Consider the following 144,179-nt stretch of genomic DNA (forward strand, 5'->3'; position numbering starts at 1 on the left):
GGCAAAAGATGCTTTTAGAAGATGGGTTTTAGCAGGCAAACCGAGGCATGGCCCAGTCTGTGAGCACAAGGTACGGACTAATGCTAGATTTAAATATGCTGTTCATTTTATAAAAAGAAATGAGCAGACTATGAGGGCGAACTCTATGGCGAAAAAGTTACAAATTAATAATGTATATGAGTTCTGGAAGGAGGTGAAGGTGGTAAACAACAGCAAGATGCCACTGCCTTCTAGCATTGATGGCATTACTGAACCTGAAAACATTGCAGAGCTATGGAGGAGACACTATGAGAACATTTTTAACTGGGTGAAGAGTGATGTTTTTAACATAGGTGAAATACCTCACAGTGATGGTGTAGTCATCCGGCCAGATGAAGTATCTTATGCTATTGAGAAACTTAAAATAAACAAAGCCTGTGGGCAGGATAAAATAACAGCAGAACATCTGAAATACTCTAGCCAAAATATTTCAGTGTTACTTGCTCTATGCTTTTCTGGGTTAATGAAGCATGGCATACTCCCAGGATCCATGCTATCTGTCTTGTTGATACCTGTAGTTAAAAATAAGACTGGTCAATTAACTAGTATTGATAACTATAGGCCTATTGCACTTGCAAGTATACTGTCCAAGGTACTAGAAGGGATCCTTATGGATAGGCTTGCAGATTATATAGCATCAACAGATAACCAGTTTGGCTTTAAGAGTAAGCATGGAACTGATCTGTGTATTTATGCACTTAAAGAAATTGTCCATAGGTACAGATCACGAAATAGCACAGTCTTCATGTGTTTCCTGGATGCGTCAAAAGCCTTTGACCGTATCAATCATGGGAAACTGTTTGCTAAATTACTTGAGCGAGGGGTCCCCTCTTATATAATTAGGATACTGCAGTTCTGGTACTCTCACCAAACTATGCAAGTTAGGTGGGGGATGAGTATATCCACACCCTTCTATGTCTCCAATGGAGTGCGGCAGGGCGGAATTCTGTCCCCGCTATTATTCAATCTGTACATGGATCATCTATCTGAAGAGCTAAAGGAGTGTAGAACTGGCTGTTTGGTGGGGGATAACCTCATTAATCATATGCTATACGCTGATGATTTGGTGGTACTGTCTCCCTCCAGTGCTGGCCTGCAGCAGCTTCTTAGAATATGCTCTCAATATGGCTTAATGTATGACATCAAATTTAACTCAACGAAGAGTGTGGTACTGATTGCTAGAACCAAGGAGGATAGGAAGCTTGTCTTTCCTTCTTTCTCACTGGCAGGTGAACCGCTAGTGGTTGTAAAGAAGGTTAAATATCTGGGACACGTGATAAGAGATGACCTCTGTGATGATGATGATGTGCAGCGTCAGTGTGGTATACTGTATGGGCAGGCAAACATGCTGGCGTGCAAATTCTACATGTGTACTACTGATGTTAATATATCGCTCTTCAAAGCGTATTGCACTCCAATGTATACTGCTCACCTGTGGTGTAATTACAGTAAAGCGAAAATGAAAAAACTTCATGTGGCATATAATGATGCTCTGAGAATTTTGCTTAAAACTCCCAGGGGGGGTAGTGCCAGTGAAATGTTCGTGACAAACAATGTGCCCACTTTCAATGCTGTTCTGAGAAATGTTATGTATAGATTCATGGGCAGATTGACTGGGTCTTTGAATACGATTATTGTGTCTCTAATTGATATCTCTCTGAGTGACACAAGGTTCTCATCTTGCTTCTGGAAACATTGGACCCGAAGCTTGTATGTGTTTTAATTATGTTTGTATTATAATTGATAATGCCTCATTTGCATTCCTTCTTAAATGTTTTATATTGTTTTATATATATATGTGTGTGTGTGTGTGTGTGTGTGTGTGTGTGTTTATATGTGTATATATATGTGTATATATGTAGTGTGCTGTCTATGTGGACCTTCCTGTGTCTTGAATAAAGTTATAATAATAATAATAATAATAATAATAATAATAATAATATATTGAAGTTCAATAAATGTTCCTTTAAAAAATAAAAAAAAAATAAAAAAAAAAATCGGCTCAAGAAAATCGGTATCGGCGTATCGGCGTATCGGCTAAGGCTGATGAAAAAATATCAGTATCGTATCGGCCCTAAAAAATCGGTATCGGTCGATCACTACCAGCAAGCCTTCTTCCAGGACCACGATAATCAAGTTGTTCCTTCTGCTGTACGACTCCAGGTAAGAAACTTTGGCTTTCAAGTTTCTTATCTCTTTTGCGTTATCTTGTATGGCTTGCTGCTGAGTTGCTTGTTTATCCTCCAAGAAGCCGATGCGTTTTTCGGCATTCCCCAATCTTGCCACCATGGCCCGTGTGTCTTTTTTAATTTCCTTCATTGAATTGCTCAGCTCATCCAGCGTTTGTTGGAATGAGACTCTGATTGATGTAAACTGTGTCAGTAGCTCTTCAGCCCAGGCAGGTGGATCTTCATGGTCTCCCATGCTCTCTTTGATTGAACGCCAGGCAGCCTGACGCTGTTTTTCCGTCTGTCTCGTCTCCCGCGGATGCCCTTGACTTGACATAAAAAGTTCTTCTTTGTTTGGGAGATAGATTCCTAGTTTTGTTCTTAAAACCTTAAGTTTTTAAAGGTGTTCAATAGTTAGTTCTCTGACATGCGGACGCCAGGTGACTCAGTCCGCCATGCTGCCTTGTCACGTGATCACGTGAAAGCTGGGCTATGCTTAATGTGAGGAGCAGGGCCCGATTGGAAGGAAGCCCATCCAGGATGAAGTTGACCCGGAGAAGGCAGCTTCCAGGCAGATGAAGATAGAGGTCTCTACTTCTTATTACCACAACAGGAACAGAACACAGCCAAGACAATGAATTCAGCCAAGTCACTGAGAAGTCTGTCTGTCTTTAATATACATTAATACCCTCTATGCCATTGCATGCTTTAATTTGAAAACGTCAAGGAAAATGTAAATGTCAAATGTTTATTTTCCAATATTTAATAAAAAAAATAGATACTCCTTATGTATGGACATTTCTTCCTTTTTTATTAATTCAGTTAGAGCTTTATCCTATGTTGCTTCTATTAAATATTTATTAATCTTTATTAACTGTAATTCATATAATCATGAAGTGCTACTATCTTGCCTTTATATACATTGACAGTAAAAAAAAAAAAGTCAAAGGTGTAGGGAATTAAGTAGCCTGATTTATTTCAATGCATTTGTGGTTCAAGACTAATAAGGGTTGCCCTTCCACATTTTCTGCAACATGAACTTAGGCGTTTAAGGCGTAGACGGATATGAAGTCGTTCACATGCAGAAACATGGATAAGATTAAAACGTAACATTATCGCCATCGCTCTTAATGCCTGTATACGCTTCAAACTCCTGCATGTTGCATAAAATTTGCAACATCGCCCCCTGGGGTCACACTTTACGGTGACCTAATTTCAGCCTCAGCAACAACGCCCCCTGGGGTCACACTTTACGGTGGAGTAATTTCAATCAGATGCTTTCTCAGCAGCTCATGTGATATTCACGTGAGCGAAGCTCGTGACTTCCCCAACTCTTCCAATCACAACAATTCCTTGGTTTTCAACGTAAGACGCTTTAAACGTTAATTACATGCAATTGTAAAATATTAAGTATTTACATACAACAGATGTGTTACAATGCATCTTCGTGACCCTTAATGATGATTTTTTTTTTTTAGATGTCAGCCGTCCTGTTGCAACAGTATCGAGAGGAAATACGCACAGAACTCGACCGTGTAGTGAGCTTCTGGCTGACTTATTCTCACGACACGAAATATGGGTAAGCCATAGTATTGTGTTTTGATTTCAGGTTCAATAAAAAATGCTAAATTGTAAGCCTACGAGCGTGCGACGAACGCAAACTAATTCAACATGTTCAACGCTCGCCAGCTTCAAAACTGAAGCTGGCGAGCGTTGAACATGTTGAATTATGTTCAACGCTCACATATAGTTAAGAGAACCTGGATATTAAAATGAACTAATCTTATGGAGTCTCTGACACGATCGTATCGTAACAACACATACTTTCAGCATACATGAGCTGGCTGCTCAATTCACAACACATATTCCATCCAATCTAGCCTACATCAGGCATTCTGACCAAAACTCATGTACTCACCCCCACAATTATTCCAGAATTCAAGCCAAGCAAGAATGACCAAAGTCACTTTGTGTCAACAAGAGACTGACTCCACCGACTATCAATTGCAAGTTAAAACAGCCGACCACTTGAGTGCAAAAAACACAAAACACCTCGCCACAGCACCAGCAAATCTTGAGCAATAATTATCGCGTCTTACCATTATTAATGTGGCAGTAGTCTGCAGATGCATCCCTTGGTGTAGCCTACACATCCATTTGGTTCAACAGGTTATCGTTCTGATACTGTCCATGGTAGTAGCAACCTTTTACCTATGTATTCAGGCTAAAGTGACTTGATTGTTTGATGCCTCATCCCAGCCAAAGAGTATTGGTATTATTAGCAATGGCTACTTGCCAAAACGAAAAAATAACTTCCCACAGTGTGTCTTTTTCCAATGCATTTGTTATCATTCGTAGCCAGGGCTGGACTGGGGAAATTTTTCAGGCCGGGCATTTTTAACCAAGAGCAGGCCACCACCAGGTATTGACGGGGAAAAATGTAAGCGCGCTGTGTGACAGCGTGGGTTTTTTCCCCAACTGCTTTTGACATGCGTACCCCTTAAGCCTTTTTGTCACACCATGAGTACCCCTTCACTCATGCAATGACTATGCTGCACACATTCGTTAATTTATCCACATACCCCCTGCAGTTTGCTTGCGCACCTCAGGTGGTATATGTACCATATACCCCTTGTTGGGAATCACTGCCTTAAACGATCAATGTGCACTAGGAGACACAAACATTTTAACACTATGAGAAGCATTATGAAAAGTTCTCCCAAAATACTGTTAGGCTTATCAAAAGTATGATCTATTGACCGTAGGTCACATTACTTTTTAGATGTCATTTCTTTCAACCTTGTTACTTAAATTTAAGTAAAGGAATTATATTAAAAAATATTAATTAATTCATTTTAGTTAATATAATTATAATAAATGTAATACTGTAGGCTAAACTATGAATAATATATCATTACTTGTGTGATACAATGCATTATTAAAGCAAGAAATGACTGGATGACTCAGGGAAGCCGTCATACCACACACCAGCAGACGCCACCGCATCACAGACGGTGCAAAACAGCAAGCTTTTACTTCGTAAGGCAGACGCACGACAGTCACACAAACAGAATGAAGAATAAAGAAACAACCTGGCGGCAGCCACCGCGACAGTCACACAAATGCAATGAAGAATAAAGAATAAATAAACAACCTGGCGGAAGCAGCGTTGTAACTAGCCATGCACACAATTACAAAACGTAATTGGCCTGCCCCTCACCTCATTGGCCCAGGCTTCAATCAATCATGATAAAGGGCAGATCTGCCAGTTTAACTTGCATTAACTTGAATTGACGTTAATGTGGCCTGCATTGAAGTTAACGTGGGCTGCTACGTTAGACGCGAGTTTGGCATGAATAAAAAAATAAATAAAAGGCTTCAGGCCACCGGGCATATGCCCGCCATGCCCTATGCCCAGTCCAGCGGTGTTCGTAGCTGTGTTTTATTATCCATCCGTCTCGGAGGTCCGAGGACGTTGCCTAGCGACACGCACAAACACGCCCCTTTTCCTCGGACGGCAAACTCGCCATCTCGGTTGAACTCAGTGGTGACCAAGCAAAATTCCGAGACAGAATTCAAGATGGCTGCGCCCAGTGTGACTTGAAGATGAACTGTTTTCATTGTGCTTGGACCACTTTGGTGGTTTAAATGGCAATTTCAATCACTCGTATTACTGCAATACCTTACTGCGTCCGTAACTCTCTATGGCCTATAGCCTACTTATTTTGGAGCGCTTGGTCCTCTGCCAATGCTACCGGGACAACAGCTTTCCGGGTGGCGTCCATGTTTTCCTCCAACGACCGAGCGAAATAATAAAACGCTTGAAGCGTGGGCGTGGCGTCAGATCCGAGATCCGAGTCGGTTAGCAGAGAGTTTGCCAAAGTCGTTGACGTTGCTTAGCAACCGAATACGCTGGGGTTGATAAGTTACCGGACTGTGGAGTGATACAGATGACGTGAATCAGAGGCAAAAAATCCACTTTCCTTCAAAGCGGTCCAATATGCTAGGCATGAGCATTCCACTGCATTGAGAAGAGGCGTGTAATAAACAAAAATAATTGACAGCTGAACGTTGGGAAGGCCCATGCAAGTGAATGGAGCATTTGAGAAGAGCCGTTTAATAAGTAAGGGGTAATGTATAGAACGCCGGTCATTATCCGGAAAAAAAAAAACCCTGACAGGGCGAACAGGACACCGACGTGCACCGAAGGTATCTTGCTTCGCCCTGAAGGGGCTTATTTTCGATAATGACTGGCGACGTTCTATACATTATCCCGCTTATTACACGGCTACTTGCCAAAACGAAAAAATAACTTCACATGGTGTGTCTTTTTACAATTTATTTGTTACCACTGCCAGCATTTGTAATGTTGATCAGTAGAAAAATAGTCTGCCAAAGACGTTGACGTAGCTTAGCAACCGAAGACGCGGGGGTTGACAAGTTACCGGACTACTTGAGGAGTGCTACCAAAGACGTCATTAGAGGCAAAAAGTCCTTTGTTTTCCTTGACAGCGGTCAATTATACTTTTGGAAGTTGTGAAGTGCCCATGCAAGTGAACGAGCGTTCCACGCCATTGAGAAGACCTGTGTAATAATCCATAATAATTCAACTCCAGTACAAACTGATAAGAGGCCGGCCAGTTTATAGTCCTCCGTAAAGTGCTGTACTTAGACACGGAGAATCTGTCGGAGAACCTCTCCATAGTTTACGTGCGCATCCAATATTTTTTAACTATCAGTCGACGCAACAGAGACGGTAAGGGCTGTGATTGGTCCAAAATCATTTCCGGAAACGCTACTCTGTTTGACTTTGGACCTTATTTACTTTGTACGTTGGTTACTTTGCACAGGACCAATAAAATACCAAATAGGATTTTTAAAGCTTTGGAAGTTTATTTACAAAACTATTTACAAATATTTTGTTGTCAACATATAAGATTGATCGGGCGGAGAATTGCAATGCGTATCCGACATCCCGACGGAGGCGCGTCGTTAGACCTGGGCATTCGAGGCTATAGCCCCGGATTTTTGGGAATAGCCCCGGATCGCTGTGCCGTAAAAAAAACATCATAATGCTGAAAATAGCCCCGTAGAGTTTACTTCTTTGTGATTGAATTACCAGCAGCCACAGATGCAACATTGTAGCGAGTGAAAACCGCAAAATTCTGCCTTGTCCATGTATGCATAGCGCATCTCGTCGATATTGCTGTTTCGTGCTGCTAGCATTTTAGTGAGATCAGAGAGTGTTGAGAAGGACAGTACCAAAATATCTTTGGTAAGATGGATATAAGAGAGACCCGCAGTGAATTCAACCCGTCCACTTGACATCGGGTAGGGTTAGGGTTATGACAGTGGTACCGTAAAACGTCAATAGCTCGGGCTATTATTTGTTTTCTATCACTGAACTTTCGAACAAAACTCTTGCTCAGCAACGATGGGAAATAGCCTACTATCAAATGCATTATTTAAACCAGTATGAATATTACCGTAGGCCTACCTGTTTACCAGGCAGTTGATAATGCCTGCACACACACACAGGCACGCACGCACGCACAAGCAGAGTGGTAATCGGGAGAGTTGGGAGAATTCCCTGTGGCCCGTTAACGTTTCGTGGGGGGCGCCGGGTCAACGTCGCAACCAATTCGATTTTGTCTAGAGTGGAGTAACTGAGCGCCCCCTCCCGAAGTGGTACAGCCCAGGTCGGCCTTGAACTGCGATTGGTCAGAAAGACGTAACAGCTAATGACAACATTGAACTCTCATGCAGGCTCGAACAGAGTGACACACACACACACACACACACACACACACACACACACAGTTTTTCACCCACTCGGTATCCAGCTTGTTCCACGCTTAAAGCACCCAGGCTACTATGCGGCGAGCTGGGGCTCTCATGTTCTCCCCTGCTGTGTATTCCTATTCCGCATCCCCTGCCATCCAGTTGTCATACGATTCATGCAGACTGGTTTTGAACGGCTGATTCCATGGATGTACTTTGCTTGTGCCATGTTTTCCCGCCGATGTGGCGAAGCTGTATGGTTATGCTGTTGAGAGCTTAAATAAATGCACTATATACGTTGACTATGAACAATTATTGAAGTTTAACATTTTGTTCAGCACATTTGACAACTGACAGATGCAATATTGTAGCCAGTGAAAATCGCAAAATTCTGACTTGTACATTAATGGGCAAATTTAGAATCATTAGCTGCAAAATGTTGCAAATTTGATTCTCTATGCAAAGTCCATGTCGATATTGCTGTTTAGTGCTGCTCTAGTTTGCACAGATTCAGGAGACCCGCAGTGAATTCAACCCAGTCCACTTGACATCTAGGTGCATGGGTTTTTATTTGGCTACAGTTTTTTCTAATGGCTCATTTTGGCTGCTGTATGTGGTGCACTTTCCTATCCATAACGTAAACATTAACCTCTTCAGTAGGCCTGCCCCGACGTGAGTCAGACATGACGATTTGTCTTTCCTTTACTTCTTAAACTACGTGACAATTGCATGTTCATCAGCCCGATTTTCAAATTTCCTCGGGGGAGAAACCCCCAAACCCCCGTCTTAAAAGGACTCTTCTGGGCTACAGCCCCGGATGTTTTCAATTGCTGGCGACGCTCTTCTCCGTAGTCTGTCTTCCACTCGTCACCCAACGGTGCGTACCGTTCAGACAACACGAATCTCAGATATTCCACCACGATTTAACATGTCACACTGTCGGAAGACTGGCCACACTATAAGATTCACGTTTTGCAAGATATTTAAACCCTATTGGACCCCCCTAGAGGGATAATATCCTTCTCACCTTTTTCACCCCTGACCCGTTTTCATGCCTGTTTATAGTGAGAGATACATCTGCACAACCTGCCAGACCAACCTTTAACTGTGTTGGGGCCTTTGTTTTTATCTGATTTGTATCTATCTTACAATGCGACAAATATTAAAGGCATCATCGTTGATGCACTATTACCGTAGCCATGGAGATAACGTTTACCCCAGCCTTCCCAGGGCCCAGTTTCCCGAAAGCATCGTTAGCCTAATGCCGCTTTTCCACCGCACATGTAGCTCGACTCGACACGACTCGACACGACACGACTCGACACGGTAGCAACACGGGTGCTTTTCCACCGCAAATAGTACCTCCTGGACGTGGGCGGGGTCGGCTGCGCGAAAGGGCCGTGACGTATTTGTGTACGCGACGCAAACAACACATACGCAACCCACACATGGACAGAACCCACATAACAACAATGGAGGACATCGATCACATTACTATTATTAGCCGGCATGTTGAAGAAGTTGGAGAAGTGGAACATGTTGGCTGCGGCGCTGCTATGGATGTTACCAGCATGGTTGCCATGTCGCTCTCGTGACTTCGTCACACTCTCTGGCCAATCAGTCGCCGGCCGTCTGCCGACGTCACCTTTTAGCATCGGCTCAGCTCGCTTGGTACCTAGAGCGAGTAGGTACTAGAAAAAGCAGCCACTTCAGGTACCAGATACCATGGTACCGCGGTGGAAACGCAAAAAATGCGAGCTGAGTCGAGTCGTGTCGAGTCGTGTCGAGCTGGTACCATGCAGTGGAAAAGCGGCATAAGTGGATCGTGAAGTGCGTCGTACGAGCGTCGTACAGTTTTCACACCGTTTCCCGAAAGCATCGTTGGTACAGTAACTAACGTCGTGAAAATGCTCGTAGCTAACGAGTGCTCCAGGGTAGGGATGGGCATTCGATTAAGTTGTCTTAGTCGATCGTCGGGAGGATTAACGATCAATTAGTCGATTAATCGTTAATATTTTACATAAAAAATAAAAATAAAATTATATTCAAAATGAAATGAAAATACAAATACAGCGTGTTTTCCTCATTGGGATCTTTATTATTAGATGAACAACTCAGTTAAACCAGATCTGTTCAATAGCTATGCGCTACTCTGCTCTAAGCAACGGAGCATGCAGCTCGAAGCCGGTGCTCATAAACATAACAAAAAATAAAAACGACCCTAGTTTCTTCCCAAAATAATAACAACTAGAACTGCAAGCAGTTATGCAGGGGTCCAAGAAGTGTGCATTTCGCCGGCACAACGCGAAGCATGTGTTCAAAACAAATGGGCTTGGCCTATGCCAAAAGATGCAACTGACTCTAGTGAATCTGTGGATATAAAGGTTTTGACTGTGGGAGGTTCGTTGTGGGAGTTATAGCCCAAAACGCGTTTTCAGAACATTCCATTGGCCAGTTAGGAGATATATTATTTCGTCGTTATTTTGCGCCCCCTTGTGGCGAAATTTTCCAAAGACAATTTTCCTTTGCCAAATAACTCCCGCCCACATTAATAATTCTTGGCCATATTTTTTATATAGACTCGGGTTTGCCCCTTGATGGTTCCCTTATAGTTTGAAGAACATTCCTCTGGCCAATTAGAAGATATACAATTTCCTCGTTTATTGCGCCCCCTAATGGCGAAATATTCGGATTTTAAGGGTAGTACCCACATGTGTCTAAAACTTGGGCTTGATCCGATGTCTAATTTTGGTATTTTTTGAATTTTTGCGTTTCGACGTAAAACGTAGCTAATAAACAAATATTCAAAACGCTACTGTTTCGTCATCGATGGTCGGATCAAAAAAGTGTTCATTGATTTATTTTCGTGTGCGTCCGAAGATGTCGTGTGCAAAGTTTTGTGTCAATTGGTCAAAAGATGTGGGAGGAGTTGGGAAAAGGCAGTTTAGCGGTTTTCGCGATTTTGCGAAAAAAAATGGACGCAAATGGGCGTGGCCTATGCCAAAAGATGCAGCAGACTCCAGTGAATATGTGGGTACAAGTTTTGACTGTGGGAGGTTCGGTGTGGGAGTTATAGCCCCAAACGCATCTTTCCTAGGTATAGCGCCACCTTGTGGCCGGCGTGTCTGGATTTTGTCGTCTGCGTAGTCCTCACGGACCTGGATCTAGTCATGCAATTGGCGTGTGTGCAACATTTACGGTTTGGGCTGTATTCCCACTTTTACGGGGGAATAATAACTAGAACTGCAAGCAGTTATGCAGGGGTCCAAGAAGTGTGCATTTCGCCGACACAACGCGACAAGAAATGTGCATTTCGCCGGCACAACGCGAAGCATGTGTTCAAAACGCTACCCTGAACCTGTGGATACAAAGGATTTGACTGTGGTAGGAGTAGCGAGAAGTCAGTGTAGCGTTTGAACATGCTTCGCGTTGTGCCGGCGAAATGCACATTTCTTGTCGTGTTGTGCCGGCGAAATGCACACTTCTTGGACCCCTGCATAACTGCTTGCAGTTCTAGTTAGGGGTCCAAGCCAACAGGTTGGATCCCTATTGTTTTTGTAGTGTTTTTTTTTATACTTACCCCCCTAAAAGTGGTACCACAGCCCAAACCGTAAATGGTGCACACACGCCAATTGCATGACTAGATCCAGGTGCGTGTAGACTACGCAGACGACAAAATCCAGACATTTCGGTCACTAGGTGGCGCTATACCTAGGACCTTCGACGACGAAACGGTAGAGTTTTGAATATTTGTTTATTAGCTAAATTAGACGTGGAAAATTAAAAATCCAAAAAAATCCAAAATTAGACATCGGATCGAGTCCAAATTCTACACACATGTTGGTGCTAACCTTAATGACGTTCGATAAAAAAATCTGAAAATTTCGTGAAGCGTCTGCTTCATGATTACATCGCCGTGTTCCAATATCCATTCTATCCTTACTTACTAGTCTAAATTTGAGTACGTAGGGCGTTCCGATTCAGATCGGGCGAAAATAAGTGTACTGAAAACGGTCAAATCGCGAAGTGTGTGGCGATGTACACTTTTCGTACTCAACGGCAGCCATCTTAGCTACGTAGCGGAAGAGGGCGGAGCCAGGCTGAGCCAAAGTCGGCGCATTTTCCACATAGCCTGCATTAATAGTAATTTTGTAGTTTTTATAGCTTTTTATAGCTGCTAGGCGTAAAGAGTTCACCGTTCAAAGCGGGATGTTTATTGCCGGGGAGGAGCCGCAAATTTAAATATTGCCCCTGTGTGGTAAAATGTTTAATTGCAAACTGCATTGGTTTAATCGATGAAAAATGTACGTAATCGACGAAATTCTTAACGATCAATTAGTCGATTAATTAGTAGATTAATCATGCCCATCCCTACTCCAGGGTACTCGTAGGACGCTAAGAGCATCGTTAGCCTACTATAGAGTGAACTCATTATTGCATGCGGGTATCTTGCAGTATGCAATAATACAAATTATTCTAAAGAGGTCAGAGACTCCGCGCACAGCCCCGCCTTCCCCAGAGTGAACCAAGAAACCCCGCGCCGTGACAAACTGGTGTATTTGACCCCCTCGGTTTTACACAGGAAACTTGAGATAAGAAGGTGAAATAGCCGGGCGTGCCAAGCTGCGACTGAACCGGCTCGGCAGTGTAGAAAGACCTAGCCAGGGTTCGAGTTAGGTGGGAGCCAGTGGGAGCTGAGCTCCCATTGAGAGAGGTCTGGCTCCCATGAAAGCAGCAAAGTCAAATATCTGTGGGGGTCTCTGAAAATACAGCAGCATAATATTGTAATTACAAAGCTATTTTCCCTTCCACATGCAGAGTTATATTGAATTATATAAGTGGGATAATAGAACGCTGGTCATTATCGGGAAAATAAGCCCAAACAGGGCGAACCGGACACCGACGCGAAACAGAGGTGCTTCGACCTGAATAGGCTTATTTTTGATAATGAGCGGCTACTTGCCAAACGAAAAAATAACTACACAAGGTGTTTTTTTTACAATTTATTTGTAACCAACTTACCATGCGTAGTGTTGATCAGCAGAGAAATAGTTAGCCAAAGACGTTGACGTCGCTTAGCAACCGAAGAAGCTGGCGTTGTTGTGAAGGGCCCATGCAAGTGAACGGAGCGCTCCACGTCATTGAGAAGAGCCGTGTCATAATAGCCCATATTTACGTCCTATATCCCCCCCCCGCCGGTACGGTCTCCCCCCACCGTCAACTTTAAGAGACCCCCACAGAGATGGAATCATAACTTGAACCCTGCCTATAGCTTACTTCATCCTGCCCAACAATATGGGCAGGATCTAGACCAAGCTCTCCTAATCGGGTCAGCAATAGCCGACCCGATTAAATGATAATGTGTGAATGGAACGTTGCATTTTTAATGTCTACAAATATTCTATACTAGACGGCCAATGCAACCTTATGCGGAATCAGATAAAGTCGGCTCTCTTGCTGCGCAAAATATATGTTTAAAAAATCAGCACATTAAGATAAATGTAGCTGTCACACAAGCTATTTTGGATTTTTGTACTATGGAATTATTTCAAGGGGGGAAATGCCGTGAATAAATGTATGCACAGTGCGTTCAGGATTAGGACTGATATATATGTCGGCCTAGGCCTAATCAGTTGTGTTTGAATATCTTTAGCATTCATTTTATTGCAATCTATTCTTTTCGTAGGCTACTCTGCGGTTGGCCTTGATGGGGAGATATTTTAACCCTTTTTAACCCCATTTTCCTGCGACATTCCTGCGTCTCCCCCTGCATCATAGCCCGTTTCAGCACCATGTCAGTGGACAGGTACAATCCTACGAACGTTGTGAGTGCAGCGAATGCGCGTTCATGTTAAGAGGAGTTTCGGGAAACGCTCCAAAGAAATTAACGATGGTTTCGAAAGATCCATCGTTATCGGGAAACTGGGCCCAGAACTCTTAAACAAAAACAATCAAATTGCAAGTTTTTTTCAGATCCATCCATGGTTCAGAGATGTTTTTCTTTCAAAGATCCCCATTGCAGCACTATGGTTCATCAAGATTCTCTGCCAATAATACGTCTCTATTTATGATGTGTAACTAAATACCTGCATCTTAACTTAAGCCTATATCTATAAATCTATCATGAATTCTAACCTGGGGCTATAATGCAGCGTTAGGTTAGGGTTATGCCATCCCAGTGCTATGCTCCTGCTCACTGCCTGCTCAGCAGGCAGTGAGCAGGTAAATAGTTAAAAAAATGTCTTGTTTGGTTTTAGGATATACAATACAGCATTTTGTTTACAATGATGGAGAAAATTACATATTTTTGGCATTGTTTATGCACCATAAAAACAATTGCTCCACAATTCATATTATCTAGAAAAACATTGTGTTTAGATAGTATGTGTAGAGCAGTTATTCTGACCCTTAATCTCTTTCTTCTTCGTGCAGAGGGTTTTTCACTTGCATCGATAAAAAGGGACAGGTCTACGATGATTTGAAGTATGTCTGGTTGCAGGGCAGACAGGTAGGTCACTTCAAAGGTAGACACATACATATTACATGCACATCACATTGTATTATGATGATTATGCACTTACTATATTTTAGGTATGGATGTACTGCCGTTTGTATCGAACAATGGAGCGCTTTCACAAACAAGAAATTCTTCAAGCTGCAAAAGCTGGTGGGTCAATTTAATTTCATTCTTTAGGGTTAGTTAACGTTTTGAACACATTCACTTTTTTTTATCTTGTATCCTGGAGGATTACACATTTTTTACATTTCCATTCGGTGCAATGATGTTTTTTCTCAAAGCTTTAATTAACCGCCTTGGCCCCCATGTTGATACTATAGAAAGTTCTACAGATCTGTCAAAACACCTTCAAATCTGTATATCAGGAAAATTATCATTCAATAAAGAAACAGTACAAATATAATGCGTAATCCTTACCAATGCTGAACATTTATTATTGTAACATGAATGAAACATTGTAGAAACTTTGGAAACCATGACAACTCAATGCATTATATTTGGTACTGCCAAATACTACCAGCCCCAGCTAAAATGTTCTCTCCATAGTAATGTTGCCTATTAGCATTACTTAGACGAAACAGGGGAAAAAAGGTTGTCACAGTGGTGTAGTAACACATTATAAATTTGTATCGGAGAGTGTGACACATCAAGTTTCTTTTAAGTATGAAGACAAATAATGAATATAATTATGTGTTTTAGGTGCCTTTCATGTAGTCCTCTGTAACACATATCCATTTCCAACAATAACAAGATACGACACATACAAACTAAAGGGAGGTTTGTTGAACTTTGACGAAAGTGGACGAGCGATGGGCTGAGAAGTTTGCACATTTCAGAAGCAGGGAGATTCCATACAAAGATAGATGTTCCTTGTCAGTTTGCCATGGGACTGCCTGAGCTCTGGGAGTACAATCCCTTTCTCCTCCATGTCGTGGTTCAATCTGGATTTCAGAGTAAAAAATAAAAAAACATGGCCGAGATAACCCCCACTATGAATCTTTACTTGTTGTGGAAGTACCAGAGATGTCAGACGCAATCTTTATGATTCATAATATCATCCGGAGACGCACATAGCTTTTGGCAGTGAAATTAGATATTATATTATAGATACCTACATATCATTATTATTAATATTACTTCATAGACATAAAGCTCCGGGAGTCCGCAAAAGGCAACAACAACTTCTCCTACATGCTGCAGTTCACTCTGATAACTCATTTGTTTGCAATGGGCAGCAGCTCATTTGCATTTAAAGGGATACTTCACCGGTGGAGATATGAAGGTTATATGAAGTAAATAATTCTATGCATTATAAATGTGAAAAAAACATTGAAATCGGTTCATCCTAGCATGAGAAAAAGCAGAAAGTGTCTCTCTGGCTCAAAAGTAAGAAAACCAACTGCTACAGTGCATTGCGCTCGCTGCACCGCCCGTCTGTTTCCGTTTGGAGGGGGAAGGACCAATTATACTAGCACGAGTGATCGTGCGAGCAAACTTTGTAAACATATCCCCATGATGCGTTGGCTAGTTTAGACTTCTGCTCTCGTTTGTATATTACTGTACAGCATAGAAACATTAGCTAATTACAGTAGCTCAGCATATCAAGTATTTGTACTCAACCTTTTCTCCCCAGTTGAAATAAGTGTTTATCTTATACAGTAGGCCTACTTTAGTATGACATCATTTGGGATAGTAAAGAAATCACAACAACCAACATGAATTTGAAGTTTTATTCATGAAAAAATATGAAATATTTACAAAAGTAAACCAAGTAGGGTGCGTCAAAATAGTCACAGCTCATCTTGACTGTCTAATAATAATAATAATAAATGAAATTTATATAGCGCTTAATATGGTACTCTAAGACGCTTACATCTACTGTCTCCTGTAGCCACGGTACTGCCCATCATGCGCTGGGTAATTAGCTCTGATGGTCTGGACAACACAGGAAGCCGATATTGTCAACAACATTAACAATGCAAGATAAATTATGCCTTGAGTAGCCTATACAGCATTACACAGACTTCAAGCTAACGTAACATAGCCTATGCTCTGCCAATAAGATCAACTATTTTCAGATAACTACATTGTCACGTTCCCCGGGACTCAAAACGATTGTCATCTCATCTCATCTTCGTCCGCTTATCCGGGGTCGGGTCGCGGGGGGAGCAGCTGAAGCAGGGGGCCCCAGACTTCCCTTTCCCGGGCCACATTGACCAGCTCTGACGGGGGGGATCCCGAGGCGTTCCCAGGCCAGTGTTGAGATATAATCTCTCCACCTAGTCCTGGGTCTTCCCCGAGGTCGCCTCCCCACTGGACGTGCCTGAAACACCTCCCAAGGGAGGCGCCCAGTGGGCATCCTTGTCAGATGCCCGAACCACCTCAGCTCACTCCTTTCTAAGTAAAGGAGCAGCGGCTCTAATCCGAGTTCCTCACGGATGGCTGAGCTTCTCACCCTATCCCTAAGGGAGACGCCAGCCACCCTTCTGAGAAAACTCATCTCGGCCGCTTGTACCCGCGATTTCGTCCTTTCGGTCATCACCCAACCCTCAGGACCATAGGTGAGGATAGGAACGAAGATCGACCGGTAGATCGACAGCTTTGCCTTGCGGCTCAGCTCTCTTTTCGTAACAACGGTGCGGTAAAGCGAACGCAATACCGCCTCCGCTGCTCCGATTCTACGGCCAATCTCACGCTCAATAGTACCCTCACTCGCGAACAAGACCCCGAGGTACTTGAACTCCTTCACTTGGGCTAAGGACTCATTTCCTACCCGGAGCAGTGTTGGTCAAGTTACTTGGAAAAAGTAATTAGTTACTGATTACTGATTACTTATCCAAGAAAGTAATCCAGTTACTTTACTGATTACTTATCTTCAAAAGTAATTAGTTACTTTACTAATTACTTTACTTAGTTACTTTTCAAAAACACACTATCTACTATACACAACCTGTATGCGCTTTTTTTAAAACTTGTTTGTATTAGTCTCAATCTTTTTAACGATGCACATTGCAAAAAAAAATAAATATTAAATGCAACAGTCTCTCATTTAAAGAAAATCGTTTTGGTGTGTATACACACCTTCATTCGAATAGATGTAAATAAAATACAGAAATAAAATAATTAAAACCAAAGTCTCTATTAACATTTAGGCTGTTCTAATGTCAAAGAGTAGGCCTATGTGTTTGAACTGTGTGTGGAAGGATGTGTTTCATAGATAAATACATAGATATTATCTATAGTTATATGCTACACGTGAATCTCCTAAAATGGCGCAATTTGATTGGTTGGCTATCTCGGGATATTGGGCAATATCCCATGATTGTCATCTCAAACTCTATTGTTTTCATCCCATAATGTCAGCTGATAACAACAAATAAACCTTCGGTCTCGGGGGCTATTCCCCACTATTCACTTAGCCTTTGGCGAATAATTGTTAACTAATAGCCTCAATAGATAAATAGCTTAGTCAAGTCTTTACCAAACTACACGTCGGGAATTCATTTAGGTGATTCGGCTCACACAGTATAGCCTCTAAGACCACATAGAACAAGGGAGACAACAAGTCTGACTGGACATACACATAATACATCACATTAAAACTAGACCCATGCGTTGATAGATAAATAAATAGACGGATAGAAAGATAGTTAAATATGTTATATTATTTGCCTTGCGGAGCCAGCCAATCCTGTGCACGTATGCAAATTAGCCATGTGCGCCTAACACAAGAAAGACGTAATGTTGAGAAGTCATACTAAAAACGGATAGCAAGCGAAAGCCGAACAATACTGTCTCAATCACATACTTTTGGTCCATTCTAACTTATGGTAAGAGGCTAGCCTTTAAATCTTTGCAGTGACTGAATGTTGATGATAAAACGGATTGTTTTGCATAAGATGAGTGTGTGCGACTGCGTGTGTCCTTTTCGGCTTCGGCATACTGCATGCTTATGATCAAGGCCTTGTGGTTAGTTGTGGTCTTAGTGAAGCAGCCTAGCCTTGGAGTTTGATAAGTTGGAGTGATTGTGTAGTACGGGCGTGCGAGAGAGAGAGAGAGAGAGCACACCCGCCGTGGTGATGTTTGGCTTGTTGTGGGCTGTCTGTCGGCATTCGCCGAGTTGGACGGTGTGCTTTGTGTATCATGTGTTCAATGTACATCTATCTGGTCATATTTGCGGTAGATTGATGGTTAAATAATGTCACACCACGATCGGTTATAGGCTACTTGCAGGCACTCATTTGCAAGTGCACTGATTGCTGTCCGATAGGCTAAGTTGGCCCATAGCTAGCATTATGCCTTCTATTTCTAGATCTTCTGACTAATTAATGTTTTTAATGTTTTTTACATCTTTTACCGAGTCAAACTCAAAGTAATGTCTGAACTTCCATGAATTAAATGCTCCATGTTCGCTCTCTCTCCCGCACTCCATGTCTTGCACACACGTTGGTGTTGTTTACTTCTAGACGTCGCGCCGCTATAGGCTACGTCATTGTCACGAGACAGTCTCACAAAGCAAATACGGCAAAATCCCAAATTCTTTTACTGTCAATGGAAAAAATAAATCACGGTTTAGTAACGCAGTAACGCAGGATGCTTGCGGGAAAGTAAAAGTAATCGAATTACTATTTTTGTAATTGTAATCCCTTACTTTACTCGTTATTTGAAAGTAATTGGATTACAGTAACGCGTCACTTCTAACGCGTTACTGCCCATCACTGACCCGGAGTAAGCAATCCACCGGTTTCCTGCTAAGAGTCATGGCCTCAGATTTAGCGGTGCTGATCCTCATCCCAGCCGCTTCACACTCGACCGCCAGCCGATCAAGTGAGTGCTGAAGGTCACAGGCCGATGATCCAATGAGGACCACATCATCTGCAAAAAGCAGTGACGAGATCCTCAGACCACCGAACTGCAACCCCTCCCCACCACGACTACGCCTCAATATCCTGTCCATGTATATCACAAACAGGATTGGTGACAAGGCGCAGCCCTGGCGGAGACCATCTCCCACTGAGAACGAAACTGACTGGCTGCCGAGGACGCAAACACAGCTCTCGCTTTGGGAGTACAGAGATTGGATGGCCCTGAGGAGAGACCCCCTTACCTCATACTCCCGCAGCACCCACAGTTTCTCCCGGGGGACCCGGTCATACGCCTTCTCCAGATCCACAAAACACATGTAGACCGGATGGGCATACTCCCAGGCCCCCTCCAGGATCCTTGCGAGAGTGAAGAGCTGGTCCGTAGTTCCACGTCCGGGGCGAAAACCGCATTGTTCGTCTTCAATCTGAGGTTCGACGATCGGCCGAACCCTCCTTTCCAGCACCTTGGAGTAGACTTTACCGGGGAGGCTGAGAAGTGTGATACCCCGGTAATTGGCACACACTCTCTGGTCCCCCTTTTTGAACAGGGGAACCACCACCCCGGTTTGCCATTCCTTTGGCACTGTACCCGACTCCCACGCGATGTTGAATAGGCGTGTCAACCATGACAGCCCCTTAACACCCAGAGCCTTTAGCATTTCTGGCTGGATCTCATCAATCCCTGGGGCTTTGCCACTGCGGAGATGTTTGACTACCTCAGTGACCGCCACCAGGGAAATTGACGACGAAACACCATCAACCTCGAGCTCTGCCTCCAACATAGAGGGCGTGTTATTCGGATTCAGATGTTCCTCAAAGTGTTCCTTCCAACGTCCGACAACCTCCTCAGTTGAGGTCAACAGAGTCCCATCCTTACTGTACACAGCTTGGATGGTTCCCCGTTTCCCCCTCCTGAGGTGCCGGATAGTCTTCCAGAAACACTTTGGTGCCGACCGAAAGTCCTTCTCCATGGCCTCTCCGAACTTCTCCCACACCCGCTGCTTAGCCTCCGACACGGCAGCAGCTGCAGCCCTTCGAGCCTGTCGGTACCCTGCAACCGAGTCAGGAGTCCCCCAGGATATCATATCCCGGAAGGCCTCCTTCTTCAATCGGACGGCTTCCCTGACCACCGGTGTCCACCACGGTGTCCGAGGGTTACCGCCCCTTGAGGAGCCTAAGACCCTGAGGCCACAGCTAGCCACCGCAGCTTCAGCAATGGAGGCTTTGAACACCGCCCACTCCGGCTCAATGCCCCCAAACTCCACAGGAATGTCAGAAAAACTCCGCCGGAGGTGTGAGTTGAAGATACCTAGGACGGGGGCCTCCTCCAGACGTTCCCAATTCACCCGCACTACTCGTTTGGGCTTACCAGGTCTATCCGGAAATTTCCCCCATTCCCTGATCCAACTCACCACCAGATGGTGGTCGGTTGACAGTTCCGCCCCTCTCTTAACCCGAGTGTCCAAAACATGCGGCCTCAAATCAGATGACACAATCACGAAATCGATCATCGATCTTCGGCCTAGGGTACTCTGGTACCAGGTACACTTATGAGCACCCTTATGTTCGAACATGGTGTTCGTTATGGATAATCCATGACTAGCACAGAAGTCCAATAACAAACGACCGCTCGGGTTTAGATCAGGGAGGCCGTTCCTCCCCACCACGCCTCTCCAGGTGTCTCCATCGTTGCCCACGTGGGCGTTGAAGTCTCCCAGCAGAACTACGGAGTCCCCTACTGGAGCCCCATACAGGACTCCATTCAGGGTCTCCAAGAAGGCCGAGTACTCTGAACTGTCAGAGTAGTTGTCACTGTCAACAGTCAGAGTTTTCCCCCCTACAGCCCTTAGGCGTAGGGAGGCGACCCTCTCGTCTACCGGGGTAAACTCCAACACCGCGGCGCTCAGCCGGGGATTTATGAGTATCTCCGGCTCTCACGCCCTCGGCAACTCCGGAGAAGAATAGAGTCCAACCCCTATCCAGGAGTACGGTACCAGTGCTGAGACTGTGCGTGGAGGTAAGCCCCACCAGATCTAACTGATAGTGCTCCACCTCCCTCACAAGCTCTGGTTCCTTTCCCCACAGCGAGGTGACGTTCCACGTCCCCAGAGCCAGCTTCTGCCGCCCGGGTCTTGTTCGTCGAGACCCCTGACCTTCGCTGCCACCCATGTGGCTGCGCACCCGACCCCAACTGGTCTTCCCACTGGTGGTGGGCCCATGAGATGAAGAGAGGGGGGGTGCCACGTAGTTTGTTCTGGCTGGGCCCGACCGGGCTCCGTGGCAAACCCGGCCACCAGGCGCTCGCCATCGAGCCCTCCGTCTGGGCCTGGCTCCAGACGGGGGCCCCGGGCTTCCTCCGGGCCGGGTCACATCTCCTCTTCTTACGTTATTCATTGAGGTTTTTGAACCATTCTTAGTCTGGCCCCTCACCTGAGACCACTCTGCCATGAGAGACCCTACCAGGAGCACAAGGCTCCAGACAACACAGCCCTCAGGTTCACAGGGACACGCAAACCTCTCCACCATGATAAGGTGACGGTTCCAGGAAACAAATGTAGTTAGTAAAAAACAACCACACTTATTCTATGCTCAGACGTCTGTTTTTCCCGGCGGGCTTTTGCTGGCGTTTCCAGTTCACTTTATGGGTCCGGAAATATGTATAACCAACTGTTAGGTTGGTTACACACATGGAGGTTACACACATGGCCCCGTCCTCGCCAGATTCAGCCTGGCCAGATTCTAGTAGAAACCAGGCACGGCACGAGGATTCCAGTTGTGAATGGACCAGACCAATTGTGGGTGGTCCTTAAATTAAAAACGTTATCAAATCCTTGTATAACCGAATACAAATGACTGACTAATATACTGTTATATTATCTGTGCATAATAGAGATTTGAATAGCTTGATGCTCTTTCAATATTTTGTTGCATTATAAAAAGTTTCGGTGCATAGGATGGACCTATCCGCGATCGCTCCTACTGCCAAGCCAGTTCGGTCCCTGCTTGTCACAAAGGAACAATCCTCTGTGTCTTTCTCGTAGATCGCACCATCTTTCAACGTCTTTGTTAAATTCGACTGCATCACCTTCTCTCCCATGATGGTCAGCAGCTCGCGGATTACACAGTTCCTTCAGTTAGAATTGCTCATGTTGATATCGCTGCGTTATTGTCTCTGTTGTCGAAACAACGCAGCAACACCTCTACCCGAGCCCCCCGCACCCCCTCTGGAACCGCGGAGCGTCTTATCGCATTTACATCAAATATAATCCGCCAGTGTGTGTAGGGTCCGAGAGTGCAAAAAACGTCTCTTGGTTCTGACCGAAGCAAAGCGCTTTGGAATCTCCGTTACGCACCACACCTGGCTTTGCTTTAGTGCGTCACTCTGTAGACCTAAGGCCTATAAAATGTAAAAGTGGTCAGGAATCGAATATGTCCCACATAGTTTAGTTATGCTCGCATAACATGAGGCTGGCTATTCATAACATGAGTTTGGCTTATTATACAAAGAAGATGCATTCAATTGTAGCCTAGGCTACTACGAGATAATAACTAATACAATAGCCTACCGCCAATTCAAGGTCATCCAAGAAGATAACAGCCCTTTAACGCAAATCGGACCAAGCATCAATATCAACAAAGTATGCTCATCCTCGGCAACAGGCAAGGCTTGTTCAGCTGCAACCGCAGCAGCCTCCTCTATTTACGTGCTCATGTTGTGCTCATGTTAATATGCACAACATGTTAATGTTCCGTGCGCTGCTGCTTCATAAACCAAACGGACCATGGGCATAACCAAAGTTACACACTTAATTTACGGAGCCAGCATGCCATCTACACCGGTCTTCCAAGCAAAGCACAAGCTACACCGCCAGTCTATTGCGGAAAGGAGAGAGAAAATCGACCTTACAAAATGATCTTATACTTCATAAGATAAGATAAGATAGTCCTTTATTAATCCCCCTTGGGAGAAATTCACAGGTGACCAGCAGTACAGTGGGAAAAGAGAAGTGCGAAAAAAACAGTATATATACAATACATTTACTAATTTAAAAATAAAATTATAGTACAAAACTATTTTAATAAGATAAAGATAAGATAAAACAAACATACTATATACATGTAACTCTCTGTTTGTAGGTGACCTGTGTGTTAAGTAAATAAATAAGTATGATGAAATATGAGGTATAATATAAATATAAGTATAAATATAAATGTGCCAAATGTGCCGGGACCCTGAAGTAATCGAAAAATGTATCAAATAAATAACAAATAACAAGGTTAACAATAGGTGCAGTCCTTGGGTGTGGGGTTTAGACCTTAATCAGGTGGGGAAAAAGGAGCTGTTGGGGCTTTGGGGACGTTGGGAGCTTTGTGGACGTTGGGAGCGGGGGGTTGAGGTGTTATAAAGTCTGATAGCTGATGGGATGAAAGAGCCCCCCAAGCGCTTTGAGGCACGTGGCTGAGAGAGTCTGTGGCTGAATGTGCTCCTGAGTTGCCTCAGCTCAGCGTAGAGAGGGTGAGAGGGATTGTCCATGATCACCTGCAGCTTCCCCCTCATCCTCCTCTCAGTCACAGCCTCCACACAGTCCAGCTTCATCCCCACCACAGAGCTCGCCTTCCTCACCAGCTTATTCAGCTTGCTGGCACCTCCGCTCCCGATGCCTCCTCCCCAGCACACTACAGCAAAGAAGGTGGCACTGGCTACCACAGACTGGTAGAACATCTGTAGTAGCCTAGTGCACACATTGAAAGACCTGAGCCTCCTCAGGAAGAACAGCCTACTCTGTCCCTTCCTGTAGAGGGCCTCAGTGTTGTCTGACCAGTCTAATTTATTGTTCAGGTGCATCCCAAGGAACTTGTAGGTGTCCACCATCTCCACCTCCTCCCCGTTTATGGAAACAGGTATTGGGGTGCTCTTTCTGCGCCGGAAGTCCACCACCAGCTCCTTGGTTTTCCCGGTGTTGAGCTGAAGGTGGTTCCCGTCACACCATCCCCCAAAGTTCTCAACTAGTTCCCTATACTCTTCCTCCCTATTGTCTGTGATGCATCCAACAATGGAGGAGTCGTCAGAGAACTTCTGCAGATGGCATGCTCGGGAGTTGTAGCAGAAATCCGAGGTGTAGAGGGAGAACAAAAACGGTGAAAGTACAGTTCCCTGGGGTGTGCCGGTGTTGCTGGTCACCACATCTGACAAGCAGTGTCGCAGCCTGACATACTGCGGCCTGTCCGTGAGGTAGTTTGAAATCCATGCCACCATGTCAGGATCCACCTTCATCACTTGGAGCTTCTCCGCCAGCCGGACTGGCTGGACAGTGTCGAAAGCGCTGGAGAAGTCGAAGAACATGATCCTAACCATGCTCTGCGGCCTCTCCAAGTGTGTGTAAGCTCTGTGAAGCAGGCAGATGATGGCGTCCTCCACGCCGATGTCGGTCTGGTACGCAAACTGCAGTGGGTCCAGGCAGTCACGCACCAAGGGCCTGAGGTGCTCCAGGACCATCCTCTCGAAGATTTTCATGACGTGTGACGTTAGAGCCACAGGTCTGAAGTCTTTTGGAGCGCTGGGTCGTCCCTTCTTCGGGACAGGGACTACGCAGGATGTCTTCCAGAGTGTTGGCACCTTTTTCAACCTCAGGGAGAGGCCGAAAAGATGCGTGAACACTCCTGCCAGCTGCTCTGCACAAATCTTGAGCACCCTCGGGCTGATGTCGTCCGGTCCTCTGGCCTTGTATGTCCTGATCCTGGTGAGCTGCCATCTCACGTAGCTGGTGTTGATGATGGGGTTTGTTGTTGCTGGGGTCACTGGGATAGTTGGGGGTGTGATGAGGGGATGACTGATCCCTGGGCTTGACATTGGTCCAGCCACCTTAGAAGTGTGGAAAGGGAGAGAGAGAGAGGGTGGTGCTGGGAGGGGAGGTGCAAAAGCTGCCATCCCCGGGTCTTGTGGTATAGCAGAGAGATGAGTAGTGCAGGAGGGGGAGGGGGGTGTTGGTCTGGCCCCAGTTGGTGAGTCAAATCTCTTAAAAAACAGGTTTAGCTCGTCGGCCCGTTCCTTTGTCCCTTCCTGTGATCCTCCAGCATTTTTCATGCCAGTGATGGTTCTCAACCCCGCCCACACCTCTCAGGGGTTGTTCTGCTGCAGCTTCCCCTCTATTCTGTTCTTGTAGCAGTCTTTAGCCCTCCTCAGTTCCCTCCTCAGCTCTCTCTGTATTTCCCTCTGTGTGTCCTTATTGTCTCCTGCCATGAAGGCTTTCCCCTTCCGGTTCAACAGGACTTTGATGTCCCTGTTGATCCAGGGTTTGCTGTTGGGGAAGCAGCGAACCTTCTTGGTGGGGACAACACTCTCCTCACAGAACTTTATATAGTCAGTGACGCATTGAGTGAGACCCTCAATATCGTCGCCGTAGTCTTCCTGAAACATCTCCCAGTCTGTTGTCCTGTAGCACTCCATCAGGGCCTCCTCAGCCTCCACAGACCACTGCTGTACAGTCCTGGTGGTGATTGGCTGTCTCCTCACAAGAGGTTTGTGTATAGGAGACGGTGTTGTATCAAGCAGTGGTCTGATTTGCCCAGGGGGGGGAGAGCTGTTGCACTGTATGCCTCCTTAACATTGGCATACAGTAAGTCCAATGCCTTATCCCCTCTGGTGCTGCAGGTCACATACTGAGTGAAGTCAGTCAGTGTCTTTGAGATGTTAACATGGTTGAAGTCTCCATTCACTATAATGAGAGCGTTGGGATGCCGAGTTTGCAGGTCTGCGACGGTGGAGTGAATGACGTCACAAGCCCGCGCCGCCACAGCTGATGGTGGAGTGTAAACAACAACAATAATGACAGCCGAGAACTCACGGGGCAGATAGTAAGGTCTCAGTCCCACAGCTAACAGCTCAACATCAGGCGAGCACGTGATTTCCTTCGTAGTAACATGTCCAGGGTTGCACCATGGTAACCAATATCAACCCTTCTGATGGCCGGGGATATTCAACAAAACCCTGGGCCTCACCCCAGTGCTTTCGCTGACGGGCAACTTTCCCCGGCTGCGTCTCGAACTTCGGTTGTGCCTGCATCGGCTGGCATGGGTGTTGGATGTATGACCTTCGGGGGAAGACGCCAACAAACGCGAGGAAACAAAGGTGTTTCGTGGACTGCTATGGCGGAATCATCATTCCTCCCAAGGAGCGACCACGGTCACAATAAGCTTCCCTCTCAACGTGCACCGATGCCTCATCCATTTGGGCCCATGATCGCAACAGGAACTTCAACAAGGGTGGCAAGCGGAGGTCTCGTTCGTTGTCGGGGCATTGGCGGAGGACAGGGTCAGATCGGGTCTACTGCCGGACATGGTGGCACACGCCATCATGACCTGCTAACTCCCGCTGACAACGGCACTGGGATTATAGGTTTCCACCTGTCGGCCTATCGAGTCTATCCAGAGTCAATGCGCCGGTGAACGGCGGTAGTGAATCTACCCCAAACGCAGACAAAGTGCTGTTGGACAATAGCAAAAATGGACCAAGATCATCGCTCGCTGTCAATGAATCCTCCTTGACAGATAGACAATTCATGGAGACGGTCTTTGCAAAAACAGGACTACATCTTCTTCACCTCAATGTAAGAAGTCCTTTCAACAAACTTGATGAAATCAGGCTACTTTTCTGCAAAAGTAAGATCGCAGTGTTGAGTTTTTCTGAAACATGGCTAGATGGCTCCAAAAGTGATTCTGAGATATAAATTGAAAACTACACTGTTGTCAGAAAGGACAGAAACAGGAAAGGAGGGGGTGTCTGTGTTTACATTCGAGCAGACATAGGGTTTAATGTTAGACCAGAATTAGACCTTGCTGACGTAGAAGCCGTATGGCTTGACATCTTATTACCCAAATTCAAACCCATTTTGGTAGGAGCCTGTTACCGGCCACCGGATCAACCTAACTTTTATGAACTACTGGAAGAAACTTTTGCAAAATCTGTTGACATTGTTAAATCTTGAAGAAAGACATCTTGAAGAAAGATTCCTCAATATGTAAAGCCCTGAGGTCAGCAACCTATTTGATTTACACCAGTTGATTACACAATTCACAAGGGTTTGTGCTGACACTCAAACCATCATTGTTTTAATACTTGTATCAGATCAATCCAAAATATTGAAAAGTGGAGTAATTGACTATGGCCTCAGTGATCATTCTATGATTTTCTGTACACACAAAATCAAAAAAGTGCAGTTAAATTGCCATAATACAATTAAAGCCAGATCTCTGAAAAACTACAGCAAGGATGCTTTGTTTACACTCTTAAGGGATACAGATTGTTCTCCAGTATTCAATTGTGCAGAGGTGGATAAAGCTTGGGTATACTTTAAGTCTTTGTTTCTGGTAGCGGTTGACACTCTTGCTCCAGTAAAAAACATCAGAATTAAAGTCGGAACAGAGCCCTGGATGAATGCTGACATTTTAAAAGCCATTAAGAAAATAAATGGTCTTTTTAATTCATCTTGGAAGTGTAAAGATGAGAATTTGTTCATGGAGTATAAAAAACAAAGGAATGAGGTACACCGATTGATTAGGAAAGCCAAGGTAGGATTATTTAATGATAAAATAGCAGAAAATGGGAATGACCCAAGGAAGTTATGGAAGACCTTAAAGCTTTTAGGGTACAGCAAAACCGTCCAGAATAAATCTTTTAACCTCAATCTAGATATTGAAGGATCATTTATATCTGATAAATTAAAGGTGGCAAACAGTTTAAATAATTATTTTACAACCATCGCCAACACACTGCCGAAAAAGTTGCCCAACCAAGCAGGGCTCTATGGTGACAATCATGTACAACAAGTTTTATCAGCAGAAGGGAGTGCAGGCAGACACATTTTCCCTGATGAAAGTATCCAATGATTCAATTTTTCAAAAGCTTAACAGTCTAAATCCAAACAAAGCAACAGGTTTGGATTATATTCCCACATGGTTCATTCAAGATGCTGGAGAAGTTATTGCTCCATGCATAACCCATATAACCAATTGGTCCATTGAACAAAGCACATTTCCAACCGAATTTAAAAGGGCGAGGGTAGCTCCCTTATATAAAAAAGGAAGTAAATTAGAGCAGGGAAACTATCGCCCTGTATCCATAATATGTTGCCTCTCAAAAATAATAGAAAGGGTTGTTTATGGGCAGATAGAAAACTACTTATCCTCACACAATCTCCTTTATGAATTTCAATCTGGTTTTAGAAAGTCTCACTCTACCGATACTTGTCTGCTTTATTTGACGGATCACATCAAGAAAGAAGTGGATGAAGGACAATATTGTGATATGGTTATGTTAGATCTTCAAAAAGCTTTTGACACAGTTAACCACACTATTCTGTTAGCTAAACTCAGGGCCTTGGGTTTCAACAATACATCACTTCAGTGGGTTCAGTCCTATTTGGAAGGCAGAGAACAAGTAGTGGATGTAAATGGGATTATATCAAACCCACTGTCATGTGGTGTCCCCCAAGGAAGCATCCTAGGGCCTCTATTTTTTTCTGCTTAATATCAATGACTATCGACGATAGATGGATTCCATCGTCGATCGTCTCAAGTTGCAGATAAAAAGGCGATATTTTTTTTTAATAATTAATTATTATTATTTTATTTTATTTTTGAAAAACAGCGCTGTGGTAGCTATTTTTACAACTTAAAAAGCCCCGCAAATTGTAATTTAAATTAACTGGCACAGGTGGAAAACATACTATGTAGCGCTGACCTGCCGTATTCACTCACTGCTGTGAGAGGAGAGGGGAGGGGCTCGAAACCTACCGGTCTGCTCGCACGGCAAAATGACATCACACCCCGCTGCACCATTTCCGGGTCACAGCTGTGCTACATGAGCTGTGTTCAAAATCGTTCCCTATTCACTCACTGATATAGTGCACTTCATAGAGAACGAACAAACGAGAATTCGGACACAACGCTGAACATTTCTAAAAGTCATTTGCATCAGTAAATGCGCCGGTTATTTGTGTGACGCAGACAGATGCGCCCACATCATGTGAACAAACCGGGCACTCTCAAGGAAAGCTGGAGGTTGTATTGATGTTGAATGTTACATTTCCTTGAACAAGGTTTTTCTTATTCATTTTGAATGTTACATTTTCGATGTTATATCCCAAATAAATTGTTGACATTTCTAAACGAAAGCCGGAGAATCCATCATTAAATGTATTCGTTTTCGCGATTATTCAGCTTCTTCTTCTCCTCCGGAAAAAAAACATGACCGCATTGCATTGTGGTATACGGGAGTAACACATAGGGAACATCATATGTACACTCAAATTTTTGGTATTTTAAGTGCACTATATAGTGCATGAAATTAACCAGTGAGAATTCGAACAACACTACAAAATGGCGAGCACCCTATATAGTGCATTATATCCGTGATGGGGAACGATTTCGAACACAACTATGAGCTGTGTGTCATCAGCGTGTGTCATCATGACAGCGCCGCCGGCATCGACGTATCGAAACTTTAATCAGCGGAGGCTCACGCTGGTCAAAGGGGAAGACTATCGTTTTTAAGGAAAAATTAGAAAAATAAAACCGATTTTTTTCAAAGTGATCAATTATTATTATAAATTATAAAGTTGCCCCCCCCGATAGTATCGACTATCGGCGATCGCTAGTGGGCGCTATCAGATGATGGAAGCTTGTAGACGATTGCCCAACCCTATCCTCTATCTTTATGCAGATGATTCAGCCCTCTTTGGCCCCGTCCACACAAAGCCGAAACGGGCGAAACCGTTACGGTTTCGATCTATCCGGTTTCGGAGTATCTCCGTAAAGACGGAGTCAAGCGAAACCGGGTAGATCTGTAGAGACGCTGTAGTACACATTCCAGGCCCATAAGGGGCGCTGCTTCTGCTACGGAAATGCAGAAGGAAAATAAATAAGAAGAGGCGAGCATGCGCATAAAGGGCGAGACTCCGTGGGCTTAACAGTCATTGGCTAGAGGGTCGAGGGGTGGGCTGATGACTTCATAGTTTACGGTTTCAGTCGCTTTCAGGCGTCCAGACAAATCCAAAACGAAATTGTGTAGATTTGAAACCACCTCCGAGGTTGGTTTCAGAAGTTTCGGTCAGCGGATTTGCCGGCTTTGTGTGGACGGAAGGCCGAACCGTACAAGACCTTTGCGGTTTCACCATGAAATCGGCTTCGTGTGGACGGGGCCTTAGGTTCATCATTATAAAGCTGTGGTGGAGAGTTTACCAAGTTCAGAACTTCAGAAAGTCAGTACATGGCTGTCTGAAAAAAAGCTGTCCCTCCATTTAGGTAAAACTGAATCAATACTCTTTGGATCAAATTCAAAATTGAGGAAGTCACCTGCATTCAAGGTGCTAGTGGGTGATTCTGAGATCACAGCCAAACAAACTGTGACATACTTAGGTTGCATTCTGGACAATAAATTAACTGGGGAGGGTATGGCTGTGAAGGTTATTTCCAAAATAAATCAGAATAACATTTCTGGCTAGAATGTCCCACCTAATTGATAGGAAAGCTCTGGAGATACTGGCTGGGGCCCTAGTACAAGGCCACTTTGATTATGCATGCACTTCATGGTTTACAAACCTCCCAAAGATCCTTAAAAATAAGTTACAAACATCTAAAAATAAACTAGTAAGGCTGATTGTGAGGGACTGCCGTGGTCGCCCCACGTATCTGGGATACGGCCACCCAGTTTCAGAGAGTGGGCAAAAACGAGGGCAATTGTCTCAGCACAAGAAAAGTAAAGCTTATTTTCTCTCTCGTACTGGCCTCCCACCAAGCCAGCACCACCTTCAGCCCCCAAACACCAAATGAGGCAGCCCTTAAATAGGGAAATGAATTGGACCAATCAAGGCCGTATGGGCCAGACCACTAGTTGGGGGAACATTCTGTAGCTAAGGGTGCACTCACACTAGGCCATCTGGCCGTGGCCGTTTTCACACCTAACCGTGCTCAAATCTGCCAGTGTGAGTGTGGCCAGTCTGGCCAGGCCAGGCCAATTTGGCCACTTGGGAGAGGTGTGCTGCTACGGTACAGGCCGCTACGGTACAGATGCTAATGAGCCGACACGCGCACACGCAGGGCTACGCAACCTGAGCTGGATGACGTATAGTCCATGCGACGACCACGGACATAATAAAGGCGACAAGCCTTCTTTCCCATTAAACGGTAAACATACATCCAAATAAGCAACAGACTCAGCAAAGTGCGAACTGTGTTCTTTGTGTTGTTGTCCATTGTTGTTAGAACTCTGACTGGCGGCAGACTTTATTATGGTCCATGCAGCGGACGCTTGGTGATGACGTGTTACTTACGATGTGATGACGTATGTAGAAGAGCCTACCGTGGCCAGGCCATAGTTGCGACGGCCAACAGCCACAGCCAGATGGCCTAGTGTGAGTGCAGGCCACAGAACAATGGGGCCATTTGAGCACGGTTAGGTGTGAAAACGGCCAACGGCCACGGCCAGATGGCCTAGTGTGAGTGCACCCTAAAGCTACCAATCCTACATAACTGAACAGAAAGTACATTGTGTGAATACAAAATAAACATGACACTAAATAAACAATCACCAAATATATATATATACCCACACCTTGTGCACAACCTATAGCTATTTACAAAACAGCTGTTTATATCAACACCACCTGGGCTATTCCCTGATGCCATGATCCTGAGCTCCCATTACCACACTGCCCCCTACCGTGGCGGAAGTCCAATTTCACACCATCCCAATTATAATATATATACACAATATAATTGTATAATAATAATAATAATAAAAATAATAATAATAATAATAATTTCTCTTATGCAAGACTGTGAGAAGGGGGAGGGTTTCACCTTCTCACACTGATCCTTAAGCTACAACCTCTCACTCATCTCACTCCTGGTCATTTTAGTAGCTTGAAGCGGTTGAAAGTAGAGGATGGAGCAAACTATATACAACTGTGTATGGTGCATAGAATTATTTAAAACGAGGTGCCTAAATATTTATGCAATTATTTTTTCTAGGATACTAAACACACATAGCTACTCTACTACTAGAGTAGGGTATGTGTGTAGTAGTAGCATAGCTACTACTACACAAGGAGAAGTGCAACTGATCTGGTGTTGTTCAGATAGAAGTTGCATGGGAAAGGGCTTTTTTTTATATTCAGCTGCAGTTTTATGGAATGGGTTACCTGCTAGTATGAAGACATTTTTTTCTCTTGTCAGTTTTAAAACAGCCTTAAAGAAATGGTTGGTCATAGGGATATTTTTTATGGTGTCTCTTTTATAGATTGTTATGAAATGTATATTTATATGAATTTTGAATTTGTTGGAATGTCATTTTTTAATTTGTTCCCACATTGTCATGTACATTACATTTAAAACACACATTACACCTATCAACATGCTGACACTACAAAGGGACCATAATGGAAATAAGCCCATGGACTTTTTTGTGTCATGCTTTTGACCTGATGTACATTTGTACACTTACCTTTGTACTTCTTCCTGCCTGTATTCTGGCTCGTACAAATAGCCTTGAATGTCCGAATCCAACAATAGATTTTCAAAATCCACTTTTTTGGCTGTTTCAAATTGCAAATTTGTTCTCTAGCTAAGCGGTGAGGAAACATGGCAGACATTGTGTTTACATCTCGTACGCAAGCTCCCGCCCCACCTCATTTCTTATTGATGGGCTCACAAATTTGCGGAACCAGTGGTTTATAGTACTCGGCCCTTCTAGCAGGCAAGCAAAGTTTTACTTGGATGACGTCAAACATGTCATTTGACTTCATCTCAGGAGAAAATTAGATCAGGAAAGCTGGGCCAAGGGAAGACTGGGTTAGAAAAAACTTTTTGTATGTATTATAATAGCGATTTTATAATGATAGAACGCCGGTTCTGAATAGGTGAAGTATCCCTTTAAAGGGACACTGTGTAAAAATTACTCCCATCTAGTGGTACAATTGTATATTGCATTCAAACTAATAGTGCTCGCTTGTCCAAAAACTACGGTGGGCAGTATGTGCCAAGAAGCTGTGACATGACACCTACTAGGCTACCTCATCGAGTCATTCGAGTGATGCTGAGGTTCGTATCCTAATCAACGCATTGTAATCCGTTGATTTCAACAATGTAACAGTATTCTAAATACCAACAATTTACATTGTAACGTACGGAATCAAATCAAAATCAAATCAAATCAAATTTATTGTCATTTTGTTGATTGAAAAACAAAACGAGAAGGTGTTTCTCACGGATCAAGATCAACATACATTTCAAACAAACAAACAAACAAACAAACGAATGAATAAATAAATAAATAAATAAATAATAAATAAATAATAAATAAAGTCCAGTGAGAAGATCTGGGACGCTGGTGCATTGAGCATCCTGACAGCTTGAGGTAGGAAGCTGTTCCGCAGCCTGGTGGTGGAGCATCTTAAGCTGCGATAGCGTTTCTTGGAGAGCTGAAAGAAGCTGTTCAGTTTGTTTACGTCCACCCCGTCTCTGCTGCTTCCTCCTCCGGGCAGTTGCGGGCACGGTGTCACAGTGTCCGTTAGTATCCTGTGTTTGCGTAGTATGTCCAGATGCCAGCGAATGCCAGTGATGTTACTCGCTCTCAATGTCCTAATGTTTAATATTGTTTCCCTGTCATAAACTACGTTCGTAGGACGTCTCACACTCAAACATTCAATCTCAATCTCACAGATCTCAAGAGGGGCCGCTGCGACTGTACGCGCCGCCAGTTAGTCGCCCTGGCAAAGAGTTTACTTCCTCGTCTCCTATCCTGTTCCTAATTCCTCCTCTCGATCTTCTTTTCCTCCGTATTGTCTTCTTTATCAGAGTTGTTGGTATGAAATCCAGTTGTTCGGGTGATAAATCAACTGTCTGGCAAGCGAGTTGAAGCTCCAGAAGGTCCGCTCTAGCGTAAGTGCGTCTTGGTGGATTTGGATACGTGTGACCCCAGCAGAGAATAAACCTCCATAACTTGATGAAGAATGGCTTTTGAATTCCTCCAACGCATTTGACAGTATCCATAAGTCATAAGAATATTGTCATGATTTAAACTCGACAAAAATATGAAAAAGTAAATTAAATATGTAATAAAGTAGCCTTTCAATGACGAGTCGCTCAAACATAGGAGCGCCCATCTCGTTGCCATGGAAAACCATGTTATACATAATAATAATAATAATAATACATTTCATTTAGAGGCGCCTTTCAAGACACCCAAGGTCACCTAATATGCTTACACATCGTCGTTTTTTTTTGGCGTCGATGATTCCTTCTCCTGTGGCGTGGCATAACTATGGTCTTTCAAACAAATGCGGTGCATGTTCAAATTTGCCGGTAAAACTCGTCTCGCTATACTAAGCTCTGTTCCACCGTTACGCTGGCTCAGAGTGAAAACGCGTTTGCAATTCCTGTACGACGTAGTGCTTTTTGACCCTCTCGGCAGCTCATAGACCGGAAGAAAATGGAAGCCTCCATGAAGCTTACCCGTCCTATGTAACCATATTGATATTAATATTAATTATTCTTCGCTCAGGAGGATAAGTGAGATTTTTGGCAGAGATCATTTTACACCAATGAGGACTTATTTATGAATGAATATGTTGATTTGAGGTAATAAATTACTCAACATATTACATAGTGTCCCTTTAAAGCTACAGATCCCAGAAAAGGCACATTCTAAAGGGACTGGAGCTGAGGGAATAGCAGTAGGCAAGATTTTTATTCCTAAAAACTATTTTCAGCAAACAGCTTCAAAAACATGTTTTCTGGGACTCATATACTATGTATCCTTGTTTGAAAAACATCATAATATGACAGCTTTAAAATATAAATGAATGAAAATCTATTTTTATTCAAGACATTCTTATAGTTAATATCATGATGTGTGACTATAAGTCGACTGTCGATCTGCTTTAAATGTCGACTTAGAGTAGCCTAATAAATTCTTTGGTCTTCAATGTTTGACATGTTGTGTGTTCAGAGATGTTCTTCTGCACAGCATTGTTCTGGTTATTTGAGTGACTCTTGCCTTTCAGTCAGTGTGAACCAGGCGGATATTCTCTTCTGACTTCCCTCAATGAAAAACAGTTTTTATTTTGAAATGCCGCTCACTGGATGTTTTTGTTTCTCTCACTATTCTCTGTAAGCTCTAGAGTCTGTTGTGGGTATTTTCTTCGGCTGGGATTCAAACTCAACTACAGTATTCAACTATGGTTTATATCTCCTAGTGACTCATAATGAAACAGTATTGGGACAAATCGGTTATTTATGAAAGGAACACTAAAGTAATTTGTGTTGACATCTGTTTTAATTCTATAGGTGGAGAATTCCTCAGACAGTTTGCTCGTGTTCCCAGCGACTCTCCTACATGGAAATGTGCCTTTTGTTTAACGAAGGACGGTAAACCAGTAAAGATACAGCGCTCCATCTTTAGTGAGTGTTTCTACATCATGGCAATGGATGAATTAAGCCGGGTCACTGGAGACAAAGATATGCAGGTAAAAGCATTTTTAGAACCATTTCCTGTCCGTCTGTATTTGAAGTCGACTTTAGGGAGTATATGATGTAGACATGGAGAAGACTCTTGAGACGCGGTAACGCTGTTCCTTGGTCATCTCTCACCGACCCGCCCTGGGATGGGGATCCCAGCAAGCCCCAACTTGCCTGTCAACAGAGGAGAGGATAATAATAATAATAATAATAATAAATGAAATTTATATAGCGCTTAATATGGTACTCTAAGACGCTTAATACGCTTCATAAGACGCGGATACCAACGTTTAGCTTTATATGTAGGCCATATCCAAATGTTTACAGTATAAACTATGATTTTACTTTTAGTATATATATATTAAATATCTTATTTCTGAGAGATGAGACATTTTATGTAACAATCAACAATTTTCGATTATTATTGCCAAATTTGACTAAATTGGTTAGAGTGCCACCAAATGAAACAGTTACTGCCACCAGTGCAAGCAGGAGAAAATGTTAGTCTTAAGCCATGCTTGGTGAACGAACACACACACACACACACACACACATACACACACACACACACACACACACACACACACACACACACACACACACACACACACACACACACACACACACACACACACACACACACACACACACACACACACTGAAATGGCTTAATAGAATCCCATCTACTCACACACTCAATAATGTGGTGGATATGATAATTTAAATAGATTCCACATTTCATCTTTAGAAATTCAATAAATTCTATAACTTATTCCTCTAAATATTCAACTTGCCATGATCATTGCACTCAACAACATAAATATGACATACACTGAGCAAGAATAATAACCTCTCACACATGAGTGGGTCATTGCGTTGGGGTATGACGATGAATTAGTGAATGATTGGAAAAAATTGCTGCCAGATGCATCAATCTATACAGGAAGTATTTCCATTTCCTAGCCAGCGGAACCTAGCCTGGTTCTACCAGACTCTCGTTCTTCATTTCATTTGCATTGAGAGTTTGGACCTACTCAATTGACTAATGTTAACTCACTTGAAGGCGGGTGTCTGTTGAAGTTTAAAACTATTGGATCTGCCCAGTGCCACTCTGGATCTGCCTTAACCAATAGCTAATGTTTGGCCGGGAATCACATTGCGCGCAGGATGTAAACGAACCGAACACTGTGCGTGAAGATGTCCGTCAACGAGAGCTGACTTTAACGTCATTGTTCTCAGCCACTCCCTCTGTTGGCTGATTGGACGCACAAAATTTGGACAGAGAAATCCCACTAACATACAGCAGAACCAGACATAGTACTGAAGGGAAGTGAAAATTGAGAGGAAGTACTTAGGCGGGCGGAGCCAGGCTTAGTGGAACCTAGTTAAGGCCAAAAACGAACCAATTTGCGGAAGCACATCTGGCACATTTCACTTTGTTATTGCAATAAGTGCGCTATGGTCTGGTGTAAAAGCTGGCTAAATCCTTTATCTTTAAATTAAGAAATGTTAAGGTGATAAATGATCATTCCATATAACTCATGTACTCGTAAGCAACGTGAACTGTGCTTACAATCTTTACATCAATGTCCCTCATCACTAGTCGGATATGTCAAAGTGGGCTTGGTTTATGGCGTGTTATTTCCGCAGATTTAAAGCCATGTTGTTCTTTTCTGCCGGCCCTAGGGATGGGAATTGATAATAATTTCACGATTCCGATTCCGATTCTGCTTATCGATCCGATTCTCTTATCGATTCTCATTGGGTGAGAAAATAAGTACAAATGTGTTTGTTTGTATTAAATCTCTTTAATATCTGATCAGAAGTGCGTCTAGAATTAGGAAATTGTACATTTTCAAATCAATTGGTCTAGACAAAAAAATATATTTTTGGCTTTTTAAGCCCAAATGCCATCATTATGTTCAGTTTAACTTTATTGTCCCAAAAAGGGAAACTTGTCTTGCAGTCAGGTACACATAAAAACATAAAAACACAATATACACAAGGACACACAACAAGGAGATGGACACGGGCTAATATAAGTTAAAGAAGTTAAAGAACTGTCATACTTATCTAGTCATCTGAATTTAGTTATATGTGCCATATAACTAAAAACACAGACTGAAAACAGTCAAGTAAGAGCTTGTGCCTTTCGGAATGCGAACAGTGCTCATTTGCATTCAACTTGTAACAAAATTCAACTGACATAAACAAAATGAAGTATTGATTAGACAGAGATTTATTAGATGGGCCTACCTAATAAACCGTTGGAACACACACGACCGGAAACCATAGCAATGCCGGAAAACAAACCCTGAGAAGCCCAATCCCTATGAGAGCTCCCAACGCTACGGTCATCCGGAGGCGCACAGAGCTGTTGGCCGTGATATTATATATAAAATTATATTATATTACATATAGAGCTCCGGGAGTCGCAAACTGCAACTATCACTTTCTCCTCCGTGCTGCAGTTCACCCCGGACTGCACTGCACTGAGTTTGACGGTTGAACGCTGATTGGCTGTTAAGTTGTCACGCTGTTGAACGCTGATTGGCTTTCATCACGACAAAAAATTGTCGCCGGTTTTCTCTCGCGAAAAATTCGCCCGATACGCGTCTCTACGTTCACTTTGTATGGGATCTTGTCGCCCCATCGCGTTTGGTGTGAACACACAATGCGCCTCTTCCTCGGCGGCACCATGTTTGCTGCGTTCTGAACCAAAACAAAGCACTGGAACCGATAAGTGGAATCGTTAAGCAGGCTTGCTAATGATGCCAAGGAATCGGTTGACTCGGCACCGGTTCTGAAAAACAACCGGTTCTCGATTCCCATCCCTAGCCGGCCCACAGCTATAGATCGCCCAAATACATACTACATGCTATAGGCTATATTTTAATTAGAATTTAAAATACTTATATTGTTGTAACATTAAAATTAGTTATGTTTAACATCTTTTCTTTTTCTTATACGGAGATCCTTTCTCGTTATATCCAGACGCGGACTAACGCCCTGGCTAGCCTAGGGCCCACAAGTGCAAGGGGAACTGGATTGGCCCCTATTGGCCCATAACAAGACCCATTAAAAAATGAAGCATCTTATTGGGTAAATTTGTAGATCAATATCATGTTGCCAGTTCTTAAATTCAATTTTATTACTATACTATGTCACAGCTACTGGACAGCATAGCGGCAAATTATGATTTGGGCTGTAACCAAAGCCACGGGGGGCGCTCCAGACTCACTCGTTCAGAGTTCACCTGGACTCTGCATAGCCTTCCCACTTCTGACACCAATGTGGCGAATATCAAAAGCAGAGGCGTGCTATATTCTTTCAGTGACTTTATTGAAAGATCCAGAGTTCACCGTAACCACAACAAAGCTCAACAAGCTACCCATAACCACAACAAAGCTCAACGTCTTTTTAACTCCTCCCCTATCTTCCGCACCGCAAAGCATGATGGGAACACATCAACCAATAGCAGTCGTATAACAAAACAACAAACATAACCCCGGCGCTACATTATATATATTAGGGATGCACCGAAATGAAAAATCTTGGCCGAAACTGAAATCCGAAAATGAGGAAACTAATGCCGAAAACCGAAACACTGAAAGAAATTATTATTAATTATTATTATTAGTACCATTTAGGGTTGCCGCGGTATATGGTATTACCGGTGTTGAAGCCAACACCGAGTTATTTTTTTCCAGTAATAAAAATATATTTGCCTTCATCTTTAGGCCTATTTGATTAAAAAAAAAAAAGTTTGGCAGTTTTTCTTTGCACCGTTTTATTTTTTTTTATGTGTTTTTGCGTAAAAAAAAAATATACAAACCTAATAGATAGGCTACCTAATAAAGCGTTGGAACACACAAGACCGGTAACCATAGCAACGCCGGTAAACAAACCCTGCGAAGCCAAATCCCTACGAGATCTCCCCGCGCTACAGCCATGCGGAGGCGAACAGAGCTTTTGGCCGTGATATTATATATAAAATTATATTATACTATTATATATAGAACGATATAAGACACTGTCACCGAGAATCGGCACACTGCCAGACGCTGTCACAGAGTGTGAGAGGACAGTTGACGGAGAAGATGGCGTTGACCTAGTTTCAAAGTTTATACCGTTTATACTCGGTAATACCGGTGTTGACACGAGTGTATTACTTGGTGTGAAAATGTCCACACCGCGGCAACCCTAGTACCATTGCATTTATGGCTGTGACTGTGTACTAACTTCATTAAAATCAAGACATTGCAATTTTTGCAAATCGCTATACGTGGGTCTTTCTCAGAAACATTGAAAAACGTCCACACCGCAGACATATTGGCGTTTCCAGACAAGCATGTGCTGGCCGCTCTTTTTGTTTGCGTCATCACAAATTTCTGTTTTGGCCGTGTTGTTTTGGTGATAAAAGTATTTTGGCAGAAAAACGAAAATGCGCTTTTGGGCCATTTTCGGCCGAAAATATGCCGTTACTTCACTTTGTTTCAGATCTTCATTTCTTAAATATTCTTTAATATTCCAGGGAAAGGCAGAAACGTAATGACAATTTTATCTGGTCTGATTGAATGCACGTTATATCAGAAGACTGTCCATATATGGATTACAATAAAATTCCATTTGGTAATTTTCCTTATTGTTTTTTTAGGCAGAAGCAGAACAGATGATGGATCATATCATTCACTGGGTCAGAGTGGACCCGTCAGAACTTGGTAGGACCAAGCTTCCTGGAGACGAGCCTATGAACAGCATGGCTGTGCCCATGATGCTGCTGAGCCTGGTACAACAGCTGACAGAGGAACGGGACCAGGATCTGGTCGAGAAGTATAGAGAAACCGGCCACTGGTGTGTTAAAAAAATCCTGCAACACATTCAGGTAAGACTGCTGAGGTTGACCACTCTGTCTTGTCTCAGACAGTGCGTTTACATGACACTCAAGCAAATCGAATTATTGGCTTAGTCCGACTATGATTGGATTATTAAGATGCATGTATACGCCTTAGTCTTAATAAAATTTGAATCGAATCAGGTTACTCATAGTCTGAAGAACCCTAGATTATTCGATTGATAGTCGCATTAGGCGTGCATATATACGGTCAATTCGATTGGAATCGGATTTTGCGTTCTGTGCATGATCAAGATCTTTTCCTGGGGCCATGAGCCGGAAGTATAAGAAGACGATAGTCGTGTTGTTGTTGCCGTCGGAAAACAAGAAACTGCAATTTATTCAAAAAGGTGGAGAAGAAGATGGAGGAAGCCGGTGTTGTGCCAATGTAGTTACCCCCTAGAAGTGTATTACCATCAACATGCATTCAGTAAACACTATGTTTCTGTTACAAAAGTAGCAGGGCTCCAGACTAACGTTTTGCATTGGTTGCACTGGTGCACCCACATTTTTAATTGCGTCGCCTTTAACGCCAAAACGTCACCTTTTTATAGCTTTCCATAACTTTAATATAATGTGAATGATTTTTTAACAACAATAAGGTGTAGAGAAATACTTTATTTTAAGCCCAATTATATATATAAAAAAACTTACCTATGCATATTTTCGCCACTGACTGACTGATAGGACCATACTAAGGGCCCTATCTTGCATCCGGCGCTAGTGACTTAGTCACTGGCGCATGTGTCGTTGCTAGTTTACAACTGGCGCAGAGCGTTCTTTTCCCACCACCGCCACTCGCCGGTAAATTAGGGATTGATCAACCGCCCCAAGGGGCGGTTCGGCGGAAGGAGGAGGCGTGTTCTGGCGCAAACGGTATTTTGCCGTTTCTGAATACCATTGCGCTACTGACCAGGAAATACCTGGTTTAAAGTCAGTGGCGCGTTGTTCAGATGCTATTTTAAGGGCGCACGCATACATGCGCATGCGATGCATACGGATTGCTTGTGCACCTCGCGCATACACTTTGCTTCTCCCATCTACCTAGCCGCACATTCTTGGTAAATTATTTGGGAAAGAACAGCTGATGCAGCGGTAATACGTTGTACTTTTAAATCAATGCATCTGCAAACACTGTACAGCAAACACATATTTTCTTGACAGAGACATCGTGTAGGCCTACATGCCCATAACTTTTAGGATTGATGAGTATTTGATCGTGAAAAACATTGTTTTACCGAGAGTGAGTGTTAAAAAGAATGAATGAATGCGGGCGCTCGTGTGTGCTCTGTTTAAACACACGCAAACTAAACACGTAACGCATAATACAATCAATGGCAATGTCTATTACCGCGGGGACACATGCATATTAGGATAGCACACAATACTGATAAGAAACAATGTTTATAATGTATTGCATATATCATTAAATAGAACCACAGTTACCGCATATCATATGTTATATCATATACGTTTTCTTTGCCGAAATTTATTTGAGGACTCAGTATTTCTGAAGTTGTGGAAGAAAATCCCTTATTCCATGTGTGAATTAGGCCATATTATTTGGCAATAAACTGAGCCATTTGCAGTTTGAAATTCATGTGCATCTGTCTCATCGGAGACTGCAGACGCGCTGTCAAAATATCAACTCGTCCGATTCAAATGCGCTCATGGCTCTTAAAGGGGATGGGAGCTGGCACTCTCATTGGTTTGTTGGACGTTACGCCCAAACCACACCTACGGGTAACTAGGCTGCTTCAGACCAACCCTTTTGACACTTGCGCCGCGACGCAAGTGTCATTTATCCGCCTGTAAAATAGCGATAGAACCGTAGAACCGAATAGGTACAATATTATAACCACGTTAATAACGTTTGTAAGAAACCAAACCGCTGCTAAACCGGTTGAAAATGTAGCAAGTTATGGTTATTTAAAAAGTACATGTACCACTACCAGCACAATGTTATGGGTGAGCAGCTGACTGGCAAGATGGTCGCAAGTGCGGACGTTCTAGACGCCGCCGTAAGACGTCTAGTGTTCTATATACTTACACACGTAGGTGAAGGGTTTTATTTTGAAAACGTTGCGAGATACCACCCAAAGGTTGTTTAGAGTAAAGGCGCACAAAGATTTTGTGTTACGGCTGGCTTAACCGCGGATGAACGAATAGCGGCTCACTTGACCGCAGTTTACCAACGTCCGCAGCTGTCTTCTTCTTTAATGTATCTCCTATTACACCAATAAATTGGGCACATGCCGTATCATTGCTGTAAATCGGGTTTACGTTTAATCCATTTTTCTTCATCAAAATAATCTTAAACTTAAATTTGGTGAAAGGCATTTCCTCTTTTGCAATGTTGTATGCAACATTACATTTTATGATAATTTTCGGATTCCTCCGAGGACCTGATTACTACTGCCTGCAGCTGGGGTAGGGGCCACTTTATCTACACATTTGTCACGGCATATTGTATGCTTTTTGGACATGTTGTGTTTTTTTAACGTTTCGATACGAAACGCCGTTGCCTCACCTACGAATGCACTATTACCGGCCATATTCTGACCGCACTCCCGACAGTAAATGCAATGCATTGCATTCCGTCCTTTCTCGTATCTCAGCCAGGGGAATTGTGTCAACCAGTCATGTCTGAAAGAGTACATTTTTGGGCTTTTTAATTTGAGTCTCGGGGCCGTGCTCAATCTCAGACTCGGTTGTCTCCTCTGGTTCCGAATCTTATGTTATCGCCGAAGGACCGGGGCCAGTTGGCATCTTCCCAGGGACCGTCGCCGAGGTCTCCGTGTCTTGGCTGGATTTCTTCATGAAAAAGCTTTCAATTTTTCTAACCTTCTCCATTTTCACTCGTTTTGTCATGTTTATTTTCTTTTCTGTTTCATTTAGGCAACTCTGGCGCTCATCCGGCTCAGGTCGATCGCATTTTTTTAACTCACACTTAGAGCAGTGAAAAAGACGACAGCCAATCAGAGGCAAAGAAACGCCCTGAGCTCTGTCTCTTATTGGTGACAGCAAATCAGTCGACCATAGAGAGATGCTGCGCTTGTGCAAAAAAAAAATGTTTTCACCCGAGCAGCGTCAGGTGCACCAGTGCGACCTAGAATTTTTTTTTAGTCGCACTATTAAATATTTTGGTCGCACTCTGGAGCCCTGAGTAGTGTATGTGCGTGTGCGAGAATGGCAATGTGTGTGTGAGTGACTTCAGCGAGTGAGTGGATGAGCGAGGAGAGCGAGTGGTTGCATGTGTCAGTTTAGTGAATGAATGAGTCCTGTTGTGTCTGTGCAAACTTGTACGTTTAACTGAGTCGAACTTCGCAGTTTGCATAAAGTACCCAGCCAGTCAATCGGTGGCCGCTTCATTCCGACCTACATCTCTGCCATGGTGGAGAAGGAATTGGGGGAAAGGAACTTTGGCGTTGATTCTCTGAAATCCAGATTGAAACGCAACATGGAGGAGAAAGGGATTATTGCCGTATGCAGACTCCACAACAATGGAGTGTCGGAGAAATGACATGGACCCGAAGTGAACTGACAGCTGTCTACTGAAAACATCTTTCTCGAATGCCGCCTGAGTTTGGTTGTTAGTGATGTAAAGAGGTCAACCGGTGGCTCTATTACTACTAGTTGAAATGGGTACAGCGCCACTTATCATACCGGGTTATGAAATGCTTCGGCCAATGAATTGATTTTCTCACCGCCGTGTATACTCGAATGCAGTTGTCCGATTGAGGAGCATAGACGAACTATGGCTTTAATCAGATTAAGCTGTGCATATAAACTTACTGAGAGATTGGTGGATATTGCAATGTCTTTAAAAGCTTTCAACTGGTTTGGCAACTACTTGAGGGGCCGGTCACAAAGTGTTCAGCTTGATGATGTATCCTCAAACTCCTTACTTATACAAAATGGTGTCCACCAGGGGCCCATTTTATTTACTATATATATAAATGACATATATATAAATATAAATGACTATATAAATTTGACAAAAGCAAAGTGTCATTTTTGTGTGGATGACGCCATTTCGTATTGCTCTACCTCATCCTTAGCAAGTGCCAGAGAAGACCTGCAATCTGCTTTCAACACTATTCAGGAGAATCTCCACAAATTGAGACTTGTACTATACTCAGAAAAAATTTAAATGATGTGCTCGTCAAAATGAAGGAAGGAACACTAAGGATGTTTTCAGATTGTTACACTAGATAAGAATTATTGAACGAGTTCCAGTCAAAAAATATCTTGGTTCTAACAGTGTCTATAACAAAAAACATAGAAACAAATGCTGTTCCCCTTTTAGTGTGAGAAAAATACTTATCCAAGCAGCATTTCTGTCTTAACTGGATTATTGTGATATTTATACATGCAGGCCAATCATCTTCTCTGAAAATGCTGGATTCAGTAAACCATGCAGCACTAAAGCAGGTTTCACACCGCCGCGTGCCAACTCGACGCCTCTATTCATTTCAATGGGGGAAGGGCGGCAGAGGAGAGGCGGTTACAAAAGCGGCTGTTGACCAGGAAGCGGTTGCCGCCCACGTGAACGCGCACAGATTTTGCACTACCGCTCAGCTTTCCCCGTGCTGAAACTTTCGGCGGCAGCGGCAGCAGCAGCCGCTTTTGAAAATGCCTGGCCCTTCACACTGCCACGCTGAACCCTCCGGCAGCGAGGCAGTTATAAGGGCGGTTATAAGGGTGGTTGCCGCGCGGCGGTGTGCAAGCACTTTTAGATTTGTAACTAATTCTGTTTTTCGTACTGATCACTGTAGCTTGTATGAATGTGTTGGTTGTCCTTCTTTGCATAATCGTAGGTTGGAGCATTATATATTTTTCTTTATAACGCAACATTGGGCGAATTGCTGCCTTAAATATGTTCTCTTTTGATCATATGGGTAAATCATGTATGACATTCCCCGATCGCGAACATTCTTCGGTGGGAGTACCTTTAAAGGTCCCATGGCATGAAAATCACTTTATGAGGTTTTCTAACATTAATGAGTTCCCCTAGCCTGTCTATGGTCCCCCAGTAGCTAGAGATGGTATTAGGTGTAAATCGAGCACCAGGTATCCTGCTCCGCCTTTGAAAAAACAAAGCTCAGACTTGCCGATTTGCAATTTTTTGCCGATTTAAACATGTTGCCTCCCCTTTTCCGGCCAAGAGAATTTGGCCCGCAAATGAGACAATGACCTACGACTCTGCGAGCGTCACATGTGTGTGTGTGTATGTGTATGTGTGTGAATACACATACTGTACTGAAAGTGTTGTACACTTCTTTGTTATTTGGATAACCGTTCTGCTGTTACGTGTTATGGCGCATAACACGTCAGGTTCTCTGACGGACTCGTGGTGGGGGTTATCACAGCCATGGTTGAGAAGGAATTGGGGGAAAGGAACTTTGGCTTCGACTGCCTGAAGTACATGTAACGCGACATGGAGGAGAAAGGGATTGTTGCCCACGATTGGCTCCCACCGGAGCCCTGCTGCCCGCTGCCATGGCACCACCAGCATGAGGCACCACCGGCACGAGGCACCCCCGCAGCGGGACGTGATAATATATATTGAATCATATTATTATATTATATAATATGATTTAGATATCTATGTATAATATGATATTTTTTAGATATAGAGACTCAGGACTCCCGCTGGAGCACCCGGAGTGTTCTAGAATATTTACGGAACACGGCCAAAACCTGTGTGCGCCTCGCCATTGCGATACATCCACTGTAAACACAAGCGAATGGTACTGTGTCCACAAGCTGCTCAGGGCCACACCCCCAACCTCTACGTTGACCCGCCCCTTATAACCGAACGTTTGTGGAGCGCTCATTGTGGGACTGGCTCATAGTGGCTGTAATTCTTCACCATTGAATTTCTTGAACAACTTCAAGTACTGTATTAGGGGCCCACTAACACCTTTATAAAAGCTTCCATAAAGTAGCATGCCATGGGACCTTTAAAGTTTTTGCACCCACATCCTGATATAAACTACAGAGTCACCTTAAAATAGACTGCATTCCAAAAATGAGCAGCTTAAAACTAGGATAAAGGACTATTTGAGTACTAAATGCACATGTGCTTATATTGAACGTTGCTGGGGAACATGTTGAGATGATGTTAAATTGCTAATTGTCTTTTTCTGTTTTATGTTGTCTGTTTTTTAATGTATATTTTATATGGAACTATATGCTGTGGTCTTGGCCAGGACTCCCTTGTAAAAGAGATTCTGAATCTCAATGGGATTATTAACCCTGATGAACATTCATCTTCATGCCAAGGGACATAAATGAGAGCTTTCTTATTTACGGACTCAGAGTTTCTGGGTCTCTGATTTGTACATATTGCAACTAACAAGTTCCGGCTAAACAAGAGTCACAGAGGACCATTCTTCACCTCGATGATCATTCAGGCCAAGATCTAACAATCTGTTATCTTCTCTCAAAAGCCATTGTGGTGCTCTCTCAGATGCTCAATGGAAAACCATAGTCGGTTTAGTATCATACAATTGTCCATCCTCTACACCAGCAGTCCCCAACCTTTGATACACCACGGACCGGTACTATGTCAGACAATATTTTGGCGGACCGGTGTTGCACCGTATCGTGTCATCATAAAATGTGACGCCAGGGGTCGCTGTTGTATATTTTCTGCAACATGCATGAGGGTAAAGCGTAGACTGAGTTCAATACTAAGGCCCCGTTTACACGAGGACGCTTGCGGGTTAAAACAACAAAATATTTTATCGGAAGTGCCTTTCGTTTAGACGGGGACGGCGTTTTTGGGGCTTAAAAACGCAAAAATCTGAAACCAGAGTGGAAAACTTGAATACGCTCCGCCGTAGCGTTTCCGTCTACACTGCCAAGACGCAAAACTCTGCTCAGATCTGCTCACGTCGCGTATGCGCTTACGTCACATACATGCCCCAGTACAGGGAAATAAACAAACATGTTTGATTATTTCCATGCGTCGGACCGTCAAGCTGCTCTGGCTGCTCTAATAAACTTACAGGAGTCTTTCCACGAAATGTACAGGATATGTACAGATAGTATTATTGAAGAGAGAAGGATGTGTAATTATGTTTGGTTTTCGTGGCGCAGATAAGAGAAGGACGGTTCAACGCATGCGCTCAGACATGGCGGTGTTGTGTGATATTGTATCACAGCACCACCTAGCCTCCTGTCATGCATACCCAATCGAATTCCACACACTTTTGCGTCACCGTATGCACGCAGATTTCCTCCCGATGATGCAACGCCACTTTTGCGTCTTCTGTTCAGACCGTCATCATGTAAACGTAGCCTAATAAACATTGTAATAAAATCCAATTATTATTATTATTATTAATAAACATTGTATTTAAGCTTAGACTGAGTTCACTACTAATAAACATTGTACTAAAGCGTTGACTTAGTTCACTACTCATAAACATTGTGTTAAAGCGTAGACTGAGTTCACTTCTAAATAAACATTTTATTAAAGCGTAGACTGAGTATCACCCTCTGCTCTACACAACACATGTGGGACTGATGCCAGTGTTTGTCAGTTGTTGAGAGATCGCCTGATCTCCAGGATGATGTTCAAACTGGACGTAGATGTAGTTTGAAAGTCTAGCATTGAGTGGCTAGCTCACTTATCCCAACATATTATTTTCAAGTCAGTAAATGACTTAATAATAATAATGCTGGTTAAAGACAAAAATGTGCACATCAGATTTCATTTAATTTAAAAAAGAAAACAAGGTCAAATAATATTGGCGCCCCCCTATCAACTCTGAGGACCCCCAGGGCCCTCGGACCCTTGTTGAAGACCCATGCTTGACAGTGTTATATGCTGTTATCATACATTCAAGGGTAGTGGCGGCTCCTGAAAGAAATCTCAGGTGGGGCTATTTATCTGATGATGATCAAGGTGACCCATTCAATAGGTGCATTAAGCTCATACAGAGATCCTTCTTGTGTCCACTAGATAACAACTACATTAAAAAAAATGGTGTAAGCCACAATTAATTATTTACATGGATCTAATGCTAAAAATAGGAGAAAATGTGTCCGGCAGCATTGTAAGTCAAGTATTTATTGACTGACCTTGAAAATATTGGCTTACAAAAGTAAAATAATTTATCACAGTGGAACATATAAATACCTGCGTGCGCAGTGCTGTCAATCGTGCGGCCGTCAGGGTGGAAGAGGAGGCAGGGGGAGCAGAATCATGGACCTATTAAAGAAAGGACAGCGGATAAAAAAATGGCGCCCATTTATTCCTATGAAAACTGCTCAATGGCGCAGGGCAACATCAAGGAGAGATATGCTTCCGCATCATGGGAGCCATCCATTGGCGTCGATTCCGCTGGGGACACGTCCCCACCAGTTTTCGTCAAGATTAATTTTTATACCCACCACTTGTAAAAAAATAAATAATAATCAAATTGAATTATTATGGATTATTTCATGGGTCTCAATGCCGTGGAGCGCTCCTTTCACTTGCATTGGCTCTTCACAACAAAAGTTGAGCATGGGCTCAACACACGACTTTTTGCCTCTAATGACGTCTTTGGTAGCACTCCGCAAGTAGTCCGGTAACTTGTCAACCCCAGCGTCTTAGGTTGCTAAGCGACGTCAACGTCTTTGGCAGACTATTTCTCTGCTGATCAACACTACGAATGCTGGTAACTAGGGATGGGCACGAGTAGTAAATTCCAAACTCGAGTGATCAAAGGAATTCCTCGAGGATCAATCGAGTACTTGTTTAATCAAATCTATTTTTAGAATGCAACGCATCTGCAGCAGGAATAGGCCTGATGATGAACGGCAATATTACCAACCAAACATGTAATGCTTATTCTCCATCAAAACAGTCAGAGTTAGAGTATTCGTTATTTATTTTTGTTCAAAACACGTTCAAAACACATTTTCATTACAAAAATAAATATACGTCTCACAATTTAAATCACGTCGAACCAAGGCCTGTAACAGTTTAAAAAAACAAAAAACGAAACAAGTAGCCTAACCATTGCAAATAATTTAAAGCTGCAAATAAAACGGCAGCAAATGGACTATGGAAATATTCAGCGTTGTGATCTTCTCTACACGGCCGGTATTACAGCTGCATCTTGCGGCGGTGAAAATAGCTGACAAACTTGGTTGCTGCGGGTCTGCTTTCCCGAACTCACCGTTGTGTTTCAGGAGCATATGTTGCCGCATAGTACTTGTAGTACTCTGGTAGCTCGATTTCGCTTGGCATATTTTACATTTCACCTTATGATCTCCTATTTCTTTGAAGTATTTCAATTCTTCGCTGCGCTTTGCTTTAACCGCCATCTCTTAACTTTTTGAATGCTGGCGTGCTTGCACACGGCACGGAATGCGCCACACAGAAAATGTATACATTTGCTTCAGAAAACTTTGTGTGTATATGCAAACTCGAGTTTGCCTGTCCACCAACCGAGTTCATTTGTAACGAGGAGTACTCGAGTAATCGATTCCTCACGCCCATCCCTACTGGTAACAAATAAATTGTAAAAAGACACACCATGTGAAGTTATTTTTTCGTTTTGGCAAGTAGCCGTTAGGGATGGGCATGATTAATCGTCGATCGACTAATTGATCGTTAAGAATTTCGTCTGACGTAATTTTTTCATAGATTAAACGAATGCAGTGCGTAATTAAACATTTTACCACAAAGGGGGCAATATTTAAATTTGCGGCTCCTCCCCCGCAATAAACATCCCGCTTTGAACGGTGAACTCTTTACGCCTAGCAGCTATAAAAACTACAAAATGACTATTAATGCAGGCTATGTGGAAAATGCGCCGGCTTTGGCTCAGCCTGGCACCGCCCTCTTCCGCTACGTAGCTAAGATGGCTGCCGTTGAGTACGAAAAGTGTACATCGCCACACACTTTATTTTCGCCCGATCTGAATCGGAACGCCCTACGTACTCAAACTTAGGCTAGTAAGTACAGATAGTATGGATATTGGAACACGGTCATGTAATTGTGGCATTACGGGAAAAACAAGCTATCCGACAACGCCACCCTAGGAATTGCACCCAGGGATATACTAATCGATTAAATCAAAACAATTATCTAGCACACACGTTCGTTGACTGACAGCACCAGAGACGAGGTTCCAAAAATAAGTTGTTTTTATTAACTAAAACATGTGGGTTCCACATGTAACAAACAGGATAAATGAAATCAATTGGTATGTAGGGGATAGACAGGATGGTTAGGGCTGAGGCTTACCAGCAGGGGGCAAGATACCAGGAGACGGAGAGGAAGACACATAAACACCAACCAGTCACTCGTGCTCGCACATACACACAGCAACACAGGATCAAAATGATAAAATAAGAGAAATTCCAAGAGGACACACGTGAAACCACACTCGGGAAGGGGGGGCACCACCACCTAAAGCATTGGTTCTCAAAGTGCGGTCCGCGGGCCAATGGCGGCCCGCGGAATCATTCCTGGCGGCCCGCAATGACATACATAATTATGTAAGTTATAAAAAAAAAATTGATTAATTAATATTAACCAATATTAATTTAAACAAATATAAATAAATATAAAGAGAAAATTTGACTCTCTCTAGCTTTCAATTAAATCCTTTTACATTTTTTGGTTTTAATCCGGCTGTACATTACTTTGAAAGGGTGAACCTCAGTTTCATGATTTAGACCTCACTTGACCTCACTCCCAGAGGTCCACGGTGCGGGTGCAATGTTTTTTTTCACCACTGGGATGCTGACGGCGTTACCCGCCAAATTTTTTTTTCCTTTGGCGGCCCTCAGTCAAATTTCGGCCCTCAGTTGTCAAAACTTTGAGAACCCCTGACCTAAAGGATCTAGTTGCCTCCCTGCAGTGGGCACTCAGCGCCTGGAAACGAAGGAACAAAAGAGAGATGAGGGCAGATACAAACGACCAAACAAAACAATAAACACACAACTACACAAAATGTAATTCACAAAAGGAAATCAGTAAGAAACAAACAAAATATAACAAATACACAAACCAGGATCTTAAACATGCGTGATAGCCCACTGGTTATCCGCAGCTATAAAAAGGCCTCCTGCCAGTGGCTTAACAGAAGCAGGGCTCAAAACAAACCATAAACAGAATCCCCCAAATTAAACCAAACACTTCCCCAGGACAAACACGCACGCACTCGCAAACACTCTACACACACACACCGACACACACTAGTTGCGACACGGACAGGTGGAAACACACAAGGACAAGTCAACAGACGGATCTCGTTCAAAAGGAGTGGTCGTTAGCGTCTTCGCCGCTATCCTCCAGGCTAGCCCAGGACAGTTGGGCAGCTTTGGTGGTAAACAACGGGTGGCAAAAACAGCAGTCGGCAACGACACAATCGGCAGTACCTAGAAGGCATACAGGTCACCCCGTTAGTGCTAAACATAATTCTAAAAACAATAGCGATATAAAGTAAGGGATACCTACCAGGAAGTTGGCAACTTCCTACTTAAGCCAGCGGCTCACAGCGCACCGCTGAATGTTACCATTCGGTTGGAATCCACACCGAGACTGTTACGCGATCAACAATCCTGCACCCATCACCAACCAAGGCAGGGCACCAGCAGGCACCAGCAAGCAACAGGCACAAGCGCTGCAAAGCGACCAGTGTGAAAAAGTAAATCACCATGCTACAAACAAATCAGAGCCAGTGCGTCCATAGGAAAAGCATGCGTACGTACATACCGGTAGCAAGTTGCCTGGAGGGGCGTAGCAGGAAGTAACGAGGAGACAAATTGTGGCACCTCCCGACACAAAAAGCTACCTCAGAATAAATAAGGTGGAGACGCAAGCCATTGGCTGTGACGGCCCTGATCATTACAAAGGGCTCTGCCCCTGCGTCTCACCACATAATCATGAAGCGGACGAGGCCGCGGCGAATTCTGGTGTGGGACCATTATTATTTAAAAAATGACTTCTTGGGGAGCACTATAGGCCTACCACTCTAGGCGAGGTTAGCATCGAAGCAGAAATAAAGAACTTTCTGAGCCCCTGGATTGTGGAAAGTTGTTCCCCCGCCTTGCCAAGTTAGCACGGAGGTATTTGTGCATCACGGCAACGGTCCCCTCAGAGTGGGTGTTTTCGGCGGCTGGACTGACGGTCACCAGGCTGCGGTCGCGTCTGACCCCAGAGCATGTGAACATTCTCATCTTTCTGAACAAAAATCCGTAGACTGGTTGGTTAAGTTGTAACATGATTGTTTTTTTTTTATATGATTATTGTTAGGTAACTAGGGTTGTGTTTATTTTTAGTTATGTTTATGAGCACCGGCTTCGAGCTGCATGCTCCGTTGCTTAGAGCAGAGTAGTGCATAACTATTGAACGGATCTGGTTTAACTGAGTTGTTCATCTAATAATAAAGATCCCAATTAGGAAAACACGCTGCTTTTGTATTTTCATTTCATTTTGAATATAGCATATAATAGTAATATCACACGAGAGATAGTGCGTTGTATCAGCACGGCTGTGATTGTGCCGAAGATAATGACAGCTGTGCTGATATTCACTACAACAGCACGACCTCGAGTGTGATATTGCTTTTATACAACAGTTCTACAAGCACCATTAATTAGTTAACATTTGTTTGTTTATTTAATTATTTATTTGGCACCGCGAACATAAATGGATCCGCGACTGGGACTAAACTGTTGCATAGCAACACACACACTGGCTAGCAGAACATAAACAGCAGAGTGATACATGTATAGTTAAAAGTCCCGGTGCTGTTATACTTGGTCGGAACAAATTTTAAGGTAAAATATTAACGATTAATCGACTAATTGATCGTTAATTTTCCCGACAATCGACTAAGACAACTTAATCGAATGCCCATCCCTAGTAGCCGTGTAATAAGCGGGATAATGTATAGAACGTCGCCGGTCATTATTGAAAATAAGCCCCTTCAGGGCTTATTTTCCAGATCATGACCAGCGTTCTATACAATATTTCTTACTTATTACACGGCTATTCTCAATGCTGTAGACTGCTCCATTCACTTGCATGGGCATTCCCAACGTTCAGCTATAAAAAAATTTTTTATTACACGGCTCTTCTTCATGCAGTTGAATGCTCACGCCCAGCATATTTGACCGCTGTGAAGGAAAGTGAATTTTTTGCCTCTGATTGACATCTTCTGTATCACTCAGTAACTTATCAACCCCAGCGTATTCGGTTGCTAAGCGACGTCAACGACTTTGGCGAACTATTTCTCTTTTGATCAACACTATGAATAATAACAAATCCATTGGAAAAAGACACATTGTCAGAAGTTATTTTTTCATTTTGGCAAGTAGCCATTAGGGCTGTCACTTTTTATTGGAAGTTCGAATATTCGTTCGAAGGTTGGGTGAAAAGTTCGAATTCGAAGTGTAATTCTCCATTCGAACTGTGTGTGCTGCCGTCTCATAAGAACTTCAGACCATTTTAAGTAGTCTGCTTTCGATCCAGCAGAGGGCGCGCTAACATTTTATATCAGTTTGACCTGTTGCCGACCCTCTTGGCCTGGCTGAGGGCTTTGAAACAAAACGTAACTGAAGAGAACGCGAACCGAGATACGGCTATTAAAAAACTGCTATTAAAATTGGAGAATTGCGAGGAGTACAATGCTGAGCGGACCATAACGACACCATCACATTTAAAAAGCAGCGTATGGAAGCATCTTGGCTTTTACACCGTGGGTGGAAAAGTCACAAACAAAGACAAGGCCGTTTGTCGTCTTTGTAAAAGAGAGCTGTCGTACTTATCGACAACATCAAATTTGCGCACTCATCTGCTAGCTTACCACCGAAATGTAGCAGCAGAGGAACAACTGCCGAGCGGAGCAGCACAGAGTGTACAGCCGCGCGTGACAGTATTCTATTCGGCTCACTCAGCAGGCCCCTTACCTGACGCCCGTAACAAGGCCATCATCGGTAAAATCGTTTATATAGGCTGTGTGTGCCATGGACGACATGCGCTCCGCATATCGCGCTCCGAGCAGTTATTGTTAATGTGTAAAAGACAGCCGCACTTGTGTGTCGGAGCTTCCTCTTGTTGTGTTTACAAATGGGTTTTCAAAGATGTGTTTTTATCCTGTGCTGTTATGAATTCAGTAGGTATACGTGATTTCCACAAGAAATAAAAAGACGAACATAAAAAATCAAGACTGTTGTCGTGTTCTATGGGGAGGGGGGGGGGTCGAATGTATTCGAATGTATTCAAATTAATTATGGACATTCGAAATTCGTTCGATTTTCATTTTTGGAAAAAATGACAGCCCTAGTAGCCATTGCTAATAATAAGCAAGGCAAGGCAACTTTATTTATATAGCACTATTCGTACACAAGGCAGATTCAAAGTGCTTCACATATAAACATTGTCATACAATACAATAAAATAATAGATAAGTAAAATAAAACATATTGTTACGGCTCAAGACGGGGTGGACCCAAACGCACGGCACAAATGACCACAGACGAGAGCAGAAACAGTAGAACAGTTTATTAGTCCACGGTTGATCAAGGTTAGTGCAGAAGGTTGCGTCCGTTAGGGGTAATCCTGAAACCATGGGCCGGGGTGTCCGAACCGGGGTTGGATGGGTCGGCTGGCAGGCGAACCGACAGTCGCGCACGACGATTCGACGAAGATGGTAATCCGGCAGTAGAGCAGGGTTGTGGTACAGTAGTGATGGTGATGACTGGTAGAGAGAAAAAAGTATTAGGAATGCGCAGACTTGAACAAGAGTAAACTATAACTAGGAATACAGGTAGGAATAGAATCAGGAAGCTACTCAACAGGGTAAGTACAACTGACGATCTGGCAACGAATGGCTGGAAGACTGTGGTAGATATCCTGGTTATCCTGATTGCAGATGACTGTCAGGTGCGGGTAATCAATGAGGCTGGGTCGGGGAACTGTGCTGGAATGCGGAGGCCACGCCCCCGCACATGAAACACTGAGACAACAACAAACAGGGACAGACAAGACTGACAGAGAACGAAACTAGTGGCAGCTAGGATCTGGTGGGAGAGACCGTGACAAAGATGCAAAGAAATTAGTAAAATAGAAAGTTAAAAAGTACGGTGGCGCTGAGCATTCACCAAATAAAAAAAAGTTTCACAGCTAATGTAGCCGTTAGCACACTCAGGATCTCGTAATTACGAGATAAGGATCTCATAATTACGAGATAAGGATCTCGTAATTATGAGATAAGGATCTCGTAATTACGAGATAAGATATCATATATTTACGACATAAGGATCTCGTTTACGAGAAAAGGATCACGCCTCTCATTCATCAATAACGTTGCTGGCTAGCTGCAGGCCGGCAAAGATGACGCTATCCGACGCTATCGTATTTTATTTCCTGCTCGGGTTGAGGCATTGGGAAATATTGATTCTCCTTAAAAGTGAGGAGGGCATTAATATAAGTATGTCAACATTGCGCAGACATCTGAAGTCATTGGCCGGCAAAGATGACGCTATCCGACGCTATCGTATTTTATTTCATGCTCGGGTTGAGGCATTGGGAAATATGGATGTTCCTTAAAAGTGAGGAGGGCATTAATATAAGTATGTCAACATTGCGCAGACATCTGAAGTCATTGGGACTGTTCAGGAGAAAAGCCCAGTCGGACCTGCTACAAGTGGCTCTCTTCCTGCAGGAGCAGTTGAACCAGTACGGGATGCTTCACGGATACAAATTGTATCCATATGTATTAATGGTGCTGTCGATGGATTTTCCCGTATGGTCATATGGCTACATGCTTACACCACAAGTAGCAATCCCCGTGTTATTTCTGGCTACTTCCTTGATGTAGTGGAACCGGTTTTCTGAGAGATGCTACATTACCGGGGGTCATCCCTATGTTCCCCAGGTCCTATGTTCCCCGGGTTCTATTTTCCCCTGTAGCCATACATACCGGGGAGCATAGGACCCTTTTCGGGAAAAGCGGGGAACATAGGACCCTTTTCCCAGAAAAGGGTCCTATGTTCCCCGCAATCTATCAATCTTTAAAGATATTTGGACTTTGACGCGAAATTCGCGTGATGACAGCCAATCGGCGTTCAACAGCCTGGCCACTGAATGACATGTGTAACGTAACAGCCAATCAGCGTTCAACCGGCCAACTCAGTGCAGTGCAGTCCGGGGTGAACTGCAGCATGGAGGAGAAAGTGATTGTTGCCGTTTGCGACTCCCGGAGCTCTTTATGTGATATTATACAACGGGGGGCCTAAATCCAGCGATCTGATTGGTTCATAACTGTTGTATAATGAGCGTATACATAACTGCCATGACGCCCAATCATTTTGTGAAAGTTTGAACATCACTCCGCGCCTGGAAGTAGAAACAGTTACAAAGTAAAACATATGTAGAATGAGAGGATGTAAATGTTGTTACTCCGGGAGTGAGCAAGGCGATGGAGAGACTAACGAAAGCTTAGGCACACGGCGAGAGGATAAATTGCCGGCGAACCGCTCTAGCCGAGCCTTCTCTTGGAGGGACGCTAGAGTGTGTTGCATAGAGACCGTCGTGCATTTTGAAGGCAGCCAGGAGGGACTACTTTTTTGTATTCTATATATATTATTCTATATACTTTGACTTTCTTGTTTATTTTTTTAAATGTAGTGTGTCAATGACTTTCGTTTTGCCATAATAGTAACCGTTGTATAAAAGCCATAGATCACTTCAGTCAGTGGTATGTGCTCATTATACCACTGAAGTTTTTTTTTAAATAATTTAACAACTGACAGGGTTTGCCTTTACTATGAACATAGTATTTTAAATTTGAATACATTAATTATGTGACATACTGTCACAGCCAATATTAAAACAAAATCTAATGTGGGCAGTGGGACAAAAATTCTATTTCCCCACAAAAACAATATTTTATTGATTTGTATAAAAACAATTTAGCTCATTAATTGGAAAAGAGCTTGAGGTATGACGTTTTCTGAACAATAATGCATGGTATAAAGTTAAACACATAATGCACTGCTGTATTCAACTTTTAAGAGCTGCAATGGGAGGGGCCAGCCACATGCCCTTTAAACCACCACGACAACAACATTTCCACTTCTGGGTTCCACTGAACAATTAACGGGTCAATATTCGAGGGGCTTTGGCACATCAAATGATGGAACAAGCATCCCGTACTGGTTCAACTGCTCCTGCAGGAAGAGAGCCACTTGTAGCAGGTCCGACTGGGCTTTTCTCCTGAACAGTCCCAATGACTTCAGATGTCTGCGCAATGTTGACATACTTATATTAATGCCCTCCTCACTTTTAAGGAACATCCATATTTCCCAATGCCTCAACCCAAGCAGGAAATAAAATACGTTAGCGTCGGATAGCATCATCTTTGTCGGCCAATGACTTCAGATGTCTGCGCAATGTTGACATACTTATATTAATGCCCTCCTCACTTTTAAGGAACATCAATATTTCCCAATAAAATAGAAAATAAAGGCAAAGTAAAAAAAAGCTTTTTAGAAAGTGCAATGCATTTAAGATTTAGCAGAAAGCTACTGCTAACAAAAAAGTCTTCTGTCTTGTTCTAAAGGTGCTCAGAGTTGGGGCAAGTCTTAAATCCTCAGGGAGTTTATTCCAGCTATTTGTTGCATAGTAACTAAATCCTGCTTTCCCATGTTTCGTGTTTACTCTGGGGATAATTAACAGATTGGTCTCAAAAGATCTTAGTAGTCTAGAAGGCTTATGTAGTGGAAGCATATCAGTTAAATATTTTGGGCCTAAACCATGTAGGGATTTATAGGTTAGCAACATGATTTTAAAATCAATTCTCTGACCTACAGGAAGCAAATGTAACGACTTAAGAATTTGTGTAATCTGTTCAAATTTTTTGGTCTTTGTTAGAACTAAAGCAGCATTCTGAACAAGCTGAAGGTTCCTCAGAGTTTGTTTTGGGAGACCTGTAAGAAGACCATTGCAGTAATCAAGCTTACTAGTGATAAAGGCATGTACAAGTTTTTGTAAGTCTTCGGTGGACATGAGCCCTCTAAGTCTTGCTACATTTTAAGGTGATAATATGCAGATTTTGTAACTGATTTGATGTGACTGTCGAAATTGTAATCTGAATCCATGATAACCCCTAGATTTCTGGCTTTGATTGAGGTTTTCAGGGACAGAGAGTGAAGGTGTTAGGTTACTTTCCGTTTTAGAACCAAATACAATTATCTCTGTTTTGTCCTCATTCAGTTGAAGGAAATTTCGGCACATCCAGTCTTTCACTTGCTCAATGCACTGGCACAGAAGATCTATGGGTCGATAGTCATTTGGTGATAGCGATACATAGATTTGAGTGTCATCAGCATAGCAATGATGGTCATTGTTATTGTGCATGATTTGCCCTAGTGGGAGCATGTAGATGTTGAATAAAGAGGATCCTAAGATCGAACCTTGTGGGACTCCACATGTCACGTTGGTTGATTCTGATACAAAGTCGCCAACGGAAACAAAGTAGTTCCTATTTTGTAGGTAAGACCTGAACCAATGTAAGACTGAGCCTTAAAGCCTCACCAAGTTTCTAACCTGTCCAAAAGTATTGTATGACTACTCTACAGTGTCGAATGCAGCACTGAGGTCTAGTAGCATTAGTATTGAGGTTTTGCCAGAGTCTGTGTTAAGACGGATGTCGTTTACAACTTTAATAAGGGCGGTCTCAGTGCTGTGCAGTGGTCGAAATCCTTATTGGAAGGTGTCATAGCAACCAGTTGATGCCAGGAAGTGATTAAGTCGCTGGAGGACAACATTCTCAATGATTTTACTTATGAAGGGTAGATTTTATATTGGTCTGTAGTTGTTAATAATAGAGGCATCTAGGTTCTGCTTTTTTAAAAGGGGTTTTATAACTGCAGTTTTCAAAGCTTTTGGGAAATTGCCTGACTGGAGAGAGTTGGGAGAGACTATCTGCAATATGTCTATTGCTATGCACTCGAAAACATTCTTAAAGAGGTTGGTAGGTAAAGAATCAAAGCAACAGGTGATTTTAGTTGTGGATGGCTTTAGTTGTGTCACAGTTTCCACAAGAATTTTAGAGTCTATAACATTAAAGTATGCCATCCTTGCCACGTTACTTTTGCCTGAACAGGGTGGTAGTCCAACATTTTTGTTTGAAGTGGAGATATTGATGGCGCGTCTGATGACTTCAATTTTATCAGTATAAAAAGCTGCAAACTTATTGCATTTCTGCGTGGAATGGAGAACAGGTGGAATTTGTGTTGGGGCGTAGGTCATTCTGTCAACAGTTGCAAATAGGGTTTTTGCATTATTAGTATTGGTTTTAATGATATTGGAGAGAAATGTTTCTCTTGCACTTTTTAAGTCTAAATTGTTGGCATGGAGGGTCTCTTTATAGATATCATGGTAAATATGAAGTTTTGCGCCAGATGCGTTCAACCCTCGTGCAGTCTTTTTTCTGTGCTGTTACAGAAGCAGCTTTTCTCCTGGGTGCCTTTTGCTTTCCAGAAATCGTCCATAATGGTAAAAAGTTTTTTTGCACACTTGTCATTCAAATCATCAGTATGAAAATTGAAGTCACCAGTTATAACTAGACTGTCAAATTCTGTGGAGATGCTAGACAATAATTCTGTGAAATCACGAGTATGTAGGTGGCCTGTAAATAATTAATAGGAGAACTCTTGGGGAGCATTTCAATACAGCACTAAGGTATTCGAATGATGGAAAATCACTAAATAACATCTGTTTCCCCTGAAATACATTTTTAAATACAGCAGCAACCCCTCCACCTCTTTTTCCAGAACTACATGCATCAAAGTGATAGTTTGGAGGAGCTGTCTCTATCAGAACGGTTGTACTGTTATTTTGTTCCAGCCATGTTTCAGTTAAAAACATAAAATCCAGTTTAGAAGTGGTAATAAAATAATTAACTAAAATTGATTTGTTATTAAGAGACCTAACATTAAGTAGACCCATCCTAATGGTGTTGTTGATAGGCTTTAAGGTTGTTTTTGGTTTGGAGGTAATAGGTATGAGATTTGTGAGGTTAGCAGTGTGTCTGGTTACAGCAGGAATGCAAAAGTTGCAATGTTTTGACGTAGGCAACCTTGGGTTCAGCAGATTATGTGAAACTTCCTTTATAATGAGTCTACGGCTGAACACTTTTTTGCCTCAGTAATACTCTGGACTACTATCAGTACAGGGGGGGAGCTGTCTCTCTTCAAGGTCTGTGGGCTGTCTATCTGTGTGTCAGATACTGGCAGAGTAGATGTGTGGGGGAGGCTGTAGTCTCGCTTCTTCTCAACCTATTTTGACTCTAGCAGAAGCACCCTACACGTTTTATTTTTGTAAATAGTTCATATTTTTTCATGAATAAAACTTCAAATTCATGTTGGTTGTTGTGATTTGTTTACTAACCCAAGTGCTGTTATACTAAAGTAGGCCTACTGTATAAGATAAACACTTATTAGAACCGGGGAGAAAAGGTTGAGTACAAATACTTGATAAGCTTAGCTACTGTATATAGCAAATGTTTTTATGCTGTACAGTAATATACAAATGATGCGTTTGAAAAAACGCGAGCAGAAGTCTAAACTAGTCAACATATCACGGGGATATGTTTACACAAAGTTTGCTCGTGCTACCACTCACGCTAGTATAATGGGTCCTTCCCCCTCCAAACGGAAACAGGCGGGCGGTGCAGAGAGCACAATGCACTGTGGGAGTTGGAGGATTTCTTACTTTTGAGCCAGAGAGACACTTTCTGCCTTTTCTCAGGCTACGATGAACCGATTTCAATATTTTTTGCACATTTATAATACATAGCATTATTTACTTAATATAACCTTCATATCTCCACCAGTGAAGTATCCCTTTAAGTAAAAGGAAAAACCTCGGACACGAGAAGTTAACGGAGCCGTGCACTGAGCCCTCTCGGATGCCGGGCCGAATTCACTACGACTCCTTTTAGCTGCCCTCCCCTCCTTCTCCTGAAAAAAATAATCAATAAAACGGCTAATAAAACGCTTGAGGTGGCGTTTCGAAAAGAGAACATTAAATTAACATTATTTAGTACATGGCATAAAGATAATTATGGGGCTTTGATTGATATCCAGACTTTTTTGCGGAGACACATTCCTGTTCTCCACTTGTATTGGAGTGAACGGAGATGTCTACTTCTGGGCCCCTTGAATCGAGGGACCCGTCCAAAGCCCGCTTAAACAGCTGCAATACCAGACTTGGCCGCTGAGCACTGGTTGATTGCGGAAGTATGCACTGTTCCTGGGGGCTTGCCCAGAACCCATAGGAAAAAAAATAAAACTAAACATAACAGCACGGGGGGGGGGGGGGTATATTAACATGTGACTGCATACAAATGTGTCCACAGACATGGTGACTAATGTATGTTATTACACGGGTATTTTCAACGTTCCGTTCACTTGCATGGGCACTTCACAACTTCCGGCGGTCAATTATTTTTGGATAATTCATTGGCAACAGATGAATAATGACCGCTGTCAAGGTAAACAAAAGGACTTTTTGCCTTTGGTAACACTTTGGTAACACAGTCCGGTTACTTGTAATAAGCGGGATATGTATCAACCCAAGCACTGTCGGTTGCTAAGCGACGACGTCAACGTCTTGGGCAGACTATTTCTCTGCTGATCAACACTATGAATGCTGGTAACAAATACATTGTAAATAAATTGTTTCGTTTTGGCAAGTAGCCGTGTAATAAGCGGGATAATGTATAGAACTTTGCCGGTCATTATCGTAAAATAAGCCCCTTCATGGCGAAGCAAGACACCTCTGCTGCGCGTCGGTGTCCTGTTCGCCCTGTCGGGGCTTATTTTCTCGATAATGACCGGCGTTCTATACATTATCCCTTACATAGTAAGCATTATTGGCCCTTAACACTAATATTCAGAAACAACACTGCCTCAAAAGGCTATTGGCTTAAGCAACACCAGTAAATGTATATACTTTTCCCAAACGTGCAAAAACATAATTATATATTTATGTGGCATTCAGTCCAATGGATAAAATATATCAGTGGCATTCAGTAGGCCTAGGCCAATGCTGTGGTAAAGTGTGTAAAAATATGACCAAGTATTTCTTTCTGTTCAATAGATAGAACTTGATCAATCATTTGTAGGAGAAATTAGTTAACTTTTGTCCCAATGAAACAATAATGGTAAAAAAAATAAATACAAACATGACGGTAACTTATGCCGCTTTTCCACCGCACATGTAGCTCGACTCGACACGACTCGACACGGTAGCAGCACGGGTCCTTTTCCACCGCAAATAGTACCTCCTGGACGTGGGCGCGGTCGGCTGCGCGAAAGGGCCGTGACGTATTTTTGTACGCGACGCAAACAACACCTACGCAACCCACACATGGACAGAACCCACATAACAACAATGGAGGACATCGATGCGATGGTATTCATGTTCGTATTATTAGCTGGCATGTTGAAGAAGTTGAAGAAGTGGAATATGTTGGCTGAGGCGCTGCTATGGCTGTTACCAGCATGGTTGCCATGTCGCTCTCGTGACTTCGTCACACTCTCTGGCCAATCAGTGGCCGGCCGTCTGCCGACGTCACCTTTTAGCATCGGCTCAGCTCGCTTGGAACCTAGAGCAAGGCGGTACTAGAAAAAGCAGCCACTTCAGGTACCAGATACCATGTTTTCACGGTGGAAACGCAAAAAATGCGAGCTGAGTCGAGTCGTGTCGAGCTGGTACCATGCAGTGGAAAAGCGGCATAAGTAAGTCAAACCGTCCAATCTGAAGGCTCTACTTAACCACTCCCCCTACTCACTTCCACCAATGCAAAGGGAACAGAACCTAGTAGGGGAGGGCTTGGCCTAACTAGTTTGTGAACGACCCAGAGAAACGCAACGCAAATTCAATGTGAACATGTATGAGGCTTTAATAAATCCCGGACGATGTTGAAATTCCGCCACACATTTTTTTAAAAGTGTCTCAAAAAGAGGGCATGTCCGGGCAAAAGAGGACGTCTGGTTACCCTACGTTCTTGGCAGAAGACGTTTTCCACTCAAGTTATTTCAAGTAAATATAGAGGCAAATACCCTTTGGGCTTGCATTTTGGAATGGTCTCCATTAGAAACATATTCATGTTTCATTTAAATTTGGCTACGAGTTCATCACAGTCCCGTTCTGTTTGAAGACATCGGTTTCCTAATGTCTTTGATTGTGTCTTCACAAGGAGGTAATTAACTTCAGTGATGAAGTTGCCAGGTTATTGGGGACATGCCTCAAATTCATTACCTATCCCATTGTGTGCCTCTTGTAGAAAGGCCTATTTCTTTATTGTTCCACCTTCCTCCAGCCAGTTAGGACGATATCTGTATTCCACCATATAAAGACCTATGAGCAACTAATTGATTGTCCTGGGCCATCACAACAATGTGTTCTGGAGGAGATATTCAAGCTACTGGGCCATGGCTTCATCCCATCTCCACTGCTCTGTGTCTTGAAGCAACTCCAACACAGCCTCATGTAAGACATCTGACCTGGACACAAGGAGCACCGTGACCAGGTGGTGAGGTGTCAGTCAGTTAGCTGCTAATGCTGTAACTAGTTCGCTCAAATAATGAGTGGAGAGAAGAGAGAACAATGATTTTGATGTCATGGAGGGTAAAACAGTTTTTTAAATGATGCACAAAGCAAGTGAGTATAAACGTCCCTTTCTACTTATTTTACAGAGAGGTGGCATGGCTATCTTGGAGAATGTTTCTTTGGAGGGCGCTGAACTAAATGGTTGCCAGGGACGACTGCAGAACCCAGGTAACCTTTTCATCTCAAGTACCATGAACACTTAAAAACTTCTATGCCAGGATCTATGAATATGCTAATATGGCATCCCCCTAGAGGTTACTATTTAGGTTAAAGAAAAGACAACAAAACAGAACCACCCAATGCATCTGAGTTGAGATGCTTAAGTCCTGTCTTTGCATTACTACACAGATTGTATTGGGTTAAAAAGTTGTCAAAATGTTTGCCGATGGTCAAGACCCTAAGCTTTTCGAACGAACGGCAAATGGTCAATTATGTTCACATCCCTAACTGGGATGATGATTTAACTCTGAGTGATTAAGATAATCAGTCAGGAATGGTGGAAATGGGGTTATTTTGAATTGGTATCATTGTCCTCAGCAAGGAAGTCTTGTGAGTTTCCTTCCTTTCCTTATGAAACTCATAAGGAAAGGAAGGATCTTCTAAATGAAGAGCAGTTTGTGAGCCGAAAGAGCCGGCTCTTCGTTGTGACGTAAATGAAGTCAATACAATTACTTATAAATAATAATTTAACTAGAGGGGTTTACTCATCTGAAAAGCCACGTAAAAAAAAAAGAATCAAATAGTTTTGTCTGTCTAATTTCTATCCACTATACGACATTTTGATTGTAGTGTTCACGATCTTTATTAGTTACTAGTACTGTTCAGGTTTACAGTGTAGTTAGGCTGAATTATTATAATTGTCCCCACTTTTTCCATCGTTTATCACATTTCTGCATAACCGTGATTTAAACATGAAATTCTTGGCACATAAAATGACCCAGTATGCAAGCTGGATCCATATTTGTGCAGAGTTAATAGTGCAACAAATTGTATTTGATGAAAAGCCTTACTGGTCCAAGGTTTGCATGGCTTAACGTTTAACGATTCTTACTTCATTCATTCAACAATTCCAAAAACGGGGAAATATGCAATACAAATCCTCAGTTTGTTTTTTAAACAATGGTAAAGACTCTCCACCTGCTCGGATAGGTTTTATTTACTCCACAGCATTGGTTCTCAAACCGTGTTGTGCGCTATTTAGTGGTAGGCAGAAAAATCTCCATGCATTTAAAAACATCAAAATACTAGTACAAATTGAAATACATTAACCATGAGATAACTCAAATGGGGTTTAAAATAAGTTTTGCCGTTCCTTTTATATTTTTGTTTCAATATCGTCCTATTTCGTAGACTGGTTGTAGCATGCGCAAACGTCCATGATTACAAGATATAAGAGCTGTGGTGGCTCCAAACGGGAACTATCTGTAAAAGAAGTGCGGACAGGCGAAGAATATTTCGAGCATGTTCTCAGCATTGAATCGATGGTTACGTGTGTAACCACGGTTCTATGAATTTCGGATGACCATGCTTTGAGAACCTCGATATCCATCACATGCACGTGCAGGTCGAGTGATTAAACAGTGTTCCAAATTATTATGCAAATTATATTTTTCTCAGATTTTCCTAAATAGTCAATGCAAGTTCAGCATAATTTTCCACTCATCAACTGTTAGATTACGATTCAAATTTTATTGAACAAACCTCCCAATGAGAACAGTATTTTTTGTAAAAATAAAAAATGCACTGTAATTATTGTGCACAACAGATTTTCAAAACATTTTATAAATTGGAAAGAACTAAAAATGGTCTGTTGAATTTGTAGCATTAGGAGTTCATATTTACTGAGATCAAAAGATCTTGGGTCAAAAAAGGTTGGGCACCCCTGCTGTAGAGAGTGTAGAGTAGGGGGCTCAAAACGCAGCCCTGTGGGGAGCCGGTGCTGATGCTAAGTGCAGAGGGAAGATGGGCTTCTACTCTAACTCTCTGGGAGCGCTCTGTCAGAAACTCTTTAATCCAATAACAGATGGGTTGTGAAAGACCCAAGTCCATTAGTTTGGTGAGCAGTCTGTTTGGTATGATGGTATTGAAAGCAGTCTATGAAGAGCAGCCTGGCATAGCTCCCCTGGTGTTCCACGTATTGCAGCGGGGTGTGGAGCGCGGTGGCTATGGCGTCCTCTGTAGACCTGTTTGCTCTGTTTGCGAACTGGTTGGGGTCAGAAGTAATTGGCAGGCTGTTTGTGATGTGGCTCTGGACAAGTTTCTCGAAACATTTCATGATGACTGGTATAAGGGCCACCGGCCGGTAGTCGTTGAGGCTGCTGACCGTAGTCTTTTTTGGTAGAGGAATGATTGTGAAGGACTTCAGGCAGGGTGGGATCATGCACTGGGACAGGGACTGGTTGAATATATCAGTGAAGACATCAGCCAGTTGGTCAGCGCAGTCTCTCAGCACTCTCCCCGTCATACCATCCGGTCCAGCAGCTTTCCTACGATTCACTGCCCGTAGTGTGCGCCTCACCTCATGTGCCTGCACTGTGAAGATGTCGTTGCTGGGGGCTGGTGGATGTGATGGGGCCACCATCAGTGTCTCAGCCTCGAAGCGGGCAAAGAAGCAGTTTAGTTCCTCAGACAGAGAGGCATCACCGTTTGTTACTGTGAGGTTGCTAGGGTTGAGCACCGAAACTCGGTTCCAGTAGGGAACCGGTTCCGACGTAAACGGTTGTAACGAGATCGAATAAGAACGCACATTTCGGTGCCTCATAACGGTGCCTGACGTTTTTTAACGCCCCCTGCCCCGCCCCCATGGTGTTGCAGCGTCAACTTGCGTTAGTGCTGGGCGCTATACTGGTTCACACTGAATAACGGTGTGTATTTTCGTTAAGATATGATTTTTTTATATACCGCCATTCCGGTGTATTTGATTACACAACGTTCGGAACGCAGCGCTGCGCGACACTGTTTCAGACGGGACCCTTTTCAATGTTGCGCTTAACATGCATGGTACGACTACGACATTCTTTATAGGGCCATGACTGCGAGGCGTGGTATTTCAGGCCAACTGTTAAAAGAGTGTGTCACGGCTTTCAAACATATAAACCATAAAGCCTATGGGTGCCTCGAGACTCAGGACGGACTTGTCAACGCGCTGTGGCATCGCTTACTTGATGTTGTTTTGATTGAAGATCCACAGGTTGTAGTGGGTGAACGTGAATGAACGTGTGTGTGTGTGTGTGTTGCGTGCAAATGTAATTTTAAAGTAACAAACAAACAAACTCAAAGCCGATGCATGCTTCCAAAACTTTCTGTTCAAAACCAAATAAACAAATCAAAAACAGTCGTTATTCGCTTCAAATACTTTTTCTTTTCAAAACTTGGGAATTAATACAGCGCGGTACCGAGCGGTTGAAAACAATGTTGGCATCTCCTGTGGCTGCCTTGCGCACCTGAGTTATATTACTTAATATGACTTTGGCAGTAATGTTGCGCCATGATGCGTGCCTGCCTGCTTTCAGCGAGTAATTAATATTATTTGTAATTATTTTTTAAAAAGATATTTATCAGTCACAGCACTCACAGCAGCCTCTTCGGGTAAGTCGAATAATTGAATGCCAACCGTATATCAAGTAGGCTAGCAAACACCGTTGCCATTCAACTCAGTGTCCGCTGACTTTCTGCTTAATGCTAAACTCATAACAAGTCGTGTGTGCCGTTTCGTTAACCGTTCGAGAACCGTTTTAGCACCGGAACCGTTTGAAAAGTACAGAGTAGACACCAGTGTCGGATAAAACCCAAACGATACCCAACCCTAGAGGTTGCTGGACTTGTAGTTTGTGATGTGTTGGACCCCCTGCCACACCTGCCGGAGTTGTTGCTGCTGAAGTGGTCCTCAATCTTCCTCTTATATGCTGTTTTGGCCTCCCTGATGCCTCTCTTCAGGCAGGTTCTGGCAGCGCTGCAATGTGCCTCATCTCCAGACTGGGCTTAGAGGCTGTGCTCCCGGCCTTTGTAAGTAAAGCAGCATTGCCTTAATTTGAGCAAACTCTGAAGCTAGAGTGTCTACCTTCTGGTTCAAAGGATCTGGCCTTGGGAGTTTAAGCCTCTTCTTAGTGGGGACCTCCCGTGTGTCTGCTCTGCGTTTCCGCGCTTTCGGGGCTCTTTTTGGGCTCTTTTTGGGATCAACATACCCTCTAGTTGGGCTTGCCTAGCAGCCCGTGCAGCAATGCTCAGGCAACTGCAGTTCATGCAAGCATGTTCAGTTAAACCCTGCCTTTAGTGTTCCATGCCCAGACAGCTTGGACACCTACCGTGGCCATCCTCCGGCTCCAGTGCGGCCCGGCAGTCCACACAAATCATAAACGTGCCTCAAACAATAGATGGCTTAAGGCACAGCTTAATGGCTGGCTTATACTACCAAAAAAATTTAATCACTGAGGCCATCAAACCAATTAGGCAAAATAAATATACGCAAATAAGGAGCGAACAATTGCTCACCGGGCCGCCAAATTTATAGGTATAAGATTAACTGAAAACCAGCTCACTATCTGGGCTCATTTAAAAACGCGAACAGAAACAGAAAGGTCAACTATAACTTGGATACAACAGCGGAATTCGCTTTCACCTGTAGGATGATTCTGCGGGAAACACAATATCAATACTCAAACTGAATGTGCCAGCGAGACCAGGATCGCTGAAAGGCGAAACCACCCAAACGATTCCACATATTATGACAGCTGGAGATAGCCTAGTTGCCGCAATAGAGGCGTTCCTATATTAACGGCGTTAATATAGGAAAATGTACTTACTTTCAAGTTAGAAAGTCATATAGACAAATCGCAGTCTTTTAAGAGGCTCGCTGCAGTTAAGGTAGCATTAATAATTGTTTACTACTTTAAAGGCACCGACAATCCAAAAACCTGGTCACAACTAGATGGAAGTGTGGAGATCAAAACGTGATGCAGCTTTTAATTCTTTGCCACCTACAGAGTTTTTAATGTACGATCATTCAAAAACGCCATGTTATTTTCCATAGACATTTGGCCGAGGGAAGCGGAGCCTCGGAGACGTGACTTATTTTCAGAGGTCTATGAGCTTTCCACAAACATGCCGTTTCTGTGTCTGTAGTTTTAAATGCTAATGAGGAGGAGGGAGGCGGGTCAAGGTGTAGGGGGGGCCCTGAGCAGCCTGCGTCCACGGTACCATGCGATATGTATTGCAATGGCCCGGATTCATAATATCATCTGGTTGCCGCACAGCTTTTGGCCGTGTCCTGTAAATATTCTAGAACAATCCGTAACTGCTGCGGGAGTCCTCGAGATCTATATCTAAATAATGTCATATTTATTATCACGGCCAAAAGCTGTGTGCGATGATATTATGGTCCCTATCTTGCTTCCGGCGCAATTTACTTTCTCACTGGCGCATGTGTCGCTGCTAGTTTGCAACTAGCGCAGAGCGTTCTTTTCCCTCGTGTGCCACACGTCGGTAAATTAGGGAATGATATTGCGCCCCAAGGGGCGGTTCGGCGAAAGGAGGAGGCGTGTTCTGGCGCAAACGTTCCCTGGTGCTATTTTGCAGTTTCAGAAATCACTTGCGCAACAAACCAGGAAATACCTGGTTTAATGTCAGTGGCGCCTTGTTCAGATGCTATTTTAAGGGCGCATGCATAATGTTGCTTGTGCACCTCGTGCATGCACTTTGCTTCTCTCATCTACCTAGTAGGGTTGGGCAATCGTCTACAAGCTTCCATCGTCCGATAGCGCCCCCTAGCGATCGCCGATAGTCGATACTATCGGGGGGGGGGGGGGCAACTTTATAATAATTTTATAATATTAATTATTTATAATAATTTATCACTTTGAAAAAAACGAATACGATGGTCTTCCCCTTGGACCAGTGTGAGCCGTGAGCCTCCGCTGATTTAAGTTTCGATGCGTCGGCGCTGGCGGTGCTGTCATGATGACACACGCTGATGACACACAGCTTGTAGCTGTGTTCGAAATAGTTCCCTATCACGGATATAGTGCACTATATAGGGTGCTCGCTATTTTGTAGTGTTGTTCGAATTCTCACAGGTTAATTTCATGCCGTATATAGTGCACTTAAAATACCCAAAATGTGAGTGTACATATGATGTTCCCTACGTGTTACTCCCATATACCACAATGCAATGCGGTCATGTTTTTCCGGAGGAGAAGAAGAAGCTCAATAACCGCAAGTGGCGAAAACTAATACATTTAATGATGGAGTCTCCGGCTTTAGTTTAGAAATATCAACAATTTATTTGGGATTTAACAAGAAAATTAAACATTCAAAATTAATAAGAAAAACCTTGTTCAAGGAAATGTAACATTCAACATCAATACAACCTCCAGCTTTCCTCGAGAGTGCCCGGTTTGTTTACATGATCTGGGCGCATCTGTCTGCGTCACACAAATACCCGGCGCATTTACTGACGCAAATGACGTTTAGAAATGTTCAGCGTAGTGTCCGAATTCTCGTTTGTTCGTTCCCTATGTAGTGCACTATATCATGAACACTATAGGGAATAGTGAGTGAGTGAATAGGGAACGATTTCGAACACAGCTCATGTACCACAGCTGTGACCCGGAAATGGTGCAGCGGGGTGTGATGTCATTTCGCCGTGCGAGCAGACCGGTAGGTTTCGAGCCCCTCCCCTCCCCTCCCCTCTCCTCTCGCAGCAGTGAGTGAATACGGCAGGTCAGCGCTACATAGTATGTTTTCCACCGGTGCCAGTTAATTTCAATTACAATTTGCCGGGCTTTTTAAGTTGAAAAAATAGCTACCACAGCGCTTTAAAAAAAATATATATAATAAAAAAAAATATATATATATTATTAAAATATAATTATCGCCTTTTTATCGGCTACTTGAGACGATCGACGATGGAATCCATCTATCGTCGATAGTCGATAGAATCGACTATCGGTCCATCCCTACTACCTAGCCACACATTCTTGGCAAATTATTTGCGAAAGAACAGCTGATACAGTGGTAATAAGTTGTACTTTTAAATCCATGCATCTGCTAACAACGTACAGCAAACACATATTCTCTTGACACAGGCCGTTTCTCAATTCCTGCACGCGTACTACGGACTCGATGATTTGCAATTACGTGCTTGGCAAGTCCGTACTTCAAGCACAGACTTGCGAGCACGCAAGTACGTACCTGCAATTGGAACAGCAGCGGACTCGATGACGTCACCACCTCTGCTCGTCCGTTAACTGTGCTACGGCCTCATTTAGGCATATACTACTGAACAATATAAACAAATGATATAAAACAAAATCCCAGCCTCTTTCATTTTCAAATAGTATGCAAATATTCTGAATGAATACAAATTGAAAAGATATGCCTGTCCTGTCATGTGTATAAGCTATACACACACGACTTTATCTATATATATTTATATATTATCTTATATTATTATTCTTATTATTATATTATATATTATATAAATATATAAGTTAAGAGTAACTTAAGCTACAGTTGTGCGTCTTCTCCATATTGTCCGCCATCGTACTGCTGCGAGTGCGAAATGCATCCTGGGATTTATAGCGGTTGCAAGTACACACGAGCCACCTCCGATGCATGCTCGGTGAAACGGCGAGATCGAGCACGCATCAAGAACACTTCTGGGTTTTACGACAGTACTCGCTTGATGCGTGCTTCTTATTGGAACAGTGCTCGGGCAACGACTGATGACGTTTCACGAGTCCACGAGCACACGAGCACGCACAAGTACGCGAATTGAGAAACGGCCACAGACATCGTGCACATGCCCACAGAGGTGTCAAAAGTATTCACATTCATTACTCAAGTAGAAGTATAGATACTAGCATTTAAAGATACTTCTGTAGAAGTTGAAGTATCAACTCAAGCTTTTTACTTAAAGGGACACTGTGTAACATTTTAAGTCATTTATTAACTCAAATAAACGTATTCATTCATAAATAAGTCCTCTATTGGTGTAAAATTATTTCTGCCAAAAATCGCACTTATCCTCCTGAGCGAAGAATAATTAATCTGTAGTTACATAGGATGGGTAAGCTTCATGGAGGCTTCCATGTTCTTCCGGTCTATGAACTGCCGAGAGGGACAAAGAGCACTACGTTGTACAGGAAATGCAAACGCGTTTTCACTCTGAGCCAGCGTGAATGATGACTGAAATAATTCACTATCTTGCTCGAGGAGTAATTACTCATGCATCATTAGCTTACACTAATGATTCACTGCAGTTTGAATTTTTTTTGAAATAACGAACCTCATCACTCGAATGACTCGATGAGGTAGTATTGGATGTCATGACACAGCTTCTTGGCACATACTGCCCACGTTTTTGAACAAGCGAGCACTATTAGTTTGAATGCAATATACAATTGTACCACTAGTTGGGAGTAATTTTTACACAGTGTCCCTTTAAGTAAAAGTATAAAAGTACTGGTTTCAAAACTACTTAAAGTATTAAAGGAAAAGTAATGCAAGGGGGAAAAATGCCATTAAGGACAAAAGCTTAGGCCGTGCCACAGGGGCCTATAGATTACAATCAGCTTTTTTGCCAAGTATGCCCACACATACAAGGAATTTGGTCTCTGCATTTATCCCATCCGTGAATTAGTGACACACACACACACACAACACACCTCTATAGCACACTGCCCCACTTCCCCCAAAAAAACATTTTTCTAAAGGCCATCTAATGACTATACAACCATTTCCAAAAATTCTTCCAGGTACGGCCAGTGATGTAGAAGGGTCGGCTGGTCTTCTTGGCTACCAACCTCCTCACTGGTGCTTGGTTGGGACATTTCACTCATCTACGTCTGCTATTTCGTAGCTGGAATGTGCCGCGATTTATGTCATGTCAGAGAATGTACGGGCTCTGGTCATGCGCAGGTGCCATGGATCGCGTGTAAACCAATAGGGTGTCAGAATGGTATATGTTTCTATTCTCATCCAACCAATCAAATTCACTCTATCCGATGGCACGAATAATCTGGATAGGTTTTTTTGTTTGTATTTTTTTGAACGCCGGCAGAATAAAAACAAGCCGAAATTAAATTGGAGTAACGAGGCCATTTTTAAAAAGTAAGGAGTAGAAAGTACAGATAAGTGCGTGAAAATGTAAGAAGTAGAAGTAAAAAGTAGGCTGAAAAATAATTACTCCAGTAAAGTATAGATACCCAAAATTTCTACTTAAGTAAGGTAACAAAATATTTGTACTTTGTTACTTGACACCTCTGCATGCCCATAACTTTTAGGATTGATGAGTATTTGATACTGAGAAAACATTGTTTTAGCGCGAGTGAGTGTTAAAAAGAATGAATGAATGCGGGCGCGCGGGTGTGTATGCGTAAAATAATTAATGAATGCTGGCGCGCTTATGTGCGTCCACCTGTTTAAACACACGCAAACTAAACACCTAACGCATAATACAGTCTATGGCAATGTATATTAACGGGGGGTGCATGCATATTAGGAACACAAGTCGATAACGATAAAGCATACAATACTGATAAGAAACGATGTTTATAATGTATTGCGTATATCATTAAATAGAACCACAGTTACGCATATCATATGTGTGATTTTTTTTTTTTGAAGTTGTGCAAGAAAACCTTATTCCATGTCTGAATTAGGCCATATTATTTGGCCATAAACTGAACCATTTGAAGTTTTAAATTCACGTGCATCTATCTCATCGGTGTCAAAATATCAACTTGTCAGATTCAAATGCGCTCATGGCTCTTAAAGGGGATGGGAGCTGGCACTCTCATTGGTTTTTGTACGTTACGCCCAATCCACTCCTACGGGTTATTAAGGCCGATCCATACCTCCGGATCCGGACGAAATTCATCCGTCACCCCAAACTTTGCCTCCGGAACTACCCTTCATACCTCCGTCTGGTTTCAGCGTTGTTATGGATGTTATGCAATAAATCCTCTAGAGGGCAGTGACTGTCGTTTCACAAATTAACGGCATCGACAATCGCAAACATGACATCTGTAGAGATGATTTTGCTTTGCGTCATCCGAAATCGACAAAAAAAAGTGCAAAAAGTGTGCTGTGGCATGTGACACCCCTAACAACCAGCAGATTATCTCCTCAAAATGTTGTTAAATGACCAGTAACAACTCATTGCTAAAGCAGGGGAAAAATGAAATAAAAAGGTCAGGTTTATAGTATAATATAAGTATAAAACGTTAAATACAATATATACATATCAGATATTATACTACTCTTATCTGTTTTCGCGAATGGTCTGTGTCTATGTTTTCCGGGTCCTATGTTCCCCAGGTCCTATTTTTTAATAAAAGGGTCCTATGTTCCCCGCTTTTCCTAAAAAGGGTCCTATGTTCCCCGATATTGTTAGATTTCAGCATATTTCTAAACTGTTCGGACAGACTCTGCGTTGTGTATTTTCAGTCGTAGTAGTAATTCTTGAAGTCGAAATCAAAGCAGCTTGACAGGTTGGATCAGAGGGTTGAATAGATGGTTTATTCCAGGATGTAATACAGCGAGATACAGACTTAGGTTGAATAATCTATCGTGGACCCGGTGGTCGATGACTTGTTCCTTGGCTGTCGAACCCTCTTCTCTTCGAACCAAAGGGTTGGGGCGAGTATTATACAAAAAGGGGATACATGAATAACACGTGAACAGATGCACTCTCAGCATTGATAAGGTATCTGGCCCTGGCTATGTCCCGGAGGACCAGGTCGGTTCAACCTTGTTGAGACATAACAATGGCAGAACACCTCGTCAGTATGAGAGGCCCTGGCTTGTCCCTAGACTAGAAATGTGAACAACAGAGAGACACTAAAATACACCAACATTCTACATTCCTCCCTCTTGATCATACTAAACATAGTTTAAAGATCACCCACAAAATGAGAATTCAGTGTATTTACTGGTGACCCATTAATAATTAACTAAATCAATGAAAGAAAGCATAAAAGGCAATAGACAAGTAAATTCAAATCATACACAAGTAAACCAGGTGTAGGCCACTATAATAAAGAAAATAACAAACTCATTAGGTTACTCATGATTAAACCAAAACATAAAAAATTTAAAGAATCAAGAAAGTCAACTGTCCAGACACCTCCCTCTGCTTGGCACAACAACATCACAGACAATACTGCAAGACTCAGTTGGTTTTGAGTAGCAGTTGCAACAGAGTTCTTTTCCAGTTGATGGCCACCGCAGGTGTGATGGGGGATGAGGATGAAAGTTCGTAGTAGGGCGTCAGGACAAACACAGACACAGTTCAGTTCAAGGACTCATCCCAAGGGCTCAACAAGTGTCCGTGTCTCCTGGATCTCCCAGGTACGATGAAACATGAAACAAAGTAAAAGTGCAGTATCAGTCATGGGGGAGGCATTGTCACAGCCTCAAACATTGCAAAAATAAATCGCTTGATTCGAAAATGGTTATATCAGTAATCAGTAATCAGTCATCATAGTTCTCAATAAACCTTGTGTGAATGAATGAATGATTGAAAAAACCAATAAAACAAAACAAAACAAATAAAATGTTCTAAAGCTGAGCAGTTGTGTCAAGAAGGAACCAACATGAATTCTCACTTAGTTAGGCGACAAAGGTGACAAAAGTCCTAGCATCTTTCGAAGACTAACCTCTCGTGAAAATAAAGGAATGAAAATAACAAACACTCCCTACTCTTCACCCCGTATCAGTCAGTTTGCGTGCCAAATCTAACGAGTGTCATTCCAAGTCGGTGTTATTGTTGGTTTCCGACACTGAAACGCATATGCGGCTGAGTTCTTCAACACTCTGCGCTTGTAATTTCTTCCATAGTTCCTTCATTTTGTCTGAGCGGTTTTCTTCCCCTACTCTCTCGTTGGAGCGGTCACGGTACATCTTTCGAGGGGCTTTACATTCTCTTTGCCAGTGTCCAATTTGTCCGCAGTTGTGGCATGGTCGAGGTTCTCTCTGTCTGACTGGCTGGGGGAATCGTTCTCTATCCCTGTTGGACTGGGGGAATCTTTCTCGTTCCCTGGCCATTTCCTTCTTCTCGTCAGCCAGGAATCGAATCCTGACTTCTTCATCTCGATCCACCTTTTCTCCGAACTCCTTGATCTCTGCCATTGTGCAGCTACGGTTGTCCCAGCTGGGAAGCCTTGTCTTTACTCCCCTTCGGATCTCATATGTTAGGCGAAGTTTTTCTTCTGTTCCTTGCAAATCATGTCTGTCGTTGAAGAATCTAGACAGAGTCTCGCTAATTGAATAAATGTCAATATCTCTAACCTCCAATTCAAAATAATCTTGTTCAATTTGTTCAGATGCATTGGGACTTTGATTGCTATCTTTTTCCTCCTTCTCTGCCTTCTTCCTGCCTTTACCTATCGGCATTGTTTCTATCTTTTTTTTCCTATGCAAAGCTAAAACTAGCGACCAATCGCTGCTTTAGAAAAAAACAAATAAACGTCTCCCACGGAGCTCGGTATGCCAACAACAGATGATGGCACACTTTTTCCCTCTTCGATTAAAAAAACAATATATGTGATTCCTCGGCGGGGATCAAAACAACATAGCACAAACAAAAAAACTCTAGCGATTCATGTAACCTCACCAGTGAATTCAATACAAATACGGTTTCACTCCTTGTCTGACAAGTCGTAAAACAAAAGCCCTGAGCAAACCAGACGTCTTAAGTTATATTCAGGACACGTATCAACATTGACAAACTAGCAAAGATGAACAAATCACTTGAATGACTATTGCTATTACAATATTCTAGGACTCTATCCCAGCTTCTAGGACTCTAGCCCAGACCAAAGGCCTTATTCAACAAACAAATTCAATATTCTAGGACTCTAGCCCAGACCAAAGGCCTTATTCAACAAACAAATTAAATAGTTTAATATGGCGTATATTCAGTGATTATTGAGCTCTTAATCACTAATACAGGTCCTCACTTCGTCAAGCTCTTAATGACACAACTTCATTACTCAGCAACTGTAGTGCAGCCTAATAGTAAAACAAATAATAAAAAAAAAATCCTTACAAAAACAATAGGGATCCAACCTGTTGGCTTGGACCCCTAATAATCACAGTTATGTGTGTGTAGATTATTTTAAGATTACTTTCTTGTTCTTTTCTCTTGGTCGAGAGTGTGGAATGAGATTCAGTCACCGTTGATTCCCACGTGGTGCATGGAGATGCGCTGGTTCAGCCGCGTTGTGGGTGCGGGTCCCTCAGCAGGGCAGGCGTTGATCCGACGTCTTCCCAGGCAGAGCGCGCGGTCTTCTCGATCACAGGGGCAGAGGCAATCGTCTTCTCACTCCTCTCTCTTCAAGACGGTGTCACGGCACCAAATGTTAGATTTCAGCTTATTTCTAAACTGTTCGGACAGACTCTGCGTTGTGTATTTTCAGTCGTAGTAGTAATTCTTGAAGTCGAAATCAAAGCAGCTTGACAGGTTGGATCAGAGGGTTGAATAGATGGTTTATTCCAGGATGTAATACAGCGAGATACAGACTTAGGTTGAATAATCTGTAGTGGACCCGGTGGTCGATGACTTGTTCCTTGGCTGTCGAACCCTCTTCTCGTCGAACCAAAGGGTTGGGGCGAGTATTATACAAAAAGGGGATACATGAATAACACGTGAACAGACGCACTCTCAGCATTGATAAGGTATCTGGCCCTGGCTATGTCCCGGAGGACCAGGTCGGTTCAACCTTGTTGAGACATAACAATGGCAGAACACCTCATCAGTATGAGAGGCCCTGGCTTGTCCCTAGACTAGAAATGTGAACAACAGAGAGACACTAAAATACACCAACATTCTACAATTCGACAATCGCAAACATGACATCTGTAGAGATGATTTTGCTTTGCGTCATCCGAAATTCTTACCTTTAATAATCTGCTGGTTGTTAGGGGTGTCACATGCTGTGGCATGTGACACCCCTAACAACCAGCAGATTATCTCCTCAAAATGTTGTTAAATGACCAGTAACAACTCATTGCTAAAGCAGGGGAAAAATTAAATAAAAAGGGCAGGTTTATAGTATAATATAAGTATAAAACGTTAAATACAATATATACATATCATCCTATTTTTTAATAAAAGGGTCCTATGTTCCCCGCTTTTCCTAAAAAGGGTCCTATGTTCCCCGATATATATGTGACCGGGAACATAGGACCCTTTTTCAAAAAAAGGGTTCTATGTTCCCCGGTCTGTTACTTTTTCCACCATTACTGCCAAATTCCGGCCGAGATAACTACCATTGCATGTCTTCACCTTTTGTGGAAAAGGCAGAGACGTCGGAGAACCTGACGCAGTCTATTCATACGCCAGTAAACAAACCCCGAGAAGCCCAATCCCTACGAGAGCTCCCCGCGCTACGGCCTTCCGGAGGCGCACAGAGCTTTTGGCTGTGATATTATTATACAATTATATTATATTATATACTATTATATAGGGCTGTAACGATACGCGTATCGAAACCGAAATCGCGACACTCAAAGCCACGAACCTGTCTCGCGGTGTGAGAAGGCAGAAGCGCGATATGCCCTTTCTAACTCTCCGGTCAAATTTTCAAATTGAAATCTGCTAATAATTTGTCTAAATAATAGTCTGCTGACAGCGCCCCCTCCTATCGATGCCGTAAGTATGCGACGAGATGCCCTCTCTGTGATGACAGCTCTCCATGGCTACGGAGGATTGCATTTCCCCACAGCCGTCGAAGTCCTCATATGCGATATGACGACATTTATCCAGAGTGGGCCAAGCGCGAAAAAAACTGCCTGTGTGATCCTGTCTCTATTGTTTTGTGTGATTTGACTGGCAGTTTGTCTGCTTATAGGTCGGAATGAAGCGGCCACCGATTATTGACAGGATGGGTACTTTATTCTACCGGACTCGTTCGCTTCTTCACTAGACACACGCGCTACCGCTCGCTCTCCTCGCTCGTCCACTCACTCGCTGACGTCACTCACACACGCTGACGTCACTCACACACGCTGACGTCACTCACACACGCATACGCACACTGCCATTCTCGCGCACACACATATGCTACTCGTAACACTATGCCTCGTTATTGCGACATTCATGTTAGACGTTCATGTTTTTCCCCATCCATTGAAAGTTAGGGTATTAAACATGTTGCATTCTATACGGCCTGATTATGTCATTATTTAAGCTACATAGCCTAATAAGAAGCGCTAATAAGGATATTTGACTAAACCAACCAAACAGTTGAGGGTTTTTTGCCTACCAGCAAAAAGAAAAAAAAGGATATTATTTTAGCTATACTTTAATAGTATTCTTTCTGTTCAAATCTGTTCAGTGTTCCAAATTATTTGTTATTAAATGTTACATTTAATTTAATTGGTATATAAGTGTTGTTTAAATAAAATGCATTTTAAATTTAAAAAAATCGTTGGATGTATCGAACCGTGGGTCAAAAATCGTGATACAAACCGAATCGTGAGTTTGTGTATCGTTACAGCCCTACTATTATATAAAGAGCTCCGGGAGTCGCAAAAGGCAACAATCACTTTCTCCTCCATGCTGCAGTTCACCCTGGACTGCACTGCACTGAGTTGGCCGGTTGAACGCTGATTGGCTATTACTTTACACATGTCACTCAGTGGCCACGCTATTGAACGCCGATTGGCTGTCATCACGCGAATGTCGCGTAAAAAGTTTAAATATTTTTAAAGATTGATAGATTGCGGGGAACATAGGACCCTTTTCCCAGAAAAGGGTCCTATGTTCCCCGCTTTTCCCAAAAAGGGTCCTATGCTCCCCGGTATGTATGGCTACAGGGGAACATAGGACCCTTTTTGGGAAAAACGGGGAACATAGGACCTTTTTTTTTAAAAAGGGTCCTATGTTCCCCGAGCTGGGAACATAGGACCCGGGGAACATAGGGATGACCCCTTGCGTTACGGTGTGTGTATTCACACACATATGTGTTGCTCTCACGGTCGTAGCTCATTCTCATTGGCCGGCCAAATTCTCTGGGCGGGCGGTAGGACCACTTCAGTTGTGTATTTTCAAAATCTGCTGGCGTTTCGCGAATCCCCATAACATAGGCAGGCTAGGGGAACTCACATTAATGTTAGAAAACCTCATAAAGTGAAATTTTCATGCCATGGGACCTTTCAATTATGTACTCTTGAATGCGACAGAGGCCAGAGAGATCGGCAGAGAGACACAGAATATCACAGGATCTCGCAAGAATACAACTGTGAGGCATTTGTGTGTTGAAAGGGACATTGAACCATTGTAGATGCTAACAATGTGTATCCTTCATGTATTTCTACCTGGCACCCAGGACATGCCTTAGAAGCTGGATGGTTCCTGCTGCAGTTCTGTGGAACACATGGTGATGAGTCACTTCAGTTGGCAGCTATCAGCAAATTCATTGAACCCCAGTTTCAAAGAGGCTGGGATAAAGAGCATGGTGGATTCTTCTACTTCTTGGATGTCGATGGTCATTGTCCTACACAGGTATTTTCTTGTCTGTTTCTTAAGCTCATGTTGGTCACAAACAATTAGAATCAAATCATCTTTTTACATTAACATTTAACTTACTTACTTAAACCTTTTTCAATAATTGCCTAACATTCAACCGTTCATGCACACATTCACCCACCGACGGCACTGTCGGCCATGAGAAGCAGTTAGGGTGAGGTGTGTTGCTCAGGGACACACAACACTCAGTTAGGAAGAGTCGGGATTAAACTAGCAGCCTTCCGGCCTCATTATACATTGACTAATAAGACCTTATGTGCACTTACTCGCAATTGGTTTCCTTGCTTTTTAATCTTATTTGTCTAAGTGATTTTGAAATTTGCAAAAAATTGTAGATGGGCTACCAATTGGTTACTTTCAAAGGGGAAAAAATAATGAAATGTAAGCAATACTAAAATAGAATGCAAGCGGTATAGTTAGTATACAACGTTATTCAATGAAACATACTTTATATCATTTGGCAAACATTCTAATCATTTCCAAATTTCCCTCTTTTTGCCTGAAATGTATACATGAAGCTAGAGCGAGGTCTACCTCCATGTCAGACACTAAGGGAAACATTTGTATATTCTTTAATATTGACACAAATATTGATCTTTTTCTATGTTTTCAGCTGGAATGGAGTATGAAGCTGTGGTGGCCTCACTGCGAGGCTCTTATTGCCTTGTTGATGGCTTACAACAACACCAAGAAACCAACTCTCCTTGACAGATTCACTGAAGTTTACGAGTACACCTTTAGCCATGTGAGTTCATTTCTGTCCAAAATATTTCAGGAATTATAGGTTGATACTAATACACAAGGCAGTGTCTTTCATTTTTTTCTTACTATCTTTATCATCGTGTTCAGTAATAAGTTGTCTGATTATTTTCAGTTCTCCGATCCTGAAAATGGTGAATGGTTTGGCTATTTAACACAAGAAGGGAAGGTGGCATTGGATTTCAAAGGAGGTCCATTTAAAGGTAATAGCATATGAGATACTCAATCAGGAATGGGCTACTATTAGAATAAAGATGCGGTTGATGGTGGAACTAAATCTGTAATGTCTTAATTTATATTTCCATAAAGTCGTTTACCTGATGAATTCATATCAGAGATATTCACAAGCCATAAAATATAATTACAATCTGAAGACTTCGAGTTAGAGCCCAAGACAAATTTTAAGCCTCTGAGCACGAGTCAGATTCAAGTATCAAGTGAAACAAAAAAGAAAAATTCAGGCTAAATGTCAAAAACTATAGAAATATCTATAGAAATGTAATAGCCTGTGAGGAGCTGCAGCCAAAGTAATGCAATACTATTACATTTTTGCTTTACCTGTCCCAGTCTGGCTGACAAGCGAGCACACTCTGCAGTAGGTGCGGGAGGGGGGCTTATGGAAATAAAATAGCCTACGTTGATTTTCCAAAAGACAATTTTATCAATGACAGTAATTACTCTTGTTGTTTGCGAGGCGTTAGTGGCAACTTCAAGTTGACTCTATTCTTTTTAGTTTATTTATTTGGGACATAGTCCTACACCCTATTCTTTTAGTCTGTTTGTGTGGGACATACACTCTATTCTATTTAGTCTGTTTACATGGGACATACACTCTATTCTATTCAGCCTGTTTATGTGGGACATAAACTCTATTCTATTTAGTGTATTTATGTGGGACTTACGTCCAACTTGAGTCCCCGTCTCAAATTCATAAACCATGGCAGGTTTGTATTCCTGCCTGCTCTTACGTCTCTCAGCTTTTTAACAATAAGAGGAGCAGCAGTAAACAGCCGCAGATAAGACATCGCTGAGACCGTCAGCGTAGTCAAATAGACTGGAGGATCAAGTTAACGGGGGATCTTATCTAGCAGGGCTACAATATTTGCGAGGTTGTACGATTCAGTGTTCATTTTGTTAACGAAAAATATGACGAAAATGTTTCTCAAAGACCTTTTTTCCGTGACTAAGACGAAACGTTGACGAGCTAAAAATAGATCTTGGATAATAAAAACTATGGGGAACGAAGTCTAGTTTTCGTTGGTGAGACAAGACAGGACTAAAATGTTAGTGGTGTGGTGGACATCCAAAATGCATGATATTTTCCCCCAATTGTGCGTCTCATCTGTCTGTCAAAATGAATTGGTTGAGGAATGTGCGCAGCTTGAACCCCAGCCAGGTGCTTCTGATGACCCAATTTCAGAATGACGGCAATCATTCGCTCAGCTATGAGCCAGAGAGCTAACGTTATGCATTGTACATATTTATTATTCAAAATTTGTCCCAGCCTTTGCACCACATATAATCTAGGGCAGAGGTTCCCAACCTTTATGTTGCGGACACACCAAAAGCGTATCCCGCGTACCATGTACGCGCGTAATGCAGCTAAAATGTTGCTTGACCATTTTGTGTCAAAAATGGTCCTACATACGCAGCTACGCGCCTGTGGCTGCGCTGGATTTAGGAGTCCGAGGAAGGAAACCCAAACGCCGCCGTGTCTGGGTGCATTATAGAGCTTGAATCGGGTTAGATTACTTACTATTTAGTTACTATTTCCACCCAGAATAAAGATAGTTGTCGGCCGTGGCTGCGCTGGAGTCCGAGGTAGGAACCCCAAACGCCGCCGTGTTTGGGTGATAGAGTTTAGATCGGGTTAGATTAAATAATCTCTGATATAAATAACAATAATCGGGTTAAATAACTTCACATGGTGTGTCTGGTGTGTTTCCAGCATTCGTAGTGTTGATCAGCAGAGAAATAGTCCGCCAAGACGTTGAGGTTGCTTAGCATCCAGACACTCAGTCCATGCAAGTGAACGGAGCGTTCCCTCTTCGTCATAACTATCAAACCAAACATCCTTCACATTCATCGAGCGAACATTATGAAAGTAAAATGCACATTTCTCGCTAAAAATGTTTCCATAAACGCATTTAATAGCGTAACTATGTTACTATTTCCACCCAGAATAAAGAAAGATGTCGGCCGTATGCTTCTGTCCAAGCTCACTACTCTCTGCCAGTGACGTCGGGTCAAGCTCCACGCTGATTGGCTATCGCGGCTAAGCGCCACGCGTTGTAGCGTTGAAAGTTAAGATTTCTGAACTCCGGGCGTTGGTGCGTTGGGCGCGTTACTGCGTTTACGTGCGTAATTACATGCGTCTGTCGCGCGTAACGCCCCTAACGCGACGCTTCATCGCATGTAACGCGTCTACGCGCCTATACCAATGGTTCCCTATGCAAAAATGACGAGTTTGGACGCCCCTAACGCGAGTAACGCGTTTGGTGTGGCCGTACCGTTAGACTGCTGAGGCCCAAATTAAATTCTGAAAATCTTCCGCGGCCCACCCACATTTTTACTATGAGACGACAATGAGATTAAGCATTTCTTCATTTATTGAATGTAATTTTGAACAATGTTCTGTTTAAAATAAAAAAAACTGTTCAACATATTGGCATAACCTATAAATAAATTTAACTGTTCATTGAATTCATAAACTTTTAATTCATAAATATTCGTTCATACCTGACCTACGCTAATGAGAAGGTTGATGCTGCATAGCCAATGTCAAAGACTTGATGTTTGGCTGAATGGATGTCAGCTTTAAAAGGAGATCTGGCTCAACATCCAGTTTATTCCTATACTTTGTCTTCAATACCACGAGCACGGAAAAACCAGTTTCACACAAATATGTGGTGCTAAAAGGCATCAGAAACATCAATGCCTTGTTTGCCAAATCAGTGTATTCTGTGTGTGTGTGCATCCAGAAATGTGTTAACTCCTTCTGTGTGAAGACATGTTTCAAAGCAGAGTCACAAGATAACTCCACAAGGCTGTCTTGCTCTTTGGAGCTCAGACCTGCGAGGACATCCTCATTATGGGAGGCAAACGGATTCTGAATCCAGCGGTGCTGTTCGCTGAGCACCGGGAAGTACACCCGGAGCTGCGTCCGCAGGGTCTGCAGGTGTTCTGTGACGGCATCTGCCACAGAATCCGGGATCTGCCTTTCCTCTTGAATGAGAAGTTCTGATAGATTGTCGAAGGACTCATAGTTGTTCTGTCGGGCCCGTCTCTCCCATAGCTCGAGCTTCCGAATTGTGGCCTCTATCTTACTGTGGACATGGAATGTGGTCACAGCTTTTCCCTGCAAGGATAGATTGAGTCCATTTAGGTAGCCGAATATGTCAGCCAAATAGGTAAACTTACAGATCCACTCGAAGTCACCAAATCGGTCTGACAAGTCAAACCGAGAGTCGAGGAAAAATGTTCTGAGTTCGTTCCGAAGTTCAACGAGTCGAGTGAGCACCTTGCCACGCGAAAGCCACCGGACTTCGGTGTGCAGGAGAAGCTGTTGGTGCTCGCTCCCCATCTCTGAACATAATATGGAGAACAAGCGTGACTGTAGTGGACGACTTTTAACAAAATTCACCGCTCTGACCGCTTCTTCTAAAACGGTCTTTAACTCTGCAGACATAGTCTTTGTAGCCAGTGCCTCTCTGTGTAGGCAGCAGTGGACAGCTGTCATCAGCGGAGCTACGGCTTTGACCCTTTTTGCGACTCCATTGAGTCTCCCCACCATAGCTTGTGCTCCGTCAGTGCTGAGCCCAACACACTTGGTCCAGTCGATATCATTGGAAACCACGAATGCATTCAGAGATTCAAAAATGGTTTCCGCGGTAGTACGTGACGGTAAAGGTTTGCAAAACAAAACATCTTCATGTATCTCCCCTTCAAATTCATATCTGACGAAACAAAGTAAATGCGCGAAGTTAACAATGTCTGTCGACTCATCAATTTGGAGAGCATAAAAGCGGCTTGCTCTTACTCTGCTTATTAGCTGTTTTAACACATCTGTAGCCATGTCGTCAATGCGTCTCTTTACTGTGTTGTCTGACAAAGAAATCAAGTTCAGTTTTTTGGCAGCTTTCTCCCCGATCATCACTTCCACCATCTCTTTGGCAGCGGGAAGAAAAAAATCCTCACCGATTGTGTGTGGCTTTCCTGTTCTTGCTATTCGCTGCGCCACCCGATAGGACATGTGGATTCAATTGTTCTCTTACGCATCCGATATTCTGCCAGCTTATTTTCCAAAAATTCCCGTGGCTAGGAAGAGTACTGTCCATGTTTCGTGTCCAAATGACACCGCAGCTTGCATGGTTTTAGAGCCTCGTTTGATAAAACCTCAGAGCACAACACACAAACAGGCAGGGGATCCTGTTCAGGCCCCACACTTCCCAGTGACAGATATTCTTCTGAATACTTCCTACGAGGTCTTTTCTTCGCTGGCTCACTATGGTCTTCTGATTCGATGTTGTTAACTACTTTACTTCTTATTTTTCCACCTAACAACCACTGCTCCATGATTAGCACGTTACCGCTCTGGAGGTGTGCAGCACGTAACGAGAATAGAACATTACCCATAATCAAACGATCCGACCAACCCCGCCAAATCCAGCAGAACAACCGATTTCGTTAATCTAATCATCTACTTAAACCATTCAATCCTTTTTAGTAATCCGTCATTATATTTTTGTTTGTTTGTTATAAATTCAGATTTTTCTTTTTTAATCGAAAGGTCTCCCACGGCCCACCTGCAATACCTCGGCGGCCCACTAGTGGGCCGCGGCCCACAGGTTGGGAACCACTGATCTAGGGTCTATGGCATATAACCGGGTTGTCTGATTACAGTTTAATTCATTTTTCACAATTTACCAGCTCTCGTTTTGAAGACGAATCACTGCGCCATTTGTTTCAATGGGAATCGCGACGGTCTATACTTTCAACATAAATTGTACATATTTATAATTTAACATTCGTCCCAGCCTTTATACCACGGATACTATAGGGTCTATCGCATATAACCGCGTTTTCTGATTACAGTTAAATTTTTTCAAAATTTACCAGCTCTCGTTTTGAAGGCAGAACAGACAATTTGACTGGAACTACTTAGCAGGTGTCCATATATCAGGGGTTATCCTAATTGAATTAGTTAAAAAACAGAAAACATTTTGACTAAAAGTAATGACTAAAAGTTGACTAAAATGTAAGGACTTTTGGTCGAATAAAACTACGAAGGAAAACAATTACTAAAATGTGACTAAAACTAATAAGCATTTTCGTCTAAAGACTAAGACTAAATCAAAAATAGCTGACAAAATGAACACTACGATTGCAGCACAGTATCCGTGCGGTCATCCAGGGGCAAGAAACAACATCCTGGAAATCCTAGGTAGTATAGGTATCGGGTGAGATAACTAGGTCTAAAACCTCATCGCCACGTGTTAGTGGTGAGCGATTGTAATCCAACCATTTTGGATAGGATGCTTCACAAACCGTTCGAAGCCTGATGTGTCTTTGATAGACAGAAAAAAATCACATTAGGCTCTGTCCCTGACTGGGCAGATATATGTTAATAGACACAAGGGTTCCAACACCACTAAAATCAAACGTTTATATGTTTAACAAGGAATACAAAAATAATAATTTGGTGGCAATACAATTTCATTTTAATGCATCTGGTGACAAAATTAACTAATTCACACAATTGTGCTTTGCTATAATATGCGAGCTAGTGGTCCGGTCCACTAGCTGTCATATTATAGCAGAGAGACGGCATGTAGCATCGCTAGTGCAATGGTTAGACCATGTTTTATACATTGATGGTTTGTGCATGCACTCTGTTGTTCCAAACATAGATCAAACTGTGGTCACCTTAAACTGTAATGCTGTCAATAACCAATATCCTCTCTTCTTTAGGTTTCTTCCATGTCCCACGGTGCCTGTACATGTGTGAGCGAATCCTCGATGGGCTTCTAGGAGATAAAAACTGAATCAGTTCTAAATCAGTCACAACATCGATCAGTTGGTTGCAGTTTAATTTATCTTGATTGGTTGATATGTAAAGCCATTTTGAAGAGCAGTGTGATCAAAGTGCTATAATCGTCCAAGAAATTATTGTGAATTGCACTCCAGATTATGCCAATTGTGTATGATTTGTGCGATGCTTTTCTTAAAAAAACAGGCAACTTCGAAATTAACTTGTATGTATAGTCAACCTATTTTTAAAACGTCAATGTACTGTATCTGTTCACAAAAATCGAACATTTTAATTGTGTAGTTTTAATCTGAGCCTTCGTCGCATCCTTTTTCTTTTGAAAAAACAGATAAACAGAAGCAACCTGATCACTGGTTCTTGTTTGTATGATGTTTATTTTTTACATTGATTGCGGGTTGAAGTATGGGTTGAATCCTGTTTCTTTGCTCCATGCAAAATCTCAGCCCTACCCCTTGCTGTTGCGCGTTCAAGCTCAGGCCCCGTTTACACAAAGGGGAAAACGCAAATATTTCCACGCGGTTTGGCCTCTCATTTACACGAAAACCCTGTTTTTATCACAGAAAACAAATATTTCTAAAAACTCTGGCAAAAGTGGAGATTTCTGATAACGCTGGTTATGTGTTGTCGTGTCAACTGGGAGAAACAGGGTTTTAGGTTCTCATGCGTCACATTATGTGCCAGAAAATGCTTAACGTCCTATGTTTACAGTTTGTTTGGCAATCATGCTCCATATTGGTTGTTTAGAAAGGAACAGGAAGTCGATTCTAAGGATTCTGATTGGCTTGCATGGCTTTATCCTTCTCCCTACACTGCCGCCCTTAGGGTTGGCATAGTCATAATGGTGCTTGAAGTAGGGCTGGGCGATATATCGAATATATGCGATGTATCGCGAGATGTTCTCCAGGGGATGTATAAAATGCCCCTGTCGCGAACATCGAATACAAATTGGCACGTAATGTTTATTTTTGCCGCCGCCGGCATACTCATTGTGCGTTCACACCAAACGCGACGGGCGACAAAATCCCATATAAAGTGAACGTAGACGCGTATTGGGCGAATTCTTCGCGAGAGAAAACCGGCACCAAGTTTTGATTTGTCGCGCCACACTTTCGCTGTGCAGAGGCGAGCGCGTTCACGAGGATTTGTGGCGCGACAAAGTTGAAATGTATTTTAATTTCTCGTGATGACAGCCAATCAGCGTTCAACAGCGTGGTCACTGAGTGACATATGTAACGTAAACAGCCAATCAGCGTTCAACCGTCAAACTCAGTGCAGTCCGGGGTAAACTGCAGCATGGAGGAGAAAGTGATAGTTGCCGTTTGCGACTCCCGGAGCTCTATATATAATAGTATATAATATAATATAATTGTATAATATCAAAAGCTCGCGTCCGACGTCTCTCCCTCTTCCACAAAAGGTAAAGACATGCAATGGCACAAACACACTCACTCCCCCCGCCCGTTGCGAGTCTGCGAGATTCTCATGGACGCGCGTGTGTGACGTAGTCTGGACGGCGCGCTGCTGTAGGTGTGTGTACCTCCGACCGGTGAGTGAGAACAGCGAGAGAGAAAAAAGGATGGAAACTGAGGATTTGGTTTTGAAAAAGAATAGCATTGGATCCGTCGTCTGGCAGTGTATATATAATAATTATTATTAACAGTTAATAAATAATTAACGGTTTGAATAAATGCTGTGTTGGTAAATCTAACTTGCTGTGATTTTCCTTTTCTAAAGTTCTAAATTGTTCTAAATTGTTCCAATACAAAGCACTAATGAGTTTAAACAATATGTTGTTTCATGTAATCTACATGCAGACTTATATTTCAGGAATACTAGAATTATTCCTGACGTAACATTATGCCAGACATGGTTGAATCGAGCATTTATGATGTGCTCTAGAGGAGATTCAAAATATATCGAGATATATATCGTGTATCGAGATATAGTAAAAATATATCGAGATATTCATTTTGGCCCATATCGCCCAGCCCTATTTTAGCGGGTTGATGTAAATGCCAACTTTTTTGAAAACGGAGGGGGGGAAACATTTGTTTCTCTAAATACCCTGCTATGTATAAACGTGGCCTCAGTGGAGCCATGTCCCGCAAGCCTTTTTAAGGTAGGGTAAAGGGCTATTTATGGTTCCAAGTTCCCGCAACCCAAGGGGGTTATAGACCCCTAGTCTCGCAAAGCCAGACCAAACTACAACAAGTAGAATGGTCTGGAACCACGCTATTTAGAGCCGGCTATCCGGGGGGAAACTGGGTTGGCCTGTTTTTATTTCTTTAAACCAATCACAATCTTCTAGGGCAGGGCTAACCCCGGGAAGCAGCAGCGGTGTCCATGCAAAATAGTGCCGCCGGGGGGGAAATTATTTTGATGGAACGTCTTCACGTTCAGAGGCTGTCAGAGAGATGGTTCAATCCCAACCGCAAACGCCACAAAAACCATAAACGTTCACAACTGCGTCGAACCGCCTGCGTGCTCATGGCGTTGCGGGAACGTGGGACCATAAAGAGCCCTTAAGGGGTAAGGGGGAGGTCTAACATCCCCTCAACATTGAGATTTTCGATGGGGCACGCTCAAAGAAACTTAGAACGCTATAGTTGTGACTTGCTCCCACAATGCCTTGCGAGAAAATGGAACAATAAGGAAAAATCCTAGGCAAGATGGCGGGAAAAAAGATGCGACAGGATCGAAAACCACAAATGTAAGTGTTTTCTATGTTAATAATAATTAAATAATTGATGATGACCATCGCATTATCATTATGCCGTTTGAATGTTTTACAGGCATTTTCTTTGGAATAAGCACACCAAAACACCACACCAAAACTCCCAGAGCAGAGCTCCCGGACTCACGCCGTCAGCTCCGCGGGCAGCCCGGCCGCATGCTCCGCAGCCCGTCTGCAGGCAGCCCGGCCCCGGTCCACGGCAGGGGAGCTGCAAAATGGGCCCGTGTCCCATTTTGTTCAACAAAATGGGACAATGATATCCATATGTTCCATTTTCTATGGACTCCAGGTTGAATATAAGCATTAATTCCCTGCCAAGTAATCCAATTGTTAGTTTTAAAAAGGCTTATTAGCCTGGAGAATTGTGGATCAATCAGTAGCTACGTTTACATGCACAGCTTAATCGAATTAAAGCCATAGTTCGATTATGCTCCTAAATTGGACAACTGCAATATTACATGCATACAGCTTATCAGATTTCGCTTGTCCGTTCATTTGCCGATTTTTGTGTAATGTAGATCGGTTAAAGGTTTTTACATGCATGCATGGGCGTAGCGGACGCGGGGTAAACGGGTCCCCCGCACTTCCCGTATCAGTGCCCTCTGTCCCCCGCACTTTTTACAGCCATTACAACCATTCAATTCATTTATAACACGTGGAAAAACGTTTTTCCGAGCCGCCTTTGAACGCACCATGAGCAGGCGGAGCCAGGTGGCACACACCGCTATCGTGTTGTAATTTCAATAGATTCAGATCTATTTCAAGCATGTTCAGCAAACTAGCAGCCAAGAGGCAAAAAACTTTACCTTGTTTTCTCCAAACAAACCATGTAAGTTGAGTAATGTTGTTGCATGTTGTTTAGCTAAAAGATGACTGACTAATAGATGTCAATATATCAAGTTAAGCTGGTTAACAATTGTTAACTGTTACCAATGTTAAATCGCTTGCTAGGTGCAGAGTAATAGTAACTAGTGACAATTACTCTGTTACATTTCCTTGAGTAACTTTTTGGATAAATTATACTCTTAAGAGTTGTTTTACTGCAAAATACTTTTTTACTTATATAATTCTAAAGTAAGCACAACAACCTTGAGAACTTGTGCTCACGGTTGTTTTGCACATATTTGTGATTAGGCCATGACTGACATGGGATTACACCATGTCTGGGAGCACCCAGTATTGCTTTCATGGAAAATGGAATGCACCTTGCAGTCCATGCTAAATTCGAAAAATACATATAATCTAATAAATGAATAACAAATGTGGCCAGACGTCCCCCAAGGTCCAAAGAAGGGCCACAAATATTAACATCACAGTTATTTAACTGTAGAGGATAACATCAGGATCAACATCGAAACTTAAATTACTTTTTAGTTAATATAACCATTATTTCATTTTTATTATATTATTGTTTCTACTTGGGTCTAAAAGAAATCTAGAACTGAAAATATTATTTTGTAATATAGTTAATCAGGAGAGCCTGTAGCCTTTGATTCCCTTAGTTCAAAATGTAAATACTGACATGGATGTTTAAATATGTAGTATATATATTTAATTTCAAAGAGATTTTTTGTTTATTATTTATTTTGCAGATATTATTTGACTACTGCATTATTTTTGTTTTAAAGATAGCATGATATAGGTCATACCAATCGTCTTAGTCAGTGGAGCAAGTAAGTTACATATTCATTAGTCTTTCGGCCTGTAGCATATAAACAAAATGAAGCAACTGTCCCATATTTCTAACTGCATATGAAGTAGACATTGAGACTCACCAAAAATGGACACTAGGACAGTGATCATGATTTGTCTCAATATCAGAATAACAACAATGGGTAAAATATAGGGATGGGCACGAGTAGTAAATTCCAAACTCGAGTGATCGAAGGAATTCCTCGAGGATCAATCGAGTAGGCTACTCGTTTAATCAAATCTATTTTTAGAATGCAACGCATCTGCAGCAGGAATAGGCCTAATGATGAACGGCAATAATACCAACCAAACATGTAATGCTTATTCTCCATCAAAACAGTCAGAGTTATCATTATTTTGTCGAGTGTTTGGGCACCGCACTCGCGGTGATTTATTGGGAACGGTCGCGTACGACACACACACACTGCTCCGCAGGGGTGTGTTTTGTGTGTGTGAGTCTGGGTGTCGCACGTACGCTCCCCGGGACCAACCCAGGTCGAGCCCGCTTGTTTCCGTGAATCGTCGGTTTCACGGAGGCGCTCGGTCCGGCTCGGCTCAGTCGTAATCCGGTCCGACCCAGGTCACTCTGTTAAGTCCCTTCACAACAGTTTACTTTAACCCGAAATAATAATAGTTAATACGAAATGATGATGTATCTTTTTTGCCTTGTCACCCCCTATACACGTCAGTCACAATCAACCATTGCCTGTACAATGCGCCACTCACCGTGAGGGGATCAGCTGGGAGAGCGCGTCGTTCGGCTTTGCCTGTGTCGAGGGATCGACAGGGAAAAGGACTCGAACGATTGAGTTTACCTACTACAAATGTAGTCAGGTAGATTTATTCTTAGGTCCAATAAACACAATAACTTTTACAACTGAGTATAGATTTGAAAAGAAAAGACAGTAAAAGAAGAAGAATATAGATGAAAAGTTGCCTATTAAAAGTAGGTACCAACGTTTATTTCGGGTGGATCCCAAGGTTGGGTCTCTAAGTCTAAGTACCAACGTTAATCTCGGGTGGATCCCAAGGTTGGGTCTCTAAGTCTAAGTACCAACGTTAATCTCGGGTGGATCCCAAGGCTGGGTTTCTAGAACTAATGTTTTTTAACAACGTTTCCCAAGTGGAGCCCAGGTTTTAACGTTGACACAACTCTCGTGCCACAGTACACCGCACGACCCCGAGAGTTGCCTTTGTTGAGTTAATCACGCTTGAGACTAAGCTAGTGCTAAAGAAGATTCCTATTAAAAGTACCTACGTCCTCTCGGGTGGAGCCCAAGGCTGGATTTCTAAAACTGGGTTACCAACGTACTCTCAGATGAAGTCCGTGGTTGGATTTCTAAATCTAAACTAAAAAGAAAATAGAGTCTGAACCGAGCGTTACGGTGTCAGAGTCCCTAAGATGAAAATCTATTGCTATGAAGGCCACAGTTTTTTGGAAGCAGAAGAGCAGGGCAGAGCAGAGCACACGACACCACACACCAGCAGCAGAAGAACCAAAAAGACTGAGTGCTGAACACCGACTGAGCTTTCTCTGCAGATTTCCCTGTTTTACTCTCCTGATAACAAAAGATCCTTTGATAAACGTTCCAGAGTTTCCCTTATTTTGCCCGAGGGGCAACACAAGAAGCTTGAAGTTGTGCACATGCTATCACGCGCCGAGTGTTCATACATCATGGGATCTAAAGGGACACATGTTCTTTGTATTCTTCCAATGTTTCTTCACAAGGAGATATGTTTAAGCATTCAATTTACTACATAAAAAGGGTATATAATGTAGCCAGTTGGCTCTATGGTAAGACATTTTAAGGCACACAATTTTAACACATAAGAATATCTAAAGTAAACAATTTACTTTCTCAAAGATATGGGATACACAAGAAGTTATAAGGTAACCAATTTACCTTATCTTAGGATATATTTAAACACACAAGAAGTTATAAGGTAACCAATTTACCTTATCTTAATATATATGTAAGCGCACAAAAAGTTATAAGGTAATCAATTTACCTTATCTTAAGATATATGTAAGTGCACAAGAAATTATAATGTAATCAATTTACCTTATCTTAAGATATATGTAAGCACACAAAAAGTTATAAGGTAATCAATTTACCTTATTTTAAGATATATGTAAGCACACAAGAAATTATAAAGCAAGCAATTCACTTTATCATAAGATATATATGGTGACCTTGTTGACAGCATGATTCTGGAGTAATTCTGGAACGGCTAGGTGCATCAATATAGTGAGTCCTATCGGGACACACGTCAATTTGTTTTTGCAAACGTTCAAAACACATTTTCCTTACAAAAATTTCAGCCTGTCCTAGAAAATACGACCGCATAGGTCGTTTGTACCGCCCCAAATTACGACCCACTGGAGCGTATCAAAATGTAGCGCCTCTAGCGGTCATACAAATAACGACATTCTGAAGTCTCGGGGCCGCTCGTGGACGCTCGTGGTTGCTCGGGACGCGCGTCGCCATATTAATCGTTATTATCTGAATGGGAAATGCAATATTTTAGGACAGATACACCATTAAACGTGTTTCTAATGACATTTCTAGCGAGAAATGTACATTTTCCTTGCATAATCTTTAGTCAGTGAATGTGTATGATCTTTATTATCTGAATGGGAAATGCAATATTTTAGGATCGATATTTTTTTTTCCGCGCGAGCTGACTGTAGAGAGAGTCTGTCATTGGGCGACCAATCTCAGGGTTGCCAGAGCCACGATAATTATCCTCCAAATACGACCATTTTGGGCCTTTGGTACGTTACTTTGCCATTTCCAATCTGGCAACATTGAGCACCTTGCCGCTTCCACTCTGTTTACAACAGCACATTACATCTGCAGCCATGCCTAAACGTAAATGTAAGTTCACGGACGAACTAAAGAAAAAAAAAAAAGTAATTTATTATTTAGAATATTGTATTTGTTATCATTATTGCTTTAATATATGAGGAGGACTGAAAAGTTTCTAATTTTCTTATTTTAATGTGGCCATATAAAGATTTTATTATTTAGAATGTTTTATTTGTTATCATTATTGACACATTTAAATGCCACAAAAAAAGATTTGTTTTACATTTGCACTTTGCAATTTTGTTCAAGTTCAATAAATAGATGTTCATATTTTCATTTGTGACATTTGTATGCATTCACATGGTCATGGTGCGGCATGCTATACACTACCCCCCCCCCCCCCCCCCCATTTCTAGCGAGAAATATACTTTTTACTTGCATAATCTTCAGTCAGTGATTGTGTCTGATCTTTAGTTTTATAGTTATTAGGAAGATTTAATCGTCTCGCTCGCATGTTTCAACGACATCAGGTTGCTAGGGATGCTGCTTTCGCTAAACTAGCAGCTCACGTGTTTCCTGCGTTTGTGTTATTAAACCGTTACTTTATGTAACTTTTAATGATATTGTAATAACCACAGGCGAGGTATTGAGCGAAGTAAGCTTGATAGCAGGTTTATTGGATTCCACAATCGGACAGGCAGGCACAGCTCCACCGGAAAACTACAACAACCAAAACTCCCGCCCGGAAGGAAACCCCCGGAACCCCCTCTCAGAAGGCCCGCACCTTCCTCCCAAACCCTGTGACGCTAAAATATCATCTTGTTAGAAACCCGTTTATCTGAGAGCCAACCCAGTAGCCAAAAGCATACGTTGACAGTGTACGTTTTCGTGAACACTGGATTACGTCGCATTTCAACATAAAATAGCGTGCTAAGCACACATACACACGCACGCACGCACGCACACACACAAACAATGCATTTCGCTGCTAAAACAACAACTTGGGCTGCTTCTCGGACATTTTGGGTGGATTTTGAACGGTATGTGGGCAGGACGTTTTTTGCAGGCAGGACCTGGCAACCCTGCGCTGTTGCCCGAGGTGCAGAAATGCTCCGGAGCAGATCTGGATCCACCATGGCCAAAATAATTGTCATGAATAGCATGAATAGATTCATGCATTATCATTCAACTTGAACATGTGTTTTTACAGTATATAGTGGTGGAGGGATGACGTATGTTGGCAAACCCGGAAGTGAGCGTCGACCTGGGTTTCCCTTGACAAAAAGCCAACGGGTTTTTCCATTGGATTTTGGATTATTGCAGAAAAATTTGCATTTTTGAAGCACCTCCACAAAAACTGAAAATAAATAAATAAATAAAAAATAACTGTGCTCCAAAGAACGAAATGTAAACCAATGCATTCTGAATGGGAGTGTTTCTCCGATTTTTCCATGCTACACAGAACGAAATGTAAACCCATACAAATAAAGACTTCATGGTCATAATAATTTAAATATCATTAAGCTACTACTGAGTGTGTAGGGAGGTATTCTATTTTTTTCAACGGGGCTGAATCCAGTCACTTGACCGTCATGGTTGCTATGGTGGTTGCTATCGACCGCCCCCTCTAAAGGCCGATATATGCTCTGTTTTAGACGTAACACGTAAGCACGTAAGATACATAACCCCCCCTTGCGCGGTAAAATATCCCCCCTTACGTGCTTAAGTGCGTCGCCCAAAATTCCTGACCATGCGACTAAAACACTACGGCCCTACGCAGCTCGCAAAGACTGTGATTGGCCAGCTAACCACATCCTTTCAGGAGTCTCACATTTCACAGCGATTTCCACTTCCACGCCCACAGATTCGTTCGTTGCTCCCCCTACTGTTCTGGCGGAGAATCCCCTTGCAACACGCGCAATCCTTAAGGAACCGTAAATCAAAACTTGTCTAAAACATGTCCCTTGTGTAAATTACGTGCTTACGTCTCTGCGTCTAAAACGACCCTAAATCGGCCTTAATACTCGTGGCTCTAAAAACCACGCGGCAAAGGAGCTGCCGTCAATTGGGTTGTTTTTGTCGTAAACTAGGGTCCGATGGTTGAAAAATAGACAGATATTCCAAGGTATCCTTAAAAGGCAGCTTGGATGTGTTTATTTTCTGCAGTTTAGACTTCTATAACTTATTTTTGTAAGCAAAACACCAAGCTCATTGATTTAATGAGGGAAGGTTATTTGAAACAATTTATTCAATAAATATTTGTGAGAGGTCATTCCTTCTCCTGATTTTACTTCCTATTTATGTCTAGGGTAAACCCCTACTGTCCACAAGCATCCCCCCCTGCCCATATGGATTTGGAGAATTGTTGCCACGTCCCAGTGGTGGAGGTATCATATATCAACCCAGTCGCCAAGAAAAAACGTCGACGGTGTACGTTTCCATGAACACTGGAGACGTACTATTACAACGTAAAAACAGCGTGTTATACCTACAGTATCCACGCGTGCCGCTGTGGAGGCGGGTTTCGGGGTTTGGGTTTCACGGCTTTCGCGGCAAATTGTGGACACGATTGTTTAGGGGGGGGGGGAGGTAGACTGTTGTTGACCGGGGAGGGGGGGGGAGACACGTTTGTTGAGGGGGGGGGGGGGGGGGGGGGGACACGATTGTAGGGGGGGGGGGGGGAACACGTTAGTTGAAGGGGGACGACGACGACGACACGTTTGTTGAGGGGGGGGAGACACGTTTGTAGGGGGGGGGGGGGCACGCTCGACAACGAAAGTTGTTTTTTATTTAAAGCTCGACAACGAGAGTTGGTTTTTATTGAACGAGACTTCAACACGGAACAGCTGCACGAAACGATGGTCACGTCACTCTCGGTGACGGTGTCGACAACAATGAACACACGAACAATGTTAATAGAACAACACGCAACCACATAACATCCCGAACCCATTAACCCCACTTAATCCTAACAACAAAACAAGTTAACAAAAGCCCCATTTGTCAACTGAGAACCCCAATTCCCAGAATCCCCCGCGGCTCCGGAACACGGCGTAGCTCATATTAATCTTTATTATCTGAATGGGAAATGCAATATTTTAGGACAGATACACCATTAAACGCGTTTCTAATGACATTTCTAGCGAGAAATGTACATTTTCCTTACATAATCTTCAGTCAGTGAATGTGTATGATCTTTATTAATCTTTATTATCTGAATGGGAAATGCAATATTTTAGGACCGATTCACCGTTAAACGTGTTTCTAATAACATTTCTAGCGAGAAATATACTTTTTACTTGCATAATCTTCAGTCAGTGATTGTGTCTGATCTTTAGTTTTATAGTTATTAGGATTTGATCGGCTCGCTCGCATGTTTCAACGACGTCAGGTTGCTTTCGCTAAACTAGCAGCTCACGTGCTTCCTGCGTTTGTGTTATTAAACTGTTACTTTATGTAACTTTTAATGATATCATCTTGTTAGAAACACGTATATCTGCCCAGTCGCCAAAAGCATACCTACGTTGACAGTGTACGTTTCGTGAACACTGGATTACGTCGCATTTCAACATAAAATAGCGTGTTATACACACACACACACGCACGCACACACACAGACACACACACGCACACACAAGCACACACACGCACGCACAGACACACAGACACACACACACACACACACACGCACACACGCACACGGTGCATTTCGCTGCTAAAACAACAACAAAAAAATATTCCCTCAAATAGTATTACTTTCAAAACGTTGGCCAAAATGGCCAATAATATCATTTTTTATTTGGGATGCTTCTAGGACATTTTGGGTGGATTTTGAACGGTATGTGGGGGGCACGTTTTTTGCAGGACCTGGCAACCCTGCGCTGTTGCCCGAGATCTGGATCCACCCCGGCGTGGTGCCGTCTCCTTTTGACCTTTTGACCCCAGACTTCTGGGGGAATAGCTGAATCAATTCATTAGTCAATCAGAAGCATGTAAATATCTTCACGGTGGTGTAAGAGGACGAACAAGGTGTCCTTCAACATCTACGCTTCCAGGCGATTGCAACGGTGCCACACATGAGCATATTCGAACATGTTTAATGGTAGTAATTAGCTGTCGAAATTGGAGGCCTTAATCAATACTGAGCAGCTATTGATTTGCTTCCCGATAAAGATTAGTCACAAATGACATGTTATTTAGCATCTACACGTTGAGCTGAGTCCAATGACACCAAGAACGACACTCTAGCTAATGGTAACATGTATTTTACATGGTACACCTAGGTCTAGGACATGATCTCGGTGTAGCAAGAGGCCGAGCTTGATCTCATTGGACTCAGCTTAACGTGTAGATGCTAATTAACATGTAATTTGTCAAAAATCTCCATCGGGAAGCAAATCTATAGCTGGTCATTATTGATAAAGGCCTCCAAAATCGACAGCTAATTACTACCCCGAAACATATTCAAATATGATCATGTGTGGCACTGTTGCAATCGTCTCGAAACGTAGATGTCAAAGGACACCTTGTTTGCTCTGTTGCACCACCGGGAAGATATTTTCATACTTCTAATGGATTGATTCATATTTGAAGGTTCTCGGAGTGAGACTTTAAGTGGCTGCAGCAGAAGTGTTGAGACGAAAGATGATATCAAGAGATTTATAGAATATTCCCATTCACATTATGATTCTTCGTCGTAACATCCGACCAAACATCCTTTACATTCACAGAGCGAAGATTATGAAAGTCCAGGCTCAGCAAGTGCTCCATCTCGTTGCACCTGCACCCAGCGGCTCGCTAGCCTGCAAAGACCTAATGGTTCAGAATGTGGTGGAAAAACAGTTTTTGAGATAGGAAGGTCCTACCGCCCTGAAATTTTAATACCTTATTCTAGGGCCTAACTGGGACCTCCGCACCGAAACTTGGCCCGGTCGGACCCCGAGGGCAGGAAGGGGGGGCCTGCCCTCTGGGTCTGACCGGGCCAAGTTTCGGGCAGGAAGGGCCCCCCCTTCCTGCCCTCGGGGTCCGACCGGGCCAAGTTTCGGTGCGGAGGTCCCAGTTAGGCCCTAGAATAAGGTATTAAAATTTCAGGGCGGTAGGACCTTCCTATCTCAAAAACTGTTTTTCCACCACATTCTGAACCATTAGGTCTTGCAGGCTACACTTCTGAGGGGCTTTGTCCAAATGACACTCCATTTGGGAAAACTTTTTTTCTCTAAGGGCTAGAACTCCAAATCTCGGATATGTCGTACACGGGGCCCCGGTGCATCCCTAGCTATCTCGAAAAGGTCGGCAAAGGGGCGTGACCTCCAACAGTACAGTAAATGTACGTAAGACAGAGGTTAGTTTCTAGTCCCCATTTTTTGTGGGATGGAGGTGTACATTTGTGGCTAAAGGTGTGTAGACACAGCTGGCCTGTGGCCACGTTTTTGAAGTCGGGGGTCAAAAGGTCAAAAGGAGCCGGCACCACGCCGCTTATGAGATAACAAAAAGTTAATGTGTGTTTCTCTCATAACTTTTTGTCATTATTAAAGAGAGGCCTGATTCTCAGATATGCATGGTGGATGGCTATGGGTGTAGGTCTGGGAAGAACTTCAGGCCAAAATCTTGCAAGCGAGCCGCTGGGTGCAGGTGCAACGAGATGGAGCACTTGCTGAGCCTGGACTTTCATAATCTTCGCTCTGTGAATGTAAAGGATGTTTGGTCGGATGTTACGACGAAGAATCATAATGTGAATGGGAATATTCTATAAATCTCTTGATATCATCTTTCGTCTCAACACTTCTGCTGCAGCCACTTAAAGTCTCACTCCGAGAACCTTCAAATATGAATCAATCCATTAGAAGTATGAAAATATCTTCCCGGTGGTGCAACAGAGCAAACAAGGTGTCCTTTGACATCTACGTTTCGAGACGATTGCAACAGTGCCACACATGATCATATTTGAATATGTTTCGGGGTAGTAATTAGCTGTCGATTTTGGAGGCCTTTATCAATAATGACCAGCTATAGATTTGCTTCCCGATGGAGATTTTTGACAAATTACATGTTAATTAGCATCTACACGTTAAGCTGAGTCCAATGAGATCAAGCTCGGCCTCTTGCTACACCGAGATCATGTCCTAGACCTAGGTGTACCATGTAAAATACATGTTACCATTAGCTAGAGTGTCGTTCTTGGTGTCATTGGACTCAGCTCAACGTGTAGATGCTAAATAACATGTCATTTGTGACTAATCTTTATCGGGAAGCAAATCAATAGCTGCTCAGTATTGATTAAGGCCTCCAATTTCGACAGCTAATTACTACCATTAAACATGTTCGAATATGCTCATGTGTGGCACCGTTGCAATCGCCTGGAAGCGTAGATGTTGAAGGACACCTTGTTCGTCCTCTTACACCACCGTGAAGATATTTACATGCTTCTGATTGACTAATGAATTGATTCAGCTATTCCCCCAGAAGTCTGGGGTCAAAAGGTCAAAAGGAGACGGCACCACGCCGGGGTGGATCCAGATCTCGGGCAACAGCGCAGGGTTGCCAGGTCCTGCAAAAAACGTGCCCCCCACATACCGTTCAAAATCCACCCAAAATGTCCTAGAAGCATCCCAAATAAAAAATGATATTATTGGCCATTTTGGCCAACGTTTTGAAAGTAATACTATTTGAGGGAATATTTTTTTGTTGTTGTTTTAGCAGCGAAATGCACCGTGTGCGTGTGTGCGTGCGTGTGTGTCTGTGTGTCTGTGTGTCTGTGTGTGCGTGTGTGTGCTTGTGTGTGCGTGTGTGTCTGTGCGTGTGCGTGCGTGTGTGTGTGTATAACACGCTATTTTATGTTGAAATGCGACGTAATCCAGTGTTCACGAAACGTACACTGTCAACGTAGGTATGCTTTTGGCGACTGGGCAGATATACGTGTTTCTAACAAGATGATATCATTAAAAGTTACATAAAGTAACAGTTTAATAACACAAACGCAGGAAGCACGTGAGCTGCTAGTTTAGCGAAAGCAACCTGACGTCGTTGAAACATGCGAGCGAGCCGATCAAATCCTAATAACTATAAAACTAAAGATCAGACACAATCACTGACTGAAGATTATGCAAGTAAAAAGTATATTTCTCGCTAGAAATGTTATTAGAAACACGTTTAACGGTGAATCGGTCCTAAAATATTGCATTTCCCATTCAGATAATAAAGATTAATAAAGATCATACACATTCACTGACTGAAGATTATGTAAGGAAAATGTACATTTCTCGCTAGAAATGTCATTAGAAACGCGTTTAATGGTGTATCTGTCCTAAAATATTGCATTTCCCATTCAGATAATAAAGATTAATATGAGCTACGCCGTGTTCCGGAGCCGCGGGGGATTCTGGGAATTGGGGTTCTCAGTTGACAAATGGGGCTTTTGTTAACTTGTTTTGTTGTTAGGATTAAGTGGGGTTAATGGGTTCGGGATGTTATGTGGTTGCGTGTTGTTCTATTAACATTGTTCGTGTGTTCATTATTGTCGATACGTCATCCCTCTCCACCACTCTATACTGTAAAAACACATGTTCAAATTGAATGATAATGCATGAATTTATTCTTTATTCTGCCATAGTAACACGGTAAATAAATGGCAAAAATAGGCTGAGAACGAATTCGTATTTACGATATTGTAGCGACCCTGGGACAATTAAATTGTTTTTGTGTTATGTGTTGCATTGTATTTCGTTGTCCGTTATGCCAGTTGTTCTGTGTGTGCATGTATTGTAATGTTCTTCTTGTCAATCAGTGTGAGGGCGAATCATTAGGTCAGCTGGGGGAGGGCCTTGGAAGAACACGAAGGTGGGGGCCTGCACGTGAGTGAGACCGTGTTGGGGGTTGCCGGGGTAACCGGGGTTTGTTTTGGGTGGGATTTCTGCCGTTGGTTACGGGTTTCAGTGACCTGGTTTTGGTCCATTAAAAGTTCCTTCAATTACTAATGACTCGACATCGTTATGTCACCTGCGAGGTCATTACAATATGTTCAATAAAACGTAATCACGGACAAAATACGTTTTTTAGACAAACGTAATTGAGAATGCCGAATAGTTCTCTGGGAACGTAATTTTGATGAGAAAGGGTTGCCCGCACATGTAGAGGGCCTCGTTCGCTCGTTTTGGATAAATTCCAATGGGTCGTAATCTGTGGCGGAACAAACCAACGTGGTCGTATTTTCCGAGAGGACAGGCTGATACTGGACATTGATTGGTTTGTAGGTGGGCGTGAGTCTGACGTCACCGTTCACCGGTATAGCCTTCATGAATGAATGAAGAAACGTGTGAACATAATTTCCTGCAGCTCAGTTCAGGCAGCCGCCCAGACAACGTACACTTCCCGCTTTGACCACAGCTATAGCCCTAGATAAAGAAATCAACAAAGCAACCCCCGCTCCTACAGTTACCCCGTCAGCAGCTAATTTCTCCTCTTGTGACATGTTGATATAACGTTGGACTATTAACATTACAATCAAACGTACGCTTCCCCGAGAGGTAGACCTATGCCTATATGCTGACAATAATGTGTTATCGAAATTTAACGTAGCCTATTAAGGATACGTTTCAATTAAATGTAGCCTGTAATCCAAGAGGTAGTTTAAATAAATAACAACAAAAATGTTGAGAACGAACCTATTTGCAATATGTTCAATAAGACGTAATCAGGGAAAAAATAACGTTAAATTAAACGTTTCCCGAAAGGGAAATATGCCTTAATGACAATAATGTGCTATACGTTGACATTTAACATATTTGGAATGCGTTTCAACCAAACATAATCCTAGAGGTAAATGAATGGCAAAAAATAGATTGACAACGAACGTATTTGCGATATGTTCAATAACACGTATCCACAGCCAAGATACGTTTTTCAGACAAAATACGTTAAATGAAACGTTCCCTGAAAGGGAGATATGCCTTAATGACAATAATGTGCTATACGTTGACATTTAACCTATCTGGGATACGTTTCAACCAAACATAATCCTAGAGGTTAATAAATGGCAAAAAATAGGCTGAGGACGAACGTATTTGCAATACGTTCAATAAAACGTAATCGCGGACAAAATACGTTTTATGACAAACGTAATTGAGAATGCCGAATAGTTCTCTGGGAACGTAATTTTGACGAGACAGGGTTGGTGTGTGTGTGTGTGTGTGTGTGTGTGTGTGTGTGTCTGTGTCTGTGTCTGTGTCTGTGTGTCTGTGTGTCTGTGTGTGTCTGTGCGTGCGTGCGTGTGTGTGTGTGTGTGTGTGTGTGTGCGTGCGTGTGTGCGTGTATAACACGCTATTTTATGTTGAAATGCGACGTAATCCAGTGTTCACGAAACGTACACTGTCAACGAATGCTTTTGGCGACTGGGTTGCCTCTCAGATATACGTGTTTCTAACAAGATGATATCATTAAAAGTTACATAAAGTAACAGTTTAATAACACAAACGCAGGAAGGAAGCACGTGAGCTGCTAGTTTAGCGAAAGCAGCCTGACAACCTGACGTTGAAACATGCGAGCGATCCGATCAAATCCTAATAACTATAAAACTAAAGATCAGACACAATCACTGACTGAAGATTATGCAAGTAAAAAGTATATTTCTCGCTAGAAATGTTATTAGAAACACGTTTAACGGTGAATCGGTCCTAAAATATTGCATTTCCCATTCAGATAATAAAGATTAATAAAGATCATACACATTCACTGACTGAAGATTATGTAAGGAAAATGTACATTTCTCGCTAGAAATGTCATTAGAAACGCGTTTAATGGTGTATCTGTCCTAAAATATTGCATTTCCCATTCGGATAATAAAGATTAATATAAGCTACGCCGTGTTCCGGAGCCGCGGGGGATTCTGGGAATTGGGGTTGTCAGTTGACAAATGGGGCTTTTGTTAACTTGTTTTGTTGTTAGGATTAAGTGGGGTTGATGGGTTCGGGATGTTATGTGGTTGTGTGTTGTTCTATTAACATTGTTCGTGTGTTCATTGTTGTCGACACCGTCACCGAGAGTGACGTGACCATCGTTTCGTGCAGCTGTTCCGTGTTGAAGTCTCGTTCAATAAAAACCAACTCTCGTTGTCGAGCTTTAAATAAAAAACAACTTTCGTTGTCGAGCGTGCCCCCCCCCCCCTACAAACGTGTCTCCCCCCCCCTCAACAAACGTGTCGTCGTCGTCGTCCCCCTTCAACTAACGTGTTCCCCCCCCCCCCCCCCCCCTACAATCGTGTGTCCCCCCCCCCCCCCCCCCCCTCAACAAACGTGTCTCCCCCCCCCTCCCCGGTCAACAACAGTCTACCTCCCCCCCCCCCTAAACAATCGTGTCCACAATTTGCCGCGAAAGCCGTGAAACCCAAACCCCGAAACCCGCCTCCACAGCGGCACGCGTGGATACTGTAGGTATAACACGCTGTTTTTACGTTGTAATAGTACGTCTCCAGTGTTCATGGAAACGTACACCGTCGACGTTTTTTCTTGGCGACTGGGTTGCATATATATATGAAAGAGGGCATTCAATTATAGCCTACTACAATGATCAATTAGGAGGCCGAAGCCCTAAAGGAAGTGATGCAATAGGTGAGTCGACAACATTTAAGTAAGCTGTATAGGGTCTCTTATATATCAAAGGGGGTCTCAAAGGACGCATACGCTTCAACCTGTGGGCCCGGTTCCAGAACAGAATGCCTTGGGGTGCATTTGAGATTACAGGGGGTGCACCGGTACTATACTAAAACCAGCTACCCAGCTTCAGTTCAGACTTCGCTTCTTTACATACAGGCCTTTCCTACCATAGACAAGCACTTCTGCGTAATTCTACTGACATGTTGGGACATGTAACAAACAAATACTGTGCTTAAAAGATGGTACTATATCATGTCTTGTGATGTGGAGAACATTTCAGCTGCAACATTAGCTTATTGATATCTTAGATAGCTTTGAATATGAGATAGGTTTTTGATATGTGTGATGTGTGAGGTGTAAAAAAGAACAGAATTCTACACTAAAAAAAAAACATGTGACTGCAATTCAAAATTAAGGTTTATTTTTTATAAATTGTGGCAGGATATTTGACGTAACAAATAATTGTACATTGCCACTTAAAAATAAAACAGATTTTAGCTGAACAAGGAACGAACACTTTCAGACTTTGAACTTTGAACAAAAAGTAATCAGTATAATACACGATTGTAAATAAATACATTAAAAAGAAATATGGGTTCTTATGAACATAATACATTTAATACATGTATTGGATATCCAACGGATACATAACTGTTGCTGCCGAAGAAGTTCAACGTCACTACCGTGCGCAGTGCGCACCATAGATATACTGATATGGGTGCGTGCATTTTGCACGCGACGCCGGCATGACGCACGATGCCGGCCGGCGGCCAATCACAGCAGCGCTGATATAGAGCGACAACATTGCGACCTCGAGTGTGATATTGCTTTATACAACAGTTATACTAGTAAAATGTACTGTTAATAATAATAATCGAAGATAGATTGTGATTTGTTTGTTTATTTAATCATATAAACGAATGAAATTGCTTCCGGCAACAAAAATAGATCCCCACTGAGCGGACTGTTGCCAAGCAACATATAAACAAAACACCATGCATAAATGCGGAGTGATTTTGTCAGTTTGGTGAACAGTCAGAGTGATGTTGGATGCTCATATCTCAACGGTATTTAATGGAAATTGTCACAAGTTTCATTACAATTTGTTTTGTGAGCAAGTATTTTATTATATTTATCATATTTATAAAAAAAAAAAAATTGGATTTTTTTTTTTTTCAATTGAGGGTGCAAGCATTTTTTTTGGGGGTGCAATGCATGCTTATGCACCCCCGTAGAACTGGGCCTGGCTCCAGCACTACAGGAAATGACTCAGCAAGTGCTCCATCTCGTTGCAACTCACCCAGCGGCTCGCTTGCAAGATTTTGGCCTGAAGTTCTTCCCAGACCTACACCCTAGCCATCCAACATGCATATCTGAGAATCAGGCCTCTCTTTAATAATGAACAAAAGTTATGAGAGAAACACACATTAACTTTTTGTTATCATAAGCGGCGTGGTGCCGGCTCCTTTTGACCTTTTGACCCCCGACTTCAAAAACGTGGCCACAGGCCAGCTGTGTCTACACACCTTTAGCCACAAATGTACACCTCCATCCCACAAAAAATGGGGACTAGAAACTAACCTCTGTCTTATGTACATTTACTGTACTGTTGGAGGTAACGCCCCTTTGCCGACCTTTTCGAGATAGCTAGGGATGCTAAAATGTTTACACACATTTCCCGGGGCCCCGTGAACGACATATCCGAGATTTGGAGTTCTAGCCCTTAGAGAAAAAAAGTTTTCCCAAATGGAGTGTCATTTGGACAAAGCCCCTCAGAAGTGTAGCCTGCAAGACCTAAGGTTCAGAATGTGGTGGAAAAACAGTTTTTGAGACAGGAAGGTCCTACCGCCCTGAAATTTTAACACCTTATTCTAGGGCCTAACTTGGACCTCCATGCCGAAACTTGGCCCGGTCGGACCCCGAGGGCAGGAAGGGGGGGCCCGAAACTTCTCGGATATGTCGTTCACGGGGCCCCGGGAAATGTGTGTGAACATTTTAGCATCCCTAGCTATCTCGAAAAGGTCGGCAAAGGGGCGTGACCTCCAACAGTACAGTAAATGTGCATAAGACAGAGGTTAGTTTCTAGTCCCCATTTTTTGTGGGATGGAGGTGTACATTTGTGGCTAAAGGTGTGTAGACACAGCTGGTCGTGGCCACGTTTTTGAAGTCGGGGGTCAAAAGGTCAAAAGGAGCCGGCACCACGCCGCTTATGAGATAACAAAAAGTTAATGTGTTTCTCTCATAACTTTTTGTCATTATTAAAGAGAGGCCTGATTCTCAGATATGCATGTTGGATGGCTAGGGTGTCGGTCTGGGAAGAACTTCAGGCCAAAATCTTGCAAGCGAGCCGCTGGGTGAGTTGCAACGAGATGGAGCACTTGCTGAGTCATTTCCTGTAGTGCTGGAGCCACAGGTTGAAGCGTATGCGTCCTTTGAGACCCCCTTTGATATATAAGAGACCCTATACAGCTTACTTAAATGTTGTCGACTCAGTCACCTATTGCATCACTTCCTTTAGGGCTTCGGCCTCCTAATTGATCATTGTAGTAGGCTATAATTGAATGCCCTCTTTCATATATGATACCTCCACCACTGGGACGTGGCAACAATTCTCCAAATCCATATGGGGAGGGGGGGATGCTTGTGGACAGTAGGGGTTTACCCTAGACATAAATAGGAAGTAAAATCAGGAGAAGGAATGACCTCTCACAAATATTTATTGAATAAATTGTTTCAAATAACCCTCCCTCATTAAATCAATGAGCTTGGTGTTTTGCTTACAAAAACTTGTTATAGAAGAAGTCTAAACTGCAGAAAATAAACACATCCAAGCTGCCTTTTAAGGATACCTTGGAATATCTGTCTATTTTTCAACCATCGGACCCTAGTTTACGACAAAAACAACCCAATTGACGGCAGCTCCTTTGCCGCGTGGTTTTTAGAGACACGAGTATTAACGCCCCGTGCCCACTACCTCCGTCAGTTGACCGTTGCCCATTGACTTTGAATGGGGACGGACGCGCAATGCATTGTGGATCCGTCCGTTCAGTTGGAGCGTTCGCCACCGTCAGAAAGTTGAAAAATGTTCAACTTTTTCGGCAGCGACGGTTCCGTCATCCAATCAGATCGCGTATGCAAATTTAAGCACTGTGACGCGACTCGGGCTCTGACGATACTGGAAAGCGGGAAATAGGCCGTAAGGTGAACACGGTTTTCGTTTCAGCCCGTTCCACTCACTGGCATCTACACAATTTTTAGCTTATAAAAAAGAACAAGTCGTGGTTAGTTACCAAAAAAAAGTTTGTCGCTGATTTTCCAGTCGATTGTCTATATGGCTTTGTTTTATGCAGAACTAGAGACTTCAGAGCGTAATAAGATTTTTGTCGGGTGCCGTGCCACAGTTCGACACGTGATCATGCTACACCAATGAGAAGGCTGCTTTTTGACAACAGAATGGAAAAATGGCGGCTCCCGTGTGGTTAGAAACAACGTTAATGATAGAGGAAAACACCCGAACATCCTCAAAAGTGGGCTAAATTAATTCTAATTAGTGCTGTATACATAGCCGCGTCCAAGAATAACAATGAGGCAAATATACGATAATGTTATTTTTTATGGTAAGTCATTTACATCAAGTTTGACATACATGGGAATAAAATAAAAAATAATAATAATACATTTTATTTAAAGCGCCTTTCATGACACCCAAGGTCGCTTCACAAACAATCATCTCATTACAATTACAATAATCTCATAGAAATAAATAAAAATAAGAAAATAAAAGTCAGTCAGTCAGTCCATAAGCTATCTTGAAGAAATTAGTTTTAAGTCTGCTTTTAAAGTCAGTAATTGAGTCAGTGTCTGATGTAGTCTGGCAGTGAATTCCACAACTTGGGGGCGATGTAGCTGAAAGCCCTCTCTCCCAGGGTGCTGAGGTTCGCCTTAGGGACATGCAGTAGGCCTGCTGTGGAGGATCTCAGTGAGCGGGCAGGAGTGTAGGATTCCAGGAGGTCAGAGAGGTAGGTGGGGGTATTGTTGTGTAGGGACTTGTAGGTCAGGAGCAGGACTTTAAATTGAATTCGGTAGGCTACTGGAAGCCAGTGCAGTTGGATAAGCAATGGTGTTACATGGCTGGTGGATTTAGAGCGTGTTACAATCCTTGCTGCAGAATTCTGGATGAGTTGGAGCCGGTGGAGTAGCTTATTTGGGATTCCAGACAAGATGGAATTACAGTAGTCGAGGCGGGATGTCACATATGCATTCACAAGGACTTCTGCATTCTGCTGGGTGAGCGCTGGGCGAAGCCGTGCAATGTTCCTTAGATGGTAAAAGGCACTTCTTGACATACTGTTTATGTGTGCACTGAATGATAGTGTATTGTCCAGTATGACACCAAGGCTCTTGACCTGGTTGGAGCAAGGGATGGTTCTGCCATCTACACATATGGTGAAAGGTTCCATCTTAGCAAGAGCTGATTTGGAGCCAACCACTAGCAGCTCAGTCTTACTGCTATTAAGTTTGAGGTAATTTTGTGTCATCCATAAGTTGATGTCATGGAGGCAGGCAGTAAGTACAGCTGGCGGAAGTGTAGCAGTGGGCTTTGTTGAAAGGTAGAGCTGGGTGTCGTCAGCATAGCAGTGGAATTGAACACCATGTTGCCTGAGGATAGTGCCAAGTGGGAGGAGGTAGATGATGAAAATGATGATGATGAATGAGTGAATGATGAATACACATTACTGACGATCTTACATGGACTGTGAACACCCAGCACACCGAAGAAATCAAGGCAAAGACTGTACTTCCTACATCAGCTGAGGAAGTTCAGAGCATCCGCACCCATCAGCTGTGTGTCCTGACAGCATCACTTGGTATGGGAACTGTACAGCCTGTGACTGCAGCACCGAATCATCAGAGCATCTCTCCATATTCTGCAGGAGACCTACAAGAAAAGACTTACCTACCAGCGCCCAAGGTATTGTAAAGGATTCTTAACATCCTGACCATGGACTTTTCAAAACACTGAGGTCAGGCAAACGTCTCTGCTGCTACAAGACCAGAACAGAGAGACTGAGGAGGAGCTTCTTTCCTCAAGCATTCCTTATCCTGAACACACACAATGACTATAAAACATCAATTACACCTTTTTTCACACACTGCTCTTTAAACTCCCTCTTGCTATTTATGAAAAATATTTCTTGATCTTTCTTTCTTCACACTCGCACAGAAAAAACAGTAGTATTTCTATATGTGACAAATAAACCTCCATGTATCAATAAAAGGCAGTAATTGTACTTATACCAATGACCATCTGTTTGTTCATTCATTCATTCTTTCACAAATGAAAACAACACTAATGAACCATAAAATCACTCTTTATGAAACATAAAATATGATATATAAAACTGAATAAGAAATAACAGATTAGGGACACTCAGTCCTCACTGTCAGTGTCAGTGTCAGGACAGTTATCTTCCAGTTACTCAGATTCTTTTGTGTTGGCACAACTACGGCAACGACATAGGTCTGTGCAACACAATCCTGCAGAAAAACAGGAACATCTGTCTGTCTCACAGGCACCTTTGCAGCCACAGTGTATCACATGCAAAACACTGTCAGGGGCCGGATTTCTAGTGATATCCAGGTGACGTGCAAGTTCCCATCAGTTTTATATATCATATTTCATGTTTCATAAAGAGTGTTTTTATGGTTCATTAGTGTTGTTTTCATTTGTATGAATATGGAGAGATGCTCTGATGATTCGGTGCTGCAGTCACAGGCTGTACAGTTCCCAATACCAAGTGATGCTGTCAGGACACACAGCTGATGGGTGCGGATGCTCTGAACTTCCTCAGCTGATGTAGGAAGTACAGTCTTTGCCTTGATTTCTTCGGTGTGCTGGGTGTTCACAGTCCATGTAAGATCGTCAGTAATGTGTATTCTCATGTATGTCAAACTTGATGTAAATGACTTACCATAAAAATAACATTATCGTATATTTGCCTCATTGTTATTCTTGGACGCGGCTATGTATACAGCACTAATTAGAATTAATTTAGCCCACTTTTGAGGATGTTCGGGTGTTTTCCTCTATCATTAACGTTGTTTCTAACCACACGGGAGCCGCCATTTTTCCATTCTGTTGTCAAAAAGCAGCCTTCTCATTGGTGTAGCATGATCACGTGTCGAACCGTGGCACGGCTCCCGACAAAAATCTTATTACGCTCTGAAGTCTCTAGTTCTGCATAAAACAAAGCCATATAGACAATCGACTGGAAAATCAGCGATGAACTTTTTTTTGGTAACTAACCACGACTCGTTCTTTTTTATAAGCTAAAGATTGTGTAGATGCCAGTGAGTGGAACGGGATTCGTTTTCTAAAGGACTTTTCGTGCTTCACCTTGCGGCCTAAAAGCGGGTAATCTTGCATCGCAACAAGCAGGAAGAAGCGGGAAGAACCCGGCGAAGCGATTTCATTGGCTGACGGATGCCTCTGCAAAGACTACTCCCCCATCCGTCAGCCACGCCTTCCCACGTCCGTTGACTGACAGTGCAGTGGGCACGAGGCGTTAGAGGGGGCGGTCGATAGCAACCACCATAGCAACCATGACGGTCAAGTGACTGGATTCAGCCCCGTTGAAAAAAATAGAATACCTCCCTACACACTCAGTAGTAGCTTAATGATATTTAAATTATTATGACCATGAAGTCTTTATTTGCATGGGTTTACATTTCGTTGTGTAGCATGGAAAAATCAGAGAAATACTCCCATTCAGAATGCATTGGTTTACACTTCGTTCTTTGGAGCACGGTTATTTTTATTTATTTATTTATTTTCCGTTTTTGAGGAGTTGAGGATTTTTCTGCAATAATCCAAAATCCAATGGAAAACCCGTTGGCTTTTTGTCAAGGGAACCGAGGGCGACGCTCACTTCCGGGTTTGCCAACATACGTCATCCCTCCACCACTATATACTGTAAAAACACATGTTCAAGTTGAATGATAATGCATGAATCTATTCATGCTATTCATGACAATTATTTTGGCCATGGTGGATCCAGATCTGCTCCGGAGCATTTCTGCACCTCGGGCAACAGCGCAGGGTTGCCAGGTCCTGCCTGCAAAAAACGTCCTGCCCACATACCGTTCAAAATCCACCCAAAATGTCCTAGAAGCAGCCCAAGTTGTTGTTTTAGCAGCGGTGTGTGTGTGTGTGTGTGTGTGTGTGTGTGTGTGTGTGTGTGTGTGTGTGTGTGTGTGTGTGTGTGTGTGTGTGTGTGTGTGTGTGTGTGTGTTAGCGTGTGTGTGTATGTGTGCGTAGCACGCTATTTTATGTTGAAATGTGACGTAAACCAGTGTTCACGAAAACGTACACTGTCAACGTATGCTTTTGGCGACTGGGTTGGCTCTCAGATAAACGGGTTTCTAACAAGATGATATTTTAATGTCACAGGGTTTGGGAGGAAGGTGCGGGCCTTCTGAGAGGGGGTTCCGGGGGTTTCCTTCCGGGCGGGAGTGTTGGTTGTTGTAGTTTTCCGGTGGAGCTGTGCCTGCCTGTCCGATTGTGGAATCCAATAAACCTGCTATCAAGCTTACTTCGCTCAATACCTCGCCTGTGGTTATTACAATATCTTTAAAAGTTACATAAAGTAACGGTTTAATAACACAAACGCAGGAAACACGTGAGCTGCTAGTTTAGCGAAAGCAGCGTCCCGACTCCCTAGCAACCTGACGTTGTTGAAACATGCGAGCGAGCCGATTAAATCTTCCTAATAACTATAAAACTAAAGATCAGACACAATCACTGACTGAAGATTATGCAAGTAAAAAGTATATTTCTCGCTAGAAATGTTATTAGAAACAATATGTAATGTAAGTATAATAAAGTGTATGGGCGTCGTCCTTATACCGGGTTGTATCCTTATATCCTTATAACCTACTCATCAAATGAATAGATTTAGCAAAAAATGTGAGTTATTTTTTCCAACCGTTGATTTGAGTTTTGATCTTAAATCATTTACACCTGAATAAAATGGCTAAAACCCTAAATGCACAGAGCAAAAACATATATGTGGCATACATACCTCCCGCGACCTGTAGAGGCGCTCGTTTTTGATACGCTCCACTGGGTCGTAATCCGTGGCAGTACAAACGACCTATACGGTCGTAAAATTTTGCGGACTTGTTGAAAGAGAGGCATTGGACATAGTAAGAACCTGAAGTTTTTGTTTTTTTATGTGCAATTGATGCAAACCTTCAACATGAACAAAGGTAATGTAATTTAAATTAAATCTGATGTCAAATTAAATAAAACATTTAAAGAACAAAGGAGAATAAGAAAATTAAAGCAACAAACTCAAAGAGAATAAAATATCTATAGTGCGTGGTCAATCTAACCATTATAGTCGGCCGCTGTCTGGACTGTTAGAGAAAGTCTAAAACATTGTGAAAATGGGTAACCAGATGTCTTAAACCAACCCCAGCCAAAAGGTTCTCTCCATTGTAATGTTGCCCATTATCACTACACCAACCTGGGCCCCGTTTCCCGAAAGCATCGTTAGCCTAAGTGGTTTGTGAAGTGCGTTGTACAAGCAATGTACTGTTTTGACACAGTTTCCCGAAAGCATCGTTGGTAACGATCCTCGTAGCTAACGAGCAGTGCCGGCCCTGAGTAATTTGGTGCCCTAGGCAAGATTTTAGCTAGCGCCCCCTTGCATCACAGCAGTCAATTTCACAATCAACTTTCATACAATCACATAGAAACTGAATGTGTGTATCCAAGATTTAATTTCTTTGAGAAAAAAATATCACACCAAATAAAAACTAAAGAAAGAAACAAGTGATAAAATTAATAATACAAAATAAATAAGGCAAACATATTTATTTTATTTATTTATTTTATTGGTTTAGTTCAGGGAAATTGCACACTAATCAACATTCAAAATGTAAGTGAGCCAGAGTTAGCCTAAGAGGCTAGTTTTCATCTGTTGTCCCCTGCCAGATATTCGAAAGGCAACCTAAAATTACAGAAATAAAATGCATATAAACAAAGATTAAAAAACAACATAGTCGTAAGAATGAATTGACAGACAATGGCAAACAAACAATAAAATAAGCAGACAATGAAACACAGTGTACATGAAACATTTTAGGAAAGTGCACAAAACAGTAGATTAGAGCAGGACAAACACACCTACAATAAAAACACATACAGCAGCATAGAACACAAACATGCAGCACAGACATATATAGCAGCCTAAAGCACAAACATGCAGCACAAACATATACAGCAGCATAAAGCACAAACATGCAGCACAATTAACTTAGACACTAACATGACCAGCACAGGACAGGAGCACACAAAAGACAAGCAAGCAGGAAACAGCTTTTACTAAGAAGTCGGCAGGAGAAGCAATTGCAGTCCTAGTGTGTACATAATTGATTACCAATAAGCCATATTTTCAGCTGTCCTGAAAAGGGACGGTAAGAACTAATTTCTCTAATATGTGCTGGTAGTGAGTTCCATTCCTGTGACGCTGTAACTGAGAATGCTGAGTGGCTAAAGGCACTTTTTCTAAAGGGTACCACACAGTCTCCCCGGGACGAGCCTCTGGTTGTCCGGTTTGTATTTGACCTCTGAGTGATACACTGTTGAAGTGGTGTTTATATTAAGCCGAACACTGCACACGAAAACAAGTGACATAAAATGAATTAAAAATACAAAATAAATAAGGCAAACATATTAAGCCGAACACTGCACACGAAAACAAGTGACATAAAATGAATTAAAAATACAATATAAATATGGTATTGCACAAATAATAAATAATGAAACCAGTGCAGACATAACAACACACACTATTGCACACAGTAAAAGAAAGAAAAATGAGAGACCTCTTGATTCACCGCTATTTACATGATTCCAACAGAGGGGGCTATCTGCATGTTGATTGTATTAAAGGCTTCAACAACACCTCAAGAAACTCACTTTAGCTTTTTCTCGTGCAGGAAAGTCAGGAGTTCCATGGCTGTCATGTTCTTTGCTGGCAAAGGTGGAAAGTTTTCCCTTTCCACACAAAGTTCCCTGTCATTAATGTCTTGCTGCCCATCATGGGTCAGAGCAGTGCTCAGGGTCTGACATTGTTGTAGCAGCTCTTCTTTTGCTTAGTTGGGGAAGTTGAGGAGCACTCCAAACTTGTCCTTTACCTCTCCAAGGTTCTGAAATCTCTCATCGAGTGAAGAGACGACTGTATCCACGATAGGGCTTTGACTCCGAACTTCGTGATTCGAATATAGTATTGATTAGACAGCGATTTATTAGAAACCTACTAAACCATTGGAACACGCAAGACCGGTAACCATAGCAACGCCGGTAAACCAACCTTGCAATGCCCAATCCAGGGCTGAATCCGAATACTCATACTTATAGTATGCATTTTGTAGTACGCCACAAATATAGCGCGTCCAAATGCTCCGTACGCATTGTGTAGTACGGAAAACGTTTCTGAATGCGTACTACCGCCACAGTATACAACGGTAGGTCACTACCCTATCCCACAATGCAACCGGAGTCTGGTAACGAACCAAGAAGAGATGGCTGACCCTACACTACCAACAGCGGCAAGACGTCGTAGAAAGCGGCGAAAAAAAGACATTAAAAAGAGTAAAAAAGTAAAGTAAGTAATTAAGTAAAAAGAGACATTTTTAATTTAATAGCAACGATGACAAGACGGAAAACAGGTAACTTATCAAGGTAATTTTGCCGGCATCTGAGGGGAGATACGTCATCTCCAAGCATCCGGTGGAGTTTCGGCGGTGTTCGGAAGCGTTCAGAGGCGTTCTACGCATAGCTGTAGACCATACTACAATGTCAAGTGTAGAACGGTCAAGTAGTAGACACTGAACAGAGATAGTATGTACTAAGTATTCAGATTCAGCCCAGGTCTTACTGAAGGCATTTAATGGTCAAAATATTATTAATAAATATTCAAATATTAATATTAATAAACAAACAAACTTCGAATATGATTTTTGGGCAAAAGTCAAAGCCCTAATCCACGACCACATTAAATAATGTGGTTTCCATTTTCTTAAGTGCGTCATTGATAGGCTCATCTGGAGACTCGTATGCAAAGTGCTTTTTTGTGGTTATTAACTGCTGTTGTTGTCAATACAGTCTCCACGTTCATCTCTTCACACATCTCCTTTGCAGTGGTCTGTGCATCAGAAAACCCAGTGGTTCTGTGGCAGGCCATGGAATCTCTGGTTTTCTTCAGCAATTCTACAGCCACATCTAGCTGCATTGAGGGTGACTGCAACAGTTTACGCACATGCTGGATTTGGTTGAGGATGTCATACCATATGGCTGTACAAATGGAAAATCTGTAAGATCCTATCTCCTCAGCCAAAGCCTGGGCTTCAACTCTCACCACAGGGTCTGAAGTAGTTTCCCTCACCTCCAGAAGAGCCCCTCTGACTTGCCTAGCCTGGTACCTTCCTGCCTCAATGCTTTTTATCCTGCTTTCCCATCTCGTCTCTGACCATGACTTCAAAGTGGTTTTAACATGAATCAGCAGGGTATCCCATCTCTGGGTGGTGGTGTCACGCTCAATTTGTACCGGCTGCCAAATTTGTACCGGGCGCGTCATCCATACGTAATCCACTCCAAATCTGCCTGGCAACAGATGATCGCTTCGTCCGTTGCCTGGCAACGGACGATCGCGTCGAATGACGTGAAAGGTTCACGAACATTCGCAAACCTTCTATCTAGCGATCCGTTATCTGTATTGTGCTATTTCGTCCTTGACCTGCTTTAAACACTCAGTTTACTTGCTAAATTTGATTAAACAATTAAATACAATACAAATATAAAGTAAAAACAAGTGTTATCTAGATCAGTTTTCTGTATTATGTTATTTCGTCTTTGGCAACATGAGCGCGAATGTTTTTTGAAACCCGCTTTAAACACTCAGTTTACTAGCTAAATTTGATCAAACAATTAAATACAATACAAATATAAAGTAAAAACAAGTGTTATCTAGCGATCCGTGAACTGTATTATGTTATTTCGTCTTCGGCAACATGAGCGCGAATGTTTTTTGAAACCTGCCCGGCAACGGACGACACGATCATCTGCTGACAGGCAGGTTTGGAATGGATTACGTATGGATGACGCGCCCGGTACAAATTTGGCAGCCGGTACAAATTTAGTGTGACAGAGGCTGAGAAGAGCTTGAATAGCTTTGTTAAATGTCCAAAGTAGCTGGTGGCTTCTGTTGTGCTCTTTGCAGCATCAGCTATCTCCAGATTTAAAGTGCGGGCACCACATGCAACAAAAAAAGCTCTTGGGTTCTGCTGAAGCAACCAAGCCTGAACACCTTTATTCTTTCCCTTCATGTTGGCACCGTTGTCATAGGATTGTCCTCTGCAGTTCTCAAAGGGGATGTTCAGCTCCTCCAGCCTGTTTAGGATGAGAGATGACAAACTTTCCCCTGTTGTCTCCTCTGCCACAAGAAAGCCCAAGAAATGTTCTTTAACTTGTGGTAAGTCTTCTAGTGATACTGTCCTGACAATGACAGTATCTGACAATGAGAGCTGCTCCTTATGACTCAGATCAGGGGTGCAATCTAGAATAATCGAGAAATATTTAATTGTTTTGATCTCATCCACAATTCTTTCCAGTATTTTGGCACTGATGGAGTCTATCAGTTCATTTTGGATTGTTTTACCCAGATAATGTGTGTGACTGCTAGCTCCACTTTCCACCCTTCCAACATGCTGCTTCATTACTGGATCAAATTTGGCCATGAGTTCCACCTCTTTCAGAAAGTTGCCATTGTCTGGTTTATTTAATGTATCTGTGGACCCCCTTAAAGCTATGTTTCTTTCAGCTAAGGACTGAATTATTGCCACCAATCGAGAGAGAACATCACGCCACCTGTTTCTCTCAGCCTCAGCGAGTGCCATCTCTTGCCTATCTATTGTTAACCCCTTTGCAAAACGGACATCCAACTCCTTCCATGTTGCCATGTGGGTATTGTGGTCCCGGCTATCCTCATGAGCTTTCGGCAACTGGCTTGCATTTTTCCAGTCCTTCAATCCCTCTTTATTAAGTTTGTAATCTTTTGTAGAGAACATTTTGCAGCAGAAGCAGTGCAAGCTATCATTCTTTTTGGAGTACATCAGCCAGCTCCTTTTGATTTTTTTCCCCAAGACTCTTTTAAAAAAGTCATGTTGACACCTTCTCCCATCGTTGTTTTGGGGAAATGTGTAACTGTTTTTTGTTTGAAATGGTCCTCTGTGAACTAACTCTCTTCTTACTTTGTCTGTAAGAAGAGATGGCCAGTCAGCAGGGTCTATAGGTGCAGCCTTTAGTCCTGATGCTGTGTCACTGGGCTGTGCAGAGGTAGACGGGACAGGAGCACCTGATGCTGTGTCACTGGGCTGTGCAGAGGTAGACGGGACCGGAGCACTTGATGCTGTGTCACTGGGCTGTGCAGAGGTAGACGGGACCGGAGCACTTGATGCTGTGTCACTGGGCTGTGCAGAGGTAGACGGGACAGCAGCACCTGATGCTGTGTCACTGGGGGTGGTACTGAATTATTTTAAAAGTGCATCTGAAGAGAGAAGGTGACGACTGCATGTTACATTTTAATAATAAAACAGATGCTTGGTGTGCTATACATGAGACTAAAATAGACTAATAATGAAAATGTGATGAGATTCATTCAACTTTATTGTCATTGCAATGCAATTCAGTCTAACCACAGTGCAAAAACCAGTAAAGTGAAATGAATATATATGAATATATAGCCTATGAATGATATGTGAAAGCTAAGGTATGAAATATTAACAGTAATACACGTTAACTGCACTTTAACACTGATGTAAACTTTAACAAACATAAACTGTGACACATAAAACCAAATGCTTACAACCACCCTATTACAAAGGGGATGGACAACTAAAAGCATTTTAACTGACAAACAAGCAGGAAAGACACCTGTAAAATAACACCTGAACAGGCCTAACGTTAAGTTTCCAGACGTCCCTAATGAATTTAAGGTGGAGTAACATTAACACACGTCGACTCAGCTATTTATTGATTATTAAACAATGTTGCTATCGTCCGAAGTAAGCTAGCAAGCTAACACTCTGCTCCAACAACGGTAACTACGATGCATTAAACTATTAATTTTATGCACTTCATCACATGGACATTACTGTACCTCTATCTGTTTCAAGTTTTTCCTCTTCTTTCCTTCTTTTCCTTCCTTGGGCGCCGGATGGCTTCAGTCTTTTGGACATAATTCCGGTACAGTGTCATTCATCTTTTTCTTCGTCTCGGGGTCACGGTCCGGTCAGATTCAGGCAGCTGGCCTCTTGACCCCGCCCCCCTCACAGAGGGCAGGTACAGAGCAACGAGCCAGGCAGGCACCCAGAAAAAAAGGCTTCTCCATTATTAGTCTTTGCTATGACTTTATGTTGCTGTGGGCTTATATAATATTTCGAAATAATAGTAATGGCACTGGTAAAAAAAAAAAAGTGGTATTTTTATATATATATATTTTTTTTTTCGCGGATGACGGCGCCCCTAGCATTTGCCTATACTGCCTATGCCCAGGGCCGGCTCTGCTAACGAGGACTCCAGGGGTACTCAAGAAGTTTCGTGCTAAGAGCAGCTTTGGCCTACTATAGCCTCAGTGGTGTCACCAACGGACATTCTGTGTATTGGATGCGTTTTATTAAAACACATCCAATAGCACGGAATGTCCATTTGGCGCAATTTCACAATAGGCCTACCCCCAAAACAGTGGTTTCCGCTGAGAAAATGTTTGTTTTCCATAAAGCACTGTAGGCCAGTGTTTTCGCTAGAAGAAATTCGTGCCGGTCATGTGACCTGGAAGGTTTCATTTTAACGTTTTTAGATCTGGCCCAGAAAATCTAGCCCGACCCGACCCAAGCCTGTGCACGTTCTGTCCGAGCCCATCCCGGCCCCACACATTAACAGTAATTATGAGTCCGAGTCCGATTTCAACCCGACATTTTTTTTAATACATACGTAACTTTGTACAAATTTGTTACTTGGGCCTAATCTGCTAAATATATATGTAAGGAATAATCGATAGAACGCCGGTCATTATCGGGAAAATAAGCCCTGACAGGCGATGTTCTATACATTATCCCGCTTATTCAGAGGTGGAAAGAGTACAAAAATATTCTACTGGGGTCATGATTACTTGGATGACATTTTTAGGGCTGGCCCGAATTATTCGAATACTCGTTCGGAAAATTAGTATTCGAAGCTTCGTTGTTTTTTTCACGTACCTGACGTTACCAGAGCGAGGGAGGCAAACTATAAGCGAAACCAAGCAGAGAGGTGGAGGAAGAATAGATATCTTGTTTCCCTTTACTTTATAACACAACATTAGCGGGATCTCGGGAGGAAAAGTAATGCTTAGCAAAATGCTAACCTTGGCTTAGTTGTTTGTTTACGTTCGCTGTACAGCGCTGTCGCCAATCAACTGTGACTGGCTTGCTGCAGAGCGTGAGCGTCTTGGGAATACCCGTTCAATATAATGGATATAATATGGACACATAAGACGATCAATATTCGGTATTTGTTATGGATTTATTGTACAAATTCCCTGAAAAGATGCACGTTCAAGGATGAATTGAAAATCTCCCGTAAGGGCTGAGATGGCAGAGGACAGCTGATTTGGAACGGAACAACAGCTTTTCGCTTCCACAGGGATAAACGAAGGAACTCCAACTTACTTAGGCCTACTAATTAACGTTCAAGAGCTACTAAATCTTCAACAAATTATGCAGATACTGTCAAAATCGGTTCCAGGGAGTATATAGGGATTATTAATGTTGTTTTTGATGGTGTGTTTTTCTGGAACAAGTATTCGAATATTCGCTCGGAAAAACCAACGAGTATTCGAAGCCTGAAAAATGGTATTCGGGCCAGCCCAAGAAATTTTACTACTAAATTTTAAGTACTGGTCCAAAATGTCTACTTGAGTAAAAGTAAAAAGTAGCTGATTTTAAATGAACTTAAAGTACAAGTTACTATTTACTTTTAAACAGCTGGAGGAGGCGGGGGTCTCTTCTGTGTAGGGGATACGTCATCATACTTTACGTCAAAAAACACTTTGGAGCAAAGATTTCACATCACATCAGAAGACAACAGCATCGATACAGAAACCTTGGTCTTAATGATACATTTTCAAGCGATAAGTAGGCTAGCCTTAAGCTCCCGTTTCAGCAACATGGACGTATTAAACAAGACAACAATTATTTGTGTCTGAAGAGTTTTATTTCTCTGTAGCAAAAACTTTACAAATTGCAATGAAAATTCAGGGCTAAACAGTCCTTAACCTTTGTAAACAGGTATAGCTTAATGCACTACATTATCATCCGCCTTCAGCTTTGCTGGATGTTTCCTCTGTAAACAAAGGTTTTAATCAGTAAGTCAGAAACCAGGGCTGGCGCTCAGCAAAGGCGACCTAGGCGATCGCCTAGGCCCTAGGCGGTCGCCTTTGCCGAGCGCCGGCCCTGGTTTCGGGGCAGAAGAACTTGTTGCAGCCGGTGATGCAGCAGCACAGCCACAAAGTTTTACGCAATCCTCATACTGCACTTTTGTGCCGCTGCTGTAAATGGTCGAACATATTTTAGCCGCAACGGTTTTGCTACACTCTCTACAGATGACCTGCAGCTGCTGCTCATCTGTTTTTTTAAACCCGAACTCCATAGTATGGAGCCGTTGACAAAATGTGATTTGAATTTAAGCTATGAATGTTAATATTTTAAATGCTATGTGTTTAATGAACACAATGTTGATTTACTTACTGATTAAAACATTTGTTTACAGAGGAAACATCCATCAAAGCTGAAGGCGGATGATAATGTAGTGCATTAAGGCTAGGGCGGCAAATGTGTTGGGGACGCCCTCTGGTGGCGCTCTTAATTAATTAAGTAATTAAAATATACGAAACAAGCGAAATGAAACCAAACATGTTCCCAAATGGAACGGAGAAGGGAGGGGTCGGGGGATTAAAGTTACGGCGCACTGAAACCCTCACCGTAGTAAGCAGGACAATGCGACGAAGCCAATGCTCTTAATGGTAGCTAATGTGTGTAACCTACAGCTTTATATTGTTTTGCACAGGTGATTATTTTGTTAAGAAGATGAAAAACTGTTCCCTTTTTTTTTTTAACATGTTCATTCAATTCTGTTGAAAATAAAGATACAAAATCTCTTGTTGCAGTCATACTGACCTATGTTTTAATAAAAGTGCTTGCAACATCTCACTTTTGACTTACAAAAAAAACATCTAACCCACTCTATAGAAAATATCGAGATATATATATCGCCATTCAGCCAAAAAATATCGGGGTATCATATTCGGCCCATTTCGTGCAGCCCTACCTCATACAACCCCATTTCAAGTGTACTATGACTTTAACATTCACACAGTTGTTAATTTTGACGTAACTGTATGGATTCATATCCCTATTTACATTCAAACAGGTTGCCATTTGAATGGGACATCATTCTCCAACAGTGGTGATATGTGATTTATAAAGCCTAAAATATCCTACCATGAAACGGCAACCACAGGATGGCACTCGTAACACAAGAGCTGTAATAACGATAGTAGTAAAATCAAGTGGCTAAACTAAATGTCCTCTGGTTAAACTAAAAAAAGTGGTTATCTCATTAAAAGGTGAGTAAGACCCCTGTTTAATTAAAAAAAGGTTATAATAACTGTGTTTAATGGACTACGTGGATGCGAGAACTGCCGTGGTTTAGTCAGGTTCACTATTAATGTCGCCAGAATTACATAGTGTATCGAAGTACACAAAACTTTACATTTTTGGAAACTTTATTGTGTAAGCAATCAGAAAAATAATGTTTCCATTTACCCTGATACCTATATGCCCGCCATCTTGGACAAAATATCTTGGACGCCATCTTGGACAAAAAATCTTAAAAAATGCTGCAGTGAAAAAGGTTTTTCGTCAATATCACAGCTTCTAAATAACCTAGAGCTTTTATTTTGGAAGCTAAACTACCATTTTCAGGCCCAAGGAATCCAATTGTAACCAAATAAGTCTTTACATATAATCCCTATCATCTTCATCATCAGTTTCATACTTATTCTGTGTGTCCTCATCATTCTGACACGCACTGCCGCTCTGGCAAAGATCGGTGCAGGATAAGTTGTTTTTTCTGCAAGAACATCTGGCAGAAAGAAGAAGAACAGTCTCTTTTGCATTGACAGCTAACCATCTCAATGATGGCCTTTGGAGCTGGAAGGGCATTTGTCATGGTTGGTTTCAGCTGGCTATCAGACTCCTTGTGGTAGCCATTCTGCAGGGGATCCATCTGAGAATCACTCTGGCTTGGATATGGACTCTCAGGACATGTTGTCTCAGAGCTCCTAGGTAGGAGGTTGCTTATCACTTTCTGCCATATGCTTGCAGAAGAGATGCCATCATAGTTCGGAGATGGTCTTGATGTAGATGCCTTTGGGGGAGTAGGCTGCACAGACGAAGTTAGCCAGAGTGGCCAATATAGTTTCGGTCACTTCTTCCTCTGTTGAAAGCATCTGCAGTGAACTGATTACATCTTTATCTGCGTAGACAGCCAGGTAGCTTTGCCTATACGTGAGAACCTTCCAGTGTTGTCAGCGCCAGTGAACGCATGGAAGGCTGACAAAGCCTTTGCTCTTTCTGACCCTATTGCTCTCCATATTGGCTCTATCCCCATAACCCCAGAGGCCATTGAAATGGACGTGTTCTTCAGCATGAGGTCATAGTTTGCTATGACCTCATGCTGAAGAACACGTCCATTTCCTAATACTAGGACATCTGTGTCTGGGGAGAAGAAAACCATCTTTGCATCCAGTGGGTTTCGCTGTGATGCCAGCACAGCCTGGTAGATCAACAGTGTGTCTGCTTCTTCATGATTGTTGTCCTGGAACACTAAGGGCCCTATTTTAACGGTCTGAAACGCAAGTGGGAAGCGCAAAGCGCAAGTAGCTTTGTGGGCGGTTCTACGGCGCTATCGCTATTTTACAGGCGGATAAATGACACTTGCGCCGTGGCGCAAGTGTCAAAAGGGTTGGTCTGAAGCAGCCTAATTACCCGTAGGTGTGGTTGGGCGTAACGTGCAATGAACCAATCAGAGCGTTTTCTCGCATCCCCTTTAAGAGCGATCAGCACTTGTTCCATGGCGGATTGCTATTATGATGGCGGATTTGCCAGGCGCTGAAAGAAAATGATTTATTTTTCGGCAAAATCTCCTTCAAATCTTTGCAACTTTTCATTTTTCGTTTTGTATTTTTTTTTTTCATTTACGCCTACGAACATTTGGACAAGTCGAATAAAAAATGTCTCAAGGACATACTATACTTTCCGATGTTTTAGGCTCACTTTCTCTGAATCACAAGGTTATGAATGCATGGTAATAATTGTACAATGTAGCTAAACAATAGAGCGGAGATGTCAGTTTGCTTACCTCACTATATACGATGCAGCTCCTCTGACAGATGAGCTCTCCTCTCCCGTGCTGCTGCTGGGGCATGTTGGGAAAAACGGTCTGTCTAGTTACTGGACCAGATGAAATGAGACGGAGAGGTAATAAAGTCTATCGGCACGAGGACCTTGGCAACGGTTATACAGAGTCATAAAGCGTGAGAAATCGAATATGTCTAAGTCCTTAATCAGCGCTGATGGTTCGTCCAGAACTTCGCCTCCGTGGAAGGTCTGCTGCAGAAGAAGGTGAAGAGTCCCTGTGTGATGCAGTCTTATGCTGTATCCTCCTCTCGATGAGGTGTGTGCGGTTCTGTGTGTTTTTGCTGCACCTTAGCTCCCAGGCCCTGGGTCTTCTCCTAACGGGGAGAGTTCCTCGTGTCTCCGGTGTGATAAATTAAAGCGGGGGAGTGTCCCCCGAAGTGTCTCGTGTGTGATAATTAATGTGGCTCTCAGGCCCCTAGTATCTGCATGTGTTCCTTCTAGTGGGGGAGAGCTTCGAGGTGTCTCCTGTGTGATAAATTAATGTGGCTCTCCCGTTCTTGAGGATGACTGGTGAGTGTCAACTCACCAGTTGCCTGGGAAATGGGGCCTTCGGCTCTGGCCTTGACCTGACTATATTATCATGTTTGTGTTATGTGTTCGTTGGGTTTAGAGCAAGAGTCGACTATATATTAATGTGCCTGCCATGTGATGTGCTCATCAGGTTATTTTTCCCAACATATCCCCCTCAAGTCGTCGCAAGACGACTTTTACTCATTAGGGGTACGAGGGATAGGACTCCAGCGCGGGACTACCATTATAACACCATTAGAAATAACAGAAAGAAGGCAAAATGATCATAAAAACAAACAACCATGAGCATGGGACTAAAACAACTCGCTGGACCGGGCGTATGGGGAACCACGTGGGAGAAACGCTACCCATGCTTCAGACATGGGTATGCCATACACACCCCACCTAGGGGGTGGCATCCACCCCGGCCTTACATCGCGAGCAGACAATACCAACAATACTGGCAGCAGATGAGACACAACAAAACCAACACCAAACCATAACAACAACAACAAAATGCAACAATAAAACTACCAGTAAACAATAACGATATAAACAAAAATGCAACAATCACACAAACACTACACAATAACAATCACAGGAAAGAAATGCAACCATGAAACGTGTCCCTAAATAATAATAATAATATCAGAAAGATATGAGGTAAACAATGAATGGCAATCCCCCTCAACCCATCCCTAGATGACCGCACACTAAGGATGTGAGGAGGAGTTAACTGGTCGTGTAACAATAAGCAATCACACGCATGGGGTATTCAGGGTAGGCCCGGGGCACGGGAACAACTGAAACCACGGAATAGTCCTGAGCGTCATCACGGGCAGGTGGTCGCAAGGCGCCACCTGAGCATTAGACCCTTTTATTCAACTGCGCTCAGGACCTCATCTGATAAACGGGCAATCAAGGCCCCTGGAATCTCGCCCGTGTGTATCCCCGAGCTCCATCTAGTGGGACAGCGATATAAACAACATTTATGTTCCCGGCGTCGGTTGCGTAGACGCGGGCATAGATATGGGAGCGGCTAAAAACAGTGAAGCGTACAGAAGCGAATACAGCCAGGGGCGCCCTCAAGCCTTAAGGGAACGGGCCGCAGACCCTGGTACCGGAACGCAGATCCCTGGTCCGGGCGACGTGGGTGCATCAGGTGGGAGGGGGGTGGTGCCGTTGGCGGGGACGGGAATGGGGCAGCCCACCATGTTCTCCAGCCGGATCAGGTCGGGCCCCTCTGGCGGTCCCGCGTCCAAACTCTCCGGTGTATACTCGATCCCCAGGTAAGCTTGGATGGCACCTGCTGCACCTGTAGCGCCCATCGCTCATTGGGCTCTCCATCCATCCTGTGAAGGGGTCATTAATGCCGGAGCTCTCTGCCAAATCTAATCTGAGGGACTGTAACCCTGCCAGCACCCTGGCCACCGACCCATCCGGTGCGAAATCTGATTGCATCATCCTTGGGTGGTTGGTCAGCTCCGGGCGTGTCTGCATCTGGCTCCTCCTCTGGCCCTGGAACTTCGTGTTTCTCTTGCTGGAATTACAAACTTAGGTACAACAGTTAGATGTTCAAACATATTTTCCTTAATTCTATTTCTAATTACTCTAATGGAAGTCCCTTTTGGGACCCTTGAATGTTAGGTGAATGCATGGGTCGACCCTTAAGCATTTCATGCGGGGTAAGACGTGTCGTTCTGTTAGTTTTCATGCGATAACTCATTAGTGCCAGTGGTAGTGCATCAATTCAATTTAGTGCTTGGACAAATGTTGTTAATTTTTTGTCTTGAGCGTCCCATTCACTCTTTCCACCATACCTTGTGGTTGAGGATTGGGGCTTAATCTAGTCTTTATTTGACATGCAAATGTTGAATCACATGTTTGAGTGTTCTCTGAATAAACGCTCCGTCTGAGCTTATTTCTGACGGAATTCCAAACCTAGTCATGACTTCTCTAGTCCGAAACTTGATTACTGTAGCCGCACTTGGGTCTTTTGATGGGACTGCTTCCACCCATCTGTTGAACACTGTGTTTCACACTCATTTAGCTGGATGTCAATCATTGTTTGCAAGTATGGTGAAGAAAAACCTTGTTTTCTAATTATTATTATTATTATTATTATTATTATTATTATTATTATTATTATTATTATATTATTTTTTATATATATATATATATATATATATTTTTTTTTAATTCTCCTCAATACCTCCCCCCTTGGGCAATGGTCAAAACCATGCACATTAAATGATAAGCAAATCTAAGAACGCCGTTGGTGCAACCAACGTCGAAACGTCTAACCTTAACCATCAGCAAACTAAAACCAATCTTTTGGGAAGGGAAATCGAAACCAGTATGTCCAAAACCAAAGCCCAATATGGGTGGGTTTACCATCAGCCGCCTGAAACCACGCTGTTCCAAAGTCATGCACTAAACTGAAAAAACGTACATGCGTTAGTGGCCTTCTATACCACAAAGGTAAAATAAAATAAAACGCGACATGCCCCGTTCCAAGACCACCTCTGCTGCCAGAGCTGACATATCTGACTCCTGTTCCTCCTCCACCCTACACCCCACCCGGCACTTCCCATGATTGTTGCAGCTCGTCACTTCATGATCAAGTGAGCCAGTGCCCACAGCGACTCTGCCAAGTAATCGTGACTGTGCCTGCCTTAGGTCGTCCCGGGTGTCAAGGTGGGATCTTACCCGTCGTTGGCTAACCAGCCTTCCATACTGGCTCGCTGCAGGATGCCGTACCTGGAATACAATCAATCCCCACCTATATGGTGGTATAGATCGCAAAGTGGAGGGATGGAGACAGAGTCTTCAGCCCCATCTGTTCTATGCAGCCAAGTGTGTGCGTATTGGATACACATCAGGGAAACAATAAAACAAAAGGTAATTTATAAGAGTTAAAATTATTGCAGCAGCAGTAGTGGCATTTGAAAGGTAAACCCACTACTTCCGAATCCAAATTGCCAACATAGCATGTAGGACCCCTTCCCAGCAGATGTGGCTTCAATCCACCTGTCATCCTTGACCAAAGAGATACACCCCATATTTTAATAGGTGTAGTCCTACTTGTACAGTTTATCAAGATTACTTTATTTTATTTTATTATTATTCTCCTTCTTTATCATATCCATATTTATTCAATTATTCTTTCCTGTGTGAAAATAATATGAATCACTTAGTTTATAGCAACACCTTCTTTAGTCCAATTGCATTAGATTATCATCACTGTTGTCCTATTAAAGTATCAACGTTATTGTCCTTATAACCTCCTCATGAACTTTGATGTTCTTCATCCTGAATGGTAACTGTGTCAGGATGTTCATCATCCTGAATAAAAAACAAAACTAAAACTAAACTTAAAGAAAAACAAATTAGCCATAATGTGAATATCCACTGCGTGTCTCCCTGTGACTCTCTCCCTCCTTCGGGAGAACACGCTCTCTCTCCCTCCTCAGTACGGGGTGCTGTTTGGTGCAAGACAACAGATAAGGGTGGAATGTGGCTTCTCTCTCTCTCTGCGTGTCTCCCTCCCACGTTGGGTGCGGCCATAACGCCTTGAAAGCGAGCGTGCTCTGGGGCTGGGTGTGAGAGAAACCATGGGTAGTTCCTTTTCTCGGCCAGCAGAGGGGTTGTTCAGGTGAAACCTATGGACAGAGACTACAAGGAACTTCAAACATGGCAGACAGGGAACTACAAATTTATCAAAGCCTGAAAACTCAACAGAGCTCTACCTGCATTCCTTTGATATGTGGTATTTTATGGCGTATGGCCACCACACGCTTTCAGTTGAACGCACTCCATTTCCTTTCTCTGTACTGTGTGTTAGTGTGTCTCTCTGTACTGCCTGAATGGTGTAGGTCGACAAATGGGGGGGGGGAATGTGTTCTCTCTCTCTCACCCTTCCTCACTCCCCTTAGGGTCAAGCAGCAGCTAGGACCGTTAACAGATAAGCCTGGAATGCAACATCCTCAACTCTCCATCATGGAACAAGGCCTAATAACTATCTCTCACACACAAAAAGATCCTTCTGTCCCTTCATTCACAAATAACTTTTCACTTTATTATATATAACTTAATACTGCTCCCCCTTTCCAAATTTCTATATACACAAAACTAGAAGCTGACCACCGAAATTGGTACAGGCTTCGTCAGGCCGAACCAAAACACCCTCACAGGTTCTAACTTCCATACAATTTTAGGGAGGGGAACTACAACATGAGGTGGAGTAGAGGACTTCAAATATGGTGGGCGGGGACCTCAAATGGGAGGACTACACATATGGGAAAGGGGATTACACTCTGGGCCTGAAAACCATACAGAGCCCCTTCTCGTGGTCCTGAAACAACCGTTCATTGTTAGAAAAACACGCACTCTATCGCTACCTCCAACTGTCTAGAGGGAAAATGGTCCCTCTCGATCGTCCTTCGACTTTAGCTCTCCTTGCTATCTCTCCTTGCTATCTCTCTTGCTCCCTCTCACACAAACACACACACACACACACACCTAAACAGACCTTTCTCATTCTGTCTCCTCCAAACGCACACACAGAAACATCACCTCTTGCGTACACGCGCACAGAGACGCACACAGCCTTTCTCACTCTGTCTCCTCTAAACGCACACACAGAAACATCACCTCTTGCGTACACGCGCACAGAGACGCACACAGCCTTTCTCACTCTGTCTCCTCTAAACGCACACACAGAAACATATCAACAGACTTCTCGTTCTGTCTCCCGCAGACGCACACACAAAAACATCAACAGACTTCTCATTCTGTCTCCCGCAGACGCACACACAAACATATCAACAGACTTCTCATTCTGTGTCCCGCGCCCACAATCATCAGACACGGCAAAATAGCGTTGAGCACAACAAAGCAAGCAAGCGCTGCACACATAGCGTTGAGCATAACAAAGCAAGCAAACGCTGCACACACACACACACACAGCCACCCCGTCTCTCTCTCTCTCTCACTCGCGCATACACACACTGTCTCTCTGTGTGTCACTCGTGCCCCAGGCATACTGTTTTCCTCTGCGAAGGGACTCTAACCTTCTTACCACATAGAATTATTTAATACACATTCATTACTTGGCCATCGGTAGTCTTGTATCACTATGACCGATTCTTATAGGCCCTAGTTTTTCTTCTCATTCCCTCTGGGTTCCACCCGCGGCCCAGGCATTTATTACTAGGCCATCGGTAGTCTTGTATCACTATGACCGATTATTATAGGCCCTAGTTTTTTTCTTCTCATTCCCTCTGGATTCCACCCGCGGTCCAGGCATCCCTCCGGGTTCCACTCTTGGCCCAGGCATTTATTACTAGGCCATCGGTAGTCTTGTATCACTATGACCGATTATTATAGGCCCTATGGTCTCGAGGGTATTCTTTCACCATGCAACGAGCCGATATTCGATGTGTCACGCGTTCAGGGTCAATCGGGTTTATGGGGAAATGCTGGGATGCAGCTCTATTCGTCCCCACGAGATATCCCGTAGCGAACCGCTCTCACAGTCTCACCTCCTAATGTGGTTCCTATATAACTATGCAGAGTTTGGATTTTATCAACAGGTTCTGCCTACCTTTTGTTGGGCGCGCGCGAGGTGAGACTGCAGGAATCGGTCCGGTGCTCCGGGGTCCCGAGGTCGCGCCACTCTCCGTCTCTCGTTTCCCAGTTGCGGTTCAATTCAGAAAAAATCACGTCGTGGGTCACCAAATTGTTGGGAAAAACGGTCTGTCTAGTTACTGGACCAGATGAAATGAGACGGAGAGGTAATAAAGTCTATCGGCACGAGGACCTTGGATTTATTAAGTAAAGTGGCAACGGTTATACAGAGTCATAAAGCGTGAGAAATCGAATATGTCTAAGTCCCTAATCAGCGCTGATGGTTCGTCCAGAGCTTCGCCTCCGTGGAAGGTCTGCTGCAGAAGAAGGTGAAGAGTCCCTGTGTGATGCAGTCTTATGCTGTATCCTCCTCTCGATGAGGTGTGTGCGTTTGAGGTGTGTGCGGTTCTGTGTGTTTTTGCTGCACCTTAGCTCCCAGGCCCTGGGTCTTCTCCTAACGGGGAGAGTTCCTCGTGTCTCCGGTGTGATAAATTAAAGCGGGGGAGTGTCCCCCGAAGTGTCTCGTGTGTGATAATTAATGTGGCTCTCAGGCCCCTAGTATCTGCATGTGTTCCTTCTAGTGGGGGAGAGCTTCGAGGTGTCTCCTGTGTGATAAATTAATGTGGCTCTCCCGTTCTTGAGGATGACTGGTGCATTGTCTGAGTGTCAACCATTTGCCTGGGAAATGGGGCCTTCGGCTCTGGCCTTGACCTGACTATATTATCATGTTTGTGTTATGTGTTCGTTGGGTTTAGAGCAAGAGTCGACTATATATTAATGTGCCTGCCATGTGATGTGCTCATCAGGTTATTTTTCCCAACAGGCATTTGGACGTAATGGCATCGGCACATGCAGTTCAGCATCACGTCTCCTTAAGTCCTCTAATCTATCCTCATTAATTTCATCGACACATCCATGATTCATGGCAATGTTGTGTAAAACACAACATGCCACAAAGAATGCTGCGACTTTTTGAGGACCTACTGTAAAGTACCACCTGACCTATCCAAACACCTGAAGCGCATTTTCAGTATTCCGAATGTACGTTCAATTACTCTGCGTGTTTGTGTGTGTTTCCTGTTGAATACAATTTCGCGCACTGTTGCTGGCATAAGAAATGGGGTCATGAGCCATGTCTTCAACGATAGCCGTTGTCCCCTAACAGCCACCCATCCAAGGGAGGATTCCCCTCGAATATGGCAGGAATGGTCGAGTTTGCCAATATGAAAGAGTCATGGCTTGAGCCAGGGTAATTAGCAAAGACATGATTTATTCTACAATTAGCATCGGAAATGACTTGGATATTAATCGAATGAGTTCCGTTCCGGTTTATGTATATGAGTGCGTTTACTGATGGGGCACGTAGCTGCACATGGGTGCAGTCTATAGCACCAAGGACGCCAGGGAACCCATACTTGGTCCAAAACTCCTGCTTTGTTCTTTCCTGGCTGTCAGGTGTAACGGGGAATTTGATGTATTCCCCAGCATGTCGGACTAGACCTGACGTAACTGCATGTATAGCCGAACTTATTGCCGATTGTGAAATGCGTCCAATAGAACTAAGGGGATGCTGGAACGACCCAGATGCATAGAAATGCAGTGCCGCTGTAACTCACTGCAACGGGGAGGGCATAGGGACAGCGTGCATCAGTCCCCAGCTCATCTGCCAGGAGATGGCAGATATCTGTGACAGCCTGACGGGTCAGGCGTAGCTTATACGCCTGCATTCCTCCTCACTCAGGGAGAGATAGGTAGGGATGGGAATCGAGAACCGGTTCTTGTTCAGAACCGGTTCCGAGTCAACCGATTCCTTGGAATCATTAGCAAGCCTGCTTAACGATTCCGCTTATCGGTTCCGGTCGCGGCAAATGCGTCATGACGTCACACACACGCTGCTTTTGTTTTGGTTCAGAACGCAGCAAACATGGCGCCGCCGAGGAAGAATCGCATTGTGTGTTCACACCAAACGCGACGGGGCGACAAGATCCCATACAAAGTGAACGTAGAGACGCGTATAAGGGCGAAATTTTCGCGGGAGAAAACCGGTGACAAGTTTTTGTCGTGATGACAGCCAATCAGCGTTCAACAGCGTGATAACTGAGTGACATGTGTACTTAACAGCCAATCAGCGTTCAGCCGTCAAACTCAGTGCAGTGCAGTCCGGGGTGACTGCGGCATGAAGGAGAAAGCGATTGTTACAGTTTGCGACTCCCGGAGCTCTATATATTATAATTGTATGTATAATATCACGGCCAACAGCTCTGTCGCCTCCGGATGGCCGTAGCGCGGGGAGCTCTCATAGGGATTGGGCTTCTCGGGATTTGTTTACCGGCATTGCTATGGTTTCCGGTCTTGTGTGTTCCAACGGTTTAAAAGGTAGGCCCATCTAATAAATCTCTGTCTAATCAATGCTTCATTTTGTTTATGTCAGTTGAATTTTGTTACAAGTTGAATGCAAATGAGCACTGTTAGCATTCCAAAAGGCACAAGCTCTTACTTGGCTGTTTTCAGTCTGTGTTTTTAGTTGTATGGCACATAATGATGGCATATATTTTTATATATTTTTTCGTCTAGACCAATTGATTTGAAAATGTACAATTTCCTAATACTAGAAGCACTTCTGATCAGATATTAAAGAGATTTAATACAAACAAACACATTTATACTTATTTTCTCACCCAATGAGAATCGATAAGAGAATCGATAAGGAATCGGATCGATAAGCAGAATCGGAATCGTGAAATTCTTATCAATTCCCATCCCTAACAGTGTTTGGTTTGGACTAGTTAAGGAAAGGAGCTATAACGGATAATACCATGGACTGTAAGAATTGTAGGCCTACACACCCACCACCAATCTAACCAGATTTAACATATAATTACATAATACATAGTCCTTTCGCCTGTGATACACTCTGTACGTATCATGATTCATTTTGTCAGACCTTTCCTGTAGGTTATTGCGCAAAATGTACAATGTTGCTTAGGGATGGGCATTTGAAGAAATGTCCTTGAGTGATCATCGATAAAATTAACGTTATTTTTCTATAGGCTATATAAAATATTCCTGTGATGCTTGAATGTTTGGAAAGATTTAAAATGACAATCTGTATTCCAATTCCAATAATACTTATCGGCCAACAATAATCAAACAAGGCAGTAAAAGTGGGCATAAAACTGTTGAGCTGTTTTTTTTTAAAGAAAGAAAGAAAAAAAGGCAGACTTATAGACAATATGCGACCGGTGCTCGGAAAAGCCATAGGCTTGGATCAAAACGATGAGCCACACATTTTGAAACAAATTCATGAGCTATCGAAAATAAATACCTTAGTCAGAAAACATATATGAGGCTGAAAGTTTTGCTAAAATGTAAATTTAGCCAAAATGTACCAACTCCAAAAGGCCCCAAGCGAGCGAGACGACGCACGCACAATAAAATAAAAAAAACTGACTTGCATACGACGGTGACTGTCCCCATGACAATGTAGCCTACAGTAACTACAGTATTTGCAACATGCTCGGGGGTCACACGCAAACGCAGAAAACACCCGCTCTGACGGGACCCAACACAACCTCCTTTTGATCGTTAAAAATATCACGTGATCTAGTAAATTCTTGACGACCAATGATCGATCATCGATTAATCATGCCCATCCCTAATGTTGCTACATGCGCACAAGGAATGCATGCAACTTCCGCTCCAAAAATTGGTCAAATAATATCATAATATATAACTGTAGAAACGATATCAAAATCAATGTCCTGGCACAACAACGACCGCTAGTCCTGTTAATACCACTAAAGTGCCCACTTCTAGTTATCTACCATAACATTAGCATAGCTTGCAGCTTAATGCTAGCTAACATCTACGATTCAGAGCTACATATGCCAATAACGCGGTAACTTACTTACTGGGCAAGTAGAGGCTTGTATATCAGAACCAAAAGTGGCACACAGCTAACCACACTGAAGTATTTGGACAACATGAGTTTGTGGTGCTGCTTGACGCTTGGATTTGCCTGCTTGGTTCCTAATGATACTGTGGTTGATTTGTTCTGAGCCGCTACGATTTCATACATTGAAAAAACACTTGCAAAGGCTGCCCACATACTCGTGTTGCAGAATAAAGATAATATATATGGGGCAGAAAAGCCCCATATTAGGTGTTGAATATGCTTGGTTAACCAGGGTATTTCGAAAAAGTGAATGTATGATTTCATTACCATTTATAAAAAAAAAAAAAAAAATATATATATATATATATATATATATATATATATATATATATATATATATATATATATATATATATATATATATATATATATATATATATATATATATATATATATATATATATATATATATATATATATATATATATATATATATTCTGACATCTTATGAATACATTAGGCCAACATTTCGGCCAAGTTATGATGCAGGCCATATAATTAGATTTCAATGTTGCATGGTGGTTGAGATTGAAATCGGTTCGTTCACAACGATTAGAGGCCAGCCCGGGTAGGTGGAGTTCCACTGCCCTGGGATGTTATGAAGGTATGAAGAAATCGATGTTGCAAAGGCCAAGTGTTGAACTAAGCGTGATTTAGGCCTCATCCCCAATTTCAGCAGCATACCCGAAACCATAAAGAGGATAATCTCAATAGTTGTTGATGGTGATAATTACGCTTGTCTATTCTTCTGTACTACCCGTCAGTAAATGTTTGACCATATTGATTGTCAATTAATTGAATTAATCTTGAAAACTAACGTCATTCCCTTATTTATTTTGGACAGGACTGGAATCGCACGTGGAATACGCCCAACCCAGACCTGACCCAGTGCTTCCAGAATAGTGCACTGGTATGGCTGCCTTGCCTTTACTTCTGGCTGTGTACCCCAGGCTACCTCATCTACCTCCACCGCCATGACCGGGGGTACATCTGCATGAGCAGCCTCAACAAAGCCAAAACCGTGAGTTAAGCATGCTATTGAAAACCATTTAAATTGGATGATGGTTTAACGCCCCAATTTAATCATTTAATAGGCAATTCACATATTTATATCAATTTTTCGTCAAATCTATTTTTAAAAACACCAAGCGTAAAAATAAATGCAGTTATTTAAATACATTTATGATAAACACAACTCGCTGATTACATCTACCAATGAACACACAACTCGCTGTTTACATCTACCAATAAACACACAACTCGCTGATTACATCTACCAATAAGCTCCTGCGGGGGTTGAAACTGCGATTCCCTGCCAATACTTTATATCTTTATGTCGAGCACTCTGAAGAATTCTACTCGTGTATTGGACAGTTTGCCTGCCTGAACAGTAGGTGGCCATGTTCATCGGTTAAAAGCACTCAAGTATTTATTTTATGCACAAAACAATCACTTTTTGTCATCTCTAAATTCAGTAAGATGTTCGTTACCGAACCATCTCAAATTATGTCACTGTTAGGAAAAGTTAAGTCGACTACGTTTCAAAACGTTTTTTCAGTCCTGTGTTTTACATTTATTAAACTCTGAAGAATGAAAAACTGTTGTCAGTACAGTACTGACTGAACCTATTATGGGAGGGAAATATACACACTCCTCTCATATCGAATCTATTATACCCTTTTATCAATCCACAAAGTTATGTAATCATTAAGTCATTAATGTAGAAAATAGCTTGAACTGTTCTTGAAATGCTTCACATTAGAATTGCAAGCTTGATTTTTGTTTTTATTTATTTTGGAGTGTCAAGTTTGTTTCACATGAGAATAAAATGATCATTGAGTTGAATTACTTTATTTGCACTAAGGGAGAATCTTTACAGATCTCACAAGCAAATACATCAGTTTAATCAATCACATCCGGGTATGTTTGTCATTAAAACCATTGAGACTGTACAAGTTTTAGGACAAGGCGAAGGTAACAGCCTTTTTACGTTTCTCAATCGTCTTACTGCATCCTTAGTGGTAGACTACAATCATAGACCTATAATTATCACCATCTGTTACATCATTGCTCATTCATCTCTATAGCGGCCGGCGCTACAAGCGATTTGTTTACTTGCAGCGCGAGACGTGAATATCAGTTATTTTGATAACGTGAAGGTGTGCAGCTGTATTCCTTTCACAGTTTAGTTTTGGATACCAACTTTCTGAGGAAGAGTGACAGATTTTTCTGTACGAATATGCATACCGTAACACCCCTTCTTGCTACCAATTATTAATACTGTTATTATACAATTATTATTTATTCAATAATTATAAGAAATTAATAGAATATAATATATAATGTATTATATAATATATTTTATAGTAGTTGGAGGAGTTTCTTCTGAGCCTCTGTCAATTAAGTCTCCTTCTCTCAGCGATGCTAGAAAAAAACAAAAAACTTGATAGTACCCACTCCAACTGGTCATTTTCCAAAATCAAATTTTATAGAAAATTCCTAACCTTGCAGTGAATTATATCTAATGGATTCCAAACACACACAATCTCGCACACTTTAGCAAAATCACATGTACATGCATGCTATTCTATGGACCAATTCCGGATTTTTTTTATTTTCCACACATTTACTTCAATTTATTTTAAATGAGAAGTTGTCTTTTTTTTTAATGATCTGTCCTTCCCCCATCTCTTTAGGCGGTTGGTTTTCTTCTATGGCTCATCTGTTGGGCAGATGTTTTATTTACTTTCTATGAGAAAAACCGGGTCAGTAATGGGCCTCCATCCGTCTACCTGGTCAGCCCTACTCTACTGGGCATCACTATGGTGAGGATTACCTTCTTTACAAATGTATACATGCATCCTGTTCATCTGTCAATATTTTCCACACTGACCAATATGTTTGTGTCCGCCGTTGTTACGGTTACTTGTAACAATAATTAACTGGCTGAGCAACCTTTTAACTTATTTTGAACACTGGCTCAGCCATTGATTGATTGATTGATTAAAATTCTTTAGTGACAAATGCACAACGGTAAGCATACGTTTATGCATGTGTACAGGACAGGTCAAAAGGATAAAACGAATTGGACCATGGGCTTATTTCCATTGTGGTCCCTTGATAGTGTAAGCAAGTATATAGGTGTGTGTATGTGTTAAAGGTAATGTACAAGACAGTGCTGGAACAAAGTAAAATATGAGAGTCCAATCCCACAACCCACTTTAGTCTGCTTCTCAACCATTTCTTTAAAGCCGTTTTAAAATTGACAAGAGACTTCATACCAGCAGGTAACCCATTCCATAAAACTGCGGCTGAATCTTAAAAAGTGCCCTTTCCGATTCAACTTCTAAATCTGACCAACACAAGGGGGCGTATCTTGTATCCAGCGCAATTGACTTTCTACACTGACGCATGTGTTGTTGCTAGTTTGCAACTGGCGCGGAGCGTTCTTTTCCCTCCACAGGCACGCGTCGCTAAATTAGGGAATGATCTTGCGCCCCAAGGGGCGGTTCAGCGAAAGGAGGAGGCGTGTTCTGGCGCAAACGTTCCCTGGTGCTATTTTGCAGTTTCACAAAATAATTCCGCCACAAACCAGGAAATACCTGGTTTAAAGTCAGTGGCGCGTTGTTCAGATACTATTTTAAGGGCGCATGCATAATGTTGCTTGTGCACCTCGCGCATACACTTTGATTCTCTCATCTACCTAGCCACACATTCTTGGTAAATTATTTGGGAAAGAACAGCTGATACAGCGGTAATAAGTTGTACTTATAAATCAGTGCATAGTCCATAACTTTTCGGATTGATGAGTATTTGATCGTGAGAAAACATTGTTTACCGCGAGTGAGTGTTAAAAAGAATGAATGAATGCGGGTGCGCAATTGTGTATGTGTAAAATAATTAATGAATGCAGGCGCGCGGGTGTGCGTCCATCAGTTTAAACTAGTGGTGGGCCGTTAACGGCTGCGTTAACGGCTGCGTTAACGGCTGCGTTAACGGGAAACTTTATCGCGCGATAAAAAAAATATCGCCGTTAATCTATTTTCAAACACTTCCTTGTTCGGACCCATCACGTGACTGAACTAACCAATCAGAAGCTAGAATTTAGACTGAGGTAAACGTGAGGGAATCAGAGAGGCAGATTCAACAGAATATCCTGACTGTGTAAAATATGTAAATATGTAATAATTGTGTAGCATAAATATGTAAATGATTAACTGACTAAAAATTGTAAGTACATTTCTAGCAAATTAACTCCAATATAAATTATATAAATTTATTCGACAACTTTCAAATATTTAACTTCTAAACCTTACATTATTATGGATTATTACATGGCTCTTCTCAATGCTGTAGACTGCTCCATTCACTTGCATGGGCCTTCCCAACGTTCAGCTGTCAATTATTTTTGTTTATGCTCCGTTCACTTGCATGGGCACTTCACAACTTCGGTGAATTATATTTGATAATTCACCATTGCCCAGTATAATTGACCGCTGTCAAGGTAAACAAACAGATTTTTTGACGTTTGCCATTTTAATCTAGATTAATCTAGATTAATTTTGGAATTAATCTAGATTCAAAAAAATAATCTATGCCCACCACTAGTTTAAACACACGCAAACTAAACACGTAACGCATAATACAGTCCATGGCAATGTATATTAATGGGGGGACACATGCATATTAGGAACACAAGTCAATAACGATAATGCATACAATACTGGTCAACGATGTTTCTAATGTATTGTGCATATCATCAAATAGAACCACAGTTACCGCATATCCAACCTGGTCTCACAGGAATCCGTGAAATGACTACGGACGAATAACTCGAAATCCGTGGACACATCACGGAAACACGCCGATTTCCGTGATGTGGCCACGGATTTCGAGTTAAGCGTCCGACCGTAGTCATTTCACGGATTCCTGTGAGACCATGTTGCGCATATCATGTGTGTGTTAAGTTTTCTTTGCCGAAATTTATTTGAGGACGTTATGAAGTTATGGAGGAAAACGCTATTCCATGTGTGAATTAGGCCATATTATTTGGCCATAAACTGAGCCATTTGAAGATTAAAATTCATGTGGTCATGCAGTTGTCTAATATCGGAAAAATATCAATTTGTCCGATTCAAATGCGCGCATGGCTCTTAAAGGGGATGGGAGATGGCACTCTCATTGGTTTATTGAACGTTACGCCCAAACCACACCCAAGGGTAATTAGGCTACTTCAGGGCAACCCTTTTTAGATTTTCGTCGGGCGCAAGAGTGATTCATCCGCCGGTAAAATAGCAACATCGCCATAGAACTGCCCACAAAGCTACTTGTGTTTGGCGCTTCTCACTTGCGTTTCAGACTGTTAAAATAGGGCCCAAGAGAAGTTATGTTTAGCTATGTGTGTTTAGTATCCTTAAAGAATAATTACATCAATATTTAGGTACCTCGTTTTTAATAATGTTGCATGTGATGTGGTTTTTCGGCATGCATCACATTCATGTCTTAAACACCTGCACCCCTCCTTTTTCACTCTGCTTTAAGGTTCATCACAGGAGATGCCTAGGACAGGGGTTCTCAAACTATATGGGGCCGGGGACCCCCCCATAGGGCAGAATTTATTTCAAGGACCCCCACATAACCGCAACACAAATGTAATCATAGGCTCATCTCTATATTTTCTGTTAGATGCTTTTGAACTCTTTTATGCTTCAATCATTCAGTGCTAATACCACAATAGTGTTAAATAAGCATTTTATTGTATTTTGGCATAACTTTACAATTTGTAAATAGATTTAACTTTTTTTTATTTTATTTTTTATAAATGTGTGTATAAGAATTTCGCCCACATACACACAAATAGTTGGGCCATTTGGTAATTCATCACGGCAAATAACAATGAATGAAAGTGACAATAGTCAGTGCAAAAATATTGATGTAACAGACAATATATATATTGAACAAATAAAAATGTACTGCAACAATAGTGCAAAGGCTTTTTGATAAGTAAAGTGCTAAAAGACAATGAAAATGTACTGATGCAGTAACGGGTACAGAGAGAATCAAACTTTTTAACTTTGAGAGAGAGAGAGAGAGAGAGAGAGAGAGAGAGAGAGAGAGAGAGAGAGAGAGAGGGGAGATACAATTAACTGTAGAAACACAGTGGAACACAATGTAACAAATGCAACATCAACTCGTTGATTAATCAAATCAAGTAGTGTTAACAGACAATACAAAAGCACTGATATAAGGTGACAATAATGCATACTCTTAAACAGAAAGAGAGATGAATAGGCACCCCATATTAAGAAGATTAATGTGTCACTAATGAGATGGGTGTGCCTGTCTCTCACTACATAGTTTGTCCAGTCTTGGCGTGATGGACGATAAACAGACTCTAAGATCACTCTCTACATGGGGACGAGCTCTGTACTTTGTCTTCATTGCAGTCAAAGTTGAGAACGATGACTCGCATAACTAGGTAGTAGGACATGGTAGCAATACCTGCATGGCCTGTGCTGTGAGCTCAGGATACTCACGTGAGAGGGAGGGCCAAAAGTCAACATGGCTCACCTGCTGGAATCGGGCCTTCAGAGTCCGATCACAAGATAAGTCCACCAACTCATCCTCCGCTTTGCTAGTGAGGCCGCTACATGTTACTCCTGGCGCAAAGGGATCTCGCACCCAGTCCCAAGCATCAGTATTCACGTCCGCGAAGTACGATTTGAAGTGCTTGCTGAGTGCAGCGAGGTGAGAGGTGGCTACCTCTTTCACTGCAGCAACTGACAGGTTGTTTGCGTGAAGATAATCCATGAGTTGCGGGAACATGTCGGTCACTCCATCTTGGAGTCTTCTTCTCCATAGCTCAGTTTTCCTCATAAAAGCAGTTATTTTGTCGCTAACGTCAAGGATGGATGCATAGCGTCCCTGGATGGAGAGGTTGAGGCTATTGAGAATGTTGAATAATCGACAAGATATGCCAATTTGGCAACATATTCAGGGTCGGAAAAAAACTCTGCGAGGTCGGGCTTTTCATTCCTCAGAAACTCTGGCATCTCGCTGCGTAGCTCGAATACCCGCTGAAGCACCTTCCGACGAGAGCCACCTTACTTCAGAATGGTAAAGCAGTGTGTCATGGCCCGCATCCATCTCCCGACAAAGTTGCCCAAACAAACGTGACTGCAATGCCCTCGACTTAACAAAATTAACTGCAGTTACAGCTGTACTCAACACAAAGTGCAGATCTGGTTCCATACCTTTGGAAGCGAGCGTTTGCCGGTGGAGCATACAGTGCACAGATTTCACTTTGGGATTTACTGCCTTTATCCGAGCGACAACGCCGCTCTTTCGGCCCGTCATTGCTGCAGCTCCATCAGTGCAAACTGCCACACATTTTTCCCAACTCAGCTCATGGAACTCAAAAAACTCATTCAGGATCTTGAATACCTCCTCGCTGGTTGTCCTGCCAGGGACCTCTTTGCAGAACAAAAAGTCCTCCAGAAGGGCTCCATCCCACAGGTAGCGAACAAGAGTGATCAGCTGTGCTGCGCTAGCCACATCAGTTGATTCGTCCAACTGTATGGAAAATTGCACCTCACTGCAACGAAGTCTCCCCAGAAGCTGCGATAAGATATCATCCGACAGGTCATCGATCCTCCGCTTCACGGTGTCATCGGAGAGGGGTATGCTTTTTAATTTATTTGCTGCCTCTGTCCCGAGCATTATCTCACACATACCCACTGCTGCTGGGAGGATCAGCTCTTGTGCGATGGTATGAGGCTTCTTGCATTTTGCGATCTGCTGAGCCACTAAAAATGAAGCCTTCTGTGCCCTCTCAGACGTTGTGGCCAAATTAGTGAGTTTTGATCGTTGATGGATGTATTCTTCACTTTTCCTCACAAAGAATTCCTTTGATTTATCACTGTGCTCCGGGTGCTTGGTTAGGAGATGAAGCTTTAGCTTAGCGGGCTTCATTGATTCGTTCGCTAACATTTGAAGACACACAACGCACATCGGCTTCCCACAACTGTTCTCAATAAATCCAAAGGCAATGTAGTTTTCATCGTACCTCCTCACTTTTCCGCTTTGTTTAGGATTATCAGTATTAGGCCTTTTAAAATATTTATCCATCGTGGATTCTCCTCAGTAGGCCACTTAAAAGTTTTCAGTCTCGAGCATGTGTTGACAGGTTGACGCAATGTTAACAGAGTTACTATTGGCCGAAAATTAAAGCAGGGGGGGGGGCTGAACACAATGCGCCTGTTTAATTGGCTTTTATTTAGTTATTTAGGCGTATGGAAGTAAATCTGTGCCATCGGGTTTTGAAAATAAAAACACATTGAATTATAAGCACTGAATATTTATGCATTGAAATAACCTATCTGAATTTTTTGCCTATGAATTTAACTCTTTACATTTTCAATATATCATGTTCACCTTTATTTTTCAATGTTAAAAAATTCAACGTTAAAAAATTCAACGTTAAAATATTCAACTCAAATATTTTCAACGTCCAAAAATTCAGTCCGCCAAAGTCACCATCAAAATTCAGTGTACGAAATTCAGTGTTAACATCCGGGGACCCAAGAAAGAGCAATCGATCCTAGATGCTAGATCGCGGTCAAATGAGTGCGCACTGCGCGTCGTTGGATACCTGACTCTCTCACGCGGGAAGGCAAAACAGATTTTGCCATGTCCAACGGCAACAGCAGCAGTAATAGTGCTTCGGTGAGTACATTTTTCTATATATATATGCCATTCGTATGAGTTGTTTCTGTAAGATTCAGCAATGGACAATACTAACGGACACTTATACATAAGAAGGACGTCGAATTGAAAAATAGGGGTAGTTCGGAATTTTGGAC

General features: G+C 42.7%; 2 protein-coding genes and 1 long non-coding RNA gene across 3 annotated transcripts; 2 read left to right on the top strand and 1 right to left on the bottom strand.

Moving 5' to 3' along the window:
• Positions 1-3,424: 3,424 nt before the first annotated feature.
• On the top strand, positions 3,425-88,106 carry renbp (renin binding protein). The gene is made up of 11 exons (XM_060063483.1): positions 3,425-3,572; positions 3,686-3,786; positions 14,421-14,496; positions 14,580-14,655; positions 35,715-35,893; positions 40,543-40,770; positions 64,507-64,588; positions 80,752-80,927; positions 81,565-81,696; positions 81,826-81,913; positions 87,681-88,106. The coding sequence occupies exons 2-11, from the start codon at positions 3,686-3,688 to the stop codon at positions 87,752-87,754; spliced, it is 1,212 nt and encodes a 403-aa protein (XP_059919466.1). The 5' UTR covers positions 3,425-3,572; the 3' UTR covers positions 87,755-88,106.
• Positions 88,107-109,465: 21,359 nt separating this feature from the next.
• LOC132465656 (uncharacterized) lies at positions 109,466-111,880 on the bottom strand. The gene is made up of 2 exons (XM_060062352.1): positions 111,614-111,880; positions 109,466-110,300 (listed from the first exon to the last, which is right to left on the bottom strand). Exons 1-2 carry the CDS (start codon positions 111,625-111,627, stop codon positions 109,496-109,498), a joined length of 819 nt encoding a protein of 272 aa, XP_059918335.1. The 5' UTR covers positions 111,628-111,880; the 3' UTR covers positions 109,466-109,495.
• Positions 111,881-133,553: 21,673 nt separating this feature from the next.
• On the top strand, positions 133,554-138,146 carry LOC132465657 (uncharacterized). Its single transcript, XR_009527663.1, has 3 exons — positions 133,554-133,739; positions 136,163-136,339; positions 138,015-138,146. It is a non-coding gene; the product is annotated as an uncharacterized LOC132465657 (long non-coding RNA).
• The last annotated feature ends 6,033 nt before the right edge of the window (positions 138,147-144,179 follow it).

The sequence above is a fragment of the Gadus macrocephalus genome, chromosome 10 (genome assembly GCF_031168955.1).
Source record: "Gadus macrocephalus chromosome 10, ASM3116895v1".
Classification (NCBI taxonomy): Eukaryota; Metazoa; Chordata; class Actinopteri; order Gadiformes; family Gadidae; genus Gadus; species Gadus macrocephalus.

Bases quoted from the DNA above. Each gene is read 5' to 3' on its own strand.
- renbp (XM_060063483.1), top strand. From the start codon at position 3,686: ATGTCAGCCGTCCTGTTGCAACAGTATCGAGAGGAAATACGCACAGAA. The intron at 81,697-81,825 runs GTGAGTTCATTT...GATTATTTTCAG, and splicing joins ACGAGTACACCTTTAGCCAT to TTCTCCGATCCTGAAAATGG. The intron at 81,914-87,680 runs GTAATAGCATAT...TCTCTTCTTTAG, and splicing joins CAAAGGAGGTCCATTTAAAG to GTTTCTTCCATGTCCCACGG.